At 35.9% G+C, this 144,179-nt stretch overlaps 2 protein-coding genes across 6 annotated transcripts in view; one reads left to right on the top strand and one right to left on the bottom strand.

The window, feature by feature from the left end:
- Positions 1–38,798: 38,798 nt before the first annotated feature.
- On the bottom strand, positions 38,799–119,450 carry CD86 (CD86 molecule). Of its 2 annotated transcripts, none has more exons than XM_074301373.1 (8): positions 119,324–119,450; positions 65,993–66,102; positions 63,538–63,584; positions 53,394–53,735; positions 51,556–51,867; positions 48,733–48,861; positions 39,892–39,937; positions 38,799–39,441 (listed from the first exon to the last, which is right to left on the bottom strand). In XM_074301373.1, exons 2-8 carry the CDS (start codon positions 65,995–65,997, stop codon positions 39,384–39,386), a joined length of 939 nt encoding a protein of 312 aa, XP_074157474.1. In that variant the 5' UTR covers positions 65,998–66,102; positions 119,324–119,450; the 3' UTR covers positions 38,799–39,383. The 2 variants fall into 2 exon arrangements, with proteins under 2 accessions (XP_074157474.1, XP_074157475.1); XM_074301374.1 differs by lacking the exon at positions 119,324–119,450 and adding an exon at positions 87,210–87,298.
- An 18,159-nt stretch (positions 119,451–137,609) lies between these two features.
- Positions 137,610–144,179, top strand: part of ILDR1 (immunoglobulin like domain containing receptor 1) — a 70,486-nt gene continuing 63,916 nt past the window's right edge. For 2 of the 4 annotated variants that reach the window (XM_074301372.1, XM_074301371.1), the window contains exon 1: positions 137,615–137,881. In XM_074301372.1, coding sequence (XP_074157473.1) covers positions 137,821–137,881 — 61 coding nt within the window. In that variant the 5' untranslated portion in view covers positions 137,615–137,820. Of the gene's footprint in view, positions 137,882–144,179 lie in introns of all 4 variants that reach the window. The other 2 variants (XM_074301369.1, XM_074301370.1) reach the window with 2 other exon arrangements.

Genomic DNA, 144,179 nt, shown 5'->3' with positions numbered 1-144,179 from the left:
ATCTCAGAGACAAGAAGACCTCAATTTAATTTCTACTTCTACTTGTCCCATATTGGTCCCATGGCTAGGCAAGTAGTTTAAACTATCAGTGGCCCCAGGCATCTCTCAAACTTGTAGAAAAGGGTATTATCTTCATTAAGGGGAAGATTCCTTGTCAGAAATTTCCTACACCAGTGAGATAATAAATCTGTTTCAAATAAAATGTGAGCTCGTAAGATCATGGATCTGAAGAAACCAGATCCGTCAGTATGAAACATTTTACAATGAGCAAGCCAGCCCAGAGAAGGAGTAGATGTCCACATGTCAATATGAAAGGTTTAAGGTGCTACAATGGGTGTAGACATCCCAGGTATTATCTATTGTACCTCTCTACCTCCATACCAGTAGAAAGAAGAGCTGGGTAAGGAATTTAAGAAATAGATCATAGCAGAAACATTAGAGATAGCATGGAATTGAAGTTATAAAGGTCTAGTTAGAGTCCTGCTCTCAGACCTGCATTAGCCCTATGATCTTGGGCAAGTCACTTAATCACTTTTGAGATCCCATTTTCCCATCATTAAAATGGAGGTAGGAATGGATTCAATGATCTCCAGAGTCCCCTGTAGGTCTCTATCTGTGATCATATAAAAAGTAGTAGTGAGGGGAAGCTCCTTAATTATTCAGACATATGCCATCTCTGCTTCTTTCTGACTTTACCTTTGTGTCTCTCTTTGTTTTGCTCCAGAGTGTGAATTTGCTATAAGGATTTGTCTGTCTTTCTCCTAAAATCAAAGTAGTTAATAATTTCTTAATTTGCCTCAAGAAAATTTCATCCTTCAAAAGTTAGTAGAATCAAAAAGAGGGAAATTCTGTTTTAGACCAGATTCCCACCAAGAAGGAAGAAATGTAGAATTTGTACATAGAAATGGTGGGGCAAATTTATAAAACAGAAAGAAATGACCACTTGATTTCATAATTTTTACAGCAAAATATATTTTGCAATACTTTGTTGCAGAAAGAATTGTAAACAAAGTAAATGCCTATTGGGCAATGGTTAAATATATTGTTATATGGGAATGTCTGAGTACATGACATGTAAAACATCAAGAATGATTCATACAGAGAAGCACTGAAAGATTTACATGAACTATTGAAACGGGAAATAAATAGAGTCGTCCCCCCAATTCCAATATACACAATGACCATAACAGCATACATGGAAAGAAAAACCACAAAACAATCAAAAGGGAAAATGACAAAATTTCAAAGAATAAGTATAACTCCAAAGAATAGATAAGAGAAGAACACCCCCCCCAACATCCATACACATGCATACATTCTTTGCAGAGATGAAAGGTCCACAGGTGTGGAACATTGCATATATTTTCATATTTCTCTGATATCATTGATCAATTTTGCTGATTTTTCTCTTCCTCAAAAATGTTATTTTTTTTCACGGAATAACTCTCTGAGAGAGGGAAGGGATATCGGGAGAAATTTTAGCAATATCAAAAACAAAAGATTTAACAAAATTCATTTTAAAAAAGAACTCAGGGTTGATAGAATAATGATTGGTAATAGAGAAGTCAAAGCTCACTTTTTCTGTCAGAGAGTAAACTTTCCTATGGAAGAAAAGAATTAAAAATTGCTATTACAGGGTTAGTTGTCAAGATAAGTTGAGAGAAAATAATTGTCCCTGATGACTTCTAGTTACCAGGCTCAGATAAACAGTATCCTACTATCATGAAAGAACTGGCAGCTGTATTTACTGAGCTATTTAATTGATCTTTGAAAGATTATGGAGAACAAGAAATATTTCACAAGAATGAAGAAGAATGCATATAATCTATTTTCAAAATTCTAATGATAATGGAGTTTGAAACTTACACACCAGTGAGCTTGATTTCATTTCCTGGCAAAATTATAGGGTTGGTTAATGTATAACTAGAAAGAAAAGCAACAATCATAAAGAAACATCATGAGTTCATCAAGCACAGATGCCAAACTAGTGTTATTTTTTTTTTTTCTTTTACAAGGATTCTTAACCACTGGGCTAGAGGAATGATGTAAATATAGTTTACCTAGCTCTTAGCAAAGTATTTGAGCATTTAACATGATATTCTTAGGGAAAAGATAGAGATAATATAGGCTAGATAGGAATGTAGAGAGGTAGCTTCAGAACTGACCAACTGACCAGACTTAAAAGAATAGCATTTATAGTTCATTATTAAGTTGGAAGTAGGACTCCAATACAATGGTAGCCCTAACTGACATAGTATAGATCAGAGATGTTAGCACATGGTGTCTCCCATGCCCCAATACTCCCATGTGTGGCTTGAACCAGATCAAAATCTAATTGTGAAATATCAATAAAATAAATAAAAACACAATAGAACATAAATAAAATTAATATATGCTCTTCTAAGTCAATATGTGGTAGAAGGGATCCTTATAAATTGCCCTTTTTTCTATTTGAGTTTGATACGCCAAAGAATGCTAAATCTGGAGTTATAATATTTGTTTGAAACCTATCTCTCCTACTTATTACCAGCATGACCTTGTCACTAAAATATCTTTGAAACTGGCCTTTCTCATTCCAACTCATCTTCTACTCACTGTCAAGCTTCTAAAACATAGTACTGACCATGTCACCCGCTCATTCAATAGATTATCTTTCATCTGGTTGTTAAAACTCTTCACAACCTGGTTTTTTCCTATCTATCCACTGTCCATATACTTAACTCCCTTTCACATATTCTGTGATCTGATGACTGACTTCTTTGCTTCCTCAAATACAATACTCCATTGTTAGGTTCTTACTAAGTGCTAAAGCGGTACTTAACAATTCTCCAGTTCACACCTTTGGTTCTGGCCTTTAAGAGGACTTTACACTTTTGAACTTCTGAGGAGGAGTTTGCATAAAGTAGATTACACCTTTAAAAGGAGTTCTGAAAAGGAGTTTAAACAACCTTTAAAAGGAGCAAGTTCATTGGTTGAAGTGTTTCTCACAAGCCCCGTTGAGTTCTCACTACAATCTCTTTGAGGATAAAAGGAGACAACATTGGGCCTGGAGTAGTAGTCTACTTTGGGACAGAGTTGGGACAGCACTTTGGAAGAAGAAGAGTCGAGTCTGGGATTGAGTTGAGACGGCAGTCCCCAAGGACAATTTAGAGACAACAGGACCTTGATCATCTTCTCTGGCTTCCCTGATTTCCTTCAAGTCTCAGTAAAATCCCATCATCTCTTCAAAAAAAAATTTTCTATAATCTTAATGCCTGCACTTGAGATTATCTCCAACAATATTTTGTAAACATCTTGTTTAAAACATGTTTCCAGTTATAGCATATTAATATTATGGAATATTATTATTCTTTAAGAAACAATCAGCAGAATGATTTTACAGAGGCCTGGAGAGACATGAATTGATTCAAAGTGAGATAAACAGAACCAGAAGATCATTGTACATGGCAATAGCAAGATACTATTCCAACAATGAGATGATTTAGGCACAATGATCTTGTGATGAAGAGAGCCATCTACACCCAGAAAGAGGACTGTGGGAACTGAATGTAAATCACAACATAACATTCTCACTCTTTTTGATGCTTGCTTACATTTTGTTCTCTTACTTGTTTTCTTTCCTTTATGATTTGATTTTTCTTGTACAACAAGAGAATTGTATAAATATGTTTACACATATTGGATTTAACATATTTTAACATGTATAACATATATTGAATTGCTTGTCATCTAGGGGAGGAGTGGGAGAAGGAGGGGAAAATCTGAAACACAAGGCTATGCAAGAGTCAATGTTGAAAAATTATTCGTGTGTATGTTTTGAAAATAAAAAGCTTTTAAAAATATATAATAAATAAATAAACAACAAACAAAAAACAAAAGATAGGTTTCCAGCCTGTTTTCTTTGTTGGACTATTATTTTCTTGAGAACAGGGATCATATCAATGATCATATTAGCACAATGCTAGGCACATAGTAAGTACTTAATAAATGCTTGTTGACTTTGATTTCCTCATCTATAAAATGAAGAAAGCAGACTGGTATTTCTAAGATCATTTTTAGCTCTAAATTTATGAATATTGGAGCAAATCTAATAATATTAAATTTACTAGCAATATTTATTGCTTTATTATAGCTTATTCTGGCATGAGTTCATCTAGAAGTCAGAGCAACTAAGATTTTCTAAGTCTCTTTCACATCTGTTATTCTGTCAAAAGCACATTGTAGAATTTTTTCCCCCTTCCAAAACCTATGATTTCAGTCAAATATGAAACTCTTAGTGAGGAACTTTCTCTCCCAACATAGCTTAGCAATTTAAAGTCTTTTTTAATTAACATTTTCTCCCAATGACATGTAAAAAACCAATTTTTTAACATTTGGGATTAAGATTTGTTTTTAAGATTTTGGGGCTCTGAGGTTTTCTCCTTTATCCCCACCCACAATTTAAAAAACCACATGTGAAATTATACAAAACATTTCCATAAAAGTCAAGTTGTAAAAGAAAACATAGATCTCCCACCCTAATGAAAAAAAAAAACTCTCAAGAAAAGTTAAGTTAAAAAGAAAGAGAGAGATAGAGAAATAGAGAATGTTTCCATCTGTATTCAGACACAATTAGTTCCTTCTCTGGATATGGATATTATTTTTTTCATCATAAATCCTTCAGAGTAGATATAGATGATTGTGTTGCTAAGAATAACAAAGACATATACAGCTGGTCATCCCAGAAAATTGCTATTACTTTGTATATTTCATTTTGTTCATGGAGGATTTTTCAGTTAACATTTGTTTTTAAATTTTTTTGAATCCTAAATTCTTTCCCTCTGTCCCTTCTCTCTCTGCCTCCTTGAAAAGGCAAGCAATTTGATATGTTATACAGATGTGGTTATGCGAACAATGTTTCTATATTAGTCATGTTGTGAAAGGTAACACAGACCAAAACAAAACAAAACAAAACAAAAAAGCAAACAAAAAAAAAACAAGAAAAATAAAGAGAAAGTATGCTTTGATCTGCATTCAAATCCATCAATTCTTTTTCTAGGAATGGCTAGCAGTTTTCATCATGAGTCCTTCAGTATTAACTTGGATCATCATATTGCTGAGAAAAATCTAAGTCATTCACCGCTGGTAATTATACAATAAGCATGAAATCTTGGCTTGTTGTCTGAAACTGGCCCAGCTTCACAAAACCAGGAAGTACCCACTATGCTATGCTGCTTCTCTGGCAGAGGAAAACTAGGGGATTTGAAGTGAGATTGTTGCCTCTGGGTCCCTAGAAAGCTTCAGCTTTATCTTAGATACCTGGGAATAGGAAGAAAAAAATGGAACCCAAGAACTATGGAGACTGAATGTTTTTCACTTTTTGTTAGTGTTTATTTGCTTTTTTTACTTTCTCATTTTTCCCTTTTTTGATCTGATTTTTCCTGTGCAGCATGAGAAATGTGGAAATAGGCTTAAAGGAATTGTACATGATTAACCTATATAAGATTGCTTCATCTTGGGGATGAAGAAAACTTTGACATACAAGGCTTTGCAAAGGTGAATGTTGAAAACTATATTTGCATGTATTTGAAAAATAAGATACTATTAAAATGTCGAAAAAAAAAGAATTAAATCCAACATGGGTGTGAAATCTATGATTATTTAGGGAGAAGGTGTGATGTGCAATATCTGTGTGCAGATCATTGAACAATAGATTATAAAGTTTTAAGTGACAAATGTCAGCTACTATTTCTATCATTATTATTATTATTAAAGTATCATTGTGATAAGTGTGCAACTCTCCCTCATTTAAATCCAATTTACTTGCATGTCGTGGCATCAACTCCCTGATATCATGGTCCTCTTCAAGAATGAATGACAAACAATAACCCAAAAAGTAGTCTCATAGGGAGGAAAGATTCAAAGAGAAAGAGCAATGTTTCTCAGTTTATAATGGTATTGTTTTCCCTGTGTGAAGAGGTATATTGGTCTTGGGAGTCAGGGAAGTTCTGGATTCAAATCATGACTAGATACCTGGGTGACCCTGGCATGTCACATTATTTCTCTTCACCCCCAGATAATGTCAATATCATTAGAATGTGAACTTCTTGAGGAAAGGGTCCATGTGTTTGTTTTTCTTTGCAGCTTCAGTGCTTAGCAGAGTACTTACTAGATGATAAAATGCTTGCTGATTGACTTGCCTCAGTTTCCTTATCTGTAAAGTGAGGGGGTTGGATTTTGAAGTTTCTAAGATCCATTCACAGCTTTAAATCAATAATCCTTGGCTCTATACATTAAGAAGTCAAAAGTGTTGTTTTTTTTCCATTTCTAATTTTAATCCTCTAGCTCAAGAGCCCAAGTGGTTCAGTAGATGGAAGACCAATTCTGAAAGCAGGAGGACTTGAGCTCAAGTTCAGCTGTGTGATCCAGGGCAAATTATTTAACCCTGATTAACTCAGTTTCCTAATCTGTGAAATGAACTGCAGAAGAAAGTGGCAAATTGCTTCAATATTTTTGCCAAGAAAATCCCAAATGGGATCATGGAGAGTTGGATATGACTGAAATGACTCAACAACAAACAAGAGTAAGACTGTCAGTCTCTCGTCTTTCTTGCTTATTGCTCCCAGATGCTTTATTCTTATATTTTTCCTTGTACACCATTTCACATACCTCTCACTTGACATCTTTCCTCTAAGAACCCTCATCCTTGACTAAATACAAGCCCTGAGTCTGGCTGCACTGTTCATTGGGCTTCTCTGCTGACTTAGCATGGTCCAAGGAAACCAAGTTCTCAGAAAACTGAGCCAATAAACAGATGGAAAAAAAAAAAAACACCAACGTAAGGGATTTGAGACATGTAGGGGTGGAAAAATAACAGATGAACCTGATCCAGATAAAATATTCTTCCCTTAGATTGAGTTATAGATAGAAAAATAATAAAAGTTCATTCTGAGTAACTAGAGATAGGGACTGTTGTGACCACAGCCTTCTGTCTCAATTTTAGACAGTCTTGAAGATAACCAGACCATGTGAGGGACAGTACTACACTGTTTATTCATTTGGGGGCATTTTCCAAACACAAATCATTTCCCAAGGCATTCTGGGAAAATGGCACATTCTAATGAAGCTCATTTCCTCCCCCAGGGTTCCATGAACATTTATGACAATAATCAGTTTACTCCACCTTTGGATGAACCTCTGAGCTGTGTCTTCCTTGCCGGCCTCACAGAATGGCTGGCTGATGATTAAAAATGCTCACTAATCTTCTTTTGAGTTGACATCCCTCCCTGAAAAAGCAAAGTCTGGAAAACTTGAAGTAATATTCCATCAGAAAGATTTATTTTTTAGATGTTTTATATAATCTCACACGTATAATCTTTATCAAATTAATAGCAACCTAAGCCTTCTCAAGAAAGGGGGTAGGATAAGAGGTAGAGAATTCAGAACTCAAATTTTTTGGGGAAAAAAAAACTATTGTTATATTTTTTTATATGTAATGGGGAAATATTTAATAAAATAAATCAAAAAATATTTTTAAAATAAGTTACGGAGAGAAAATATTTGTTTTTCTCTTTATGGGAAAAACCCTGGCAGTAGGCCCATTCTACCATTTCTATTTTCTAATCCCAGCCTTGTAATGGTATCTAAAGGACAAAAGGCAAAGTCAGAAAGAAGAGGTATTATTTGGATTGAAGCCAATTCTTTTCCATGCTTATCTCTCCATTCCATATCCTTCAGTTAATTTAATTCTTTGGCTGCCATAATACTGATACTTAAATAAACACATATTTCAAAGGAAGGCACTTAAAACAGAGTTATAGGAATAGACCAATTTTTTCTGTCTCTCTATTTTTTTCCCCAAGGCAATTGGGATTAAATGACTTGCCCAGGGTCATACAGCTAAGACAAATTAAGTGTCTAAGGTCATATTTGAACACAGGTCCTCCTAACTTCAGGGCTGGTGCTCTATTCACTGCGCTACCTGGCTGTCCCCTGTATCTCCTTCTTAAGAGAAGTCAACATTCTTACCAAAGAATAAAAAAATGATTCAGGAAGTGGGTAGGCACTGTGACATATTTAATAATATATACTGGGAGAAATACAGGGCAGATATTGATTTGGAAAATGGCTAAACTAGTTGTGGTATACAAACATAATGGAATGTGCCATAAGAAATTATGAAAATATTAAATACAAAGAAGCATGGGAAGACTTATATGAACTAAAAACTAAAGTAAGACTAAAGACTAAACTAAAGACTAAAGTAAGCAGAGTCAAGAACACAATACACACAATGACTATGAGAGTATAAATGAAAACAATCACACACACACAAAAGAAGCTGAATGCTATGTAATTATAATGGCCAAGCTTGGTCCCAGAAAAGAGTTATAAAAAGTCACTTGCCTCTGTTCTTTTCAGGTGTGGAGACTATGGGTGTGCAGAAGGGCTAAACTAGTTTGAGAGTAACTGGCAAGTAGTTTTGTCAAACTTCTTTTTTCCTTCTTTTCTTTTTAAAATCCTTTTTGTTGTTGTTATTGCTGTAGTTATAAAGAATGGATTGTGGAGATTATATAGCTAGGTGTCACAGTGGAAAGAATACCAAACCCTGAAGTCAGGAAGATTCAACTTTGTAAATTCAAATCCAGATTCATAAACTTACTTGCTATGTGAGCCTGGGCAAGTCATTTAACTCTGTTTGCCTCAATTTTTTCTTCTGAAAAATGAGCTGGGAAAGGAAGTAGCAAACCACTCCAATATCTCTGTCTTTTTTTTTCCCTTGGTTTTCTTTTTTATTATTATTAATTTAATTAATTAATTAATTTTTACAAAAAAATAACTTTTCCCCTCCTTCCTCCCACCCCTTCCCCCAGATGGCAGGTTGACTAATACATGTTAAATATGTTAAAGTAGTATGAACCCACACTTAAGTTCATATACCAAGATAAGATCTAAAAGGGGTCCATGATTTAGGCATAAAGAACGAGATCATAAATAAATTAGAGGAACATAGGATAGTTTACCTCTCAGACTTGTGGAGAAAGAAGGAATTTGTGACCAAAGGAGAACTAGAGATCATTATTGATCACAAAATAGAAAATTTTGATTACATCAAATTAAAAAGCTTTTGTACAAACAAAACTAATGCAAACAAGATTAGAAGGGAAGTAACAAACTGGAAAAACATTTTTCAGTTAAAGGTTCTGATAAAGGCCTCATTTCCAAAATATATAGAGAACTGACTCTCATTTATAAGAAATCAAGCCATTCTCCAATTGATAAATGGTCAAAGGATATGAACAGAGAATTTTCAGATGATGAATTTGAAACTATTTCCACTCATATGAAAGAGTATTCCAAATCACTATTGATCAGAGAAATGCAAATTAAAACAACTCTGAGATACTACTACATACCTGTCAGATTGACTAGGCCAAGTACTCATTTACTGATTGTTTACTATATAATGACTACATATTTTTAGAATGAACACAGCAAGATCTTACAGAGAAATTTTCTATAAGAGGAAAAAATAGGGACATGACTATAATAATATCAAACTGGTCCTTTGAGCTTAAGCCTAAAGGCACATGTAAAAACAGGATAAAGTATCCTTAAATCTGACTTCAGGTAAGAGTCATAACTGACAATTAATCATGCAGTAACAATTCTATCTCATAGCCAGACAGGAATAATCAGATAGAAAACACAGGAACACAATGGGAAACTGAGCTAAAAGTTTAAGCCTTAGGTTAAGCTTAAATTTAAGCCAAAGGTTTTCTTCTCAGCTTTTGCCCAGATATAAAATTCTACTTGTGACGGTTCAGTGCCTCTGAGTAGGTTGTGTTATTTCTCTCAAATAGTAGATTACAACTTAATGATCTATCAGACAATCATACTTGAATTCAAAACTCAAAACAGTATCAGTTATAATCCCAAAAGATTTCATCTCAAATAGCAAGTTTCACTAATCACAATTTAGGACTAGATACAGTTATTTTACTTCCATGAAATAAGTAATAAAATAATAATAATAAGTAATAAAAATTTGCCAGAATTTCACTTAATATCTTTCACTTGTTTTTATTTTCTTCTCCTTGAGTTTAAACTTATCTTGGTGTAAATATCAATCATTAGAAATCCATTCTATATAATATAATAACAAACTTGAAAATCTTCAGTAAATACTTTCCTTGTTTGGGAACTTCATAACTCAAATAAGCTCTTTGAAAGATGACCTTTCCCATACCAATGGTTTCAATAAAATTGGGAAGCTTGAAAAATAAGGGGAATCAGCAGTGATCCCAGAAAAGGGGCTGAGCCTGCTGCTCCTGCCTGCCCACCTCATCATTCCGTAGGGGGCTGTTGTGGACTGTGTTCTTTGACACCACTCCACACTCTGTGAAATGGGAGAAGGATGCTGCACACTCTTGTATTTCAAAGCAAATTGCTCTAAAAAAGAAAAAAAAAATCCAGATAAAATCATTAATTCCTTCTCTCTGTCTCTGTCTCTCTCTGTCTCTGTCTGTCTCTGTTTCTGTCTCTGTCTCTGTCTCTCTGTGTCTCTCTCTGTATCTCTCTGTCTCTGTCTCTCTGTCTCTCTGTCTCTCTCTCTCTCTGGCTCTCTCAGCCCATCATTCTCTTTACAATGTTTACTCCTCTTTAAAAACTTTAGCACATGTGCTCTTGGACACCTATGCATTCTCTTTAGTGTTTGCAATATTACTGTCTCTGTCTCTGTCTCTCTCTTTTTCTCTCATTTCCAGCTTTCAAATCCTCTATGCAATACACAGATTGATTACAACTTTATTTCTGCTCATTTCTACATGCTTAAACTTTCTCACTTTCCTTTCTATCTACATATCCCTTTCATGGACTTTGAGTAAAGCCCTTTTAAAAATGTTTCTTTCCAGGAACAAATAATGACAAATGTTGGAGGGGATGTGGGGAAATTGGGGACACTAATACATTGCTGTGGAGTTGTGAAAGAATCCAGCCATTCTGGAGAGCAATCTGGAATTATTGCCCTAAAAGTATATCAAACTGATGCATACCACTTTGACCCAGCCAGCGCTACTACTGGATTATATCACCAAGAAATACTAAAGAGGGAAAGGGACCTGTATGTGCCAAAATGTTTGTGGCAGCTCTTTTTGTTGTAGCTAGAAACTGGAAGATGAATGGATGTCCATCAGTTGGAGAATGGTTGGGTAAATTGTGGTATATGAAAGTTATGGAATATTATTGCTCAGTAAGAAATGACCAGCAGGAGGAATACAGAGAGGGTTGGAGAGACTTAAATCAACTGATGCTGAATGAAATGAGCAGAACCAGAAGATCACTGTATACTTCAACAACGATACTGTATGAGGATGTATTCTGATGGAAGTGGAAATCTTCAACATAAAGAAGATCCAACTCACTTCCAGTTGATCAATGATGGACAGAGGTAGCTACACCCAGAGAAGAAACACTGGGAGGGGAATGTAAATTGTTAGCACTAATATCTGTCTGCCCAGGTTGCATGTACCTTCGGATTCTAATGTTTATTGTGCAACAAGAAAATGATATTCACACACATGTATTGTACTTAGACTATATTGTAACACATGTAAAATGTATGGTATTGCCTGTCGTCGGGGGGAGGGAATAAGGGAGGGGGGGTAATTTGGAAAAATGAATACAAGGGATAATATTATAAAATATATATATATATATATATAATAAAAAAAAATTTAAAAAAAAAATGTTTCTTTCTCATTCTGATTCGATACCTCTCTTACTTTCTTCTTTTTGCTTTTTACCATTGTATCTCAAATAATCTTCACTACACTGAGTATATTTTCTTTCTCTCCTATCCAACTACCTCTGCTGTAGTCAGGGAAAAGAAGGGTGGGTAAGAAAGTAAAAAAGACTCTCTCCTTCACTACCCAGAAACAACAAAACTATTAATCTTATTAATCACTTTTAAAGACCTCTTTAAATTTATAAGATTTAATCCTTATTTTTCCCTAAAATAAATTCTATGAAGTGATACTTCAAAACTTGCTAAAATGTTTCACAAGATAGTGTATTCTTGAAATTACTTCATAAGTCTCAGGAGTTCTTCCCAGCAATCTTAAAATGATTAATTGCCAAATTCCTTAATGGTTAACCTCAAAACCTCCAGAATCTGCTAAGATTTTTCTTCTCCAGTATCCCCAGGGGTATGAGATATCAGAACTCCTCAGTCATTCGCCTCTGTTGACATCCTGGAGAAGGAGAAAATGAAACTGCAATTGTTCCCAAGACCAAGTGTCCCTTGGCAAAAGGGAAGTAGTCCAAAACCTATGACAGATTGAACCAATTTGAAGAGATGACCCAACTACAGGGCAAAGGGAAGAGAGACAAGAGGCTTATCTTGACTGGGAGAGGACTTGAGTCATCAGAATGGTCCTCAGCTGAGACACTAAAAATGATGAAGTCCATCAATCATGAAGGTGGGGAGTTGTCCAGAATTAATTCACAGACTCAAACCATCTCCACATTAAGGAATAAAGCTTTATTATAATGCTTAGCAAATGCACAAAGTTCCTAAAGAACTTGCAATTAACAAGAGGAAAGATGGGAAAAGATCCTGAGCAAGGTGTTCTATGTTAAGTTTGTACATCAATAAATCAACTGGTGGTAGAAGCTGTCCTGTTTATACAATAGATACAAATAAATAGATACAAATGTATCCGTTTATACAAGGTAGTCTTGGGATTTGATGTGAATAGTGTAACCTTCCATGAGCACTATTCTCTTTCTTCACTTCTTAGTCATCTGTCTATAGTCTTCAAGCTGTTACCCTCAGAGTCCAGTTCTCATAGTATGACTCTCCTCTCCAGCCTGCCTCATGCCCAAACCCCACAGGGTAAGAATCAGACTCTTTGGACTCTGTAGTACCACCTTTGCCAGCTTGACAAAATCGCTGGTCATACTATTCTGTACCTTTGCCATTGTTCTCCCCTCTCCCCATCCCACCCTAAAGTTGAATTTACCACCAGTATAAGATTTTCTGGTTATGACCATGAATTTTGATGTCTGTGAATAAATAATTTTGACTTGGAACTTCAAGTCTAGCCAGGAAGGCATGATTTCATTAGAGCTAAAGCTTAACCAAGAACCTCTAGAACAATACAATTATAGCTTTACAGAATTGGAAGGGGAAGGGAGAAATGAATATTTATTAAGCCACACACTGTGTTTTCAAATATTATTTCATTTGATCCTTGGCAACAACACGGGGATATAGATATTATTATAACTCCCTTTTGTTAGGATTCTTACAAGGTGCTAAATCATTGTCTAATTTAGCATGGTACTTAACAGTTCTCTAATTCAGAGTTCACGCCTTTTACACCTTTAAAAGAGCATATAAAAGGACAAGCCCACTGGAAGCTTCTAGAGATTCAGGGCCAAAGAGGACTTTGGGAGGAGTCGAGATTCATTCCAACTTCCACCTTTGTGCTGGCTGGAGACATTGGGAGGAGGAGAGGATAAAGCTGGATGGAGAGATTCAGACAAGAGCTCTCAGGAACCAAGGAGAGGAAGGCCTCCAGAAAACTAGCCGAGCCCCAGGTGAAGGAGATAAGATTTTGGAAGAGACAATATAGGAGTTGGACTTTAACTCCTGGTTGCCTTTGGAGTGATTATACTGACTGAACTGAAACTAAGGCTGCCTCCAGAAGCTCCACAAGAAATCTCCCAGAGAATGGTTACAATTCAGAGAAAAGAACATTACACCCTTTTTATATAATTGAGGAAACTGAGGCAGAGATTGGTTAAGGAACTTATGCAAAGTCACATAGTTAATAAGTGTCTGAGACTGGATTTGAATTCAGGGCTTCTTAAATTTAAGGTGTAGTGTTCTATCTATTATATTATCTAGCTGACTCAAATTGTATACCTAATTATTAGAAAGTTTTCCTTTATATTGACTGAAATCTGCTACTCTGATATTTTTATATATTGATATTAGTTTTGTCCACTGAATCTACATAAACCAAAGCTAATTTCTCTTCTACATACCAATATTTAAATATATCTATTATAGTCCCACCAAGTCTTCCCTCATCTTGGTTTTTAGTAGTCCAAGATGGGACCACTGAATCCATGTCTAGAACTGAAAAGGATCAAAATGCATGGAGTTTAATCTTTTTATCCCAGGAAGGGTAAATGACTTACGATGTGATTGAGGAAAGCAATTCCTAGTTCCAAATGATGTGTTTGGGGTTTAATACCTAATTTGTCAGATGTTGGAGTTTGGTCATGTGAAGAATTCATAATGGCCATTCTCTTTGGCCATTTAGGTTTATTAAAGAGAAGAGATTATAGACAAAATGAAGAACTACAATAAGCATTAGGAATAGTAAATATAGGACTTCCGGCCAAGATGGCGGCGTGGAGGCAGACAGCTGCTTGAGCTCCTCGTTTTCTCTCAGAACTTACTTCATGACAAGCCTCTGACTTAATGCTTGACCCAGAAAGAAATCCACAAATTATCACCAAGAGAAGACATCCTTGAAAGTCGCCAGAAAAGGTCTGTGTTTGTTCGGGGGAGGGTCAATCAGACTGGGCGCAGACTGAGGGCAGACAGCCAGAGCAAGACAGGCAGCTCACACAGCTCAGACCTGAGGGGGAGGGGTGTGATCTCTGCCGTTTCTGTGAAAGGGCTTTTGCCCCAGTGTGGATGCTCCATCTTGGCAGCAAGCCAGGAGCGGTGGAGAGGGTGTAAACACCGGAGGTGAAGATTAAAACCCCAGAAAGCCAGCGTCTCTCAGAGCCCGGCCACCCCCAACCCCCACCTGGACTGACTCGGTGCGTTCTCAGAGCCTCAGAGCGCAGACTCAGTACAGTCATTGCTGTTCTGTTAGTGGCTCTCTGCTGCCCTACCCCCAGTCTGTAGAGGAAGCCCATTAATACCATCCAGCCCTATCCCCCGCAAAACAGACCAATTGTTTCTCTTATCAGTTTGTTTTCTTTGATTCCTGCTCTGATAAAATGAACAAAAAATTCAAAAGGGCTCTAACCATTGATAGCTTCTGTGTGGAGAGGGAGCAGACTTCAAATGCTGAGGAGACTAGGAACAGACTGTCCCCAGATGTATCCCCTGGGAGGGATATAAGCTGCTCCTCAATACAAAAGAACCTCATAGAGGAAATCAAAAAGGCTCTCACAAGAGAGCTGGAAGAGAAATGGGAAAAGGAAAGGGAAGCTTGGCAAGAGAGCCTGGAGAAGTCATCCCATGCATTCAAAGACAGAATGGATAAAGAAATCAAATCATTGAGAAACAAGATTAGTGAGCTGGAAAAGGTAAACAACTCCAAGGAAAACAGGATTAGTGAGCTGGAAAAGGTAAACAACTCCAAGGAAAACAGGATTAGAGAGCTGGAAAAAGAAATCAGCTCTCTAAAAAATAAAATGGATAAAATGGAAAAAAATTCCATAGAAGATAAAAACTCAATTGGACAATTACAAAGAGATATAAAAAAAGTGAGTGAAGAAAATACATCATTGAAAATTAGACTGGAACAAGTAGAAATGAATGACTCAAGGAGAAACCAAGAGGGAGTCAAGCAAAACCAGAGAAATGAAACAATTGAAAAGACTGTCAAGTACCTTACCAGAAAGACAACAGACCTGGAAAACAGATCCAGGAGAGACAATTTGAGAATAATCAGACTCCCTGAAAAATGGGAGGAAAAAAAGAGCTTGGACACCATTTTCGAGGAAATTATCAAAGAGAACTGCCCAGACGTTTTGGAAACAGAGGGTAAAATAGACATTGAGAAAATTCATCGATCACCTACTGAAAGGGACCCTAAAATCAAAACGCCAAGAAATATAGTGGCCAAGTTCAAGAACCATCAGACAAAGGAAAAGATATTGGAAGCTGCTAGAAAAAAACAATTCAGATATGGAGGATCCACAATAAGGATAACACAGGATCTAGCAGCATCCACATTAAAAGAACGCAGGGCCTGGAACATGATATTCCGAAAGGCTAAGGAACTTGGTATGCAGCCAAGAATAACTTACCCAGCAAGAATGAGCATCGTTTTCCAGGGAAGAAGATGGACATTTAACGAAATAAATGAATTCCATCTATTTTTGATGAAAAAACCAGACCTACATAAGAGGTTTGATCTTCAAATACAGAACTCAAGAGACTTCTAAAAAAGGTAAAAAGAAATCTTGAGAACTATACTTCTGTCAAAAAAATATGTAAAGAACATATGTACAATTTGTCTTAGAAACTAGAGGTGGAAAGGAGATTATATCATAAAAAAGTGTAAAGTGGTGGTACTACATCTCATGAAGAGGCAAAGGTAACCTATTATATCTGAGAGAAAGAAAGGAGAGAGATGAACATAGCGTGTATCAATAGACATATTCGATTTATGGTGAAACTTCTTCCACTTCATTGAAAAGTGAAAGGGAAGGAGTAAGCTAAGGGTAAAGGAATACAGTAATTTCGAGGAAAAGGGGTAAAATAAGGGGAGGATCTTTAAGGTGGGGGAGGGATCCTAAAAAGGGAGGGCTGTGAAAAGCAAGTGGTGTTTACCAGTTTAATACTGGATAGGAGGGTAAAAGGGAAGGAAAGGGGAAAAGCATAAGCAGGGGTTAATAGGATGGCAAGCAATATAGAATTAGTCCTTCTAACCATAAATGTGAATGGGGCAAACTGCCTCATAAAGAGGAAGCAGTTAGCAGACTGGATTAAAAGTCAGAATCCTACTATATGTTGTTTACAGGAAACACACCTGAAACAGGATGAGACATTCAAACTAAAAGTAAAAGGGTGGAGCAGAATCTATTATGCTTCAGGCAAAACCAAAAAAGCAGGAGTAGCCATCCTCATCTCAGATCAAGCAAAAACAAAAATTGATCTAATTAAAAGAGATAAGGAAGGGCATTATATCCTGCTAAAGGGAAGCATCAATAGTGAAGCAGTATCAATATTAAACATGTATGCACCAAGTGGTGCAGCATCTAAATTCTTAAAAGAGAAATTAAGAGAGCTGCAAGAGGAAATAGATAGCAAAACTATAATAGCGGGAGATCTCAACCTTGCACTATCAGAATTAGATAAATCAAACCACAAAATAAATAAGAAAGAAGTCAAAGAGGTAAATAGAATACTAGAAAAGTTTGATATGATAGATCTTTGGCGAAAGCTAAATGGAGACAGAAAGGAATATACTTTCTTCTCAGCAGTTCATGGAACCTATACAAAAATTGATCATATACTAGGGCATAAAAACCTCAAAATCAAATGCAGTAAGGCAGAAATAGTAAATGCATCCTTTTCAGACCATAATGCAATCAAAATAACATTTAATAAAAAGCCAGGGGAAAATAGACCAAAAAATAATTGGAAACTAAATAATCTTATACTAAAGAATGATTGGGTAAAACAGCAAATCATAGACATAATTAATAACTTCACCCAAGAAAATGACAATAATGAGACATCATACCAAAATGTGTGGGATACAGCCAAAGCAGTAATTAGGGGAAGTTTTATATCTCTACAGGCCTACTTGCATAAAATAGAGAAAGAGAGGATCAATGAATTGGGCTTACAACTAAAATTGCTAGAAAAGGAACAAATTAAAAACCCCCAGACAAACACAAAACTTGAAATTCAAAAAATAAAAGGTGAGATTAATAAAATTGAAAGTAAAAAAACTATTGAATTAATTAATAAAACTAAGAGTTGGTTTTATGAAAAAACCAACAAAATAGACAAACCCTTAGTAAACCTGATTAAAAAAAGGAAAGAGAAAAAGCAAATTGATAGTCTTGAAAATGAAAAGGGTGAACTCACCACTAATGAAGAGGAAATTAGAACAATAGTTAGGAGCTACTTTGCTCAACTTTATGCCGATAAATTCGATAACTTAAATGAAATGGAAGAATACCTTCAAAAATATAGCTTGCCCAGATTAACAGAGGAAGAAGTAATTAGTCTAAATAGTACCATCTCAGAAAAAGAAATAGACCAAGCTATTAACCAACTTCCTAAGAAAAAGTCCCCAGGACCAGATGGATTTACAGGTGAATTCTACCAAACATTTAAAGAACAACTAACTCCAATGCTATGTAAACTATTTGAAAAAATAGGGATTGAAGGAGTCCTACCAAATTCCTTCTATGACACAGACATGGTACTGATACCTAAACCAGGTAGATCGAAAACTGAGAAAGAAAACTATAGACCAATTTCCTTAATGAATATTGATGCTAAAATCTTAAATAAGATATTAGCAAATAGACTTCAGAAAATCATCCCCAGGATAATACACTGTGACCAAGTGGGATTTATACCAGGAATGCAGGGCTGGTTTAATATTAGGAAAACTATTAGTATAATTGACCATATTAATAATCAAATTAATAAAAACCATATGATCATCTCAATAGATGCAGAAAAGGCATTTGATAAAATCCAACATCCATTCCTACTAAAAACGCTTGAGAGTATAGGAATAAATGGACTATTCCTTAAAATAATAAGGAGCATATATTTAAAACCTTCAGTAAACATCATATGTAATGGTGATAAACTAGAACCTTTCCCTGTAAGATCAGGAGTGAAACAAGGTTGCCCACTATCACCATTACTATTCAATATAGTACTAGAAACTCTAGCCTTGGCAATAAGAGCCGAGAAAGAGATCCAAGGAATTAGAGTAGGAAATGAAGAAATCAAATTGTCACTTTTCGCAGATGACATGATGGTATACTTAGAGAACCCCAAAGACTCTGCTAAAAAGCTATTAGAAATAATTCAGAATTTTAGCAAAGTCGCAGGATACAAAATAAATCCACATAAATCCTCAGGATTTTTATACATTACCAACACAATCCAACAGCAAGAGATACAAAGAGAAATTCCATTCAAAATAACAGTCGATAGTATCAAATATTTGGGAATATATCTACCAAAGGAGAGTCAGGAATTATATGAGCAAAATTACAAAACACTTGCCACAAAAATAAAGTCAGATTTAAATAATTGGAAAGACATTCAATGTTCTTGGATAGGCCGAGCGAATATAATAAAGATGACAATACTCCCCAAACTAATCTATTTATTTAGTGCTATACCAATCAGACTCCCAAGAAACTATTTTAATGACCTAGAAAAAATAACAACAAAATTCATATGGAAGAATAAAAGGTCGAGAATTGCAAGGGAACTAATGAAAAAAAAGTCAGAGGAAGGTGGTCTAAGTGTACCTGATTTAAAGCTATATTATAAAGCAACAGTCACCAAAACCATTTGGTATTGGCTAAGAAATAGACTAGTTGATCAGTGGCATAGGTTAGGTTCACAGGACAAGATAGTGAATAAAAATAGCAATCTAGTGTTTGACAAACCCAAAGATCCCAAATTTTGGGATAAGAATTCATTATTTGACAAAAACTGCTGGGAAAACTGGAAATTAGTATGGCAGAAATTAGGCATGGACCCACATTTAACACCACATACTAAGATTAGATCAAAATGGGTCCAAGATTTAGGCATAAAGAACGAAATCATAAATAAATTGGAGGAACATGGGATGGTTTACCTCTCAGACTTGTGGAGGAGGAAGGAGTTTGTGTCCAAGGGAGAACTAGAGACCATTATTGATCACAAAATAGAACATTTTGATTACACCAAATTAAAAAGTTTCTGCACAAACAAAACTAATGCAAACAAGATTAGAAGGGAAGTAACAAATTGGGAAAAAATTTTTACAGTTAAAGGTTCTGATAAAGGCCTCATCTCCAAAATATACAGAGAATTGACTTTAATTTATAAGAAATCAAGCCATTCTCCAATTGATAAATGGTCAAAGGATATGAACAGACAATTTTCAGATGATGAAATTAAAACTATTTCCACTCACATGAAAGAGTGTTCCAAATCACTATTGATCAGAGAAATGCAAATTAAGACAACTCTGAGGTATCATTACACACCTGTCAGATTGGCTAAGATGACAGGAACAAATAACGATGAATGTTGGAGGGGCTGTGGGAAAACTGGGACACTGATGCATTGTTGGTGGAGTTGTGAAAGAATCCAACCATTCTGGAGAGCAATCTGGAATTATGCCCAAAAAGTTATCAAAATGTGCATACCCTTTGACCCAGCCATACTACTACTGGGCTTATACCCCAAGGAACTACTAAAGAAGGGAAAGGGACCTGTATGTGCCAAAATGTTTGTGGCAGCCCTTTTCATAGTGGCTAGAAGCTGGAAGATGAATGGATGTCCATCAATTGGAGAATGGTTGGGTAAACTATGGTATATGAATGTTATGGAATATTATTGTTCTATAAGAAATGACCAACAGGAGAAATACAGAGAGGCTTGGAGAGACTTACATCAACTGATGCTGAGTGAAACGAGCAGAACCAGAAGATCATTATACACTTCAACAATGATACTGTACGAGGATGTATGCTGATGGAAGTGGATTTCTTCAACATAGAGAAGAGCTAATCCAATTCCAATGATTAATGATGGACAGAACCAGCTACATCCAGAAAAGGAACACTGGGAAATGAATGTAAACTGTTATTTTTACCTTCTGAATCCAATTCTTCCTGTGCAACAAAAAATTCGGTTCTACACACATATATTGTATCTAAATTATACTGTAATATATTTAACATATATAAGACTGCTTGCCATCTGGGGGAGGGGGTTGGGGGAGGAAGGGAAAAAATCTGAATAGAAGTAAGTGCAAGGGATAATGTTGTAAAAAATTACCCATGCATATGTACTGTCAAAAATGTTATAATTATAAAATAAAATAAAAATTAAAAAAAAAAAAAAAAAAAGGAATAGTAAATATAAAATAGAGTTAGGAGAGCATATATCAATTAACAATAGAAAAAAATAAGTTCCCTAGTGGAACTCACAGTTAAACAGGAGAAAGAGAACACTCCATGAAGTGGAAGCATATTATTGACTGACAGGCTAAATAGCAAAAGAGATTTAGCATCCTAAAGAGTTAGTTAGATCCAAGAAAGAGAAAGACACCATGAGGCATAATCATATGGCATGAGGGGAGGGTGGGAAGGAAGGACACCATGAAACAGAAGCCATGGTGGGCTTTGTGGAAGTCCACAGAACTCTGGGTGAGGTATAAAACCCTTTATCTCAGAGAGAACCTGCTAACAATGTCTAGTTAGGCTCCCCATCTCCCCTAAGGGCTCTCAGCTTTCCTGAGAAGTCAGGGGGTGGTGACAACCTGTGTTGTGATTGAAGCAGAGTAATGCATAGTATTGCTTTTATTTATATAAGATTATTAGGGCATATAAGAACTTGGAATAAACTGACTCCATATTTTAACCATCCTCAGGAGTCTCACCTCATCACTCTCCACTAAGTTGGTTTGTTTTTTCACCTCAGCATGGGGACCCTAGAAAGTGACAATACATTTTGTCATCCCAACTCTAGAAAGCAGGCTTAACTCAAGAGGAGTTCAAAACACATGGCAGGGGCCACGAGCAGATTTATAGGGGAATTTTAACCTAAGGGTTTGACACATGTCACATTTCTGATTGGACATAGCAAAGTAGGGCTAATCACAACCTCCATAGAGGATGGATCTATAAGATTGAACTGATCCTCACTAGTGCCTTTTTTTTTTTTTTTTTTTTTTTTTTTTTTTGCCTCAAGGAGTAATTTTATCAGTATTTCAGGCTCTATCAACCCCACTTAGTAACCTTGGAATCATCATTACATCAAAACTAGTTCTTTTGCCTCCAAATCCAGTATTCCTTGCATTGTGCCTCTTAACACTATTATCTGGATATCTAAAAGCAGTTTAAAATCACAATGTTAATTCCAGCACAATTTAATTGTATTAAAAAAGATCTAAAAATCAATTACATTTTGAAGGAAGTACTTTGTTCAACACAATTAAGAATGACTTTATGGCCACTGTAATATTTTATTATCTATTCCAAGATTCAATTAAACTAATTGACTAATGCTATCCTGTAGCAGCTGCCTTTGGGAAATTATGCAGTGCTTTTAATGACCTTAATCTTCCCCCTTGAAATGAAGGTCCATCGTTTAAAAACACTATTCTTCCGGTTATTGTGCATGACTCTGAATCATGGAATACCATAATCTCCAAATAATTAAAGTTAAGGGTTACCCAAAGGGCAATAGAGGTTTGCATAGTGGGCATGGATAGGCTAAATATGTTGCCAAAGAAGAAATGTTCAAAAAAATGGAGTCAAAGATGTCATTAAGGGAGACCTATGACTGGAAAAGAAGGTGGGCTGGTTTTGTGGTTATGTAGCAGGAGCCAGATCCACCCATTGGCCAGCTCATCTGTTCTATTGATATTCACACAATGTCAAGGGATATAGAAGAGCTATAGATTATGGGATGGCCCATTTATTTTTGTAACTCTTTGTAACATTTAACATTGTTGCCCTCCTCTTTCCTAAACTCTCTGGGTTTTTGTAATATTATTCTCTCCTGTGCCTCTTCCAATTTTTCTGACTAGTCTTTCTTGGTCTTCTTTTCTAGGTCATTCATCCAAAATTGTGGCTGTTCCCCAAGGATCTGTCCTACATCCTCTTTTCTTCTCTATGTTATGTCCTTTGAAACCCTCATCAGCTCCCATGGGTTTAATTTTTACTTCTATAAAAATCACTCTCAAATCCCTATATTCAGATCTCTCTGGGCTTCACTTTTACTTCACCAACTACCCAGTGAACATTGTAGTTTGCATGTTCCAGAGACATCTCAAATTCAGTGATTCCAAAACACAATTCATTGTCTCCCCATCCTGTCCCTCAAACACATGCCTCTTTGAAATTTCCCATATATCTATTGAAGTTATCACATTCTTGAGTCCCTTTGGTCTGTAACCTGGGCATAATTCTTAACATAATTCCCTCACTCCATATATCCTATTAGTTGCCAAATCTTGCCATTTGAACCTCTACAACATGCAAGGTTGTGTGGGTAAATGATGAATCATCAACTCTCTGAAAAAAATAAATACACCAAAAATAATGCAAACAAGATTAGAAGGGAAGTAACAAATTGGGAAAATATTTTTACAGTTAAAGATTCTGATAAAGGCCTCATTTCCAAAATATATAGATAACTGACAGTAATTTATAAGAAATCAAACCATTCTCTAATTGATAAATGGTCAAAGGATATGAACAGATAATTTTCAGATGATGAAATTGAAACTATTTCCACTCCTATGAAAGAATATTCCAAATCACAATTGATCAGAGAAATGCAAATTAAGACAACTCTGAGATATCATTACACACCTGTTAGATTGGCTAAGATGACAGGAACTAATAACGATGAATGTTGGAGGGGATGTGGGAAAACTGGGACACTGATGCGTTGTTGGTGGAGTTGTGAAAGAATCCAACCATTCTGGAGAGCAATTTGGAACTATGCCCCAAAAGTTATCAAACTGTGCATACCTTTTGATCCAGCAGTGCTACTACTGGGCTTATATCCCAAGGAAATCCTAAAGAAGGGAAAGGGACCTGTATGTGCCAAAATGTTTGTGGCAGCTCTTTTTGTAATGACTAGAAACTGGAAAATGAATGGATGTCCATCAATTGGAGAATGGTTGGGCAAATTATGGTATATGAATGTTATGGAATATTATTGTTCTGTAAGAAATGACCAGCAGGATGAATACAGAGAGGCTTGGAGAGACTTACATCAACTGATGCTGAGTGAAATGAGCAGAACCAGGAGGTCATTATACACTTCAACAACGATACTGTATGAAGATGTATTCTGATTGAAGTAGATAACTTCAACATAGAGAAGATCTAATTCAGTTCTATTTGATCAATGATGGACAGAATCAGCTATACCCAGAGAAGGAACACTGGGAATTGAGTGTAAACTGTTTGCACTATTGTCTTTCTACCCAGGTTACTTTTACCTTCTGAATCCAATTCTTACCGTGCAATAAAAAACTCAGTTTTACACACATATATTGTATCTAGGATATACTGTAATACATGTAACATATATGGGATTGCCTGTCATCTAGGGGAGGGGATAGAGGGAGGGAGGGGAAAATTCAGAAAAGAAGTGAGTACAAGGGATAATGTTGTAAAAAAAAAATTACCCATGCCTATGTAATGTCAAAAAACTATAATTATAAAATAAATAAATAAATAAATATACCATACTTTTAAGTTAAATATGCATTGTTAACATCTTCTCTACCTTTTTTTTTTAAGTCTAGACAATCAACAAAACAATAAATCTAGCACCAATTTGTAGCTTTTGCTGATTTCTGAGATGCAAATGTTCACACTGAAAATTTAATAACTTTCTCAAGCAGGTTCAAGTTGGCTCCAACATCCCCTAGCTTAAATCCAAACCCTTTTTCTCTATTCATGAAGCCATCACCTTATTTCAAGTCTTCCTCACCTCTCATTTGAATTTCCTAATTGATTCCCCTGTTTCAAGTTTCTCCCTACTCCAATCCAATTTCCAAGCAGTAGCAAAGTGATTTTTTCCTCAAGTGCAGGTCTATGTCATTAAAGATGTCCCAATTATTTCTAAGATGACATTTAGCTTTTAAAACCCATCACAACTAGATCCAGCATATCTTTCCAGCCTCATTATCTACCATTCTACTTCTTATACTCTATGATTGAGTCAAACTGATTTAACCCCATAGAATTCTCTTCTTCCTTCAAGACCTAGCTCCTGCATGACTTTTTATGGAAAATCTTACTTGATCCCTCTAATTGCTGGCATTCTCCCAAACTATTTTATATTTAATTCCTCTGTATTTATCTTGTCTTCTATACCATATGTGCTCATATCTGTTGTATTTGTTGTATCCCCAATAGGATATATAACCCCAGTCCCAAAGCCTATTGCTGTGAGATACTCCTCTTTTTTATGGAGAGGAATAATTTGCCTTGTATAAGGACTAGGCAAGAGTGGGAGAGAAGAGAACTTTCTTGGCTTCTCTTCAAGCTCTCTTTGGATTTCAGGTGCTTCTGACTATTCTCTTAAAAATAGAAAATGGATGATGTCAACCCCACTTCAGGTAGCTGAAGGACAAATCTCTGGACAGAAACTGACATGAAAGAAGCTAGTCTTCTTCATCATGTCCCCATCCCCAGCTTGTTTGGGGGAATTTCCCTTGGGTAAGATCTAGGACATTATCCCTTGGTTGAACTGAGTAATCTCACTACCAGTGTGAGAGCTCCTTCATTCTGTGTTATCTGGCATATATTCTCCTATTTATACTTTCTCTGATATCACCAATTTGGATAAATAGGTTGCTTGTGTAATTGCTATATGAGTGTTCATTGTGGAACTGGTATTTAGTAGAAACAAGTATCAAGCCTTGGATATAAAACTTCAATTAATGAAATAGTAATCAGAAGATTGCTTGAACCTGAAGATTACATCTCCTAGCCTAACAATATTTAAGGGAGCTGGTAGATATAATTCTAGTCCAATATTCCTTCTCTCTGAAGAGGAAAGATTGATGACGTCTGACTTCCTGTTTTCCTCTAAACCCTCCCTCCCCTCTCAAGTAGGTCGGTGAACTTCTATGAGAATCATGACAAGGTTCCCCTTTCTCTTCCCCTCTCCCATGAATCACCCGCCCACATGGATAAAATAATTGTGTCTAGAGAGGATAGCCTTAAAGCAAAGTCAGGAACTATATGAACACAATTATAAAACACTTTCCACACAAATATAAAGTCAGATCTAATCACTTAGAAAAATATCAAGTGCTCATGGGTAGACTGAGCTAATATAATAAAAATGACAATATTACCTAAATTATTCTACTTATTCAGTGCCATACCAATCAGACTCCCAAGAAATTATTTTACAGAGCTAAAAAAAATAATAGCAAAGTTCATCTGGAAGAACAAAAGGTCAAGAATTTCAAGGGAATTAATGAAAAAATGCAAATGAAGGTGGCCTTGCATAACAGACCTAAAACTATATTATAAAGCTCATCAAAGCCATTTAGTACTGGCTAAGAAATAGAGTAGTCGATCAGTGGAATAGGTTAGGTTTACAGGACAAAATAGTTAATGACTATAGTAATTTAATGTTTGACAAACCCAAAGACCTCAGATCTTGAGTTAAGAACTCCCTATTTGATTAAAAAGTACTGAGAAAATTGGAAATTAGTATGAGTAGATAGGCTTTTTCCTTGTTGAACCAAGATGTTCTTTATAGTCCATGCTACCGGATATTATTATTATTATTATCATTATTATTACTATTATTACTATCATTTGTGGATTTGGATTCAAATTCTGACTTTGCGATTAGAGATTTTTTCCCCAGAATTTTTAGTGGTCTACCACATTATTTCTTTCATCAAGATCATAGTTTCAAGACCTTAAAATACATTAATTTTAAATTTCTCAATTTACAGACGGAGAGACTAAGGCCCATAGAGGTTATTTAGCTTGTCCAGGGTCACAAAGGTACTAAATATCAGAAGCAGGATTTGGACCCTGGTACACTAAACCAAATCCAACACTCCCAAGCACCACACTGTTGCTCTCATCAATTCCGCTGTATTTATTTATTTCCTTTTTTGAGCTAGGATTTCTTTTATGACCCAACTATATGAACTCAGGTTGACATACATGAATGATTTAGAGTCAGAAAGCAAGGTATTGTATTTTTTTCTTCTCATATTTAAAGAAAAAATTTTTCCTTTGTTTTTTCTCTTTTCTCTGACTGACAAAAGATATCTCAAATACAAGTCTATGCCCGACTCTATAACACTGATAGTGAATAAAGAAAGTATTGTACTGAAATACACTCAAAAACAAAATTATAAAGAACAAATATGGCTCAAAAGAAGAGATATGAGAAGATACCACCTCTTTCTTTACAGGTGGAGAGAGGTGGAATCTTTGGGTGTGGAATATTGTATACATACTGTGCAATTTTTTCAATATATTGAGTGATTTTGTTGATTTTCTCTTTCCTTTTTTTTTTTTAAAGAAATATTCTTTTCCTACTAAAAACGCTTGAGAGTATAGGAATAAATGGACTATTCCTTAAAATAATAAGGAGCATATATTTAAAACCTTCAGTAAACATCATATGTAATGGTGATAAACTAGAACCTTTCCCTGTAAGATCAGGAGTGAAACAAGGTTGCCCACTATCACCATTACTATTCAATATAGTACTAGAAACTCTAGCCTTGGCAATAAGAGCCGAGAAAGAGATCCAAGGAATTAGAGTAGGAAATGAAGAAATCAAATTGTCACTTTTCGCAGATGACATGATGGTATACTTAGAGAACCCCAAAGACTCTGCTAAAAAGCTATTAGAAATAATTCAGAATTTTAGCAAAGTCGCAGGATACAAAATAAATCCACATAAATCCTCAGCATTTTTATACATTAATAACACAATCCAACAGCAAGAGATACAAAGAGAAATTCCATTCAAAATAACAGTCGATAGTATCAAATATTTGGGAATATATCTACCAAAGGAGAGTCAGGAATTATATGAGCAAAATTATAAAACACTTGCCACAAAAATAAAGTCAGATTTAAATAATTGGAAAGACATTCAATGTTCTTGGATAGGCCGAGCGAATATAATAAAGATGACAATACTCCCCAAACTAATCTATTTATTTAGTGCTATACCAATCAGACTCCCAAGAAACTATTTTAATGACCTAGAAAAAATAACAACAAAATTCATATGGAAGAATAAAAGGTCGAGAATTGCAAGGGAACTAATGAAAAAAAAGTCAGAGGAAGGTGGTCTAAGTGTACCTGATTTAAAGCTATATTATAAAGCAACAGTCACCAAAACCATTTGGTATTGGCTAAGAAATAGACTAGTTGATCAGTGGCATAGGTTAGGTTCACAGGACAAGATAGTGAATAAAAATAGCAATCTAATCTTTGACAAACCCAAAGATCCCAAATTTTGGGATAAGAATTCATTATTTGACAAAAACTGCTGGGAAAACTGGAAATTAGTATGGCAGAAACTAGGCATGGACCCACATTTAACACCACATACTAAGATTAGATCAAAATGGGTCCAAGATTTAGGCATAAAGAACGAAATCATAAATAAATTGGAGGAACAGGGGATGGTTTACCTCTCAGACTTGTGGAGGAGGAAGGAGTTTGTGTCCAAGGGAGAACTAGAGACCATTATTGATCACAAAATAGAACATTTTGATTACACCAAATTAAAAAGTTTCTGCACAAACAAAACTAATGCAAACAAGATTAGAAGGGAAGTAACAAATTGGGAAAAAATTTTTACAGTTAAAGGTTCTGATAAAGGCCTCATCTCCAAAATATACAGAGAATTGACTTTAATTTATAAGAAATCAAGCCATTCTCCAATTGATAAATGGTCAAAGGATATGAACAGACAATTTTCAGATGATGAAATTAAAACTATTTCCACTCATATGAAAGAGTGTTCCAAATCACTATTGATCAGAGAAATGCAAATTAAGACAACTCTGAGGTATCATTACACACCTGTCAGATTGGCTAAGATGACAGGAACAAATAATGATGAATGTTGGAGGGGCTGTGGGAAAACTGGGACACTGATGCATTGTTGGTGGAGTTGTGAAAGAATCCAACCATTCTGGAGAGCAATCTGGAATTATGCCCAAAAAGTTATCAAAATGTGCATACCCTTTGACCCAGCCATACTACTACTGGGCTTATACCCCAAGGAACTACTAGAGAAGGGAAAGGGTCCTGTATGTGCCAAAATGTTTGTGGCAGCCCTTTTCATAGTGGCTAGAAGCTGGAAGATGAATGGATGTCCATCAATTGGAGAATGGTTGGGTAAACTATGGTATATGAATGTTATGGAATATTATTGTTCTATAAGAAATGACCAACAGGAGAAATACAGAGAGGCTTGGAGAGACTTACATCAACTGATGCTGAGTGAAACGAGCAGAACCAGAAGATCATTATACACTTCAACAATGATACTGTACGAGGATGTATGCTGATGGAAGTGGATTTCTTCAACATAGAGAAGAGCTAATCCAATTCCAATTGATTAATGATGGACAGAACCAGCTACACCCAGAAAAGGAACACTGGGAAATGAATGTAAACTGTTATTTTTACCTTCTGAATCCAATTCTTCCTGTGCAACAAAAACTTCGGTTCTACACACATAGATTGTATCTAAATTATACTGTAATATATTTAACATATATAAAACTGCTTGCCATCTGGGGGAGGGGGTTGGGGGAGGAAGGGAAAAAATCTGAATAGAAGTAAGTGTAAGGGATAATGTTGTAAAAAATTACCCATGCATATGTACTATCAAAAAATGTTATAATTATAAAATAAAATAAAAAATTAAAAAAAAAAAAAAAAAAAAAGAAATATTCTTTGTTCTATTGGATAGTCATCTAATAGAAAGTCTTCTGTGAAAAAGAGGGATACAAGGGGAAATCTAGATGATGCAAAACAAAATATATGAATAAAATTTATTATTAAAAAAAAAAAAAAAAGATTTTTTACCTACATGATGCCAAACCAGGAGCTAGATAGCTCTGGTATTTAGACTTCCTTTTGACTGAATTAACTTTGAATTGGGTTTTTAGTGAGGTAATGCAGGGTGAAAGCCTCAGGGCAAACTCTTGACATGGATCTTTACAGAGAGACCAGTGGGCTGGCAGAAACAGCTTTTAACTGGTTGAATGTGTTAGGAAGCATTATTCTCGGGCCTACACAGAGACTTCCCTCTGGATTTGCAAAATGAGAATGGAAAGATATTACTTTGGGTAGTTCAAATCTCTTCCACCCAATATTCCAGAAGTAGAAGTTTAACTATGAATAGAATAATAAATATATTTGTCTCCTCCAATCTCCTGAAATACATCTGTGCCTCCCAAATAAGCCAAGTGTATCATACATACATTACATGATACAAGGAGCTATGCATTTGGATTAGAACATTTAAGGTTGAACAACAGTTTTCTTATTCATTATACACATGATATGGTGTAAGGCTCAGTTTTTTCTTCTATTAAATAAAGAGAGTTTGTATTATATTCATGAAATTAGAGCTGGAAGGGATCTCAGTCACACCTCCCCCCCCCCCACAGTACAACTTCTTCAGGAAGAACAAAAATGCAGGGGGCAACTAGATGATGCAGTGGATAGCATACCAACCCTGAAATCTGGAAGCTCTGAGTTCAAATCTGTTGTCAGACACTTAACTTTTAATAGCTGTGTGAAATTAGTTAACCCATTTTCTTGGGGGTGGGGGGAAAGAAGAAGGAGTCTAAAGCCCAGAGGAATTCAGTGATTTGTATGAGATTAAATAGCTAATATAAGGCAAAGTAGGTATTTGAGCCTAGATTTTTTTTATTTTTTTTAATGAATAGTATTTTATTTTTTCTAAATACATGCAAAGATACTTTTCAACATTAACCCCTGCAAAACCTTGTGTTCCAAATTTTTTCTCCTTCCCTCTCCCCTAGACAACAAGTAATCCAATATAGGTTAAACATGTACAATTCTTCTAAACATGTTTCCATATTCATCATGCTGCACACAAAAAAATCAGATCAAAAGAGAAAAAAAATGAGAAAGAAAAACAAGCTAACAACAACCCCCCCCAAAGTGAAAATATTATGCTTTGATTCATAGTTCAAAATGATGAATGTTGGAGGGGCTGTGGGAAAACTGGGACTTTGATGCATTGTTGGTGGAGTTGTGAAAGAATCCAACCATTCTGGAGAACAATCTGGAATTATGTCCAAAAAGTTATCAAAATATGCATACCCTTTGATCCAGCAGTGCTTCTACTGGGCTTATATCCCAAGGAAATCCTAAAGAAGGGAAAGGGACCTGTATGTGCCAAAATGTTTGTGGTAGCCCTTTTTGTAGTGGCTAGAAACTGGAAATTGAATGGATGCCCATTAATTGGAGAATGGTTGGGCAAATTATGGTATATGAATGTTCTGGAATATGATTGTTCTCTAAGAAATGACCAGCAGGACGAATACAGAGAAGAACACATTGGTAAATGTAGATGACATTTTTTAAAAATCAACAAAAACTCTTTAAAATAAAAGAAGAAAGGAAGTCTCTCAGTGTTTTATCTTAGAAAAAGAGTATGATTTCCTAGAGAAATACTTTCCTGAAATGTTGAGGTTCCATAGCTGTTCTGGAACATTTATGGGATTTCTCTTATATAGTCAGATTTCTTCTGCTTTCCCAAAGATCTTTAGTATTGCATTGTCCCCTGGATTGTCCTGGTTCTTCTGAATTAATTTCACTAGCCAGGCTTCATTTGAGCTCAAACCTGAGCTACAAGTACTCTTTCTGTTCTTTCAGTTGGCTAATCTACCAATCTCTTTCCACTAGGAAAGTCTTCAGAATCTGATCCTCTCTCCTGGTTTAATTTCCTTCACTTTAAGACAAAAATCCTTCAAAGAGAGAAGAACTGTGGCCATAGTTTTCTTCTCAGCTAGCTACTCCCTACCTTACTAGGACTTCCTACTAGCAAAACCTCTGATGTTTTGGTTTCCAGGCCTAGTGGACTCATGGTTAGTCCAGAATTTAATCCTTCCTCCCTCAGTGTTAGTTAGGAAATGAGATTCCCTAGTCTCACAGCACTCTTTCAGAAGATTAGCAAATCTTTTCCATTGCCTAGTAGCTAGTAAGGCAATCAGAATTCTAGTCAGTCCCCTGGTACCTCCCAAAATGTGTAGCTCAACACCAGGCAACCAATTGGTTAATGTCCCATGAACACTGTCAACTTTGTTCCCTTGGTTCCTTGTGTCCAATCTGTACTTCTAATTCTTGATCCCTTGGTCATCAAACAGTTTGGCATTTTGTCAGTATCCCTGCTGACTGATAATCTTGGTGTTTTGTGAAGAAGAATAAAGGGAAGAACATCTACTATGTGTCAGGAATTGGACTAAGTACTTTTATAAATATTCCCTAATATCACCTGCCTTTTGTGCTCTTTGATAACTTCTGCCAACTGTTCCCTTTATTGTGTGATGAGGAACTGAAGCTACAGCACTTGTTTCTTTGGCTGCTCAGTTTGCAGTTCATATTTAAAAATCTTACTGCTATCTTATCAAATATCTCTAATCCCATCAGTGCCACAACTTGGAAAGGGATGGCCCTGAAAGGAAGAAGCTCAAACTTCCCCATTTGGCCCTAATTCCCTTCCTCACAGATGCTCCCTCAGTCTAGTCTTAGCTTCCCCCCTCTAGCTCTCTGGGGCATAGGGATGTCATCACTATCTCTGGCTATAGGGAAAGTAGACTTCTCTCAGCCTACAATGATTGAAATATGAAATTATGTTATTCTTCTTCTCATGAATATGTAAAGAATTGAAGACACAAAAGTCATCATTTTATTTTTAATCTGAAGTAAACAAGTCAAAAGCCATTCATTCAAGGTTTATTAAGCATTGACTATGTACGTACCCCTTGTGGTGGACAAAATGAGCAAAAATGGAAAAAACACCTTAAAAGAATTGGTTTTCTACTGGGCTTGGTGGGTGAAAGAGAAGGCTGGAGAAGAATACAACATATAGCATAGATAAGTACAAACCTATTTTGAGAGGGAGCTGTTTGTTGTTGTTGTTGTTGTTTTTTTTAGTAACCCCAAATTAAATCACATTCCATTCAAATGAATGTGAACAATCACAAAAGAAAGGTCATAGGAAGCCCATAGAATGAGGTCACCATTATTCTTGTTAATAAAAAAATACAAAAAGGTATCCTTTCTTATGGGAAAGGGCATTTTAGCTTTGCTCTGCAAGAAACTAGGAAGCACACTCCAGGGATTGGGATAACTTGTTCAAAAGTACTAGTGTTGGAATGACATATTTGGAAAATAGTAGGAAAGTTGACTGTTCAATTAGTAACCAATAAAACGGAACAAAACAAAATAAATGAAGGCATAGAAACAATTGTTGCAAGTCAGTAGAAGCACAATGGATAATACCTTTGCTAAGTTTCTGAGCTTGTTTGGATACTAACTCAGATGTCTAACTTTCCTTTCCTTCACCTCAATATCTGATCAGTTGTCAAATCTCATCAATCCTATTTCCACGACCTCTCTTGTTTACAACTTTTCTCTTTTTATACTACCTACCCTTATCAGTTCATTTCTTCTTGATCTATTACAACAATAACCTCAGTTAGATATAGATTGGAACTACATTCTTTTGATGGGATCCTCAATCTCTCCTAGAACCTAATTTTATATAGAATTTAGGGCACTTCCTTAAATTCACATAGATTACTCAGACAAGGCTACCCCAAATTCAAGATAGTCTGTAGATTCAGTCACCAAAACTATCTCATGAGTCCCCACAGAAGTGTTTACTTTTACTAGTTGGACAGAAAACAAAATTAATTAAAATTGTGATGGAGAGAGATATCTGCCTCCAGTGAGAGGATTATGGGGACTGAATGTGGATCACAATATAATTTTTTTCACCTTTTTTATTGTTGTTTGCTTTTGTTTTCTTTCCTATATTTTTTTCTTTTTGATCTGATTTTTCTTGTGCAGCATGATAATTGTGGAAATATGTTTAAAACAATTGCACATGTTTAGGGAGAAAAATTTGGAACTCAAGGTTTTGCAATGATGAATATTGCAAACTATCTTTGCATATATTTTGAAAATAAAAGGAGCAGATAGATGAAGCCAAGATGGCAGAGTAAATGTAGGAACTTTCCCAATCTCTCCTCCAAACAACTTCAAATTCCTTTAAATAATGACTCTATACAAATTTTAGAGAATCAGAACACCCTAAAAAATGGAGTAAAACATTTTCCAGCCAAAGGCAGGTCAGCAAAATAGTTCTGTAATACCAGGGTGGGAGTCCAGCACGCAGTCCCAGCACAGCTCTGCATCCAGCCCCAACCCTGGCTTGGCTACAGCTTGACAGCAGCAGTACTGGTGGCTTCATTCTGATCAAGCAGTGACACCAAAGGGAGCCGAAGTCAGCAGAAAAGGTCTGTGGAACCATGGTAGGAGCTCAGCACAAACTCCCAGCACAGCCTGCATCAGGACAGCCTCAGCCCCTACCCCAGACCCAGCCCTGGCCCCAGCCCCAGCCCCGGTCCCAGACCCAGCTCTGGCCCCATCCCCAGCTCTGGTCCCAGACCCAGCCCTGGCCCCATCCCCAGCCCTGGTCCCAGACCCAGCCCTGGCCCCATCCCCAGCCCTGGTCCCAGACCCAGCCCTGGCCCCATCCCCAGCCCTGGTCCCAGACCCAGTCCTGGCCCCCTCCCCAGCTCTGGTCCCAGACCCAGCCCTAGCCCCAAACTCAGCTCTGGTCCCCAACGCAGCCCTGGCCCTGGCTTAGAGGTAGGACTTCTGAATCAACAACTGTGCTGGAGGCTTCTGAACCTCTCAGCCTGGGGATACCAGGAGGACTCAAAAGGTCAGTAGAGATGATCTATGACAACTGGGTCAAAGTCTGGTATGCAGTCCCAGTGCACCAGCATAGTTCCAGTCTTGCCCACCCCGGGGTTTTGCTTTAGCACACTAGATCTTATAGCTAAAATGAAGCAGAATACTTTTACAGTCACAGTGGGATGGGACATTCCTAACAGCTCCAGGGCAGGAAAAAATGTTTGTGGTCAGATTCCTAGAAGGATCTCTGAAAACAGCAACACAAAACCCCTGAAGCTTGGGACAGTGCCCTACTTAAACAAAGAGTTTAAAAACAAACAAACAAACAAACAAAAACCAAACATGTAATAGGCTAGGAAAATGAGCAGACAACAACAAAAAAAAGTTTCTGGCCATAGAAAGTTATGATAACAAAGTCAAAGATCCTACATCCAAAGTCTCCAAGAAAATAAGAATTGCAAGCCATTCTCTAATTGATAAATGGTCAAAGGATATGAACAGATAATTTTCAGATGAAGAAATTGAAACTGTTTCTAGTCGTATGAAAAAATGCTCCAAATCACTATTGATCAGAGAAATGCAAATTAAGACAACTCTAAGACACTCTCTACTCTAAGATACAACTCTAAGACATGCCTCTCTGGCTAAGATGACAGAAAAAAATAATAACGAATGTTGGAGGGGATGTGGGAAAACTGGGACACTAATATATTGTTGGTGGAGTTGTGAAATGATCCAACCATTCTGGAGAACAATTTGGAACTATGCTCAGAAAATTGTCAAATTGTGCATACCCTTTGATCCAGCAGTGTTTCTATTGGGCTTATATCCCAAAGAAATATTAAAGAAAGGAAAGGGACCCGTATGTGCAAGAATGTTTGTGGCAGCCTCTTTGTAGTGGCCAGAAACTGGAAACTGAATGGATGTCCATCAGTTTGAGAAAGGCTAAATAAGTTATGGTATATGACTTATGGAGTATTATTGTTCTGTAAGAAACAACCAGCCAAAGGAGCCTGGAGAGACTTACATGAACTGATGCTAACTAAAATGAGCAGAACCAAATCATTATTCTTGACAACAAGAAGATTATGCACTCAATTCTGATGGCTCTCTTTAACAATGAGATGATTCAGACCAGTTCCAATTGTTCAGTAATGAAGAGAGTCCTCTACACCCAGGGAGAGGACTGTAGGAACTGAGTATGGATCACAACCTAGCATTTTCATTCTCTTTGTTCTTGTTTGCTTGCATTTTATTTTGCTGCTTCTTCTTCTTTTGGTTTTTTTTTTACTGGTTTGATTTGATTTTTTTGTGCGGCATGATAATTGTACAAATGTATATGTATATATTGGATTTAACATTTCTACCATGTTTAACATGTATTGGACTGTTTGCCATCTAGGGGAGGGTATGGAGGAAGGTGGAAGAAATTGGAACACAAGACTTTGCAAGGGCTAATGTTGAAGAATTATCTACACATATGTTTTGAAAATGAAAAAGCTTTAATTAAAAAAAGAAAGAAAGAAAAACAAAGGTATATATTTAAATAAGATTTGAAAATGTCATGTATTTCCTTTGTTATATGCATCTTTAGGCTGATCCTTTTGATCAAATGTATTATTGCTATAAGTATACAAAACCTGACAAAGATTTCAGAGGCTAAAGATTGTATGTAAATTTTTTCAATAATTTTTCATAATTATTGAAACTCTTTGAAAGGCTGTCAAAAATTGTTTTACAATTAATGATAAATAAATAAACAATGAAAATTTAAAAAAAAAAAAAAAAAGGAAGAAAAATAAGAGATGGGCTCAGGCCATGGAAGACCTCAAAAGGGACTTTGAAAATCAAGTAAGAGAGAGAGAAAAAAAAAAAAATTATAAAAAGAGTTGAGAGTGGTGCAAAAGGAAATGCAAAAACCTAATAAAGAGAAGAATGCCTTAAAAAGCAAAATTGGTCAATTGGGAAAGGAGGTACAAAAGCCCACTGAGGAAATTAATTCCTTAAAAATAAAATTGAGCAAATGGAAGCTAATGAAGAAATCAATGTACAATAAAGCGAAACCAAAAAATGAAAAAATAAAAAAAAGTTAAAATATTTCATTGGAAAAACAATTGACATGGAAAATAGATGCAGAAGAGATAATTTGAAAGTTATTGATCTACCTGAAAGTCATAAAAAAGAGTCTGGACATCATCTTTCAAGAAATTATCAAGGAAAATTGTCCTGATATTCTAGAACTAGAAGGTAAAATACAAATTGAAAGAATCCACCAAACACCTCATGAGAGGGCTTTGAAAAAAACTTAGATGTAACCATGACTCCCCCAATTGTTTAGAAGTGGAATTAGAGCAAGAGAAGACTAGTGGTCTGGAGGCTGAAGCACAGACCTTGGACTCAGATTCATTCATCCCATCTCACACTACCATGGTGGCAGGCTTTCCTCTTTCATTTCTCCACTGAAACCAAGACTCTGGAAGGCCTCTAAGAAAGCTACCTGAAGATCTAGGCAAGGAGACAAGATTTTGAAAGAGATAATAAAGAATTTGGACTTTAATACCTGGCTATTCTTGTGGTGATTACCTTGCTGAAAAGAAGGCTGCTCTAGAGACTTCCAAATAGATAGATGGATAGATAGATAGATAGATAGATAGATAGATAGATAGATAGATAGATGATAGATAGATAGATAGATAGATAGATAGATAGATAGATAGATAGATAGTCCCCCAGTTACTTAGAGAACACAAGATTACCTTTTAGAGGAACATAAAGAAATCTAAAAAATATTTGTAAAATATGTAAAAAGAGAAACACATTGATGATTAAAGGTGGATTATTATTTGGAAAGGTAATGAATGTAACTCCTTTTGATCAAGAGTCCTCAGACAAGCTAGTCCTTCTAACTCTGCTGCTCTGAACAAAACTTTTGGCTTCTTGGCTTTCACATGTTGTGAACATTGGAATACTATATTTCATAGACCAAAAAGAGCTGTAATTATGACTAAGGATAACTTATCCAGCAAAGTTAAGTATAATCCTAAATGAAAAAAATGGATATTTAACAAATAGACTTTCAGATATTTGTGACAAAAACAGCAGAACTAAAGAGAAATTTTGACATAGAAAAAGCAAGAGAAATTTAAGGTAAACATAAATGTAAGGGACTATATAAGGTCAAATCATTTACTTCTTATATATGGAAATATTACCAGTTTTTCATGACTATTGTTTTTATGTGGGTAGTTTGAAAAAATATGTATACACAGATATATACATATGTGAGGGTAGATAAAAATGAGCAAAAAAAAAGAAAAATAGCTACAAAAGAAGCTAGTAGGAGCAAAGGTGTACAGAATTAAAATCTTACTCTCATCAGGAATGATTTAAAGAAAGAACAACATATATCCAAAAGTGTATGAAAGTCTCCTAATTTCAAAAAGAAATAAGAAGACAAGAGGATAGAATGGGAGGAGGGCATAAAAGAGGGAGAAGAAGGAAAAAGTAGCAGGTAGATGTGATGTGGATTGAGGTCCTTTCTGATTCCCAATCCCCCCATGGCTGAAGAAGCTAGGATGTTTTGATTCACAAATCCTGGTCAAAAAGCACTCTTTTTGAATTCCAATGATATCCAGACTTTCCCAGCCCCCACCGGATCTGAGCTAACTTGGGCTTTCCTAGCCCTCCACTATCTGCTCAGGTTTCCCCAACCCCCACAAACAGCTTCTTCCTTATCTAAAAACCCATTGAATTCTATTCAATGCTAACCCTGGCCAAAACCAGCCAGGAGCCTGGGACTCCACCCACCTTCTAGATCACCAAGAGCCCCCATTATAAAAAGGAAACCCTGGAGTCCACTCGTTACAGAAGCCCTAAATATGGTGTCCTTCTGGCCATGTAAGGGTTCCTGTCTACCCGGCGACCAGCTCTGGCCCTGGCATCTTTCTACCTTTACCCTTACTTCCAAACCCCTACAATAAACCTTTTTATCAATCTAGGTTTTGGGGCCTGTAAATTCCTTTACAGGGGACTCTGCACCGTCACTAGACTGCATTTAACTATGTATCCTTGCGCCGAACCAAAAGGGGTTCCCCCTTTCCTAACTCTCATCAGATGTAAAGTAGAGCAGTCTGGAGTGATAGAAATAGAGTGGGGAGAATAGTAAAGAAAATAGGAAAGAAGAAAATAATCAAGTAATTATAGCTTGCTTCACCCACAAAATGGAAACAGATTAAAAATATAAACTCAACAATATGTTGCTTTCAGGAAATATTAAAAAATGTGAGATACACACAACCATAAAATAAATACAGGAGTTGAATTTCTTATGTAAAAAAAGCAGGGGTAGAAATCATGATGTCAGATAAACTTAAAACCAAATCAGGTTTAATCAGAAAAGAAAAATAGGAAAATCATTAAAGGTAAGCTATATTAATCAAAATTATTTTAGAATATTTAAAAATAACTAAATAGAAAAAAGTTAGAATAGTGCTGTAGTGTAGGAAATGGTGAGTTGGTAGAGTTACAAAATATGGAAAAATTTGGATTTATGAAGGAAGATGTTATTTACCTTCAGAGAAACAGAGGCCAAATAATAGCGTATAGTTTTATATAGGTGATGTATGAATGTATATGTGCAAATAGATGTGTGATTATGAATAACTACGTGTTATTTATGTATGTATATATTGTTTGTATATGTTCATATATTTATATAGACATAGAAATATACATTTATGCTTAATTGCAATTTTCTTAGAATGGAGGGTAGGGAGATGAAAAGAAAAATAAAGCAAAAAGGACATAGCAGAGAAAAAAAGAAAACCTACCTAAAATGAGGATTCATTTTTGTTGTTTGAATTTTTTATGTTTTGTTGTGTAATGATTTTTTTCATTTATTTTATATTTATGCTTAAAATAACACTTTCAAAAGAATATAAAAGTAGGTATCATCTGTCTTCTTTCTTTTCACATAATCCATCGTTCATTGGTTCCAAAGCTTCATCTCTGGGAAAATGAAAGCAAAAAAGTGATGAAGATCATACCTAAACTACCTTCTTTTAAGTCCTTAGGGATGGGGCCAGAGGTGTATGGGGAAATAGCAAAGGTGAATGGAGAAATGGTTATTGCTAGAGGTGGTTAAAAAAAAAAAAAAAAAAAAAAAAAAAAGGAGGCAAGACAGCAGCTTGATGGTGCAGTGGATAAGGCACCAGCTTTGGAGTTACACTTAACATTGACTACCTGTGTGATCCTACCAAGTCACTTAACCTCAATCACCTCACCAAAAAAAAAAAAAAAGAAAAGAAAAAAAAGAAAAAAAAAAAGAAAAATTTAAAGAAGGAGGAAGGACAAGGTGGAAATAGACTATTCTTTAGATCCCTCTGTCCTTCAAACTCCTTCTTTTTTTCTAGGCTATTTTGTGCTTTGTGACACTTGCTATGTGGTTGGAGTACTCACCTTTCTGTGGGATGGCCAGTATTTTCTGCTTTCACCTTGGTATCTTCTGGAATAAAATACAAATCAAAACTTTAGAGAAGAGACTGGAAAACAGAAGGAGACATAACTTCCAAGACCTGGAGAAGCACTATGGTGAGAGTATAGGGACAGGGATCACTGTGTGATCCTAGGCCAATCACTGATTTTTCTTGGCCTGATGTTCTCCTCTATAAAATGAAAGGATTAGACCAGATAGTCCCCCAGGAGTTCTAAATCCTTGATACCCTGATTTGTAGGCAAAGAGACTGGATTTAAATCCTGGTTCTGCTCCCTACTCCCTGTGGCTTCCTGGGAAAGTATGTTCCTTTTTCTAGAGCTTAGTTTCCTCAGCTGTAAAGTTAGGTGGTTGTATTAGATGATTTCTAAGATTCCTTCCAGATTCAAATCTTAGAGCCTATAGCAGGAATGAGGAGCCAGGTCAGCCTCAGTATTTGGAATACATGTGCTGTTGGATTTCATATGAGAGGATGGAGAGAAAGGACAGAATAGGAAAGGCGTGGTACAATGGAGAGAGAACTGGACCTTCTTTTATATTTACTTACCTGTGTGATCTTGGGCAATTAAGCAATTATTTAACTTTCCTGAGTCTCATTTCCTCTTCTGCAAGATCCCTTCCAGTTTTAGTTTTATGATCCTATGATGCCATCTTTTTTTCTTTCTTTTTTCTTTTTTTTAATTAAAGCTTTTTATTTTCAAAATATATGTGTGGACAATTCTTCAACATTAGCTCTTGCAAAATCTTGTGTTCCAAAAATTTCCCTTCTTCTTCCCATTCCCTCACCTAGACTGCAAGTATATTAAACATGTGCAATTCTTCTACATATATACATATATATCCATAATTATCTTGCTGCACAAGAAGAATCCCATCAAAAAGGAAAAAGATGAGAAAGAAAATAAAATACAAGGAAACAACAACAAAAAAAGTGAAAGTACTATGTTGTGATCCACATTCAGTTCCCACATTCCTCTCTGGGTATAGATGTCTCTCTTCATCACAAGATTATTGGAACTGGCCTAAATCATCTCATTGTTGAAATGATCCCCCTATAATCTTGCTGTTGCCATGTACACTGATCTCCTGGCTCTGCTCACTTCACTCAGCATCAGTTCAAGTAGGTCTCCCCAAACCTCTCTGAGATCATCCTGCTGACTATTATGTTGTCTTTGTTATGGCTGAGTCATTTTTCAGTCATGTCTAATTTTTTGTGGCCTTATTTGGCATTTTCTTGGCAAAAATACAGGAGTAGTTTTTAGGAAACTGAGGCAAACAGGATTAAATAACTTAGCCAGAGTCGCATAGCTAGTATTTGAGGCCAGATTTGAATTCAGGAAGATGAATCTTCCAGTCTCCTAGCTACCCCATGATTCCATCTTACTAATAGAGAGCATGGGAGAGTTGCCTGAACACTAGAGAATGCTAAATGTCCTGATTTTCTAAATGGGAAAGAGTATGTACTTAGAAAAACACAAAATGGAAAGTTTTACATTGATCCCTAGTAAATTTTTAAAGCATATCATTAAATTTTTGCTTTATAAGACTTGAAAAAAATGCGGTGTTTCTTGGAAATCAAAATATGGTAATTATGTTAAACTCATCTTAAATGTTATTGGTGAAAAAAATAAATGTTATTGATGGGTTTTTTTATTTGAAGCAAGGCATTGGTAAAGTTTTTCAAGACATTATAATGATTATCTTTTTAATAAAGTAATTAAAATAAATAATAAATATATACTAGAGAGTAGAGATGTATTAGCAGATTGCACAATCTTATTCTCAAAAATGTTCATTAATGTCTAGAGAATACCTAGTAAAGTGTTATAAGACTGTGAAATAATAAGGTTGAATCTGTATCTCTCTTTAATTGATCATATTTATAGTTAATTGATTTTGTCTTGTTACTTACTAAATCATGATTCATTGTCTCTGAACTTAGTTCAGAAATTCAACTGTCCTGTGTAATGAGTTAAGTTTGGAAATCCAGTTTTCTTATTAATCACTGATCTAATCTTGTGTCAAGGAAATCTGTTATCTTTGAAGGAGGCAAGTGGACATCAGGGAATCTGATCTAGTATCTTCACACTACCAAACTGTCTTTCAAGGATGTCATATCTGTTATTCTAAATGTCTGGTCCATCATCTCTAATCTTGAACATTTTTAATCACAGAAGGGAAGGAGGGAGTTATTACTAGCCCTCATTCCCAAATACAAATCATATTGTCCTGATTCTCATAATGCTGTCTACTCTGTAACCAATCTCATTGTTTTCCTCACTTTTGTAATTCTTTTAGTACTTCCCAAAACTATGGTAAACCCTGTCTTGTGGTCTTTGGCCATCGAGAGGTCACTGAACCCATTTATTGGTTATTGCTAGCCTAACTAATAAATTGATCATGCTCAAGCCATTATCCTCAATTTGCTTTTAATTTTCTAACATAATAGCTGTGTCTGTTGGACATTCTTTTAAATCAAACACATGAATGAGTCATAGAGGGGATGCTTATCCAATGAGCAAATTACACAAAATTAATGTGATGGATGACAAAATTATGATTCAAAGCAACCTTCACAGGCTAGAATGGTAAGCCAAAACCAACACAATGAAATTAAGTGAGGTGGTGAAGGGAGGAAATAAAATTAACACATGGAATGGCATAAAAGGCATCACTATGGACACATATGAGTGGGAAAAGTGAGTTGTCAATGTAGCAAAAATGAAAAAAAAAAAGGTAAGATAACCATGTATTGTGCTGAGGTACATAGGTAGAAGGAAGGAAGGAAGGAAGGAAGGAAGGAAGGAAGGAAGGAAGGAAGGAAGGAAGGAAGGAAGGAAGGAAGGAAGGAAGGAAGGAAGGAAGGAAGGAAGGAAGGAAGGAAGGAAGGAAGGAAGGAAGGAAGGAAGGAGGAAGGAAGAAGGAAGGAAGGAAGGAAGGAAGGAAGGAAGGAAGGAAGGAAGGAAGGAAGGAAGGAAGGAAGGAAGGAAGGAAGGAAGGAAGGAGAAAGGAAGAAGGAAGGAAGGAAGGAAGGAAGGAAGGAAGGAAGGAAGGAAGGAAGGAAGGAAGGAAGGAAGGAAGGAAGGAAGGAAGGAAGGGACCTTTTATTAAATACTATGTTCTAGGCACTATACTCAGTGTTTTACAAGCATTATTTCATTTGAGCCTCCCAAAAACCTTGGGAGATTACTATTATTATCCCCATTATATGGGAATTTGAAGAAATTAAGGCAGGTAGGTTAAATGACTTGTCTAGAGTCACACAATTAAATGTCTGAGGTTAAATTTAAACTCAAGCCTTCTTGACTCCTGCTACTGTGCCACCTAGCTGACTCTGATAGAATCACAAATCTTACAAGACTTCTAAAAGTCTTATATTTACAGTTTGTTTGCTTTTTTCTTAAACCAGTGCCCCAACCAGCCCTTCACACAGTGCCTAACACTGCAGTTACTTAATTAATGCATTTTGACTAATTAACTTACAACTCTTAGTTTGACTAAGAGCTAGTTTGGAAGCAGCTTATGCAAATAAGATCTGGGTGTCTTAGTTGGCCACATTAATAGTCAAGAGTGTGATATGATTGCTAAATGAGTCTAACAAAACCTCTGGATCATCGATTTGGAGCTAGAAGGGGACCTTAGGAACCATCTAGTTCAATCCCCTCATTTTATAGCTAATGAAGGTGAGGCTCAGAAAGTTTCAGTCATTTGCCCAGGTATAAAATAACATAGGTGAGCTTTAGGAGAAATATAATTTCCAGGAGATAGAGGTGTTAATTTTAGCTAAGTGACTCATTTAACATTAAGAAATTCCCTTTAGCTTTAACTGAGTTAATTAAATAAAAACAGCCTTACCTTTTACAATTAGTTGACTAGGCAATTGGTTGAAAGTAGCTCACTAAACAAATTTTTAAAACAGGTCAAATCACTAACACTAACCTTGGCATAACCCTACTGAGAAATGGGGCACTTTGTCCCCAGGCCTCAGAAAGAACCTACCTGTTCTTTCAGTGGGAAGGATTGGGAGTTGGGACTTTTCTATATGTTCCATTACTACACTGAAACCCCACTAGTGAAAAATTCCTACAAAGGGATCTGCCCTTTGGGCTAACTCTAAAAGTTCTACCCTTTCTAGTTCTATGTTTCTAATTCTATTATCCTACCATTACAACCTAGGTGAATCAAGGACCTCCCCTGAGGTCCCTGAAGAGACAACTCTTTCTGAATTTTAACTTGTTAATGATTTAGCTAAGGTATTTGACACCCGGAGCATTGGTCTCCAGATTTTTTTTGATTATACATCTTTATCAGTAAAACATTTTGATCACGTATTCCCAAAATCTGCATATTTACTCATTCATAAGTTATACATATTTACTAACATTTTCCACCATTTTGTGTATTACAAAAACAACATTAAATGAACATTTTAAAAGGATGAGATAAAGATGAAATAATATTTGAGCCTAAAGTTAACAGGGAATCACTGGAATTTATTGAGTAGGCGAGTGACCTGGTCATAACTGTGCTTTAAGAAAAGTCACTTTGGCAATTATGTCAAGGAGGGATTAGAGAGGGAAGAAACAGAGCAGCAAGGATAATGAGGTTTCTCATTGTTCAGTCATTTTCAGTTGTGTGTGACTTTTTGTGACCCTATTTGGTGTTTTCTCAGCAAAAATACCTGAGTTTTTTGTTTTTGTTTTTTTTTAATTTCCTTCTCCAGCTCATTTTACAGATGAGGAAACTGAGGGAAATAGGATTGATGTGCCCAAAGCCATCTCACTAGTATCGATACTAGATTTGAATTTAGGAAGATGAGGCTCTCAGACTCCAGGTAGGGTACTCTATCCATTATACCACTTAGCTGTCCAACAATAAAATATAAGGAATATGCTAGTGATATAGAAGTAGAATCAACAAGATTTAATCTAAAATTTGAATATGTGGAATGAGGAGAGTGAGCAGCTAAGGATTAAACTGAAGTTATGAGCCTGTGTGACAGGAGGGATTGGTGTCTTCAATAGTAATTAGAAAGTCTGGAAGAAGGGCGCATTTGGCAGGAATGGAGTGGGAGTGTCTGTGGATAATGTAATGACATCTGCATCGAAGATCACAAACCATCTCATCTTGTTGGACTCACTCGGTCTCACCCAAAGTACCAGAAGAGTACTAGCCTCTAAGGAAGAAGAGAAGGAGCAGAAGGAGGAGGAGGAGGAAGATAAATGTGATGGGGGAGGCAAGTATATTTTCAACATGAAACCTGTGGTATTATGTCATGAATGTCTGGATGGTGGTTAGGAGATTGACAGCTGTCTAAGAAGGAAGGAAGCTGGGACCTTGCACAGCAGAGGGTTAGGGGAAGTAATGAGGAGTAAAGGTAGCATATGATTGGGTTGAAGACAAGCCCTTTTCAGTCTCTGTTTAGTCAATCACATACTCTTTTGGATCAGCAGGAAATAACCCCACTGTGAAGACTACTGGACCACAGCAAACAAAGTAATAGGCTTGTTGTCTCCACTGGTAAGGCCATGTCTGGACTTTGGCCCTCAATTCAAGAAATTTGAATAGGAGTCTGACTATGAGAGGCTGGATGAATTTAGCTTAGAGACAAGAAGACATAGGAAAGACATAATTGTTACATCCATGTATTTAATGCACTAGACTGTATTTCCTCATCTATAAATAGGACAAGATGGCTCCTGAAACCCTTCCAACTCTAAATGTGTGACCCCATAATTTCCCTCCATGGCTCTAGAAGATAAAACTAAGATCAACAGGAGAAATTTGGAAATAAGGGCCTTGAAGGCCAATTTCAATTCAACAGAAGAAAGACCCTTTGAGAAAGGTCTTGAGAAGACCTGTTTCAAGAGGCAATACAGAATGAGAGGAATCTAGCAGTGATTGAATAAATGACCACCTCTTAGGAGTGTAAAAACAGGATGAGCTTCAAAGCCTCTTCCTGTTGTAACACTATTAGGGGAAGAGTGTCATAGAACATGAGATCAGAGATTTACTGTTGGAAAGAATATCAGAGAATAAGCTCATCCAATGTCCTTATTTTATAATTGAAGCAGCTTGCCCAAGGTCACAGGAATAATAAGCATGGATGATGATGATATGAACTTAGACCCTCTGGCACCAGACTAAATATATTTCCACAAAGCTAGGATATTTTTTGGTAAGTGGGTGTTTGCTTGTATAGTTTATCTGCGTGCAGAATTATCTTTCATTTAATAGAATCCCATGTTTAAAGGATTCATCAACTAAGTCCCCAGAGCACTCTGAGAAACAAAATTTCCAAGCTCAGAGAATTTAAATATTGTATGACACCATCTTGTTCTTTCTGTTGCTAAGGATTAGACTATCTGGATCTTATTGTGTGATTGACCTACATTCCCCCAAATGGCCAGCAACAATCAGAACTTTCCCTATTTGATAGCATCCTGCTTTGATGACCAATATCCATTAATGAAGATATCATCCATTAGTTAAATAAATACACATGTGACTGGGAACCGAAGGCTTATGACAGAAAAAAAGACTAATTTTTAAACTATTATTAGATATTTTTAGGTTTCCAGGTAACTCCCTGCCTAAGAGATGTTAGGGGGAGGCTTTTTTGTTTTCAAATTCCTGCCTATATAAACCCTAATAGAAGTCTGTGGAAAATCTAATATACATGCAGATAAAAGGAAAAATGGTAGGGGTGTAGAGTGGGGGAGGAATAGGATAAAACAATACTTCAAAAGTAAAAGGAGAAATGTAGAGTGATTTGGAGCTAGTTGGTTTAGAATGCCATGTGAAGCAGATGGTCCTACTGTCCAAGTTTAAGAAAATCCTTTCAACTTTGACCTTCATGAATATCTTTATATATCAGTCATACCCTTTGATCTGTGGGCATCAGGTTGCCTCCTAGGAAGCAGGGTGGCCTCATGGTAAAGGTTTTGGAGATCTGGGTTCCCTGGCTATCCCACCTAATCTCTCTGATCCTGAATTTTTTTCCACTGCAAAAATGCAAGGGTTGGACAAGAGAATCTCTCTGTTTCTTTTCTTCCCCCATATTCCTATAACCTGGGATTCCTCATGAAACAGGTTCAGTCTATTAGGACCTTTTATAAACGCAATACAGGAAGCTAGACTATATTTATATTGACATTATGGTGGAATTTTTAATACCTTTTACTGTTGCCAAATTTTTTACAACCCCCACATCCACTTATGTGACCTCATATTTGTGTTCCACAAACAATTTAAGATGTTTTGCTCTAAAAGATGGGATTTTAACTGGAATTTGAAGGAAGCCATGGGATACAGATAGTAGAAATGAGGAAGAGAGGATTCCAGCCAATGTAAATGTCAAGGAGGGCAATGTAACTACATTGCAGAGGTGAGGGGAGTAAGGTATAAAAAGAAAAGGTAGGAAGAAACCAAAGGGAAGCTACATAGAGAAATGGATAGAGCCCTGAGCCTAGAATCAGGAAAACTCCTCTTCCTGAATTCAAATCCTGCCTCAGCCACTAAATAGCAATGTGACCCTGGACAAGTCATTTAACTCAATTTGCCTCTGCCTCCTCATCTGTAAAATGTGTTGAAAAAGGAAATGGCAAATCATTCCATTACTGAAGAAGACACCAAATGGGGGCCATAAAGAGTCAGACATGACTTTTTAAAAATGACTATGAAAATAAACAGGCTACGAAGGACTTTAAAAGATAAAAAGAGGAATTTGTGTTTGATCCTGGAGGCAATAGAAAGCCACTGTAGTGTACTGAATGGAGATAGTGGTAACGTGATCAGAGCTATTCTTTAGGAAAATCAATTTACTTGAAATACATTTAAAATGATTATATGTGTATAAGCTATATCAGATTGCTTGCTGTTTGGGGGAGAAAAGAAGTAAGGGATGGAGGAAGGAAAGAAAATTTGGAAGTCAAAATCTTACAAAAATGAATGTTGAAAGTATCTTTCCATGTAATTGGAAAAAATAAAATACTATTTAATGGGGGAAAAAAAGGAAAATCAATTTAACAAGTACAGCTTGCAAAGAAGCCTTGGCCTTTTCCTCAGGGATCTTCCTTGAGCCTTGAATTTAATTGTTGTCCTTTATTCTCCAAGAGGACCAAAATGACCTCACTATGTTAGAATTGAGGTACAGTGTGTCTCACTGCAGCTCAGACCAATAGGAGCTCAGAATGCTCTGCCATAGGTTGGACACAAATAGACCCTATGAACATTTCTGGTGCTTCTCTAATTGTGCATCTCACACTTCTGGGCTAATTCAATTCTGCTTTGCTCATGGAGAACAGTTCATTCTCTAATGAGGGCATGCCATGCTGGGTGGTCTTGTGCCAGTGTGTCCCAAGTCATACAATCAATTCTAAAGTTCTTAAAAGAGACCTTGAGAGTGTCCTTGTATTGCTTAAAGATGACAGGCATAAAAACAACAACAACAACAACAACAACAACAACTCATTCTAGTTTTGGAGCATGATGGCTTGAGTAGCTATGAATGTTATCCAGTCCCATGGACTTCTTATAACACTCTGTATTGAAGTTGCTCCTTCAGGGAATTTTGACATTAGCTATTTTGACCTTGGGTAAGTCACATAGCCCTGTTTGCCTCAGTTTCCTTATCTATAAAAATGAGTTGGAAAAGGAAAAGGCCACTGCAGTATTTTTGCCAAGAAAAATCCCAAATGGGATTCTGAAGAGTTAGATATGACTGAACGAGTATGCATAAAGTGTACCACATTGCAGGAAAAAAGCAAATAGGCAAGCTGTGAGTTGAATAGGTCTGAATCATTTACCTCTTTTACCACAGAGGGCATTTCTCCAAATTAACATTTTGAAGATCAACAGAACCACAATTATGGCACATGCTATTCCTAGCCCAGGAATCAGGAAGCTGCTACTGGGGTTTTCATTTGGTTGTATTTCTGAAAGGAAATCATCACAGGGATTCAGTCAACCAAGTCATTTCTAAAACTTTTGTAGTTTGCTTCTTATTGTATCCATCTCCCCATTTGCTGCCTACACTCTCAGAGCGAAAAACAGTAAAACCGACATGTAAAGTCTCAGGGGTCGTGGTATATAGTCCCAGCAGCAGTAACTCTTGCCTCACTTTCTTAGAAACTTGATTATTTTTAGCCATACATGAAAGTGTGGGCACAAGTAAACTCCTAAGACTTGAAGAGATCATGATGACATTAATCTAAGAATAGAATTCTTGTATCATAATTACATACCACATAATTACAAGAATCTCAAGTCATTTTGGATTTTTTTCTCTCGTTCTCCTACCTCTTCCAGTCCCCATATTCAGTCACTAAGTCCTAAAAATCCCCCAAATTCATCTTCCTATATTCATTCCCTCTGCCACCATCTTTTCTCATACCCTTATAATCTTAACAGTCTTCTATCTGTTCTCTCAGCTTCTAGTGTTGTCTTACTCCATAACCCACCAAATGATTTATCCTCTTAAATGTTACATTTCTGCTCCTCAGACTCTAACAGCTCTCTTTCATCTATAAATTAATTTTAAACTCCTTTCCCTGGGAGGTAAGATCATCAGTCTGACCCTTATCATATTCCTTTTTTTTTTTTTTTTTTTTTGGCATGAACCTTCATCTCCAACTACGTTGGTTTACTCACTACTAAATAAAAGCCTTCTCAGCTTGTGCTATTTTAATTTTTTTTTATTAAAGCTTTTGATTTTTCAAAACATATGCATGGATAATTCTTGACATTAATCTTTGCAAAACCTTGTGTTCCAATATTCTCCTCCCCCACCTTCTCCCTTAGATAGCAATATTTGTTAAACATGGTAGAAGTATATGTTAAAGCCAATATATGCATACATATTTATACAATTATCTTGCTGCAAAAGAAAAATCAAATCAAACCAGAAAAAAAAAAATGAGAAAGAAAATAAGATGCAAGCAAACAACAACAAAAAGAGTGAAAATGCTATTTGGTGAACCATACTCAGTTCCCACAGTCCTCTCTCTAGATGTAGATGGATCTCTTCATCGTGAGATCATTGGAACTGCACCATTTTTTAAAAACACTATTCCATTCACCTGAAATTTCTTCCCCCTCCTCTATCCCATTTGTACTTTCCATATAAATGCTATATTTTTCCAGGATTTTGATTCAAGCCTATCTCGTCCATGAGGCTGATAACTTTGTGCATTCTGCCTCACTTAAATCCAATTCACAGAAAGTTACAATATCACCTATGATGTCCTTGATTATCTTTGAGAATAAGAGTTCTATATGAGGTCTCTACATGGAGAGAAGAATTTCCAAAGTAGGTGAGGTGAGTTAAAGCTTTGTCATACATATTTCTTCCACATACTCTTCTCTGTCATAGTAAATTTAAGCCTATTCTTCCTATGAATTCTGTATGTTTTTGTGGGAAGGAGTGAACCAAGTTTTTAGGAGAATATTTTGTATTAACTATCTTTAACCATGTTATCTGAGCAAATACCTTTGATAAGAACTAATTGTGATTGTTAGTTTGGTTATTGATACATCAATTATGCTAATAGTTTTCCTGATATTGAACCAGCTCTGCATTCCTGTATAAATCCTACTTGGTCATGGTGTATTATCCTGGGGATAACTTGCTGTAATATCTTTGCTAATATCTTATTTTAAATTTTTGCATCAATATTCATTAGGGAAATTAGTCTATATTTTTTTTTCTCTGTTTTGATCCTACCTAGTTTATAGATCAGTACCATATCTGTGTCATAAAAGGACTTTGGTAGGACTCCTTCTTTCCCTATTCTTCCAAATATTTTGTACAGTACTGGAATTAATTGTTCTTTAAATGTTGGTAGAATTCACATGTATCCATCTGGCCCTGGAGATTTTTTCTCAGGAAGTTGATTGTAAGCTTGTGTAGATCTGGGACTATTTGTTGTTTCAGTTTTGTAGCCTCCAATATCCAGTACATCATAAGTACTTAATAAATATTTATTAAGATAAGCTGAGTTGAATTGTTTGCACTGATGTTTTTTACTACTGCTATGCCTGGCTTTTTACTCATGAGAGAAAATTGTTAATGTAATTGTTAATATAATAACAGAAACTTTGTTAATACCAAATGTTACTTGCCACTAACTTTTTTTATAGTTTCTAATATTGTCAGAATTTCAGTTATGTTTTTATGTTTCTATGAATTACGTACTAAGTTCCCCAGAAACTTAATCTTATAAAGGAACGTAGCTTTAGCTGGACTTTAGTTTCTAATGACTGCCCCCTTCTATTGGGATTTATGGCATGAAGGGCAAAACAGCCAGAATAAAGTGATTTGCCTTGCCTAGATTGCCTAGATTGACATGGGGTTCCATGACCAGACTTTGCTACCTCATACCTCTTCCTCTGCCCTGCTCTCCTAAAAATATTAAAAAAATCTTTCATGATCTCTTGATTGGGCAATCACTTATGCTCTTCACTCATGGGACATCCCCAAGGTGGCAGGTTTGCTACCCAATAATCTCAATTAAAGACATTTTATCCCTTAATCCATGGCTTTGATTGATTTCGGGACTTGAGACCCATAATTTTAATTTAAATGTGTGTTTACTACCCATTTAGAATATGAACTGTATAAGGAATCTTACTTATGTGCAGAGTCTCAGAGGTAAGGGGTTCCATTGATTCCCGAGTCTGTACCAAGCAGGTGATATTTATCCAGGTGGTAGTTCCATTAATGGGCAAAGACAAATTAGTAGTAACATTGTAGAGTTGGTTGGTATTATCTTGGAACACATACATATCTCCAGGATACTTGGTTGAATTTTTAGTTTCTATTTTCCAATACATCTTCTGAGGCTTCGGATAGCCTTGATTAGCAAAACAGGAAAAGTTTAATATATCTCCAATTTCTGCAGTCTTGTTGTCCAGTTGTATTATTTCAGGTTTACTGAAAGGGGCTAGAAAAAAGAATTGAGATATTAACATCTTTTTTTTTTTTCTTTCATTTCAAACCTAGATTCAGTTAAGGAAGGGATTGGGGTGGGGGAATGGTCCTTGGCCAGAGAGAAAGGAGGATAGGTATTCTTAGGATAACTTGGAATGTAACTGATGTTGCCATGACCACAGTTATGGATTAAATGGCAGAGGACATGGGTTCAAATTCTAACTCTATAATTTACTACCTATGTGACCCAGGCTTCAGTTATGTCATTTGTAAAATTAAGTCTAAGATTCTTTCCAGCTCTCAAACTATGATTCTCAGATTTTGAGTAACCTCTCTTTGCTCAGTCCTTTTTTTTTTTTTTTTCCAGGAATGGAAGTTTGAACTCAGAAAATGTCTTCCTGACTCCAGGTCCATTGTTCTCTATATACTTTGTCACCTAGCTGCCCCCTTCCAGTTCTAAGTGCTCATTCCTATAGTCCTTAAGTCCTAGGAACTTATAATATCTTTCATTTCCTGGAGATCCTTAGAAATGTTTGTAATGCCCTTTATGCTGCATAGAACTATATCAATAGGAGATCTTTTTAAAAAATGGTTAATAAGTATTTTGTGGGGTTTTTTTTTTGCAGTCTACCTCATATGAGGTCTTTATTTTAAAAACTTTTTATATTAAATTTTTAATTGATTTTTATTTTTCCAAATACATGCAAATATAGTTTTTAACATTCCCCTTTGTAAAATCTTATGTTCCAATTTTTTCTCCATCCATTGTCCCCTCCATTCCCTACCATAGATAGCAATCAATCCAATATAGATTAAACATGTGCAATTCTTCTAAACATATTTCCATATTTGTCATACTGGCAAAAAAAATCAGACCAAAAGGGGAAAGAAAAAAATGAGAAAAAAAAGCACGCAAACAACAACAAAAAGATTAAAATTCTATGCTTTGATCCATATTTAGTTTCCATAGTTCTCTTGCCATGACTCTTTCCATCACAAATCTAGTGGAAGTGAAGAGTAGGTCTTATTTAAAAAAAATAATAATAATAATATTGCTTTGCCCCTGGCTATTGATGGGTAGCATCTAGCCAGGGGAGGTAACCTTTCTGTTGTTCTCATTTTGGGTCACCATGACTTCCACTGGAAGATGGAAAGGAAATCTTAAATGAGTCCATTATGCAACGTCCTAGGAACTTCAATGATATACCTGGAAGGATGAAAGAACTAAAAATATTGGCTCCCAAAGGAGCCATAAAGGATCACCCCAAGCTAAGTTATGAACTGTCCTGTTGACCAAAATGAGGATCTTAAAAACTATCTGTGTATTACATTTATCCATAATTGCTTTTGTTTATTTGATTGTTCCTTTCCCAAACAGATATTCTCAGTGACTTTGCACATCAAATGGTAAAAAGCACCATGGATTTTTTATTTAATTGAATCTCTGAATACACCTACAGTGGACTTTTCAAAGCTTGCTCTGCTTTGTCTTTATAAGCCTTACTAGGTAGTACTCAAGAACCATAAGTAACTACTTACCAAGGACAGACAGCTGAAAAGAAAACTGATGGATGACAACTGGTCCTTTGAGCCCATAATGTTGGACAAAACATGTATACATGCCCTGGTCCATAATCTGAACATTCTGGAGAAGTAGAATCCAAGTAGTTGGGTTTAACTTGGTTCGATTAATATACTTTGAGTCAACATGCATTTGGTTCTCTTTTCCACGATAGAATTCATACAGAACACTGTCTCTGCCACCTTGCCAAAATACCAGCAATTCTTTCAAGCTGAGGTTTTGAGGATTCTTGAAATTACACGGCAGCTTTGCGGTCTTATTGAAAGATGCCTCGATTTCTAATTTTGTGGCAGATGCAACTAAATTGGAAGAGAGATAGACAAAAAGGGAAAAAGAAAATTCACTTTCATTTATCCACAATAAATATATAGTCCTGCCTTACTAGTGTCAGTATAAATAAATGATACCTGTACAACGGGTTTAAATGGCTGTATAGGTAAAGCTGTGCTGAAACAAAATGCCCATGTGGGGTCAGCAGAGAGCTGGGAAAGTTCATGGAGCTACTTAATATGATATTCATTTCAGCTGTCTTTGTAGGGGATGCTAAGATCAACCCTGAGCATAGTTCTTGATAAAGAGGCCTTAGGAGGGGAGAAAAGAGGAGGAGGAGGGAGGGCTATGAACTGCAATCAGAAACTCTTAATTAGTAGTTTGCTTAATTTGGCTTCAAAGGTCTGGTTAAAGCAAAGAGTTAGGTTTGGGGATTTTATAAGAAATTGGCCCTTGGAAAGCTTTTATAAACAAGAATTTTATTATTTGTTGAAGGAAGCAGACCAAAAAAAATCTCCACATATATTACATGGCAGTATAAATAGATAAGAGGTTCATTCCTACAGATACAAGAAACTCAGCCAGCACAAGGAGGAGGGATTTGTGTTAGGAAGAACACATGTTAGAGATTGGGAGTTGAGTATCAAAATTATACACTCTAGGAGCAGCTAGGTGGTGCAGTGGATAGAGCACCAGCCCTGAATTCAGGAGGACCCGAGTTCAAATCTGGAGTCAGACACAACACTTCCTAGCTGTGTGACCCTGGGCAAGTCACTTAACCCCAGCCTCAGAAAAAAACAAAAAAAAGTTATCAGTTTGGCTGAGAACAGGTTATGGATTCCTGATGGGGGGGAGGGGAGAGAGAGTGACATTCCTAATCAAGACCCAAATATGATAGTGAAATTTCTGGGTTCATTTTTAACTACCAGGTTTGGGTATTTTGAGTAGGAGGAATTTCTTTATTGCAACTGGACAGAGGATTTGGGTTGACAATCTGAAGCAACTAGAGAGGAATGACTCATGTACCATAGCAGATAGTCAAGAATTTTACCCAATCATTGATCATTAATCACCTGACTCTGGGTTAACAAATATCAGAATGAAGAAAAGACCTCAAAACTCTAAAACTCCTAGAAGGAGAAAATCTTCAACTCTGCCTCAGTGAGGGACCCTGCCCAAGGGAAACAAGATAAATAGTTTCATTCTGTTATCTAAGTGGGATTGGTTCAGTCCTGAGCTAAAAGAATTCCAATCCTAATTAATTAAACTCATTCAATTCTACTCAAATTCTAGCTCAAGCTGAAACCCAGTTAGTAGATAGAGTCAACTTGGGACTCCACCTACAAGCCCCCTTCAGCTTGTAGCCTGTAAAGGGCTAGGACTGAGCAAATGCACTTGGATAATGGAGCACGTGAGACTAATTGCCAATTGGACAATTCTCTATTAACATGTTTGAAGGATGACCCTCCCCAACTATTCTGTCTGGCTAGATCTGTAGGTGTGGACAAAGAAGGGGAAGTGACATGAGTGGGTGGAGTAGGAGGAGGAGATTGATTCATTCTCCTAGTGATAGAGAGAGAGGAAGAAGGTGGGGAGATTGCTAGATCTAATCCCCTGACCACTACCGAAAAAAAAACAAGAATAAAGACTTTTAATTATCCTGACTCCGGCTGATTCTAAGAAATCCAGGGACCCAACAGTAGTCAAAGCCTCTATTATAAAAGAGCCAATCTAAAATCATCTCTTTGCAGAGGTTCTAAACATGCCAGACTATGCCATGCTTGCTATGCCAAGGAAGCCTCTGCTCACTAGAATAATATTCTTTTCCAGCGCTATGCTCTCTTTACCCTCACTTATTTTCCCTAACCAGACTTTGCCTCTCTGTCAGGATTTCTAACCTTACTTCCAAATCCCCATAATAAACTTCTTTTATTAATCTAGGTTTTCCGGTCTGTAAATTCCTTTACAGAGAACCTCTGTGCCGCCAGAAGGGAGTACCCAAAATTCCCTACCCTTGCGCCAAATCCCAAGGGAGTGCAGGGGAGCCAAACCTTTCCATTTGGTTCCCTGAACCCCAAACCTGCCACTAGACCTTATCATTTAACTCCCTGACCACAGGAACCCTAATCTCATTTTGGTTCCTTAAATCTAGACCCCATCATTTGGTTCCCTAAGAAAGGGAACCCTAAAACCTAAACTTCATCATATTTTTGATTCCCATACGGGGAGCCCTGAAAACTAGACTTCACCTCATCAAGAACAGTAGAAAAGAACAACCTTATCTATTTTTTCCCCAATGCTTTATGGCCATTAAGACCACTTAGCCTAAATGACTGCAAATTGTTGTCCTGTTTTTATAATAAACAAACAAAAACAAAAAAAAAACATAGTTTACAATGATCAAATAATTATTTTAAACTTTTTTTTTTTTTTTTTTTTTTTTTTAAGGGGAAAAGTGGAAAGAAGTGTAAATCCAAGCTCAAACCAGGAAATGACTCATTACCAGCTCTACTGGGGAAGAAAAAGGCATGGGGAGAAGGAACAATGACAGAATGCAGAAAAGCCAGAACTGAGACTAAAGTTCAAAGTCAAAGACTTAAATATCAAAATGAGATGGGGCAAGAATATGCTACCAGTGAACCAGAATAATTGTTTTACCAACAAGTCCTTGAACAACTAAATGCACACACACACACACAATGTGGGGAGGAGGGAGAGAGAGAGAGAGAGAGAGAGAGAGAGAGAGAGAGAGAGAGAGAGAGAGAGAGAGAGAGAGAGAGAGAGAGAAAATGATGGAGACATTGGACACTCTACATCTGGAGCTCCCCTACTAAGAAAAGTAACTTCTGTCCCTGACTCCTGGAACCTTGCCAGGGAACATTTCTGTAAAGATGGAAGCTACAAAAAATGTTTTTTTCATCAATCCCAAGGAGCATCAATGTAAAGCCAAATCTTTGAAAGACAAAGCAATAGGAAAATCATGTTCAGTCCCTCTAACTATAAAAATTGACTTTTTTACTCAGGGCCTTTGCACACACAAGCTGTTAGCCATATTTGAAAGACCCACTTCCACCTCAGTTTCCTTTTGTGGAATGCTGGCTTCCTTCAAAACATAGCTCAATTTCCACTTTCTAAATGAGACTTCCTAATCTCCACTATTACCCCATCCTCCACCCCCCAGTTATTAGCACTCTTTCCCCATTAAATTATTTTAAATTTAACTTGTTGGCTTGGCTTTTTTGTATACATGTTCAATCTCTCCATAACATAAGAACCTTCAGCAAAAGGATGGTTCCTTTTTTTCTCTGTAAACTCAGTGTCTGGAACACTATAGACACTTTATAAACAACTTTTGAATTGAAGCAAGAGTTATATTGGGAAATCTATGAGACTAATGAGACTATTTGGAATAAATTAAGTGAAGACACTCTTATGGGAATATAGTCTTAAACTATACTATAATTGTGACTGGAGACTTTATAATAATAATTAGAGGTATAGTTTTAAAAGTTGCAGGTGTTCCTCCCCTCCTGTTTCCCACCACCTCTTAATTAGCACTTAAATACCTTTTTAGAGGCAATTTATTCTTTTAATTCTCACATAGATTTCCACTATCAGAATGAAAAGCAGGACTCTCCCATTTAATAGAAGAAAAGGCCAGGCTGGGGTGGGGAAGAGGGGAGGCTTTTATATCCAAGCTATTTAATCTTGTGTTTGCAGTTTTAATTTTGTACTACTTTTACGACAAACACCTTGTCAGATGGTAGATGCTCTTTCTTGGGAGATCGTAATAAGACCCTTTTTGTTTTATCTTACCCTGAGTCTCTGATTGTTTTGAGATCAATATTGTCCTACAGAGGGACTAAAGGTTCTTTTATTTGTTCTTTAAAAATGGCAGCTATATAAATAGTATAGTTATATTGGATGCCATATAGAATTTTTCTTAAATTTGCTAAGTGGGAGAATGTTAGCCAAGAGAAGTAAAAATCCCTCCAGAAGATCCCTAAGATTTTTGTTTTATGAAAGTTGACAAAAGTGTTCCAACAAGTCACTGATAACAGGCTGCTCAATCTTGCTGAAGCAAATAGAGTCTGTTGCTACAGTCTGGTGTTTTTTTTTTTGTTTTTGTTTTTAGAAACTACTAAGGATGAAGAGAGTATTAAACTAGAGTTCTAATTCACTAGCATATTGTATGAGTTTGAGATTACTGAGGAGAGGTTGTCCTAGACTAAGTAGCCATATTAGTTGACATGGGAAGCCCTTCACAATTTGCTTTCACCTTTTCTTTCTATGTTTGATTTGCTTACTTACCCACCTACCACTACTACCTAACTACTCTAAAATCCAAATAAATTGACCTATTTACTATTTCCTAAATGCAACATCTAACTTTCCGTCCCTTTGCCTTTGTATGGGTTGTCCCAAACCCACCTCACCCAAAACTTGGAATATTCTCCTTCACCTCTGCCTCTTGGAAACTCCTGAACTCAAGGGCTGTCTCTTTCAACAGGCTTGTTTAGAATGCTTCCCTCCCCTAAATCAATATTCATCTGTTTTGTATGTAATAGGGCTTGGCCAAATCCTGTAATTTGGAGGAACTGTGTCCCTCACTATATGGGTGGGGGTAACCTGACTGGCTATGTTTAGAGAAGCCAAATCTTTAAAACTGACTAAAAGGATGCAGTCCCTCTCTTTCTAGCTCACAGTTCAGTCCAGAGATGACAATCACAGTTTATTTATAATGTGGGCACCTTGACCTAAACTAATTAGAGGAGAAGGCCTTTCTTCCCCAGCTGGTCCTCATGACTCCTGAAGTTTCTCTTGGTTTAGGATTATTGGTTTCTGTTCTGTCTCATCTATCTCAGTTTCAGGTACTTCTGTGGTCCTCACCTCAAAATTCAAGTCATTGGGATCTTGGGGTCAAGCTTTCAAGCAGGATTGTGCAGCCAGTCCACCTAGTGTCCAAATAAAGAGAAGTCAACATGTCTAAGACTTGAGCTGAAGGGGTTTGAACTTGGAGCTGGAATTGTGCTCTACAGGGGCTAAGTTAAACTATGAACCTAATTCTTTTCTCCTCCCCAGACACTAAGCTGGCTCAAGGGGAAAAATGATTGTATATCTATATGTTTGGAAATAAGTATATTTATTTGTTATTATATCTTTTGAAGTAAAGATTCCTTTGTTTAAAAAAAAAAAAAAAACAACTAACCTTTTAGGGGATAAATGAAACTGGAAGACTGGAGACCACTCCTACAATTGGGGGAAGATCATTGGGGGGGACTTGAGTCACTTGCAGAGAATACCTCCATATCTTAAAGATACTGGGTAATCCTGGGAGAAAGGTGAAATATGGCCTCCAGGCAGTAGAAGCTAGGGAAGTCGGTGTGACATGTATATATCCTGTTTTTATGTATTTGTTTATATGCTAAAATACCATCCCACTTGGCAAGAAAAATGTAATCTCTTTGAGAACAAAGACTGTCTTATTTATATTTATTTCAGGACAGCTATCTAGTGCAGTGGAGAGAGCACTGGACCTGGAGTCATAAGGACCTGAGTTTTAAATCTGGCCTCAAACACTTCATACTTCCTAGCTGTGTGATCCTGGGCAAGACACTTAACCCCAATTGCCTCAACAACAACAACAAAAAATTGTATTAGTATTTCTAGTGGCCATCAAAATGAATGGCACATAGTAGATAGTCAATGTATGACTATCTAACAAAGCACTTTATTGTCATTACTTCATTTGAACTTTATAACAGCCTTATGAAGTAAGGACTAAGGCCCTTATATTCAATTTATAGATATGAAAATTGAGGATTGGAAATTAAGCAAGTTGCCCATGGTCACATAATCAATCAACAAGTGTTTATGAAATACCTAATATGTGTTATGGGCAGCTAGGTGGCAAAAAAAGATAGAGCACTGGGCCTGGAGTCAGAAAGACTCATCTTTGTGAGTTCAAATACAGCCTCAGATTCTTATTAGCTATGTGGCCCAAGCAAGTTACTTAGCTCTCTTTGTCTCAGTTTCCCCATCTATAAAATGAGCTGGAGGAAGAAATGGCAAACCCCTCCAGTATCTTTGGCAAGAAAAAATGGGGTCAAGCCTGAAATGACTGAATAAATTATGTGTGTGTGTGTGTGTGTGTGTGTGTGTGTGTGTGTGTGTGTGTATATATATATATATATATGCTGGACATACGAAGACAACAATGAAAGTCTCTGCCCTCAAGGAGCTTTCATTTTATTAGCAGGGGGTAAATTTTTTTTTTTTTTTTTTTGGCAAGTAGAAGTGAAGAGTACTAGCAGCTTGTACAAAGGTCATATAGCCTATTTGTCTTAGAGGCTGAGCCCATTCCTATAGGCCTTCTGACTTTAGGAAGGGCTCCCTATTCATTATGCCAGCAGTTCTCAAACTTTTGATCTTAGGATCCCTTTTACTCTAAAAATTATCAAGGAACTCAAAAATCTTTTCTTTATGTAAATTATATTTACCAATATTTATTATATTAGAAATTAAAAATAATTTTAAGTAAATAATTTTAAAATTATTAAAATTATTTAAAATTTTAAGTAAATAATTTAAAAATAATTTTAAATGCTTGTTACTTCATTTTAAAATAGCAATAACAAATCTACTACATATATATATAAAATATACTACATACATAAATGACATATTTTTATGAAAAATAACTACTTTCCTGAACAAAAAAAAAAATTATTGAGAAGAATGCAATGGTTCTACATTTTCTGCAAATCTTCTTAATGTTTGTTTTAATAAAAAACAGTTGATTTGTCATATTTGCTTATGATCTCATCTATTGCTATATGTTGTTTTAGTTGAAGTTAATGAAGAATATCTGAGGTCACCCAGTTGGAAAAGGGAGCAATATTTTAAAAAAACAAATGATATCTTGATAGTAATAATAATAATAGCTAGCATTTATATGGTGCTTATTATGTGTCAGGTATTGTTCTATCTCATTTGATAGAATATCTTATTTGACCCTTGATACAACCTTGCAAAGTAGATGGCATTATTCCCATTTGATCATGGAGGAAACAGAGACAGGCTTGCTTAAAACTTGTTAAGTGACTAGCCCACAATCACATAGCTAATAAGTATGAGGCTGGATTTTAACTTGGGCTTGCCTGACTCTAGGCATCCATCTCTCTATCCACTGGGCCACTAATTACTGGTAGTATTATGAAAATAGTTTTGATTTTTTTGAAAATCCAAAAAGTCAGTTGGGGAGTACTAAGGGGACTTCCATAGGTCCAGGGACCACACTTTAAGAACCATTGAATTAAATCATGCTACCTCTAAATTACATATTATAGTTATCTGTGTTTTTGTCTTTGTTATGTTTTAATTTCCCTGCATTAGTTTCCTTGAATTGTTTTGCCTCAGTTTCCCTGAATTGTTCTGCCTCAGTCTCCCTGGTGGCATTTCCTGGCTATTGGGACTGAGATAATTAGCACTGGGAGCCCTGACCACTAGTGTTCTAAAATGTCATAAACTGCAGATGGTTTAGCTCAGATATGTGGGTATATCTCCTATCTCAGACATCCTGGCTCCTAGTCCTCCCAACTTAATTTATAATCTTTCCTTCCTTACCCCCAACCTGCCAGAACCGAATTTATGGTCCATTTCTGGAACTTCCTGCTTATCAGTGCTCTATCACCCCTCTGTCTTTATTTCCCTGATTGCTGGAGCCCTATAAGAATCCCTGGAATCTCTTACTCGATGCTGGATATTTAGAGAAAGAGTCTAATCCAGTCATCTGGGGTCAAGATGGATCCTGTTTTGCCCCAGTCCAATCTCTTCCTCTAATTAAATATTTAAACTTTCTAATCTCTATCTTGCCTCAGTTTCTCCAGCATTACAGTTTTATTTGATGAGGACAGTGGATAGAATGCTGGGGTCTTAAGGACCTGAATTCAAATCTGGCCTTAAATACTTGTCAACTGGGTGATCCTGGTAAGCCACTTAATTTGTTTGCCTCAGTTTCCTCATCTGCAAAATGAGCTGAAGAAGCAAATAGCAAACCACTCTAGTATCTTTGTCCCCAAAAAATCCAGATGGAGTCTCAAAGAGTCAGTCATGACTGAACAGCAACAAACTTATTCAATGGGACTATAAGCTCTCTGAAGGCATAGGCTGTGTCTTATCTCTATTTTTTATCTCCCCCCATGCCTGAACAATATTCATTGTTGAATGAATTGAATAAATTAATGTGTTATTTTGAGGAGGGATATTTGCCTACCTATAGAATCAGCCTGCCTCTTAACTGCTGGCTGCTCTTAACAGCAGGAGTAGTAATCACAATCTTCTAGTTTTCTATTTCTGGCTTAAGTAAAACTTTCCCTTTAGAGTGGGTTTCTTTGTAACTTGGGGAGTTAAGAGTAGTAGAAATTCCCCAACCATTTTCCATAAATATTAACTTGTATATCCAAAATTAAAATTCTCAGAAATCCCTTATTGGACATTTACCATCACCATTATCATTAATAATGATAATAATGATAACAATAAAAATAATGATAAATTATATAACACTTTAAAATTTATAAGGTACTTTCCTCATAATAAACTTGTGAAAGACAAAATGAAAATATAATTTTTCCATTTAATAGGTAAATGATTTTCCAACAATCACAGAACTAGTAAGCTATGAAGTCTTGATTCAAACTCAGATCTCCTGATTCTAAATTCAATGCTTTTTTCACTATACTTCTCCAGGAGTTCCTCCTAATTCAGTATTTTGTAATTTTCTAACTCACAGAGATCAGATCTGGATTTTGATGGTGTCAGAGTTTTCATCCCCCTTTCCTGTTTTTCCCTCAAAACCCTTTTTTTTTTTTTTTTTTTAATTTTTAAGTATGAGATGGTAGGAGAATCTAACTACCAAGGCAATCTGATATTTCTATAACTATGCTATTATTGTTATTAATTTATTTTCAAAAGGATTATAGAATATGAGAAAATACTGAATTTTGTCATATAATTTTATCTTTGGAGTCAAATGAATTATTCAGTCCTTGATTTGGAGTACCGATCTTCTAAGCCAATTTATCTCTTTTCTTTCTTTGGCTTTTGGCCTACTGGGCATTATGCTATTCATTAGCATCTCTATCATTTGATGAGCAATAACATCTATAGCTCTACTCTCTCTCCTATACTCTTTATTATTATTATTTATTATTAAAATGCTGACAGACACCTTTGCCTGGATGCTCAACATGTACAACACAAACCTTCTACCCTAAATGGCACTCTCTTGTAAACCTTATCTCTTGTAAACCTAATCTAATTAGGGAGAAAGAAGTGAAAATTGTAGAAAAGTTTTGAGGAATGTTTAAACTTATCTGCAAACTTAGATATGTCATAGGATGAAATACCTGAACCAAATCAATAAATATCATCATCAACATCATCAATCATCATTATCATCCCCTTGGTTAATTTAGGCTGGAGAATGAGACATATATGTTTTAGACACAACCAAGGAAGGAATTTGTTTTGCTTACCTATGTATATTATTATAAAGGTTCAGATTTTTTTTCAGTATAGGAAAAGAAGTGGAGAGAAAAAAATCCATTTTTGTTCATTGAAAAAATAACAAATTAAAAAAAGAAAAAAATTATGAAAAATAACTATTTGCATATGATACTATATTAGAGCTAACAAAAGTAATCCCACATGAATAAGGCATCAGTTCAATGTCTATGTCTTGGCAAGGAGGGAGAGGTTTATAATACCCAGATCTGAAGGAGTCAGTGAAATGGTGGTAAAAAATTTAGAATATTAGCATGTCCTTACCTGAAAGCATGAACACCATTGGCAAAATGTTTTTCCAGTCCATAGTACTGTCATTAGAGGAAGGAAAAATGAAAATCAATCAAAAATTAAACATTGAGTCTTTGTCTACATTTAAAAAATTAAAAAAGGGTGCTTGGAGAAAAGAAAAGATGGACATCATGAATATATAATCTTTACTGTACTTTCTTAAATATGGAAATTTATACACTTTCTTGAAATGGAAATTTGTTGTTACATATTTTGACTTTTCCCTGGTGTTTTAATGGACACCTGACAATGTTTCCCCCCTTTTTCTGTCTTTCTTTTTCTATTTTATCTTTTCTTATTTTGTATTTAGATTTAAATAAATAAAAAAGAAAGAAAATAAATAAAAATTATACCTGCTCATTTGGTTCTTATTGAATTCACTTGGCTGAAATAAGTAAAGGCCAAAGAGAGTATTATAAACTCATAGCCATTTTTAGTAGTGCTATTGGGAGTATACACTTCCCATCACTATTAAATCTTTTTTTTTTTTTTTTTTTTTTAGTTTTAGTTTTTTTTTTAATCTTCTTTTCCAACATATGCATACATATTTATACAGTTATTTTGCTGCATAAGAAAAATCAGATCACAGCTAAAGCGGTAATAAGGGGAAGTTTTATATCTCTAGAGGCTTACTAGAATAAAATAGAGAAAGAGAAAATCAATGAATTGGGCTTGCAACTTAAAAAGCTAGAAAAAGTGCAAATTAAAAACCCCCAATCAAACACTAAACTTGAAATTCTAAAATTAAAAGTAAAAAAAAAAAAAAAAAAAAAAAAAAAAAAAAAAAAAAACTATTGAATTAATAAATAAAATTAAGAATTCGTTTTATGAAAAAAACAACAAAATAGATAAACCTTTGGTAAATTTGATTAGAAAAAGGGAAGAGGAAAATCAAATTGTTAGTCTTAAAAATGAAAAGGGAGAACTTTCCACCAATGAAGAGGAAATTAGAGCAATAATTAGGAGTTACTTTGCCCAACTTTATGCCAATAAATTTGATAACCTAAGTGAAATGGATGACTACCTTAAAAATTATAGGCTGCCCAGATTAACAAAAGAGGAAATAAATTGCTTAAATAGTCTGATTTTAGGGGGAAAAAATAGAACAAGCTATTAATCAACTCCCTAAGAAAAAAGTTTGATTTTTCTTGTGCAGCAAAATAACTATATGGACATGTATACATATATTTTATTTAACATATCCTTTAACATATTTTACATGTATTGGTCTATCTGCCATCTAGGGGAGGGGGTAAAGGGAAGAAGGGGAAAAGTTGGAACAGAAGGTTTTGCAAGGGTCATTGCTAAAAAATTACCCAAGCATATATCTTGTAAATAAAAAGCTATAAAAAAAAAAAAAAAGAAAAAGAAAAGAAAAGAAAAATCAGATCAAACAGAAAAAAAGAGAGAGAAAGAAAATAAAATAAAATGCAAGCAAACAACAACAAAGAGTGAAAATGCTATGTTGTGAACCAACTCAGTTCCCGTACTCCTCTTTCTGGGTACAGATATGGCTAGCTTCAGCATAAGATCATTGGAACTGGTTTGAATCATCTCATTTTTGAAGAGAACCATGCCCATCAGAATTGATCAGCATATAATCTTGTTGTTGCCATGTACAATGATCTCCTGCTTCTGCTCATTTCACTTAGCATCTGTTCATGTAAGTCTCTCTAGACCTCTCTGAAATCTTCCTGCTGATCGTTTCTTATAGAACAATAATATTCCATACCATTCATACACCATAACTTATTCAGCCATTGTCCTGCTGATGTACACCCACTCAGTTTCCAGTTTCTTGCCATTACAAAAAGGGCTGCCACATTTTTGCACAAGTGGGTTCCTTTCCCTCCTTTAAAATCTCTTTGGGGTATAAGCCCAGTATAAACACTGCTGAGTCAAAACTAATAAATAAACAATAACAATGATAAAAGAGAGATAAGGGAACAGAAGATGACAATTTTTTCAGTGATGTTATTGAGAGAGTTCATGTTCAATACCAGCCAAGTCCACTAGTTTTGAGTCTTTCCCAATACTAAAATCAGTCTGTTAGTCTATAATGATAATGATTGGAGATTGTGGGAATATATTAATCTTTTTTTTTTTTTTAATCAATGTAGATAATTCAGTATGGAAACTTCCTCCAACTATACAGATTGGCAGTTTATTTATAACTTAGAGTTGTTTAGAGTACTTAAGAATTCAAATGCCTTGTTTATGGTCATATAGATAAGTTGTATCAGAAATACCATTACCTCATTTCTCTTTTATCATTGTTATTAAGTGTTGTTTTAATAAAGTACTCTTCTAATACCTCATTGTTGCATGGAGATGATTTGGAGTGTTTAAAGATTCTGAAAACCAAGCACAATTGCTGGAGGGTCTTACCAAGCTAAAAAGATCAGGAAAGTGCAGAAAAGAGACTTACCCCATGTTGCTTATCCAAGAATCAATCTAACTAGGTTCAGACCAAGTGATGAACTTTTTTAGCCAATAGAAATCCATGAAGAGCTGTCTGCTTCAGTACAGAAGAAACACCTGCTCAGAGATAAAATCACAGATACTTAAAGCTAAAATAATAAAATAATCCTCATAATAAATAAGCTTATATAGCACTTACATTATATCATCTTCCTGAAAACAATGAGAGATAAGTGCTAAAAAAAAAAAAATTAAAATTAAGACAACTCTGAGGTACCACCTCATACCTCTCCAATTTACTAAGATGACAGAAAAAAGTAATGGTAAATGTTGGAGGGGATGTGGGAAAACTGGAACACTAATGCATAGTTGGTGGAGTTGTGAATTGATCCAACCATTCTGGAGGGCAATCTGAAACTGTGACCAGAGGGCTATAAAACTGTGCATACTCTTGGATCCAGCAGTCTCAATATTGGATCTATATCCCCAAAAGAGATCATAAAAAATGGAAAAGGATCCATATTGCAAATATGTTTGTAGTAGCTCTTTTTGTAGTGACAAGGAACTGGAAATTGACTGGATGTCCATCAGTTGGAGAATGGCTGAGTAGGTCAGGGTATATGAAGGTAATGGAAAATTATTGTTTTATAAGAAACAATTAACAGACTGATTTCAAAAAAGTCTTGAAAGATCTACATGAATTGATGATGCTAAATGAAGTGAACAAACCAGGAGAACATTGTACACAATAACAAGAATATTATGTGCTGATCAACTGTGATGGACTTTACTCTTTTCAGCAATATGGTGATTCAAGGCAATTCCAATAAACTTGGGATGGAAAATGCCAATCACATCCAGAGAGAGAACTATGGAGACTGAATGTGGATTGAAGTATAGTATTTTCACCTTTTTTGTTTGTTTCTTTCTTTCTTGTGTTTTTTTTTCCGTCATTTATCATAGTATAATAATATTCTATTACAACCACACAACTATGAAATTACTTCCTCTGTATACTTAGTTCTTAGAATATAGTTTAATTTGCCTGTGTTTTTTTTCTATATTTGACAGTAATCAAATGAAAAAGTCTAAAGTTTTGCCACATCTTTTCTTTTATATATATATATATGTGTGTGTGTGTGTACATATATGTATGTGTATATATATATACACATATACATATACATATATACACACACACACACACACACACATATATATATATATATATATATATAGTTTTTATTTACCAGATATTTCCATGGGTAATTTTACAACATTGACAGTTGCCAAATCTTTTGTTTCAATTTTTCCCCTCCTCCCCCCCCAGATGACAGGTCAACCAATACATCTTAAATATGTTAGAGTATAAATTAAATACAATATATGTATACATGACCAAACAGTTGTTTTGCTGAACAAAAAGAATCAGACTTTGAAATAGTGTACATTTAGCCTGTGAAGGAAATCCAAAAGGCACGTGGACAAAATTAGAGGGATTGGAAATTCTATGTAGTGGTTCATAGTCATCTCCCAGAGTTCTTTCGATGGGTGTAGCTGGTTCACTTCATTACTGTCTATTGGAACTGATTTGGTTCATCTCATTGTTGGAGAGGGCTACGTCCATCAGAATTGATTATCATACAGTATTTTTGTTGAAGTATACAACGATCTCCTGGTCCTGCTCATTTCACTCAGCATCAGTTCATGTAAGTCTCTCCAGGCCTTTCTGAAATCATCCTGTTGGTCATTTCTTACAGAACAATAATATTCCATAATATTCATATACCACAATCTATTCAGCCATTCTCCAATTGATGGGCATCCAGTCAGTTTCCAGTTTCTGGCCACTACAAAGAGGGCTGCCACAAACATTCCTGCACATACAGGTCCCTTTCCCTTCTTTAAGATCTCTTTGGGATACAAACCCAGTAGCAACACTGCTGGGTCAAAGGGTATGCACAGTTTGATAACTTTTTGAGCATAGTTCCAAATTGCTCTACAGAATAGCTGGATGTATTCACAATTCCACCAACAATTTATCAGTGTCCCTGTTTTCCCACATCCCCTCCAACATTCTGCATTACCTTTCCCTGTCATTCTAACCAATCTGACAGATGTGTATTGGTATCTCAGAGTTGTCTTGATTTGCATTTCTCTGATTAATAATGATTTGGAGCATCTTTTCATTTGACTAGAAATAGTTTCAATTTCTTTATCAGAGAATTGTCTTCATATCCTTTGACCATTTATCAATTGGAGAATGGCTTGATTTCTTATATATTAGATGCCATATCTTTTCAATTAATGTTGTAAGCTATTAAAGCTAAAATGAATTAGAAAGGGGAAAAAAAAGAGCACCTGAGTAGCCTGAAGGATTCATGAAAGGAGGAATTGCTTGTAATTGACAGAATCTGGGCACCCTTCATGGAAAGAGTGGAACTTGAAGGGTATTTTGAAGAGAGATATCAACAGAAAGACAGAAGGACTATGTTCTACACATATATGATGGAAGACAAGATCACAGAGGTCTGATGAACCAGAGAAATAATATGCAATTTAGTGGCTAATGATGAGCATGGCCAAAAGTCATACATAAAGAAATGTTTTTGGAAAGGCATGTTGAAGCTAAATTGTGGAGGTTCTTAAATATCAGACTTAAAAACCTACATTTTCTTTGTTAAACAATGAGGAAGCAAGAAAGTATTTTTCCTTGTGCTTTGCTTTTTTAGGAAGGAAAGGAACCAGACAAATCTTATGCATTAGGAATATCTCTTGGGCATAAATATGAAGCACATTTGTATGAAGGCCATCTTCAATCATCTGGATATAGATTTTGCTACTGGACCCAGATGACTGGAAGAGAGAGTAAGATTGGTGACTTTGCATAGTCCTGCATCATTCACTCGCAAGGGAAGATAGCACATTTGTCATCTCATTGGCCCTCTTTGGAGAACAAAGGACAACAACATCATTGGTATGATGCACTAACTGAAGATGGAAGGAGGAATTGAGAGACAGAGATTAGTTGGGTTGGAAAATGACTATTCCACTTTACTTCTAATTCTGACCCAAGAAAATCTTTCCCTGTGTTCCCCTGGTCACTGGCAAAGTTGTAGCTCCAATTCTATTTCCTAGCCCTAGAGCTCTGGACCTAAAATCAGAAAACATCCTCAGAAACTTACTAGCTAAGTGATTCTGGGCAGTTCACTTAACCAGTCTGTTTCAGTTTTCTCATTGATAAAATGGGGATAATAATAGTCCTGACCTCCCAAGATTGTTATGAGAATCAAATGAGTTAATATTTGCAAGGCATTTTGCAAACTTTAAGATGCTACATAAGTGCTAGCTATTGTTATTGTTATTATCTATTCTTAGTTTTAATTCTTAGCTCAGGTTGAACTTGACTTAGTTTCCCAAACCTCTAAGGAACAAGTCTCTAGTGGCATCCTGTTCCTAGAAATTTTCTTCTACAAACTTGTTTCTTCTTTTTGTCTCTCACTCCCCACTTTCCCCATCACTGCACATATTAGCACTTGGCAATACACATATTCTTAGCACTTAATAAGTGAATGCTAATCACATCAATATAGGTTTTTGGCATAAAAAATGAAACTTAATTAAGTTTTTATCACATCCAACTCTTCATTGGGGGTTTTCTTGGCAAAGATATTGGAGTGGTTTGTTTTTTCCTTCTCCAGCTTATTTTATAGATGAGAAATTAAATCCAATGGGGCTAAGTGACTTGCCCAGAATAACCCACAGAAAGTAAATATTTTAGGCTGCATTTGCCTCAGGTCTTCTTGATTCCAGATCTGGCAGCTATCCATGGCACCACCTTGAAGCCCAAACTTCATTTACCAGCTGATAAGAGCAAAGTTAAAGATAAAATTCAGATTTTCTTATTAACTAATAATGAGGATTATGGAGCAAAGGTATAGGCTCAATTATCCCCTTCACATCTAGTAAATGATTAACTAACTCATTCTGGAAGCATCATTTAGTCCTGTTGTCTAGATTGTCTGGATTTGATCTCCAAAAATTGGTTTCATTAGAGGAAGAACATTGAATTGGGAGACAAGAAACTCTACATCTAGTCCTAGCTTTGTCACTCATTATACATGTAATCTAGAGCAAGTCATTATGCCATGGAGCCTCATTTCCTCCTCATTAAAATGAGGCAGTGGATTTGAACTGTGAAAATTTTAAGTCCATAAGGTGAAGAACTCTGAAAGGTGGGCTATATTTTATAAAATATTTCATAAAATATATGATATGTTCTCCAGGGGATCAATAGGAAAGCATGAAAGGAAACTATAGCCTGCTTTTTTCACTGTCCTGTAATAATTAGAATGGAACAGAATTTGGTTAGTGATTGGTTGCTGTCCTTTGTACTTGAAGAGGATCAAAATGACATCACTAAGTGAGAGTCCAGTTGCAATATGTCTGGCTGTGGCTGATCAGCCACAAATATGAACATTTGGGGTAGCTTCTCTAATTTTGTGCATGACATGGTGTTTTGTTTTGTTTTGTTTGTTTGTTTGTTTGTTTGGACTAGTTCAATTCTGCTTTTGCTCTGAAAAAAAAAAAAAAAAGATTACTTGAGCTCTGCAAATGCAGACAGACAGCACTTGAAAAGAGAAACTCCAAAGGTTAGTGAGTTTATGGACATTAAACCCAAGTGAGCAAGATCTGGTGAGTTTTTTTTAGATGTCAAGAATTGATGAAACTCTGGGTGACCATAGAGTTAGGATTGGTACAAGATCAGTGAGTTTTCCTTTAAGAAAGACAAGAACTTGTCAGCCATGTGGGGGAAAAAATCAGCCTAAATTCAGCAAAGAAAAAGATCTGGCCATTTTAGGATTTAAAAGTATTTGTTTTGTATCTCCTTTTTAAGTCGCTGCCTGTCAAGGCATCTTAATGCAAACTAACCTGAATTCTAGTTAAGCTTCCAAGCTTCTCTCCCTAGAGGGAACTGGGGAGTGGTCAGGGCTGCTACATGTGGATTTATGTCCAGTCCAGTTTTCCAAAGAACAGCGGGCTCCTCAAAAACCACATGCTCTGGAGTCAGCCTCAGTTTCTCTCTAGATGGGTCCCTTCATCCTCCAAACCCCGCTTAGTCCCAAAATTCTTCTCAGAGGACTCTGGATTCAGTAAAAGGGTGTCATTTATCTCTATGTGGCTTGGACAAATCTAGGGAAATCCACTTTCCACTTTAAAATCTTTCCCCCTTCCCTGTACAAACAATCCACATAAATTAAAGAAAAATTTACAAAATTTAGGGAGGAAATAGAAGCCATTGTCGTTTTACTCCCAGGAGGCTATGTCTTCATCTGAGATCTCAGATACTTTACTGCCATTTCAAAAAATTTTGAGAGTCTAAAAGAGTGGCATTTTTGAGGAGAAAGAAAAGTTTTCTTCCAAAAATGTGACCTATATGGAATATTATTGCTCTGTAAGAAATGACCAGAAGGATGAATTCAGAAAGGTTTGGAGAGACTTACATGACCTGATGCTGAGTGAAATGAGCAGGACCAGGAGATCGTTGTATACTTCAACAACAATACTGTATGAAGATGTATTCTGATGGAAGTGGAAATCTTCAACTTAAAGAAGATCCAACTCACTTCCAGTTGATCAATGATGGACAGAGGTAGCTACACCCAGAGAAGGAACACTGGGAAGTGAATGTGAATTGTTAGCACTACTGTCTATCTACCTAGGTTACTTATACCTTCGGAATCTAATACTTAACGTGCAACAAGAAAATGGTATTTACACACATATATTGTATCTAGATTATACTGTAACACATGTAAAATGTATGGGATTGCCTGTCATCTAGGAGAGGGAGTAGAGGGAGGGAGGGAGAGGAAAATTTGGAAAAATGAATACAAGGGATAATGTTATTAAAAAAATTACTCATGCATATATACTGTCAAAAAATTATAATTATAAAATTAATAAAAATTTAAATTTTTTTTAAATTTAAAAAACAAAACAAAACAAAAAAATTAAAATAAATAAATAAATGTGACCTAAATTTTTGTGTGTTTAAATTTAAATTGTAAGTGATAGAATTACTTTCAATTGAAGCATTTGAAAATAAGACGTTTTAAATATGTGTGCATTAATATTGAAGTATTGCTATTAGAAATTTAGATCTATATTTTATTTGATTTTAAGAAAAAATATTGGTATTAAAAACAAAATTCCCTGATAAGTTACTTAAAGAGATAACATGCTTGTATCTCTTAATTAGATGAAATATATTTAAGATACTAAGTTGCTTTCAAAATTATATATTGGGCAAGCTGTAAAAATTATATGAGTTATGCTTTAAATTTCTGAAAATCCTTGATTAGAATTTTCAGTAGATAACGATTGAAGACTATACTAATTATTTGTATGATTTCACATTTTTCTTTCAGATCTGTTGGCTAGGAAAGGTGAGAACACAGATCACCCTTCCTCCACTGGGTGTGGCTGTGGTATCTGAGCCAGATTTCCCCTGAGTAAAGGGAGTGAGAAAACCAGCCCCCTCACTCATGCTCACCCCCTATTCTGTGGCCCCCTCCAGCTGGTTAAGTGAAATTCCTTTAACATTAATTGCTTCTATTATTTTTTCTTTTTTTTTATTAAAGCTTTTTATTTTTCAAAACATATGCATGGACAATTCTTCAACATTAGCCCTTGCAAAATCCTGTATTGCAATTTTTCTCCCTTCTCCTATGCCCTCCCCTAGATGACAAGTAGTCCAATATATGTTAAACATAGAAATATGTGTTAAATCCAATATATATACATATTTATACAATTATCCTGCCACACAAGAGAAAAAAAAAAGAGAAGCAAAATAAAATTCAATTTGCTTCTATTATTTAAAAGAATAGCTTATGTTTACATGATTGTAATAAATGAATATTTGTTTTTCAAATCTTCTTGTTTTAAGTCAAAGATATTTGTGGTGCTGTCATGAAAGGTTCTACTGCTTAGCAATGCAAGGAACTTTTAAAAGAAGTTTGGGAGAACTGAAATTTCTCTGAAAATGATTACTTCTACCAAGGTCTTCATCTGTCTTCAGCAAAATTATTTAATTGCATCATGGTCTCATTGCTTAATGAATATGACAACAAATGTAATCTATAGATTTCTTGAAGTATCCAAAGCACCAGACTGTCCTGCATCTAGTTTTGACTGTTTTGAACTTTGAATTTGGGAATGACTATCTGAATAAAGTTAGTAACCCATTATTTGAGAAAATACCATGAAGTTATTCAAACAGATTCCTGAGTTGGCTATATGGTGACATTGTTAGATATTATACTTATGCTCCTGCTTTTTACTCTTAATGGCAAATTACTACTATCAGAGTAAGCGATCAGTAAAAGCCGTAAACACAGTTCAAGTAAGTACTCTCTTGCTATTTTCAATCTGAAAATATGTAGTCATTATATTTTAAGTAATTGGGTAAATGAATATTTGGCCTAGTTATTGATCTGTTTCTAGATGTATATGTCTGTAGAAAATAAGATCTTTAAAGTTTTCAAAAGAATGTAAAAACAATTGACACAACTGTCTGTGGACTTATTATTTTATTGATTATTGAAATTGAAAGCTGAAACATCTTTCCTATGGTTTAGAAAAGAGGATTTTAGTGTATTAGTGTAGTAGATAGAGTACTGGCCCTGAAGTCAGGTAGACCTGAGTTCAAATCTGGCCTCAGACACTTACTACTTCCTAGCTGTGTGACCGTGGGCAAATCACTTAACCCCAAATGCCTCAGTAAAGAAAAAAGAAAGAAAGAAAGAAAAAAGGTGTAACTTATAGAATATTTTGTTACATCAATGACAAAGTCGATTTTATTTAAGTTTGTTACTAATGTGGGGATAGCATTTTTGTCCAGTGTGTGTCCTATGGCCCAAACATGTTTTTCTTTTGAATAACTTATTTGATATGAAAAGCTGCTGGCCAATCTAAAAATCTGAATGATTTTTAACCACCTTCAGCTTCTAATCCTAGAGGCAAAACAGTGAAAATTTCTCTAAGGACTGTTACAACAAGCTACAAAGGCTCTTGTGAAATCTGTTTTCATTGGTCACAGACTAGGAGCCCAAGTGACTCCTGAAAGTGCCATTTAAACCCCTTTCTCCTGAAACCTGTTCAAAAGAGGTACACTTATTTAAGAAAAAAAATTGAGTTAATCTCTATCTCAGTACCCTGCTTTGGACAGGCAAATGAAATCTATTTAGGAAAGATTTTGTGAATACCTCTGTTATTGTAATGGGATTCTCCCTGTCTCAAAATTGCATTGGGGTTATAATGTAGTCTCTGCTATAAGAGATTAGCCTTACCCTTTGATACAGCAGTGTTACTACTGGGTTTATATCCCAGAGAGATGTTAAAGAAGGTAAAGGGACCTGTATGTGCAAGAATGTTTGTGGCAGCCCTTTTTGTAGTGGCTAGAAACTGGAATGCATGCCCATCAATTGGAGAATGGCTAAATAAATTGTGGAATATGAATGTTATAGAATATTATTGTTCTGTAAGAAATGACCAGCAGGATGAATACAGAGAGGCTGGGAGAGACTTACATCAACTGATGCTAAGTGAAATGAGCAGAACCAGGAGATCATTATACACTTCAACAACAATACTATATGAGGATAAATTCTGATGGACATGGCCCTTTTCAACAATGAGAGGACCCTAATCAGTTTCAATTGCTCTGTTATGAACAGAACCAGCTAGATCCAGAGAAAGAACACTAGGAAATGAGTATGGACCACAACATAACATTTCCACTCTTTCTGTTACTGTTTGCTTACATTTTTGTTTTTTTCTTCTCAGGTTATTTTTACCTTCTTTCTTTTATGTCAGAGGGCCACAGGATCACTAATATGTCTTCCCTAAAATCTAAGGAAAGAAATATTATTATATTCCTAGGCTAAAGGACTTCTACAACTATTGACAGACAGATTGTCATAACTATAGCACTCCAAGGTTGGGGGTGAGAGGGAACCTTGGGATCACAGATTCTAAAGCCAGAAAACTTTAGAATCACCTACAGATTGTTAGAACAAAATACCCTTAATGACAGGGGACTTCAAAATCATTGCTATCTCCCCTGGAAGCTTTATTACATTACCAAGAAGGATGGTTCTGCTCTGAGTGCTCTCTTGCTCTTTCTGGTTCTGTTAAGTTTGTTTTCCTCTAGGCTTTGAACAATTCATCTTCAAATGACATCTACTACATAGATGTATTGACCAGCTTTAGGGATCTTTCTCAATTCACATCTTTAATCAGCTTAAACCCCTCCCAATGGGACCCTATAGGATGACCCAGCTTAACATTTAGGATGGGGACATTGGGTTAATATTACTGAGAAAGATACCCCACAAACAATTCAGTTTGATACTTGTCAAATTGTAGAATTATAGAGGCTTAAATAAATATTTGTGTCCTGATAAAGAATTTTATAAAATTATATAAAATATAAAAAAATTTATAAAATTATAAAATTTTATTAAAAATAAGAATTTATAAAATTATTTTTAAATGCCTATTTTGAAATAATGTTTTATTTGCTACAATAGCTGGATATTTAGAAAATGCAGATCAAAGATTAAGTTGGGAATACATATAATAGGTATATCTCTTTTAGGAAGATTTGTAATCAAGTTAAGGACTTAAGGCAAGCAAAAGACATCAATGCCTAAATAGAATTGATAAAGTACAGTGCAAAGAATCTGGAAAAAAAGCAATTTCTATGTCTGTGCTATGGGTTGCCCATATAGTACCCAGATAGTACCATTCCCTTTGAGTATGGAAAAATATGAGAGTGAATTCCCAAAATATTACTAGGTTAATTGCAGTACTTTATTCTACCTATTCTCTTCTGTGAGAGAACAAACCAGGTTATACTAACCCTTTATCTCAGCTGTGGAGATCAATCAGCTCGTCTATTATGGCTAGGTGTGTTGTGCCACAGTTCCCTTTTATTGTCCTGCCTCAGTTCCCTTAATTGTTCTGCCTCAATCCCCCTGATTGCAACACCACCCTTCCCTCCTGATCATTAGAATTGATATAATTTAGGGCTGGTTACTCTAAGATTATAAAGTGTAAATGTTTAATCCAGATAAGGAGAAAGACCTTCTATCTTAGACATCATGACCTTAGACCTTTCCTACTTATCAAAATGTCCAGTGCCTTCCCCTCCCCTGTAGTCAGAACTAGTTTGATAGTCCATTCCCACTCTGTGCTCTGACTCTGCCCCTGCCTCAATCTACCCTAGTCGCTTGGAGCCATGTGCATATATACTTTATAGGAAATATATTAGCTGCTGGATGCTTTGGACATCAGCCCTCAGGGCAGCATGCCCCCAGCACAATCTCTCTCTCTCAAATAAAATATTAAAAACTCTCCAATCTCTATCTTGCCTCAGTTTCTCTGTCATTACAGGTGAAAGATACCCAAATCTAGGGATTATAGTGGCATGTGCCTGAGTCAGGAATGTAACTGATTGGTGGTGCTTGTTGCATTCATTTCAAATAAAACTGCTTCTGATGAATCAGTGACCAAAACCCTGGAAGGATTATCATCATTATTAGAGTTCACAAAAATTCTGAGGTGGACACTTTCAAATTGGTTCAATTTATAGTTTAATGGTACTTGGTGATCCAAAGTTATTTATTTGATAATTTGCATATTTGGAGAGCTCCTTATGTTATCCCACCTACTCCCCAGTTTGATCAGACTGATACAAAGAACAATAAAATAGATGCAAATAACAATGACTATTCCAAAACAAAGTCTCAAAGGTTAATGAACTCCAGAGTTTTGGAGGAAAGAAAATCAGGAGCAGCCAAAGAATAGAGAGAAATATATTGTTTTAGAAGGGGATGTGAGTTTTTAATAAAGTTTATTAAGAATGATGTGAGGCTTCCAGTTGATCAATGATGGACAGAAACAACTACACCCAGAGAAGGAACACTGGGAAGTGAATGTAAATTGTTAGCACTACTGTCTATCTACCCAGGTCACTTATACCTTCAGAAGCTAATACTTAACATGCAATAAGAAAATGGTATTTACACACATATATTGCATCTAGGTTATACTGTAACACATATAAAATTTATGGGATTGCCTGTCATCTAGGGGAGGGAGTAGAGGGAGGGAGGGAGGGGAAAATTTGGAAAAATGAATACAAGGGATAGTTATTAAAAAAATTACTCATGCATATATACTGTCATAAAAAATATAATAAATAATAATAGCTATCACTTAAAAAAAAAGAATGATGTGAGGGGGGTTTCAAAGGTTTACAAATAAGAGGAGGGTTTGAGTGGAACATCTAAATGGTGGTCAACTCAGGAAGCATGCAGAACATTTTTGTAAAACATTCACAATCCTAGTAACCACTTGTCTAAATAATTCCTCCCATGACAAATGAGATAATAGAAGGATGAGGTGCCACAACTACAAAGATCCTGTTTGACCCAGACCTTGCCCCTCTTTAGACCCCACCCCTTGGTATTGATCAAATACCTTTGTTTCTTGAACTTTTCTCTTGTTGCTGGGGAAAGTTCCCTCCAAACTCTGATTTCCAGACAATGGGAGAAAGACCCAGGGGTAGTTGGGGACCCCTTGTTAGGGTCTAAATAAATTTGTTGAGAACTGATCACTTTTGCACCCCCTTTATGATGCCACTTTGGTCAACACTGGGTGTGTCCTTTCTCAAGAGAAAGCAATAAATTCCTTTTAGCCTCTCCTAAGATGAGTTTCTGATTGATCAATGAAAGGATGCAGTGACCATTATCTCACCTCAATTCTCCCCTCAGCAGTGATTCAGTTGGTTTCCCCAAACTTTGAGAGAACAGAGAGTTGAGAATTTTCCCAGTCCCAGTGATCTTGACAAGAGAAAATAAGCAACATAATATGGGGGAAGGTGTTGAGGTGAAAGATACCCCAACAATATTAGGGTCCCCAGGTTGGTGGGGGGTATAACAGGTATAGCAAAAGAATTTGCAAATTCAGTTTGTCTCCAAACTAAGGTGAAAATATTTGTTACAATGCTGACTGTAGGCTAAATTCCAAGGAAATTTAGCAAAGAATCAAGAGCAAGAAGATAATTTTATTGGACAAAGAAAGAAAAATTAGTTTCTTCAAGTCACAGATATTCTAATTTTATGACTTAGAGATAAAATTGAGGAATGGTAGAAGTGGAGTTGCACCCTTTATTGAATTCTATGGCTTAGAAGTAGAATGGAGGAGTATTGAATTCTATGGCTTAACAGTAGAGTTGTAACTCACTATTGAATTCTCAGAAACTTTGTTATTACCGGCAAACAGATGGTTATCTGACAGCCAAAACTCTTTGTGATACTCCCAAGGCCAGTTGCCTTAGGGTTATTGCTACATCCTCCTTAGGAGCTACACCACATCAAAGGGACAAGCACTAATGCTATCTAGAGCAGAAAGCCAGTAGAATAATGAGTGAGAGCTTCTGTTTAAGTTTATCTGCTCTGTCACTATCAACAACTTTAGGTAGTTTTAACTTAATTCGAATCACAAATATATGTCACATAATGCAGTGATTAACATTTTTTATGGATTCTGTCATCCCTCCAAAGCTAAAAATCAATCCAAAAAATTAAAAGGGGAAAAAAAAAATACTAATTATAATTATAAGAGGGTAAAGGAAGGATATTTGAGCATTATGGTTGAATGAGAAAACATGGCTACCTATCCCTCCATTATCTAAAAAAAAAAAATAATAAGAATGCATAAGAATAAAAGAGTAACAACAACAAAGTGTAGTTAGGAAATACTCATAACAAAAAATCTTTAGAGAAAAATTCAGCAAACTGACAACAAGAAAAATGAGCAAAAATAATGAGAAAAGGAAACTGAGGAAAATTTCTTGAGGAAAAAGAAATACTATAGAAATTACCATTAACACCCTCAATAATAACAACAGCAGAATTGTAAAAACAAAACAAAACCAAAAAACCTTTCAAAATGGTGTAGAAAAGCCAAAAAAAAATGAAAGATGAAAAAATGAAGTTAGAAATTAGAGCTTTTAAGAAATTAAAAAATAATAATAATATGGAGAATTTTGAGGAAATGGCAGAATCTCTTCAAAGCAATGACTTCTCTGAAAAAGAGAATAACAGAGATGAAAAATAGACATTACTACAAAAGATAATGGGTAGGATGACTGAATGGGAAAAAGAAATCCCAAAATGTTCTGTCTCAGTTATAGCCTAGAGAGAAAAATAAAAATAACAAAATCTTCCTTGGGTTCCATGAAAACTTTATGCAATTAGATAAAGCTTGATTTCAACTCAAAATAGCTGTACTATAAATGAATATATGATTGAAAATCATCCTGATTTAGTTTTTTCAACATGTAAAAATAAAGGGGATTGAGGGTTCCAAACTTGATGGGGGGGTAACCCTGAAGCTGAACTCTGACTTTGTGGGGAATGCTTAAGAAATTCTCCTTGAACCTCATAGAAGCTCTCCCCTGAGAAAGACCTACCTCAAGGAATCAAGATAGACTGGTTTCATTCTGTTGCCTTGGTGGGACCAGTTGAATCCAGGTCCCCTCCAACTTAGCCTGAGCTGGAGATTTAGATCTCTATTGACCTCTATTCAGCTGAAAATTGGCTCAACCACTCCCAGTAAACTGTCCTATTCTACTGGAAATCTAGGCCTGGGGGCAGTAATCTCATTCAATTGAAACTTCTATTCAATTCAAAGATCTCCATCTGATTTCAACTCAAACTGCCTCCAGCCCCTAGCAAAGATAAAATAAGTTTCAAATTCCTTATAAAAAGGGGCAACTTGGGGCACTTCTTTGCAGAGGACCAAAGCAAGACAATGCCTTGTCAAGGAGCCCCTCTCTCCCCTTGGTATGGCGGCCTGCGAGGATCCCCTGCCTGCTGAGAAGATATCCTCTTCAAGTTAACCCCTCTTTATCTCTCTCACCTATTTCCCTAACTGGACTATACTCCTCTTTATCTCTCTTTCAAGATTTCTCTGCTGGGAACTTTATCTCTCTCACCTATTTTTGCTTGAGGGGGGAAATAATATGGGTTGTGGTCCCTTTAAGAAACTAGTCCTTTCTGATACCCAGCCCCTCCTAGCTGATGCATTATCAATTCAAGAAGCCAGGACTTTGATTCACAAATCCTTATCAAAAGCACCCTTTTGAATTCCAATAGAAGATCCAGGCCCCCCCCCCCAGCCCCCATGGGATCTGAGCAAACTTGGGACTCCACCTACAGGACCCTTTCGCTAAATCTCTCATCATAAAAGAGCCAAGCTGGAGCCCCCTCTTTGCGGAGGTTCTAAAGATGGTAGCCTTATGCCTGCCATGTCAAAGGATCTCTACCTACTGGAACACTGTTCTGGTACCCTCTTATCTCTATCTTCACCTTTTACTAACTAGACTTTAACTTTACTTCCAAACCCCATAATAAACCTCTTTTATAAATCTAGGTTTTCGGGTCTGTAAATTCCTTTACAGGGGACTCTTACACTGCTACTAGACCTTATTTAACTCTGTATCCTTGCGCCGAATCCAAAGGGGTTGCAGGGGAGCTCTATTTGACTCCCTGTACCCGAACCTGCCAGTAAACCTCAATTAAACCCTAATTTCATTTAGGTACTACAATTATAAACCTCATCATTCAATATGAAAAATATGTATGTATGTATGTGTGTGTGTATATATATGGGTATATATATATGTATATGTATGTATAATTTTTTAAAACCCACAAAATTTTTTGTTAACATAAAATATATAAAATTCAATCACCTACTGAGTGAATGAATGAATGAATGAAAAATGTGTTAAGCAATTACCTTGTCCTAGGCATTATGCTTAAACCTTGAGAATATAAATATAAAAAGTAAAACAGTTCTTGTCTTTGAGGAACTTATATTCTAATAGAGGAAGACAATACATGTAGTGGAATCCTAGGCAAGGTCAAGAGTTTTGTTTTGGGAAGTAACAGGGCTGATGAGTGTAGTCACAGAGGGACTGTCAAATGTCAAGATCTTTCTAGGAACAATAGTATTTATATGATTACTGTTCCCAAAGCAAGAGATAAAAAGGAGGTGGAGAAGAAAGGTAGGAACAATGTTGCATGCATGATGGAATGAAGAAAGATGACTAGAATACAGTGAAACAATACTGATCACTAATTATAGTGAACTTTCTCCAATGAGGAGGACATAGCCTCACAGCAGGAGCTATGGAAATCAGACTTATAAATGGAGGGTGTCCCAGAGGCATGACATGAAGATAGACAGATTTTAGTACTGCCTTAAATCCCCTTGCCCACAAAAAGGGTTAGGTCTCCCAGACAATATATCTGCATGAAACCCAGAATCTTTTCTTAGCAACCATAAGTACAAACCCAATGCCTTTCATAGATGGGAAAGGGTTCCTGGGCCAAGGAGATACATTATCCCCTCAGGGTTGGATGGGATGTGACTTATGGAGCATCCCTGCCTGGTAGCCATTCTTTTTTCTCCCCACTTTCATTTTCTATTTCAGTTTAGTCTTACTTCCTCTTTTTAAAATTCCTGCATAAAAAGATATGCCCTTAGTTTTCATGCCCGATGTACATGTACACCTTTCCCAGCCTTGGAAAATTTCATCCAAGATCATTTTCCTACAAACTCACTCTTTGCCCTCAAAAACTTCTGGGAAATACGGCCCAAGCCTACCAAGATACAATATTATGCCCAAGGAATATATCACCTTGCTCCCAAAACATCATGAAATGAGTGAACTAGATTTCTAAAGAGATTCTTTATATCAAATTGGATAAAGGAAGATTTTGTATCACATTCTTATCTGGACTGGGAAAAGAAAGAATAAAAAAAGAATAACAAGTAAATATGAGAAATTTTGAATTGGGTAGAATAGTTGGGGCTGAATGGGGTGGGTTGTTTCAAGGGAGAACCAATGGAAAACCAGGACCACATTAAAGTAAAGAAACAAATTGCAAGGATTAAGTGCTACTTTAAAAGAGGAGGGGGGGGGGGAAAGCACAGTTTAATGAGAAAAATACAATCTTAGCATTTACAACATGAAATATGAATCTATCAAACTCCTAAATGAAGTGAAAGAGAATGTTAAAATGGACAAGAAAAGAAAAACCAATAATTTACTGCATATACTTCCTAGCTAAATGCTCCTAGGCAGATCGTTTGCTTCCAAGTGACTTACCAAAAAAAAAAAAAAAAAAAAAGTGTTGTTACATGTAATTAGAAAAAATAAAATACAAATTTTAAAAATCCATAAAAATAATCAGTTTTTAAATAACACAACAATAATCAGGTAAAAAAAAGAAGAAATTATATTTGAAATAATTACAAAAATATATGAGAATTAACTTCTCAAGACAAAGAACTTATATGAATATAATTCCCAAACTCCCTTAGCAGAAATTAAAAAAAAAAAAAAAGACAATGATTATGATTGGACTGTGGTTGTTGTGCTTCAGTGTTGAAGAGGATCAAAATGACATAATAAAAGTGATGTTATTACCTAAGCTTATGTATAAATTTTGAGTCTTACCAATCAAACTTCTAAAGATTATTTTGTAGAGCTAGGGAAATATTAAAATTCATTAAAAAAAATAAAAGTGATCAAAATTTTTATGGAAAATTATATTAAAGGCTAAGCATTACCAGATCTCAAACTCTCTTATTTGGTACTGGATAAAAATTAGGGGAAAAAATAGATTATTGGAACAAATGAAGAAGACTGAAAAACAAATTAACATATCAATGTGAAGGATGCCCACACATTGGAATGCAATAACTGCTCAGAAAACCAAACAGTAATACAATAATACAAAACATCATATTATAGTATATGCTATAATAAAGTTCAAATGAATAAACAATCTATAAATACCAAAAAACTTGATAAAACTAGTAAAGGAGAACAAATTGATGTACATTTTTCCACTATCAGTGGAGAATTGTTAATGAGATAGAAGAGCATTTCAGGATTGGGGAACAGACAGAGGGAAGAAAAGAAATGGAATATCTTATTGAGAAATAGAAAATAAGCTAGTAAAACTCAATCATATAGATGGAACTCTTTTCAACCAGAGAGAGTACTACGGGGACTGAATGTATTTTTACCTTTTTTTGTTGTTGTTTGCTCATTTTTTTTTCTTTTTCATCTTTTTTCCTTTTTGATCTGATTTTTCTTACACAGCATGATAAATGCAGAAATATGTTTTGAAGGCTTGCACATGTTTAACATATATTGAATTATTTGTTGTCTAGGGGAAAGCAGTGATGGGTAGGGAGGGGAAAAATTTGGAAGACAAGGTTTTGCAAGACTGAATATTAAAAACTATCTTTGCGTGTATTTTGAAAATAAAAAGTTATTATTTAAAAAAAGACTCAATCATGTGTATGTGTGTGTGTGTGTGTGTGTGTGTGTGTGTGTGTGTGTATACATATGTATGTGTAAGGGGGGGTCAAAGGGGAGTGGTACACTAAAATACTAGAAAGAAAGGAAGAGGCTTTGTTATAAAGGTCTTTAAATACTAAGCTATACAAAACAAAACAAAAAAATCAGAGGAGACGAGATATATTACCCTAGTATGACTGGGGAAGAATTTTTAATTTAATTTTAAGGTTTTTTTCATCCACAAAAATCTGTCTTCTCTCTCTCCCACCCCAACCAGCCCCCAACAATAATGAAAAAAAAAAAAAGAGAACCCCTGTTACAAACATATATAATCAAGCAAAACAAATTTCCACATTGGCAATGTCCCAAAAGAAATGTGTATACACTTATTATATACACACACTTATACATATATACATACATGTAAGTAAATATGAATGCATATTATATATATGAGATATATAATATGAATATTGAATGAATATAATAAATTATAGTTTGTTTCATATGAATTTATTTTATTATTAATATATGGGATAAAACAGGTATTTCCATAACACAGAATAATGGGGAAGGGGGCGAATTACATATGAAATTACAAAAAAAATTTCATTTTTCCCTTATTGTCCTTTTTTTAATAATTTTTAAATATTTTTATAAATATATATTATATAATCACTAAATATATTTAAAGGTATATTATGTAAATATAATTTATAAATGTTATTATATTATATATCTAAATTATATATTTAGATAAATTTTAAATGTGGATATATATGATTGTATTTAACAATATATAATTATGTTTGCTATGTATATTAATATATTTAATAATATATAACTACTTATAAATATATAACAAATGTATCCAATATATGAACTTGGGATTATGTCATGTTATTATTATTATTACAATTACTACAATATTATTATTACTATTATGATTATATTTATTGCATTTACATAGTACTTTAAGATTTTCAAAAAGCTTCAAATATACTTTAACTCATTTTATCATTATATAAGGATTATTTGAAAGTAAAGATGTTTAGCTTGCAGAAGAAAAGACTAATTATAATAATAAGTATTATTATAATAATAACTATTTCCAAGTATTTGAAGGCCTGTCATCTGAAAAGCAATTCAACTTGTCCTCCTTTATTCCACCGGGCAAAACTGGGAACAAATGGGTAAAAGATGCAGAGACAAAGGTTGATGTAAAGAACACCTAAAAATCAGGACTATCTGGAAGTGTGATGAGCAACTTTGAAAGATAGAGGGGTTTTCTTTTACCACCTCATGTAATATCTTCAGTAAAGGTGGGATGATTTCTTTTGGGAGATGTTGGAGACAAGATTCTTGGTCTAGTACAGGTTATACTAGGTAGTTTTCTACTTTTTTCAACTTTTTTTCAACTCTGAAATTCCATGTTTAGATGATCTCAAGGTTCTTTCCAATTCTAATATCCTATGAGTCTACTATTATTCTAAATTTTCCTCTACGACCCAAACTGTATTGTTTCACTTTCATTCACATTTTGATTCCAGTTCTCCCTCTTGTCATAGTGAACCAGACTCCAAATTTTATAAAGCACAAGAATAATAGAATGTTATCCCTTGCTAGAAATTCAAAGTTTATCTCATCCAGGGTTCTTATTCTGAGGTATGAAATTTGTGGATAGATTTCAGGGAATCTATATGAACTTGGAGGGGAAAAATTCCATTTTTATTTTCACCAGTTTTTGAGATTTGGCATTTCCTTCAGTTATTTAAAAATATTCTAAGGAGGGGTCTGCTCAAAGGTTTCACTAGACTGTCAAAGACCATAATGCACACAAAAAAGTAAGAACCCTTAACCCAATCCAACCTCTTATTTTATAGACTGGGAAAATGAAAGTCTGAGAACATTCATGATTTGCATAAAGCCAGAACCTAAAGTCAAAGATCACAAGATTTAGAACTAGAAGAAACCTTAGAAATCACCTAGTTCATCACCTTCCCTCCATTTCACAGATGAGAAAACTGACCACCAGAGAGGTTAAGTGTTTGCTAAAGGCACAAACCCTGTACTATAGACAGTAATGTAGAACCTTAGTGTTCTGACTCTAAATTCTGAATTTTTCCCATCATACCAGATTAGCTTTCTCTGCAAGTCCTCATGTGGCGAATGGCATTTGCCCCTCAATTATATTTCTATACATTCCAAAACATCCCATTTGGAAGCCCAAATCAGAGTGATCACCTAGGCCATTATCAAAAGAGAAGGAAACCTTGAATATGACTTCCATATTGAGGAAGAGAAGACTTCCTTATTTGTTCAGAAACAGTTACATTCAAATCTGTCCCCAGAATCAAGTAGCCTTGAGGGCAGAGTAGGTAACCACTGACTTTTGTGACCTCAAGTGCCTCATTCAGAAATAGGTCTTGAGTATTATTTCTAGACTTCTCACTATCACTACTAGATTTTGGCTAAGGCATTGAAAGTTACTTTACCAGTGACACTTTTTCTCTGAAAGGAGAAAGTTGTGAAATAATTTTCAGCTATTAACAGCAGAACACTAATTATGGAAATAGTCTCTTAGCAGCAATCTGAGAAAATGGAATCAAAGCTTATAAACAAGAAATAGGAGTGTGTGTGTTTTTAAGACAGTGGAGAAGTGAAGGCAAACAGCTGACTTTACAATCACAATCTTTCAGAATTACTCACACCCTCACACCTTAAAAACTACCACATTTAGCTATCATCTCTGTGAAGAGGGAGTAAAAGACAAAGTGAAAGCTGAGAGGATTAGAGTAATTGTAATACTATACTAAAAGGGCAGCTGGACTAAAGACAAAAGGAACAGGAATTTGGGAAAATAATTGTTACATGGAATTTTTCTTTCAAATAGAATCTGCTCTATTAATATTAATAAATTGGCCAAAATAAGAACATCCAATCCAAAAATCATTTATTATCTATTATGTGCAAAGCAAAGAGAAAACTGAAATAATCACTGACCTCAAGTAACTTATATTCTACTAATAGCTGATATTAATATTTGCAAAGCTCTTTACATATGTTTGAACCTCATGGCAATTCTGAGATATAAGTTATATAAATAAATAAAGCTATTGTTATAGTTGTAATAATAGCTAGCATTTATAGAGTATCTTAAAGTTTGCAAAGAACTTTACAAATAACATTTCATTTTATTGTTCCAACAACTCTGGTGGACAGGTGCTATTATTATCCCCATCTAATAGATGAAGAAACCTTTTCTGCTACCTTCTATATGTTTTTCTCATTAGAAAGTAAGCTTGCCTGACATCACAAGTAAAATGCTTCATAAAACTTAAAGTGATTCCTCGTAGTGATTTCATCCTGGGTTGATAGTACACATTGGGATAGAATCCATTCAAAGTTTCAGCTCACAAATTTCCTCAGAGGTTTCCACTTATTAGAACCATGTAAGTGATTTTAAATAAATAAATAACAGAGGAAGAAATAATTAGGAAAACTCTGCCCTACATATAGGGGTATACTCTTCCATGGATTCTCACAGCACCCCCCCCTCCCAGTTCCCTATTGTAAGTCTACTCCCCCATCCTCTCCTGCTTCCTCTTACCACTGGGGGAAAAGTCCTTCTAGAACTCCATTTAAAGAGGACTTCTAGCAGTTATCTCATTACTAAGAATGCTGGACTCTGGGACTTCTCTATTTTGCCCCAGAAACCTCTTCAATCTGGAAGATTACTTTAGTTCAAAAACCCAAACTTTAAAAGTACCTTTTGTCTTTGTGGCCCCTTCCTCTGATTGAAGAGCTCCTCCAATTCTTCATTTATTGTTAGGCTGCACTCTGACTTCACCATACTCTAGTGCTGGGTATTTTCATGCCCCTCCCTACTTTCAACTTCCTTTAATACATTATCTTCCTCTGCTACAATATAATTTCCTCAGAGTAAGAACTGTTTCTTTTTTTTTTTGAGGGAGAGAAAAAATTTGTATTAACATTCCAAGGGCTTAATAAATATTTGTTGATTGATTGATATATAAAACATTAACTTGGAAAGGGATCAGGCAATTGTACTGCTTCCAGATCACTTTTCTGCCTCCACAAAAGAAATAGAGGAGAGTTCAGTAGGAATAGGAGGTAGGAGACCTTGTTGCAGGTCTCAAGATGGTCTGAGAATCTCAGGAGAGGAATTGTAAAGAACTGAAGTTTGCTGTGTTTCTTAGGATAGGAAGCAGAGCTTAAGGGGGATAATTTGCATGAGCCAAATCCCCTGTCCTATCTCCCAGCACCTTCTGCAGTGCTAACGTAATCTTATCTGTTCTACCATAGGATCTGATCTGATATCTATTGTACAAGTCAAAATACTGAACACCAGAGGCTTACTAGTAAAATGGCAAAACATTTTTCATTCATGTCAAAATGTACTGATTTATCTTAGTTCTGTGTTTTTGAGATTCTCTTGTTCAAAAAAATAGTCTATATACATGTGGGTCATATTTTTCCTAGCTTTCCTATGGACTTTGGGACTCCATGATGATTCCATTATAGGAAAGATAATTTTCTGAGATTGTTCTTGAAAATCCAGGTACCAGCAGTGTTACTACTGGGCTTATATTCCAAAGAAATACTAAAGAAGGGAAAGGGACCTGTAGGTGCCAAAATGTTTGTGGCAGTCCTTTTCATAGTGGCTAGAAACTGGAATGAATGGATGCCCACCAATTGGAGAATGGTTGGATAAATTATGGTATATGAATGTTATGGAATATTATTGTTCTGTAAGAAATGACCAACAGAATGAATACAGAGAGGCTTGGAGAGACTTACATCAGCTGATGCTGAGTGAAATGAGCAGAACCAAGAGATCATTATACACTTCAACAATGATACTGGATGAAGATATATTCTAATTGAAGTGGATTTCTTCAACATAAAGAAGAGCTAATCCAGTTCCAGTTGATCAATGATGGACAGAAACAGTTACACCCAGAGAAGGAATACTGAGAATTGAGTGCAAAATGTCTGCACTATTGTCTTTCTACCCAGGTGACTTATACCTTCGGAATCTAATTTTTTTTTTCATTATAAAGGAAGTTTTAATCAAAAGCAGTACATTTTCAGTTATCACAGACACCTAGAAAATATGCCATACTGGAAAAGGCAACTTCAACTTATGGAACAATGATTTCAGGAAATCCATTTTTTTTTTTTAACATGGTACTTTTTTCCTCTCTGATGATAAAGGTTTTTTTTTTTGTTGTTGTTTAAAAAAAATCCAGGTATCCTAATATATTATACGCAGTTGTTTGTGTGCATGTGTGTATTTTCCCTTTTAATTATATATTTATGGCATTGTTGGTGGAGTTGTGAACTGATCCAACCATTCTGGAGAGCAACTTAGAACCATGTCCAAAAGGACTATAAAACTGTGCATACTTTGATCTAGCCGTGTTTTTACTGGGTCTATATCCCAAAGAGATCATAAAAAATGTTTGTGGCAGTTCTTTTTGTAGTGGTAAGGAATTGGAAACTGAGTGGATGTCCATCAGTTGGGGAATGGCCAAGTAAGTTATAGATATGAATGTTATAGAATATTATTGTTCTATAAGAAACGATCAACAGGATGATTTTGGAGAGGGTTGGAGAGAATTACATGAACTGATGCTAAGTGAAGTGAGTAGAGAACCAAAAGAACAACAACATTTTGTGATGATCAACTGTGATGGACTTGGCTCTTCAATATTGAGGCCATTCAGGCCAATTCCAATAGATAAAAAGATTCCAATGATAAAAAGAGCCATCTGTGTCCAGAGAAAGGACTATGGGGATTGAATAGATCACAACATAGTGTTTTCATCTTTTTTGTTGTTGTTGGCTTACTTTTTTTGTTTTTCTCATTCCCTCCCCCCCCTTTTGTCTGATTTTTCTTGTGAACATGATAATTGTGGAAATATGTATATGAAGAATCTTATATTGTATTATTTGCTGTCTAGGGAAAGGAGTGAGGGAAGGGAATAAGAAAAACTTGGAACACAAGTTTTTACAAGGGTGAATGTTGAAAACTATCTTTGCAAATATTTTGAAAACACAAGGCTATTATTTTTTAAATTATGTATTTATTGTCATAAGCACTTATTCTCTTCCTCCCCCTCCTCCCATTGAATAATTTAAAAAAAAAAAGATGGTGTCCATCATTTCTAGAACAAAACCCACAACCATTTAGAATTGGATCTTACAATACTGATTAAAGGCAAGAACTGTAATTTCTCTGAACTTTGTAGCACTTGGAATAAGAAGACAGTGTGGTTCAGTAGAAAGATCATTGATATCCAATTTTGTTGTTGTTGTTGATTAGTTTTGCTAATTTCTCCCTTCTCCCTCATTCTTCTTTATGTGTACATATGTCATAAATCATGATTCTCTGGGAGGGGAGAAGAGAAAAGATACAGGAAGAAATGTAGGTTATAGATAAATAAAAGATATTAATTAAAATCTACTTAAAAAAAAAAAAAAAGAAAAGAAAACACTAACTCTGAAGTCAGAAGAGCCAGGTCACCTGTATGATCTTTCACAAGTGGCTTCACCTCCCTGGGTTTACTCATCTGTAAAAAGAAGTTGGCTTATAAGGGCTCTGGTGTTCTTTTCAGCTCTAGATCTATGGCTCTGTGATAGATTAGGCGAGACAGACCTGCTTAAGTCTTCCCACAGCAGGTTCTGTTTTGTACAAAAACAGTTTATCCTCAACCTCACAGAAGAATATTGGACTTAGAGGTAACCAGAACAAGAACCTCCCTAGGCAATAAGATTTGAGAAGTTTAGAAAAGTTCTTTATCCTTCTCAAGGAAGCTAAATCTGGGTCTTGCTAGCATCAAAGCCTAAAGCTGACATCTTAATCATTCCATTAAGCCCTAAATAATTGCAAATGTTTTAACTAGTATCAACCCACTGGCACTCGTTATAAATGATATTTCAGTGCTTCAAGTCTTTATTAAACTGCAAATATTTTATCTGTTAGGGGCAACATATTCACTTACTAACACTAATTTATTTAGTAAATATATTTATTTAGTAAATATATATATTTATATATAGTTTACATTTAGTTCACATCTTCTATAGTTCTTACATGACAGTTCTATTTAGCACATGAAGAAACTAGAAGGTTCCAGTGGGAAATGGTTGGAAGAGACATGTTTTATTGTGTCCAAGCTGGTCAGTGTAAATCACAAGACTGGGATCCATGATATAGTGAAGAGACCTGTGTTTAAAGTCAACAGCATCATAGCTCAAATTCTCTATCATTTGTCATTTACTACTAGCTGTGGGATATTGGCCAAATCACTTCAAGTGTCTGACTTTGAGTTTCCTCATCTGTTACAAAGGTTTAGAGTAATGTCTACCCTATCACACTGGGTTGTTATAAGAGTGAGTAATTGGAGTCTTTGAGAATCACTCATCCCTATTCTGACCTGTGAAAAATGTGTAATGTTACTAAGTTAGGTAATGAAATAAAAAATGCAAAGGAAAGAGGAACCTACTTGGAGCAAAAGATCACCATAGCGCTAGGACAGAATGCTTTCTTCTCTTATCCCAAGCAATTTTTTGCTGACAGATGGGCATTTCCACTGATCAAAATGACTAAGGATTCAATTTCAGAGAGCAAGTGAATGAAAATTACAGAGGAAACCCCCTAATGTCATGACATCAGTATCATATTTTTAGTAATCTTCCTTGTCTACAAAATGCCATCCTGAAGCCATCTCCTTCCCAGAGACTATATACACACACATACACAATCACTAACATTAAGAGAAATGAAATCAAAACAACCCAGATTTTTCTACTTCACATTCAGCAAATTGTCAAAAATGACAAAAAATATAAATCAGTTTTAGAAGGACTGTAAAATCTAGGTACATTTTGGAATTATGTTATTTTTAAAAAGTGACTAAAATAGACATACCTTTTGATTCAAAGTTCCTCACTAAACCTATACCCCAAGAAGATCAAAGATATTCAAAGAAAAACATTCCATTATGTGAAAATATTTATAACAGCACTTTTGTGGTGGCAAAGAATGAAAAACAAAGAAAACACTCATTGAAGATGCTTATTGGAGAATGGCTAAACAAGTTGGGATGTAATGTATAAAAATGGCAAATATGATAAATTCAGAGAAACATGGAAATCCTTACATAAAATGATGCAAAGTAAGCACATCCAAGAAAACAATATGAATAATGCTGACAGTAATATAAATATTACAGTATTACAGTAATATAAATTAGAAAGCGCAATCACCAGAAAACCATCAAGACAAATGTTGCAAAATTACAAAGAGCAAGATTTGCCCCAAAAGGAGAAAATATAAGAGAATAACAATCACTTTTCCTTTACACAGGTAAGCATCCATGCAAGTGGCAAAATGTTGCATAAATTGACATATTTTTTTTTAATGTAATGATTAACCAATTACTGATTTTTTTCTTCTTCCTCTTATTTTATCTCTTAAAAGTTTTTGTTATAGGATAAGATAGATTTCTATATCCAATTTAATGTGTATGTCATTCTCTCTTACTGTGATGAAAGAAAGGTTCACTCTCTTTCCCCTCCCTTTCTATAAAAGATTTTTCTTGTCTCTTTTATGGCAAATAATTTATGCCTACCACTCCAATTCTCTTTCTCCCAGTACATTCCTTTCTCATCCCTTTATTCTATTTTTTAAATTAAAAAATAAAAAATAATTTTTTTTTAAATTATAAAGCATAGTTCTCAGGAAAAGAGGAAAAGAAGGAAAATGAGGGGGTGAGGGAGAAATTGGCAATGGTAAAAATAAAAGATGAGGACAAGAGGACCTAAGCACAAATCCAATCTCAAACACTTATCAGGTCTTAAGACACTTACCTATTTGCCTCAGTTTCTCAACTGTAAAATAGGGACATATTGGAGAAAACAGGAAAACAAGAAAACTGTCCATGGTTCACAAAGAACCCAGACATGACTGAAAGACTCGACAACAACAACAAATAAAAGATATTGATAAAAATTTATATTAAAATAAATGACAAATGTTAAGAATTCTGAGAAGTAATGGAAAAGTCAAGTAGAAGCAAGAAAGCAATATAGATAGTAATTACAATACTATGAACTTTTAAAAAATGAACTGACCATTATGTAAGTATAATGACCAAGTAAGCATAGTTGTAGAAAACAGATGAGAAAATGTACCACCCTCTCTTTATGAGCTATGACTAAAGAATATTATATAAACTCTTAGCTAATGTGGTTCAATAAGGAATTACAGATAGAGAGGTGGAATATACCTTAGAGGCCATTTTTACATGATCCACATATATAGATATGTAAAATATATGTACAAAAAAAATTTACTGATACTAAATCATAATGTTACAAACCTCACATTGTTATGAGACTATATGGGTTTCTGTTTAAGAAGATGGAACTTAAGGGACATGGAGAATTAAATTAAGAAATGGATGTAGTATGAAAGCAAAAGATAATAATTTTCAAAAGAACATTTAAAAAAATAAAGTTTAAAAATAAAATAATACTGAAGGGAGGTAATGAGGGATAACATTATAGCCAAAAGCAAATGAATTTACTTAGGAAACCTAGATTTTAATCTAGGTTCTGCTATTTACTAACTGATGAGGTTAGTCACCAGGAGTAATAAATAGAAATAAATTTGGGAGAGCAATATATTATAAAAATTATATAAAAGTTTCTGACATGGAACAACCATAACAAGTCATCTATCACAGATTACAAAGGAGTGCTATTTATTATATAAATTAACACAGGAGTTAGCAAGGGAAGAGTTTTAACAATTAATAAGGGTAAAGGCAAGTTCCCTCAAAATTAATCAGAAGAAAGACTCCATTAAAGGAAAACACCACAAGGTGGGAGTATACCATTGACTGGCAGGCTAATAGTAAAATGGATTTAGCATCCTAATAACAAGGAAAAAGATACCATGAGATTATGGACATGAGGAAATGAGAAAATACTATAAGGTAAGACATCAAGATGGGCTAAATTTTTTTAGGCTTTAGCAAAGATCTACACCAGGAGAAGATGTTTTATAGGGCAAATATAACTTCCAGGGTTTGATAATATAATTTTTCTTTCTGATTGGATAAGTAAAGGTGGAGTTTCTAGAGACCCCATTTGGGGTGGGACTGTACTGAAAGTACATTTGAACAAAAGGCTTACTTAAGGCTGAGAGATCCCATCAGTATCCTTCCAGCTCATTCCAAGGAAGGTAATAATCTTATCAATGCTTTAGGTTTTCTTTGTTAATGCTCACTTAGCTTCCCAGGACCCCATAGCTAATAGCAAGTTAATTTACTACTTTAGACTTCACTTTACTCATCTATAAAATGAGGAAGACTTGTTAGATGGTCTCTAACATATATTCCACCCTATGATTCTTTATAAACATTCCATTGTAAGCTCTGGGAGGACAGACTTATCTTATCTTATTATTGTTATTACTTTTTTACTTCCTAGCACTTAGCACTGTATCTAGGCCCTGTAGCACATAGTAGATGCTTAATAAATGTGTATTGCTTGCTTGTTTGAGCTATGAAATATAGAGTTTGGAGGAGGTAATGTATGAAGTCTTACAGCTTTACTAGTCCAAGATAAATATTTGTTAAGCACTTCTCTGTGAAAGGTGGATGACATTTCAGGCACCAAATAAAGATAAGAAATTAATTTAGTTCTCTTCTGGCAGGTACATCCAGCTCTAGATATTCCCAGACTCTGAGTATAGGCCCTGAGGATGGTGAGTTCTTTGAGTTCTAGAAAGAAACTGGAGAAACCATCAGTGAAAGAATGTTCTCATCTATTCTTTTGCCCTAACCACTAGATAACTTCCTGCAATGGGCGTGGTGAGGAGGAGAGGAGGAGGATCAGTGTGGTCAGAACAGTTACCTACACATTCTGCACTATCCCAGAGATGGGACTTTTTTTCTTTTACCCACTAAAATAAACTGAAAAGATTTTTTCAAAGGGTAAATCACATTTCTCAAGAGCTGAGAGGTTTGATGTCAGTCTTTCTGTTCTAAAGTTCCTGAACACGATGGTGCTTTCCTTATACACTTTATTTTCCCTAACCTACCTCATAGAGAACCAACCAAGAAAATTTAGGCAAAAAACACTTTAAAAACATTAGAAGGCTATATAAATATAACTCAACATTATTAATGCTATTATTGGTTAATTAAGAGATAATTACTAATGCTAATAATAGTAAATGATAATTGTGAATAACAAAGTGGATGACCACCCAAAGAGAACTCTGTCCCAAGGCAGCCAGCTGCAATGGAATTATAGCTACAAGATCTAGTATCAGAAGACCCCGCTTCTAACTACTAATTACTAGCTCTATGAACTTAAGCAAATCTCTTAAATTCTCTGGACCTCAGTTTCCTCAAATGTAAAATGAAAGGGTTTTGGACTAAGGATTAAGGAGACGGCTTCTAAATGAGTCCAGATATCTTTTTCAGTCTTCAAGTGTGAAACTTCCTTTCATTTATCCCCTGATGTTCTTTGGTCTTGCTTCCTTCCCTTCCTGAATACTCTTCTTACAACTTCTCTGTAAAATCCACTGACCTTCCACTAAGGGCCCCTCAAACCCACAAATTTCTTGGCTACATCCTGAGTCACTGAGGCCTCACTTCCCCTTGACCATACAGTGCTTCTTCATGTGTGCTGAAAACTGCAATCTTCTACAAAGACATCAATATCTGCTAAAGGAGGGAGTGGTTCTGATTACTTATCTTTTGATTCAGAAGGGTCTTTTTAGTTTTCTCATTTTGAGAAATCACCTGCCCACCAGAATTTAAAGGAGAAGTAATTTTCATTTTACCTTGTCTACATCAATAGAATCATCATGAAAAAGCTGTAAGGTGCCTTAGACAATCTGATCTTAATTTGGTTTCTCTTTTCTTTTGTTCTTCAGTCTAATTAATGAGGTTTGGGGTCTCTGGATTCCGATGGCAGAGAAAGCCCGAAGTACTGATAAAATTATTCCCTAAGGCAAGCAGGGAAGGACACTGCTGAGGATCAGATCAGCCTTATAGTCCCATTCTCTGTGGAGGTCATGGGTAGCCCTACTTTACTATATCCAATAGAAAGTTATAATGTTAAACCCCTTAGGTTAAATTTCCCCTATAATTCTGTCTATATCCCCCACCATTGGATTAGCCTGCTAAGGAGAAGTATCTTCACCTCCTCCCTCCACCATTTCTCAGGGCATCCTTCTCATTCTTACAGTTAAAACTCTTTTAGTTTTAAAACTAAACTCCTCTATGTATTTTGTCTGCCAGTAAATGGCATACTTCCATCTCATGGAAGTTAATCCTAGTTAATTGTGAATTGCATTAAGGAATTTACCTTTCATTTTTAAAAAACTTTTTTTTTTAATTTTAAATTAAATAAATGTTTTATTTTTAAAACCTTTAAACCTTTTCCTTGCTAACTATATGTTCTCCCAAATTTATTTCATATTTACTATTCCTAGGATCTATTGTATCACTTCATTTTGTCTGTAACCTCATCATAAATAAATTTACTTTTCAGCAAAGAGAAAGGATATTGTGAATTTGCCACATGACTGAACCCCAATATTTGGTGCAAATTGCTCTCCTCAATCTCATCATTTGGTGTGCTATAGCTCAAATTAATCATATATAATGTTATATTAAATATCTAATAGATCACTGGACCTAATGTCAGGAGACTGGGGTTCAAGCATTTACTCATTTCAAGAGCTGTATGAACTTGGGCAAATGACTTAACCACTGTGAGATTTACTTTGTTCTTCTCCCCTATCAAATGGGGACTATAATCCATGTATATAATTCTAGGTGACTCTGAGGAAAGTGCTTTTGTCAAATTCTAGAATTCAATTTTATATTAATTAGTATCACTCAAACTAGCTTCCATACTGTTTCCCAACTTTTTGTTCCACTTAGCATCACCTCATCTTTGCCCCAGCTGTGCCACATGCCTGAAATTAATTCCTTCCTCACTTCTGTTTATTAGAATTTTTAACTTTCTTTCAGGCTCAAGTGCCACCTCCTACATGAAGCCTTTCTCTGCCCTCCCCCCTGTTATTTTTTTTATTTGAAATTTATTTTACTTGAAAAAAACAGAGTAACAACAACAACAACAACAAATCAGAAAAGGAATACAAAACAAAATAGAGCAAAACAAAAGAGAACTTTGTTATGTGCCCAGCAGAACACCAGGAAGGAGTCAAAGATTCAAAATATATAACAAATAGTCCCTAAATTGTCCTGCTTGATTTCTCTAAATTGTCCTGCATCAGTTTCTCTAAATGGTCCTGACTCAGTTTTCCTAAATTGTTCTCAGTTCCTTAAATTGTTCTGCCTCAATCCCCCCTTTCCTGTTCATGAGGACTGTGGAGATCTGGCCACTCTGGAATTCTAAAAGTCATAAAATGTAAATGTATAATCTCAGAGAAGGGGAGATCTTCTGGTTCAGACATTCTGGCTCCTAAATCCTCCTAATTTATCAGAATTTATGGTCCTCACCCCCCATACTATCAGAAATGGATTGCTTGGAAATTCCCACTCTCAGTGTTCAGACTCCACCCCTAGACTTTGTCTCCCTGATTGCTCAAAGCCATAACTCATTGGAATCTCATATTCAATGCTGATGCTGATGCTGATGCTGAATGCTTTAAGACATTAACCCTGGGACCAAAATGGATCCTTTGGTCCCAGAAAATCTCTCCCTCTCAGAAATCTAAATAAAATACTAAAAACCCTCTAACCTCCATCTTGCTTCAGTTTCTCTGGCATTACATAAGCACCTCTAATCAAGGGCTGGGGTAATGATGCTTCAAGCTTCCCTTCAGCTCTCCCCTCTGACCAGGAACCCCAAACCAAGAGCTCCACCCTCCAGCAGTATCCTTATCTGGCTGCTTATGTACTCAGTGCTGGTTCCTTCTTGTCTAGGACTACCTCTCAACTGCACAGCTGGACCTGGTGTTCCCAATCAAAGTTCCTCCAGTCTTCCACAAGCAGTCTAGGAGGTGAAAGTGTCTGTGGTTCCTTCTGAGATCCAGGCACACTTAGCTAGCCTTAGGGGTCCTGCTTGATGTTTCTGCAGAGCTAGCCTGGAGGTGTTTGCACTTCAGATTATTCTTGTACCCCTGTTTTGCCCCACGTCTTATTGATTTTTCATCAGTCTATGTTCACTCTAAGCACAAATTTGTTCTATTTGTGGGAGAGATTGGAAGAACTTGAAATTTACCAACCTACTCTGGCCATCTTCCCAGAATCCTCCCTCAAGAAGCTTTTCTTGAGTTATCAATACTTTCACTCCCTTCTCAATTGTATTTGTTTATCTGTATTACTTTAGTAGAATGCTTTTAGGATAAAGACATTTTTTTTAAAAATTGTGTCTTTGCATTCCCCTTGTTTAACATGAATTGAATACACTAGTACTTTTTTTGATTGAATAAATGAATCCTTAAGATCCCTGATGTCTCAAAAAACCTCAGCAAAAACATGAATGGCTAGGTCCAAACCTCAAAACCAAACAAGTGGTCCAAGAATTCCTTTTTTCCCAAGTTCGGTAGATCCATTTTCATTTCTGACTAATTGGAAGTAAGTTTTCAGAAACTGACAATATGAGTATATAACATCTTTAAGGATCAAGCAATCAGGAAATAGAGCTGACAATAATTAGAGATGACAATAATCAGAGATCATCTAAATTAACTTTCTCATTTGTAAGAAGAACCTGAGGCCCAACATACATTGTTTAGTTACTTGCCTAAGGCAAAACATCCCCTAAGTATCTAAACTGGGACTATAATTTAGGCCTTCTAATTTTTAGTTCCATATTCTCACTACACATAGAGACAGAACTGGGTGAGGAGGAAGGGGAAAGAAGCCTGAGCACAATAAATCTTATCTAATATATTCTCTATGAAATCAATAGGGCTGCTCACAATTGATTTTTTTCCCCTGAAGCAATTGGGATTAAGTGACTTGCCCAGGGTCACACAGCCAGAAAGTGCTAAATGTCTGAGTCCACATTTGAACTCAGGTTTTTCTGACTTCAGGGCTGGTGCTCTATCCAGTGTACCACCTGGCTGCTCCTCAACAGGACTTTTTATGGGTAAAAAAATAATGGCAAGTCAATAGTTATCAATGTATCCTGTATTGCCTTTTTCTGTATCACAAGGTCTGTGATATTTTCCACTTTTTGCATATCTTCTCCTCTCTATGATACCTTATTATTTTTTTAATAATAGCTTTTTATTTTCAAATAGTTTTCAACATTTACCCTTGCAAAACCTTGTGTTGTAATTTTTTTTTCTCTCCCTTTCCCCCATGCCCCTCCCCTAGACAACAAGTAATCCAAAACAGGTTAAACATGTGCAATCTTATGATACCTTTTAAAATGATTTCTTTAATGTTTCTAAAATGACATAACCTTCAGCATGGATGTCTTTTTTATGTTTAGTCTAGCTGTTCTTCACAACTTTGTCTATCAAAATGTTCTTTCTACTGTATGTGAAGCACAACAGAGTTTTGGATGTTAGAGTCCAAATTTGGTGGTTCCTAGGTAGTTGATGATAAAAATAGATTGCTACAGAAATGTTGAAAAATTTTTCCATTTTACGTCAATTTGTTTTCCTCTTGTCAGTTTCATTTGCAAATAATCTTGGTATGATGTGGCCATTTGGTTTCCCACCAAGTTTTCTGTAGACTTATTTTCACTTCCACTGTTTCCTTTGTATTGTCTTCCACAATGTTTTAGAAATGCAGTTGTAAAATTAAGTATAAAACCAAGTATTGGCACCCACCACTTTCTGCTGCCAGAGTCTGTTGAGTAAGGTAAGCTTTGGGATCCAAAGTCTTTTCCTTGTGGAAACCATTTCTTAGTGGTTAAACTGCTGCAGGAAATGGTGGTGATCAAGATCAATTACTTTCCCTTTCAATTTCTTTCTTTTCAGCATCGATATCTCATTTGGATGTCAATATAAAGCTATTCATAGTATTTTCTTCTCATCTTTAGCTGTTTCTTTGATTAGATTTTAACCCTGACATTTTCTATAAGTGAATGAATGCATCTATACAGCTGATACTTATGATTATCACATCATTAACTAGTTCTTTAATATTAAAATAATTAATTTTATTTTTTGTTCAGTTCTTACCTGTAGAGGGCCAGGAGGTAAGACTCTATTCCAGGTTTTGAGTCTTACAGTAACTTGGCTCACCAAAACTCCCTTATTGAAACAGCAGAGACTGCTTGTCAATATAATAAATTAATAATCTAGGGACTGAAGCAAAATGATGCTACTCTTTGGATTAAAAACTAAACCTTTGAATTTAGGACAGGAAAGAATGTCCACAAGGAGACTAAAGGTATTTAGGAAAAAGATACATGAGATAATGATATAATAAACTTTACTCTTATGTGTATCTCAACTATTTACATCTCTGTCTAAGCAACCAAGATCTGGGGCTTAAGGCATTTAATCATTTACATCATAGTAGAATTTTGTTAGGCTATAGATATTTTAAAAGAGTATACTTTAAATCAAACCTATGAGCATTTGAGGTATATATATTTGTGTCTCCAATCAATAAACTTCAAAGAGTCCATAACCAGGACTTCTCTGCCTGGCCCCAGTATGTCACATTCTTCATCACTACAGGAACTGGACTCCAACACTTACCAAATCCACGACCTTCTGACTCTCTTCTGGAGAAACATATCCATTATACATAACATGAAGATTCTGAATTACTTATAGAATTACCACCTCTTTGTGTGTCTCAAAAATGAATCTTATTTTATCATTTTTGCCTTTAACATCAAAATTATTACACATAAATATATTTATTTCATTCAGAATATTGCATCAATTTCTTTGTTCTTTGCTTTGCTTTGCTTTCTCATGTTCTGCAATCGATGTTGACATGTTATCTTAATTTTATGGATATAGAGCAAGAAAAGTCATCCAGTCCAATCCTGTCATTTTAGAAAGGAAGGAAATGAGACCAGAGAAGTTGCCTACAGTTTCATTAAAAATTAGTGGAAGAGCCTGCATTTGAAGTAGAAGCTTCTTACTCTAAATTCAGCCTACTTCTCCTCTGTCACAAAGCCTTTCTGTGGCTATCTTTTTACTCATTGGCCATCATGAACATTGTAATACAATTGTATCTCTTAACATGTTTTTATTGACTTTGAATAAAGAATAAAAATAATTAAGTCAATTCCTTTATCTCTCCAAGGAGAAATTGCAAACCATTCTTCCATTTAGATACCATTTTCTTCTAGTTTCACTTATTATGAAAATATCAAGATGGATGCAATTCAATTTCTTAAATCTTATGTCAATTTAAAAATTCATATTTTACTCTACCTGTAGTTAGATTAATGTTTACAGATGGTCTAAGAGCTATAATTTTTTATCATAGTCAGTCCCCTTTTCCACCACTCCATCACTGTTACTGTGAAATCAGAAAGGAGTTTGAGTATCATTTTAAAGTTTTTCTTTAATTATGAGGCTTCCATGGCCAAAGGATCCATCACCTAGCGGCCAGAATACTGGAAATGAGCTCCTCTGTAATTACCTAAATGGGCTTTCCTACATACCCTGATTTTGGTTCAGGATCACATTTAAAGCCTTTTCAGCATGTTAAAACCTGCCAGTCTATCTGGCATCAGATCCAGAATCTAACATTGTGATACTTAAATGTGATGAAATAATTACTGTGCAATAAGAAAAAACCAGCCCCAACTTCTGAAATAAGAACTCTGTATTTGACCAAAAAAAAAAAAAAAATGCTGGGAAACTGAAAATACTAAGGCAGAAACAAGTATAAATCAACATTTTATATTGTATATGTATATAAGTAATTCTATTACTTGTGCTGTAACAAATGATAAAAACGCTAAATACAGAGAAGCATAGAAAGATGTACACAATTTGGTACAAAGCAAAGTAAGCAGATAACAATACAGTAATGTCAATAGAAAAAAATAACTGTTAAAAATTAAAAATGAATGTTGCAAAATTACAAAGTGCTAGCATAGATGAAAAGAAGAGCTACAAAAAGATATTTCACCTGTTTGCAGAGGCTGGAGGTCCAAGAATATGGTATATACACCACAAATATTTTCAGATTTCTTCCAAGAATTTATCAGTTTTACAGATTTTAAAGGATGTATTATTTTTTTAAAAATATATTATTTATTATGATGAATATTCCCTGGGAGGTGCAGGAAAGAGAGAAACAAGGGGAAATTTTGGTAACACTAAAAAAGAGAGAGAGAGAAAAGAAAAGAAAGGAAAGGAAAGGAAAACAATATATCTTTTACAAGAGAGCTGTGCAATCTTTCTTTAATTGAGTTCATTATTCACATGCAATATTTATTTAAGATATATGTACTGGTAGACCAGCTCCATGAATTGTTCACCAAGTAAAAAAATCATTGTCTAGGTAATTGCTATTCTTCATTCACTAGTATTTTGCTGCATAAATAATTAAATCAAATGATTTTGAGGGATTATGGCTTTCATTTAATAGACACCACAATATTCCAGAACTTGGTGCAATCAGCACAATTCAACTACAAATTTCAGGATTATCTAGAGGACCTCATCATCCATAGAAAGAATCTCTTCCACTTGGATTCTGCACAAAACATTCTCCATAACAATAGCAACTGCCATGTTTTAGTAAGGATCTTTCTCTTTTGTGCTTCACTGAGTTTAGAAGATCAAATGGTCACTGAGCAAAGTTATTTCTGTTGACTCCAAGAAGCACTACTTTCCTTAAAAACTCAGTTCACATGTCATCTTCTCCATGAAGTCTTTTCCAATGGCCCTAATCGCCAATTCTCATACCCTCCTCTTTCCTTCAAAAAAAAAAAAAAAATGCTCTTGCATTTCCATAAATAGCATTATATATATATATACACACATAGAATCCTATAGCATTAGTGTAGCAGTAGTGTAGCATCATAACTATCATGTCCAGTCCCTTCCTCATTTTTTATAGGTGAGAAAACTGGGCCCAGAGAAATTAGTGGCTTACTCAGGGTCACTCAGCTGACAAACTGGAAAAGCAGGATTTGGACACAGCTCTTCCTAAATATAGGTCCAGCATATATCCACTATGATATATTATTTTCTATTTTGTCTTTATCTTCCTGGTGTCTTAATAAATGGCACTTTATAAATGATTGTTACCTACTTGATTTGAAAAGGAAACCCCAAAACTCTGAAAAACCCTTAAAGGAGAAAACCTCCTTCTACTCTGCCTCAGTGAGGGGATTCCACCCTAAGCACAAACAGTTTCATCTTTGTTATCTGGGTGGGGACCGCTCAGTCTTGAAACCCATTGAATCCAATTCAAATTCTAACCCTAGCTGAAACCCAGCCAGGAGCCAATATGGCACTCTACCCACAAGCCCCCTTCAGCTTATAGCCAAAGCCCTCTATTATAAAAGAGCCATACTGGAGCCCTCTCTTTGCAGAGGTTCCAAACATGGCAGCCTTATGCCTGGCACCAAGGATCTCTGCCCACTGGAACATTGGTTCTAGTGCCCTCTTATCTCTACCTTCAACTTTACTAACTAGACTTTAACTTTATTTCCAAACCCCATAATAAGCCTCTTTTATCAATCTAGGTTTTCGGGTCTGTAAATTCCTTTACAGGGGACTCTTGCGCCACCACTAGACCTCATTTAACTCTGTATCCTTGTGCCAAATCCAAAGGGTTGCAGAGGAGCTCTATTTGACTCACTGTACCGCCACTAGATTTCAATTAAACCCTAATTTAATTTAGGTACTCCAATTCTAGACCTCATCAGATTCATTGTTGAATCATTTTTAATTGAATATACCCTTAATTTGCATATAGATTATTTGCATAAAGATTTTGTAGAAATGAAAATATGAGCAAATGGGTCAATAGGTATTGATATCCTCTTGAGTAGTAATGTCAAATTCATTCCAACTAGCCATATGGCTTCCCATACGCCCAAATGTGGCCCAAAACCAAATTAAAATGTAATTTTACAAAATGAATAAAAATATAATAAAACACAGATAATAATAATTTGTGGTTTTCTAATCTCCATTTTTTATTTGAATTTATATTACTGCTCTCAATCAATTCTTTTTGGTTAGTAATAACATCCTGTAATTTTTTTTCCCTAATAATTTTGTATTTTCTACTCTTTTAAATACACTAACACTCAATTCCTCAATGACCTCAAAACTGTTCTGCCTCTAGCACAAATTTCCTCTGCCTATATTTGGTCTGGTCCAATTGTTCTTCCCATTTTTGTTTACTTCAATGCTACTTCCACTTTCTCATATAACACATCAATGCCTAGATGAGGAAATGACACTAATTCAGGTTTTTATCACCTCCTACCCAGAATGTTGTAATGTCTTCCTTACTGTGTTCTCTACTTTTAGCCCCTACTCTCTCCAATCCATCCACCATACAGTGGTGCCAAAGCACTTTCTAACCATGTCACTCCCCTGATCATCAAATTTTAGCGATTCCCAAACAACAATAACAACAAAAACCAACCAATCTAAAAAAATAAAAAATACTCCGGTACAGTAGACAGATAGACTATATTGAGAACAAAAGAGAAGCTTTGACTATTGCTTATGAAAACACTTGAAAGAGAAACAGGGGAATCAAGGATATGGAGAATCTGGCACTTGAACTGGGAATAAGGAAAAGAAAAATTTGGACAGTTAAGAACAGAAGAGAGTATGTTCCAAAGCATGGGGACAAGAGAATATATGACATTGATGAAGTCCTGGGTCACTAGGTGGGGTTGGCAGAGAAAGCCTGAACTACTGATAAGATTGTTCCCTGAGACACTGATACATTGTTGGTGGAATTGTGAATACATCCAGCCATTCTGGAGAATGATTTGGAATATGCTCAAAAAGTTATCAAACTGTGCATACCCTTTGATCCAGCAGTGTTACTACTGAGCTTATATCCCAAAGATATCTTAAAGAAGGGAAAGGGACCTTTTATGTGCAAGAATGTTTGTGGCAGCCTCTTTGTAGTGGCCAGAAACTGGAAACTGAATGGATGCCCATCAATTGGAGAATGGTTGAACACATTGTGATATATGAATATTATGGAATATTATTGTTCTGTAAGAAATGACCAATAGGATGATTTCACAAAGGCCTGGAGAGACTTACATGAACTGCTGCTGAGTGAAATGAGCAGGACCAGGAGATCATTATATACTTCAACAACAATACTATTTGATAATCAATTCTGATGGACATGGCCCTCTCCAACAATGAGATGAACCAAATCAGCTTCAATAGAGCAGTGATGAACTGAACCAGGTACACTCAGTGAAAGAACTCTGGGAGATGACTATGCACCACTACATAGAATTCCCAATCCCCCTATTTTTTTTTTTTTCTGCCTGCATTTTTTATTTCCTTCACAGGCTAATTTTACACTGTTTCAAAGTCCGATTCTTTTTGTACAGCAAAATAACTGTTTGGACATATGTCCATATATTGTATTTAACTTATACTTTAACATATTTAACATGTATTGATCAACCTGCCATCTTGGCAGGGGGAGGGGGGAAGGGAAAAATTGGGAAAAAAAGGCTTGGCAATTGTCAGTGCTGTAAAATTACCCATGCATATATCTTGTAAATAAAAATCTATAATTAAAAAAAAAAAAAAGATTGTTCCCTGAGGCAAACAAGGATGGAAATTAGCTCAGCTTTACAGTTCTACCTCCTGTGGAGGTCTTAACCTCACCTTAAGTATCTAGTCAGAGAGCTAAGTTATGTCAAACCTCCAAGGTTCAATTTCCCCTGTAAATCTGCCTATGGCCCATAGGCCATCTTTGCTGAATCCCTTTTGGGTTAGCCCAACCAGTTTTCTGTCTCATGATGTCTTTTCTCTCATCCCCCTCCCACACCATGCCTAATGGTGTCTTTATCATTCTTATAGCTAACTAACTCTTTTAGGGTGTTACATCCCTTTTAAGATTTAGCCTGCCAGTCAATGGTATAGTCCCACTTTCTCCAAGTTTATTGTGAGTTCCACTGAGGAACTTATCTTTTTCCTTGTTAAAGGTTAGTCTCTGTCTTTTTGCCTCCTTTTCTATCTTTTGTCTCCCTCTTCCTCTCACTTTTCCTCTTTCTCTTCCTCTCCCTCTCACTCTTTCTCTATCTCTGTCTCTCTGTCTCTGTGTCTGTCTCTCTCCATCTCTGTCTCTTTCACTCTTAACTTTATTTTTCTTGAGAGTTGTTTTCTTAGGGGGGAGATCTATGTTTTCTTTCACAACATGACTTTTATGGAAATGTTTTGCATAACTTCATATGTGCTTTCTTAATAGGGGCTGAGAGTGGGGATAAGGAAGAAAATCTAGAACTCTTTTAAGTTTTAAAAAACTGTTTAAAAATGATATTAAATATAAATAGGGAAAAATAAAAATATTAAATAAATTTCAAAAGAAAAATGAGATACAGGAAGGAAGCAGAGTATAATTAAAAGGGCACTGCACTTAAGTTCAAATCCCAATTCTACCAATTAATCCTTGCACTTATTTAGGCAATTCACTTAACCTTTTAAAAGGACTCTCAATTTGGAGCTGAAAGGAACCTCAGAGACTACCCCATTCAACCTCTCCATTGTATAGAGGAGGAAACTGAAGCCCAGGAAAGTTAAACGTCTTGTTCAAAGTCACATAGGTAGAGGAAGCTTCAGAAGTAGGACAGCTGGGCCCTCTAATTGCAGGCAGGGTTCTTTCAGGTGACCAACCCTGTCCCAGTTTTCTCATCTGTAAAAATGATGATAATGGACTGGATAATCTTTTGAGGTTCCTTTAAGTTGTAAAACTATGATCTTATCATTCTAAGGGGTCATATTAAGCTTTTTTGTTTGTTTGCTTTTTCAGTCATTACCAATTCTTTGAGATCCCATTTAAAGTTTTTTGAAAAAGAACTGGAATAGTTTGTCATTTTTGTCCCCCCAGCTCATTTTATAGATAAGGAAACTGAGGCACACAGCTAATAAGTGTCTGAGGTCAAATTTGAACTTTGGTCTTCCTGAGTTTCCCTACTTGATGTATTATGGTGCCACCTAATGGCCTATTTCTGGTACTCTGTAGTTAATAGCTGCACATATCCAACCAATGCTTCATCCAGTTTTGTTGGCATACTGGACAATACAGGTTTACAACAACATTCCTAAGATATGGCAATGGGGTTTGCTCCTTAAAGCTGCTCTAAAGTTATGAGCATAGAACTCTCCTGCTACAAAAGCAGGAAACTGATTTCTGACAAAGTGACTGAGTCTAGAGTTTCATATGATAACAGCAAAAAGAGCGGACCTCCAAGGACTTGAGTTCAAATCTTACCTCTGATACTACTTGAGGTCAGGGAAGTTGCTTAACTTTCCTGGGCTTGTTTCCTTAATTGCTAACAAGGTAGGAGTGGGGTGTGGATAGAATGGCCTCAGAAGTCCCTTCCGGATCTAAAACTATTATACCAAGTATTTTTGTTTGGCAGAAAACAATAGCATTGAGTTAGGTCAAAAATTTAAACTTACTCATGATGCCCCATCTTTGTACATACATAAAAAATTACTGTAGAAAAAAAAATCAACATGCATGAAAAAATAATGATGAATGTTGGAGGGGCTGTGGGAAAAACTGAGACACTGATACATTGTTGGTGGAGTTATGAAAGATTCCAACCATTCTGTAGAACAATCTGGAATTATGCCCAAAAAGTTATCAAACTGTGCATACCTTTTGATCCAACAGCGCTACTACTGGGCTTATATCCCAAGGAAATACTAAAGAAGGGAAAGGGACCTGTATGTGCCAAAATGTTTGTGGCAGCCCTTTTTGTAGTGGCTAGAAACTGAAAATTGAAAAGATGCCCATCAATTGGAGAATTGTTGGTAAATTATGGTATATGAATGTAATGGAATATTATTGTTCTGTAAGAAATGACCAGCAGGATGAATACAGAGAGGCTTGGAGAGACTTACATGAACTGATGCTGAGTGAAATGAGCAGAACCAGGAGATCATTATACACTTCAACAACAATACTGTATGAGGATGTATCTATGGAAGTGGATATCTTTGACAAAAAGAAGATCTAATTCAGTTCCAATCGATCAAAGATGGACAGAAATAGCTATACCTAGAGAAAGAACACTGAAAATTTTTTGTTTTTCTTCTTAGGTTATTTTTACCTTCTGAATCCAATTCTTCCTGTGCAACAAGAAATTCGGTTCTGCACACATATATTGTATCTAGGATATACTATAAAATATTTAACATGTATGGGACTGCCTGATATCTAGGGGAGGGGGTAGAGGGAAGGAGGGGAAAATTTAGAACAGAAGTGAGTACAAGGGTGAATAAGAAATTAAAATTTCATATTAGAATTGTAAGCTCACTCAAATCTAACAGGCCTGAGCTTCTAAATTATGGGAATTTGACCATTCCATGAACTCTATATGTCCTTGACAATAGATACCAGGAACTAGCCATCCCTGGGAATGTCTATGCTTAGGGCTGGGTGGCTGCCTCCCCGAGCATATACAATTGATAAGGAAATATGTCAAGGTATAAACAATATGGAATGGGTCAAAACACCAGATGGTCACGTATTTTACACATGTATATGTGCCAGACTTCTTGGCTGAAAGCCCTCTTTATCTAAAGAGGGTATATAAGGTTGAGTGTCCTATACCTCCACTGAGTCTCATCCGTGGGGAGGACGCTTCGCCCGGAAAAATCTTTACACAATTCAAGTTGATTGAGGCTGAAACGGGACTCCCAGCCATTTGAGTTTTTGAGTTTCCCTTGAATTGATGATGTATTCTCTTCCTCTATCTGCTATAATTGTCATGTTGCCAATTGTTCTTATTTCTATTTGTTTTATGTAAATCTAAATTGTCTGTACCTTGTCTTGTTTGATTAAAACTTTTTATTTTCATTTTTTTAATTGAGCTTGAGAGCGTCATTTATAGGAGCGAATCCAAACTTTTCTTTAAAATCACAATACAAAGGGATAATGTTGTAAAAAATTACCCATGCATATATACTGTCAAAAAAAAAAGTTGTAATTATAAAATTAATTTTTAAAAAAGAAAAAAATCAAAACATTGTATTTCTGGTCTCTAGCTTTAAATTTTTAGTTGTAATTATGTGGAATCATAGATTTCCATGATCAGCATCTCAGGTGATTTAAAAGAAAAGTCCCACAATTTCCTAAGCAACAGGTTGAAGAAAAAGAAACTCTCAGTTCCATGTTTCTAGAGGAACATTCTTAGAAACTTAATAGGTTTTCCTATTATTGGGACTAGGAAGGGGTGATATACTCACACTTAAAATTTTCACTTCAAGAATCTTTTTTATTCGTTTATTTAAATCTAGTTTCAGATGGTCTAGGTTTTTTTCCCAATTGGCTGGAAACAAAAATTCTAAAGCCAAAGTATTTGCATTGTCTTTCCCCTCAAACTGACCTCTCTTGAGAACTTCCTTTTTTCTATCCTGGATACCAGTGTCTGACTACCTACATCAGTGTCATACTAGATTCCTCATTCCTGCTCTCTCCAAGTCAGTTGTCAAAACTTATTTACACCTCCACAAAATCTCTCAAATCTGATACCTTCTCTCTACTCATAGTTACCATCCTAATTCTGGCCCTGATTTTCTCTTTGCTCAATAATTGCCATAGTTTCCTATACATACCTCAAGTTTCTTGCCTTGTGATTCTATCTTCCACATAGCTGCCAAAGTAATTTTCCAAAAACACAGGTCATTCTCCTACTCAAAAAAGTCCTTTGTTCACTCATTGCCCATAAACTTGTCCACTTAGTATATACAGAAATCTGTCACAATATGTCCCCCAAACTACCTTTCTAATCTTATTACATATTATTCACCTTCACATACACTATGGTTAAGGAAATCTGGTCTTTCTGTTTCTCATACATGGCACTCTTTTTTAAATTTCTGCTTTTGCACTGACTATCCCCTCTGCTTGGGATTTACTCCATCTCCTCTCAACATTGAAATACCTTGCTTCCATCCCAACTCAGCTGGGGTACTACTTTCTATATTACATGAAGCTTTTCCTAATTTACCCTCCCTCTTCACTCCCATTCAATAAATCAACAACTATTCATTCAGTATTTACCATATGCCAGGCATATACTAAATGAAGGAGATCCAAGAAAGATAAAAATAGTCCCTACCCCTCAAGGAGCTGACATTCTGATTGGGGAGGAGATAACATGCAAAAATATTGTACATAAAATATATATATAGTGAAAATGAAAGTAATGAGATAGATTTAGCAGCTGGAGATGTGAAAAAGCTACTTTGCAGATAGAAAGATTTGAGCTGAGTATCAAAGGAATCCAGGAAATGGAAATGAAATGGAGAGTTTTCCAGAACTTTAGCATAACCAAGAAAAGATGAGAGTCATGAAATAGAATATCCAGTGTAAGCAACAAGAAGCCTATTGTCATCTATCTGGAGGGAAATAAAGTATAAGAAGACTGGAAAGCTTATCAAGGAACAGATTAAGAAGGGTACAGATTGAGAAGGGTATCTACACACACACACACACACACACACACACACACACACACACACACACACATATAGTAAATTATACATAAAAAAGCAACTTTAAAACCCCTCACAATTTGTCCCTTTAGGAATTTTCCCCTATAAATGGAGATCATTAATTTTTCTTCAAATTAATAGTTTTAGAACATTGCCTGGGCATACTGTGAATTTAAGTGATCTGCCAATTTAAGCAATCAATCAGTATATGGCAGTGACAGACCTTGAGTTCCAAGATTCCCGAATTGGAAACAAAGTCTCTATTCCCTATATCATATTAATTTTAAATAATTTAGTGATGGAGGAGAGGAATAAAAATTTCACCCAATTTGAGCCAGACATTCCATTACTAAGCACATATCTCTAAGGAGGCCAAAGACAGAAAGATCTAATAGATAACAAAATGTTAACAAGATAATGATGCCATACATTTTATTTAAATGGAGTTCAAACCTGTTTCTTCAACTCTATTTTATTTCAAACATTTGCAAACCTTAAAGTTCTATTTAAAAACGATCACCACTACCACCACCACCATCATCATCATCACCCACGTTCCAGGTAAATGAAGAAAATGCACTAGCAGCTAGGACTGGGAAAGTCCTCCTTCAGAAGTTGGAACTTGACTTGAGTTTTTTTTTTTTTTTATTTTATAATTATAACTTTTTTTTGACAGTACATATGCATAGGTAATTTTTTACATTATCCCTTATACTCCCTTTTGTTCCGAGTTTTTCCCCTCCTTTCCTCCACCTCCTCCCCTAGATGGCAGGCATTCCCATATATATTAAATATCTTATAGTATATCCTAGGTACAATATATATGTGCAGAACCGAATTTTGTTGTTGTTGTTGTTGCAAATGAAGAATTGGATTCGGAAGGTAAAAATAATCTGGGGAGAAAAACAAAACATGCTAACAGTTTACACTCATTTCCCAGTGTTCCTTCTCTGGATGTAGCTGATTCTGTCCATCATTGATCAATTGGAATTGGATTAGCTCTTCTCTATGTTGAAGATATCCACTTCCATCAAAATACATCCTCATGTATTATTGTTGTTGAAGTGTATAATGATCTCCTATTGACTGAGTTCTTAAAGGAAGCCAGAGAAATTAAGAGGCAGAAGTAAGATGAGAGAACATTCTCAAAGACATATGGTCAAGACTTCCAAGTCATGTAAGCAAGAAGAAGGAGTAGATGCTGTTTTGACTTCCATAAGCCCTCAAAACAGAAATCATGTACCAAAGATAAAGCAATTTCAAGTATCTCTAAGGTTTAGGACACTTAGAATCCAAAAGAAAGTTTTAAAAACAAAACAAAATATGAACTGACACATATTGACCCTGAGCTCATTTAGTACTCTTCTACCTCCCACACTGCTTGTTCTTGACCACAATAAATTACTGTCTTCTCTTTTCTGTCTATACCCTTTTGTGGAAAGAGCTCATTAGCTCCCATGGATTCAATTCTCATTTATATTCAGATTGATGTAATATAGCTTCTAGGGTAGACAGCAATGATTTTGAAGCCCTCTGACCTAAGAATGCTCTTGTTTTAACAATACCGTTTGTCTATAATTATAGAGGAACATAATGGTATTTCTTCCCTTGAATTTTAGGGAAGATGTATAGTAATTCTAAGGCCCTCTGACCCAAGAGTGCTATTGTTTTGACAATCTGTCTGTTTATGTTTGTCCTCTGGCCTAGGAGTATAATGACATTTCTTTCCTTAGATTTTAGGGAAGATATATTAGTGATCTTGAGGCCCTCTGACCTAAAAATGCCATATTATTCTAACAATCTGTCAATGATTTCAAAGTCTTCTGGTCTTAGAATAGGCCTACAAATATTTTTGATTGTCAGATGGATAATCTGTTGGTCAGTGATAATCAAATTCCTAAGACAATAGTGAATATTCAAATCTACTTGTAAGCCATACAATTAGCAAATAAGTAACATGAAGCTCTGATCCAACTCTGTATAAATCTATCTCCTTTCTCTGGATTCCTTGGCTAATGTCTTCTGGAACTTAGTCTACTACAATTGGTGTTACAATTACAATAAAACTTTGCCCCTTGACTAGGAAATGGGTTCAAACCTAGAAATTCTTTTGAGACACCTTGAGACACTAGTCTGTGACCCCAAACTTTTGGGGTCTCCTTCTCAACCTCAACATTATAACTCTCATATATGTAGTTATCTACAGATACAGACATAAACATAAACTCAACTGTATTCTCTCTCCTGGCAACCCATCCCTCATCAACAACTGAGAGATGTATATTTCCCCCCTTGATGTCTTATAGGCATCTCTACTTCTGCAAGTCCTAAAAAGAACTCACTTATTTTCTTACTAAGTTAAGGATTCTCCCATTCTTCTAGTCACCTAAGACTATAACCTCACAGTCACCCCTATCTTATCCCATCCTTCATCCCCTACCTCCTCCATTGCCAAATTGGTTCTACCACCAGGTCATCTCTCCCATATATCCTCTTTTTCTCCAACTACAGGGCCATCCTCTTAGCTCAGATTCTCATTGCCTCTTAATTGGTCTTCCTGAAACTTTTCTCACTATTCTAATACATTAAGGAATTTTTCTAAGGCACAGCAAAAACCTAGCTATTCCCTGGCTCAAAAAACCCTTCAGTAGCCCCCTGTTATCTCTAGGAAAAAGTACAGATCCTTAAAGCAGTCACTTAAAGTCATTCACAACTCAGTCTACTTTTGCAAGGTTATCAAACATTATTCCCCTTTTTTCCTATTTCAAACAAACTGGTTGAGTTGCTCTTGCTCCTGCACTATATTCCATATAGTATCTCTGTGCCTTTAAAAAGGTTGCCCCAAGCCTGGAATTTTTCCTTCCTTTAAATCTGCCTTCTCCCTTAGGTTTATCCTTGCTACTCATTGTCTGGAGCAAGTATGAAGTAAGGATATGGTGAAGAACTTACAGCAATGTTAAATTCCTTTTCTGTATTCTATCTTCTCTAGGTCTCTGTGACCTGCATAGGTATGTTCAATGTTTAGGCTACTAATTGCTTAGTTTTTTTGATGACATTTATGTCTGTCCAGGCTATTGATGTTTAGGCTACTAATTGTTTAGTTTTTGAGATATATGATGACATTCAATTAACTGGTGGAGAAGGGGGGGGCACCTATCTCTTAATGTTCCCCAAACTCATGATGTAATCCTTTTGCAATTAATCCTATAAAAACTGTATATCTTCCCTTAGTCCTTTAGCCCTTCTACTGTGAGCTTTCTTTCTTTCCCTCCTCACAGTGGAATTGCTCATTCTCATGAGAATTTGTTAAGTAAACAACTTTTCTGCTTTTTTACTTTGAGAGGTCTCTGAGAAGTCATTTTTGGATAGGATTTTCCATCCCTCACACTCATGCATGTTGAAATTACTTTATACTTTATATATATTTTCTATACGTTCTTTCCTCCAAGAACTGGAAGTATTTTTTTTTAAATTGTTATATCCCCAATGCCTGAAACATAGTAGGTGCTTAATTAATAGTTACTGATGACCTTGGGATCAGAGGTTTATATCAGAATACCATACTTGAGCTGAGTTTTCTTTTGACTTCCATTCACCTACCCCCCTCCCAATTACTTTACTCTCTTGTGACAATTTTCTGACTACTCCATCCTTAACTAATTTCCTTTTTCTTCTTATCTCCAACCACCCTCCACTACATACACATATACACAATCTCTTTCACACAACTTAGCATTTAATTAATTAATTAGCAATTAATAATAACTTGGCTTCCTTTCCCAGCCAAGTTACAGCCTCAGTGTATGTTAGAGCTAAAAGAGAAAATATAAAGATCCTAGTCCAACCTTCTCATTTCACAAATGATGTGCCCCTGGATGACTGATTGATAGCACAACTGGAGCAGGAACTCAAATTTTCAACTTTCAAGTAGAAGCTTTTCTACTCTTGTTCTTCCTATGTTCTCACAGTGCCTAATTCAGTGGGTTACAGACCATAGACATATAATAAATATTTTAGTCTATTGGTTAAAGTGGATAAAAAGGCCATAACTGTAATGCCAGAGAAATTGAGGCAAGACAGAGACTGGTTTTTAATCTTTTAATATGGAGCCAACTGGATGGAACTCATGTCCAAATCATTCTGGCCCATAAGTGAGGCAGGGAACTTGTACTGAGTTTTAGCTATCTAGGATTTGCAAACAGAATACATAACCTAAGTATACAATCTTATAAGGGAAACAAAGGCAGATAAAGGGGGTGAGGATACTGAGTGGGTGGACTAGTCACAATTCCAGGAAAGGATCATAACCTAATCCTGACTGGATAAGGGCCAAGATAAGAAGGGGGGGGGGGGCAGGAGACATCGAGGCTAGGGACAATAGTCAAACGGAGAGGGTATATCCCAGCAAGGTTCCTGGATTTTATGACATGATGATATATAAAGGTGATCAGAGCTCCAAGGTTTTTTATGACTCAGTTCTCCCAGTCCTAATGGCAAAGCTGAGAGAGAGGGGGAGCAGGGGGAGGGAACGAGGAATGGCCATAATAATTTTATTCAGGGTCTAACAATTCAGTGCATAACATAATTATTTCCTGAGTAGCATTTTATATTCTGGGGATTTTCTGAACAAGACTTGTGTGTAATTTACCTTTGTAGTACTTCTAGGGATTTTTCTTTCTTATATTCTCTCTAATCTTTAATGCCTTCCAAGAAGATAACTGAACACTTCCCAATTCCAATTCTACTTTGGTTTTTCTACTTATTAATATAAATTATATAGAAACAAAAATTTCATCAGAAGTCTTTTTTCTCTTTATAGTTCTCATCATTACTAGAGATTCTGCTGTTAGAAAACTTCAGAAGTTCTTAACCTGGGATCCATGAACATGTTTGATTTTATTTTTTAAAAATAGGTAACTATAGTTTATTATAATTGATTTCCTTTCAGATCCTATTTATTTTTGTTTTACAACTTCAAAGACAATGTTCTATAGTCCTTAGAATCAGATTGCCAAAGGGATCCATGACACGCAAAAGTTGAGAGCCCCTACCCTAACTCATCTATTTGCTGATGCCAAAGGAAGATGAGAATCTAACTTATACTTGAACCTGTAAACTATAATAACTACAGGTGAGTATGGATGTGTGTGGAGGGAAAAGATGGAGTGAGAGGATGGATTGAATTCTGACATTCTCTGCAAGAAGATCTGATAAATTCACACTAAGATATTAGAGTCTTATTAATATTTTGCCTTTTTCTGAAGTATTTGTATTTTTTAAAAAGAGTATCAGGAGAGAAGAATGTTTAACATAGTTAATAAACTCTAAATGGTAATATTTCAGGCATGAGGATAAGAGATATTTGGGATGGGGGCCTGTGGACAATCTTTACATTACACCTAAGAGGCAGCTTTCTTTTTTAAATATGTCTGGCCAGACCTGAGTAAACTCACTGAATTTCTATAAGTCCTTAGGTAGGGATGGAGCATAGCTAAGTATTTTTGTAAATTCCCATCAAAACTCAGATTGATCTCTCCTCCTACCTCTCCCTCAATTTGTTTTAGTAAGAAGGCTCAAATGAGTCAAATAGTTTCAATGGAACTTTCAAATACTTTTGAATAAAATAGCTCTTACTTTTCAATTAAGAAAGAGAGAGAAGAGAAAAAGAAAGGAAAGGAGACAGTGACAGAGACAAAGACACACAAAGAGAGACAGAAAATATTTAGCCAACTGTAGCCAATGGCCAGAAACCTCTAAATTTCCAAATTTTAAATTATTCTTTCACAGATAATCAATAAACATTTATTAAATCATTACTATGTGCTAGGCATAAAGGCAAGTGCTGAGAATACAAAGAAAGGCAAAAGGTGCTTTCCTGTTCTCATGGAGCTCCTACTCTAATGGAAGAGATAATTTTTTTCCATACACACACACACACACACACACACACACACACACACACACACACATGCACACACAAGTATAGGTATACCCTTATATATTACATATACACATAATATATAGATGCCTACATACACACATATAATTGGAGATAATCTCAGAAGGAAAGAACTAGCAGAAGGGAGGGAGAAATAATTAAGAAAGATTTGAAGATTTTAGCTGAAACTTTAAAGAAATTAGGAGGTAAAGATAAGGATGAATATTACAGGCATGGGAGACAGCCTGAAAAAATGCTTGAAGGGAAGAAATAGTGTCTTGTTTGAGGAATGGCACAGAGACTTGTGTCACCAGATTATAAAATAAAGGTATAAAAAAATACTGAGAACTAAGTGTGGATCACAACATACTATTTTTACTTTTTTTTTGTTGTTGTTTGCTTGCATGTTTTTGCTTTCTCAAGAATAATCTTATCTTAGTTTAATTTTAATGGCCAGTTATAATGAGTAACCATAGTTAGATGAAATGTCTAACATATCTTACCTTTAACCAATCTTGGAGCTGATGAGTAAATTCCTAAATAGCCCTTGTTTTTCTTTCTCACTTCTGCCTTTAAAAGTATCTATTGTTCTTCCACATCTTCACTAACTGCCTTTTGGAACTTAAGACAGCCAGTTAATGATGTAATACTAAAATCTTTGCCTTGATTTGGAGATGATCTAAGCCTACAAATTCTGTTGAGACACCTTATGATATAAGTCTGGAACCCTAATATTTTGGGGGTTCAGCTTCTATGCCTCAACCATAGTCTAGTGAGTGGAGGGGGGGTGACATGATCAGACTTGTGCTCTAGGAAATTCACTTTAGTAGCTGAATGGTGGATGGATTGGAATGAGAAGAGACCTAAGACAAGTCAACCCATCAGCCATGCTATTGCAATAATCCATATGTGAGATGATGAAGGTCTGTTCCACAGGAGTCAATGTCAAGGAAAGAAGGGAATATATTCCAGGGATGTTGCAGAGGGAATTAGAGAAGCCTTGGCAACAACTTGGATATGAGGAGTGAGAAATAGTGAGGATTCAAGGATGACTCCTAGATTGGGAATCTAGGTGGTATAGGAATGGAGGAGGATTTAGTCATCCAGATGAGTTCTGTTTGGACATACAGGATTGAGTTTAAGATGTCCATCTGGTTTGAGATGTCTGAAAGATAGTTACAGATTAGAAATCAACAGAGAGATTGGGGCAGTATTGGTAGATTTATAAATTATCAACATAAATTCTAATAGGCTTGTGATAGAAAGTGCCATCTGCATCCAGAGAGAGAATTATGGAGATTGAATGTGTATCAAAGCATAGTATTTTTACCTTTTGTTATTATTTGTTTGCTTGTTTTTTCTTTCTTTTCTTTTGGTTTTTCTCTTTTGATCTGATTTTTCTTGTGTAATATGACAAATATGGAAATTTGTTCAGAAGAATTGCTATATCAGATTGCTTTTATCTAGGGGAAGGGGCAGAAGGGAGGGAGAAAAATTTGAAACACAAGGTTTTGCAAAAATTTTGAAAATTATTTTTGTATGTATTTGGAAAAATAAAATAGTATTTCAAAAAGAGAATCATCAGTATAGAGGTGGTAATTAAATCTATGGGAGTTGATGAGATCACTGAGTGATAGTATAGAGGAAGAGGAGAAGAAAGGGAGACATGATCTGAACTGTCACTTTGGCAGGTGGAAAAGTTTCATTTTAGACTCTGGATTTTTTAGTTTTAATCTCTGAAGATTAAAAATAAAAGCAGAAAAGGGATTTCTCAAGGCATTAGTCAGATGACTAATTCAGATGCCCACAGCACAAGAGAATAAAAGAATATAATCAGAACCGAAAGGAAGAATACCTTCATCTGTAAACCTAATGGGTGTGGCTTGACCTCAGTGGGCATGTGAATATCTGGGAATGTCTCTCTTTTTTCCCCTCCTATTCTTTCTTCCACTTTTCAATTCCCTCTTTCCCTCAGTCCGTTTCCCCCCCTTATCTAAAAAGGATCATGAAATTTAGAGCTGAGAGGGACCTTAGCAATCATCTAGTACAATCCTCTCATTTTACAAATGAAGAAATTGAGTCCCAAAAAGGTCAGATGGCTTGCCTAACATCACAAAGTAAGTAGTAGAGTCAGGATCTGAATTCAGGTTCTCTTAATTTAAAACCATCATCCTGTTCACTTGCCCTATGCTTCTTGGATTTGAACTCAGATTCTCTGGCTCAAAATACTTAGCACCCTATTTACCACTCCAAACTGTTTTACATTAGTTGTTCTTAACCTTAAAAGCTAGCTGAATGAAACATAATTAATTTATTTTATTAAAGTAGCTAAATGTAATTGCTCTGGGAACATTTTGTGCCCTTCAAATTGACTGAATCTTTCCTTTCAGTGGCTCAGTGGCCTTTGGAAGGCTCTCTCTGAATTAGATGTATTGATCAATCAACAAGCAAGAACCTACTGTGTGCTAGGTATCATTGGTACATGTCAGGGATTCATCTACAGAAGTGAGGCAATCCCAGCCCTCAACTCCCTGGGGAAGAGGTAGTAGTGGCCACAGAAAAAAGAAACTGAGACAGAGGATCCTTCTATTATTTCCCCTTCCAACAATCTTTGTGACAAACAGCTCCACAACCTTCACTTTCAGCACAGGCTCAGCTCTAAGCACATCATTCTGACCATCTGGTCACAATAATAATAATAATTATTTGTTACATTAATTATCAGCAATTATATTATGACATTTTACTAATTAACAATTCCTCATTATGTTATATTATACTAATTATCTATATTTATTGATTTTATTTATTTATTATTATATTTATCTTATATTTATATAGCCCTTTGAGCTTTGCAAAGTACTCTGCATCTTATCTTATTGGATTATAGGACTTTAGAGTTGGAATGAAATTTAGGATTCCTATAGTCCAATATTTTCATTTGACAGGTAAAGAAACTAAAATCCAAATAGTTTAAGTTCTTTGGCAGCAATTTGAAACCAATAGCATACATGGCTTTTGCAGGAAAAAGAATTCTAGATCAGAGGCTCTGAGTTCTAATCTCATTTCTGCCAGGTACTAGCTTTTGTCCATGGAAAAGCCACTTAATCTCTTTGGGTCTGTTTCCTCATCTGTAAATGGGGACTAAATGACCATGAAGATCTCTTACAATTCCCTGTCTATGAGAAAATTCAGTCTTGTTTTAAGTTTAGATAATTTATGGATACCTTAAAAAAAATAACTAAACTCTCTCACTCACCCTATGATGGGTTGATCCTTGTATTTTCTCCAAACCGGGAGGCTTCTTCACCTGGTGTCTGGTGCCTTGCAGTTGCTTTCTCCGTAGTTAGGCAAGGATGCTACACTGAAGTCTCTCTTAAAGTAGTAATTCCTCAATCTGTACTGTTCCTCTTTTTAATCTGTGAATTTCCCCACCCTTTTAGAGACACTAACTCTTTCCTCCCCAGTTAAAATTGTGTAATTTTTAGCCTGCTTGGAAGATTCTTGATGACCCAACCAAAAATACAAGCAACCAACCCAAAGACCTGGCTTTTTAGTCTTGATTTCATAATCAAGTCTGGGGAATTTGTTGAAGATAACCAAGGGGTCATGAATAGAGTCCAGGGTGAATCACAGATGAGGCTCAACTTGCCCTTTCCCTGAGCCATACACCACAAATCTTTCCTGTCCACATTTCTGGGGGCATGTGGAAATCCCCTCCTTAGCTAAAAAGTAGGGTGACCATAACAGGAAAGGCTTAAACCAAGAGGCTAAATAAGTCACATGCCAAAATTACTTTGCATTTACACCTAACCTTACCACTACTGAATGTTTGAGCACATCCTAGAATTCCCAGGTCTTTTCTTGCTTGAATGGGCTTTCTATATCCCTTGCATAGCTGCTCTGAAGTCAGACAACACTCAGAGTTTTAAGTCTAAGCCAAACAGCCATCAAAATTTGCCCTTTATGATCAAAGTAAAAACCTTTTACTTTTAGATAGAGAAATAAAGGCTCCAAAAAATCACTCTGGTTCATGCTGCTACTTCCTCTTGTCCAGACTATTGCAGTAGTCTCCTAAATAATCTCTTTAACTCAAAACTCTCCCTTCTCCAAACCATCCTTTCACACCTACCAAATCCATATCCCTAAAGCATCAATCCTGTTCTAAAAAGCTCCAGAAGCTCCCTCTTGCCTCTTGTCAAACTCTTGATTGAAATGAAAAGTAAAGTTCATAATCAAGTCTATTTTTCTTTCCCAAGTTCAGTCCATATTATTCTCCTTCACATGCTTTAGATATTGACTTCAGAGACACAGCTAGAATAAATTGGCAAACAAAAATGAAAACATTCTCCTCTCCCAACACTTTTGGAATAAACTTTTTCCTATACTACTTCAGCCTCTGGAGGAGTGATCCAGACACTTAGCTCAGTTCCTTCATATCATGTGCCACCACAATTCATGTCCAGATGTAGCATTACTGTTTAATGAGCCTGAGCTTCAGCTAATTGTTGGGGAGTCCCAAAGATCATTCACAAAGGTCACTTCTCAGATCATTAATGCTAGGCTGGCTGCAAACCTGAATTTAAGAATGACAGGAGACAGAAAAGCCCTCCAGACCTTTCCAACCCACAAGATTGTATGCTTTGTTCACATCCTTCACATAGAGCTTCTTCAAGTGCTGAAACAATAAGCCTTTGAATGCCTATGAAGCCAATCAAAGCACTCTAGCTTCAATTCCAGTAACAGAATGTTCACAAAAACTCTTATTATTTCTGGGACACATCCCTCTTAAATTATCAAAATTTTCTCAGAAGCAGCTCCCTAGAATTCTCCTTGGAAAGAACCCATCTTAGAAAGTTAATGGAGGTTGCATATGCACTAGACTCCTAGTATCTATATATTTTATATTTATTTGTGTACAGCTGATTAGAATGTAAATTCCTTGGACAGGGACTGTTTTCATTTTATCTTTGGTTTTCCCATACCATAACATAACCTAATGATGAGGGTTGGGGTCCCTTTAAGATTCCTAATTGCCCAACTCATGACTGACCTTGATTCACAAATTCTGGTCAAAGGCACCCTTTGAATATCCCGGCCCAGCCCCCACCCTCAGCTCAGCTTCCCCCAGCCCTCACCTGATCTGGGCTAACTGAAAAGCCCTCCAGAACTGGCTACCGCCCATCATCTTTTGGGTATAAAAGAAACAAGCTGGAATGCCCTCATTGCAGGAGCCCTCCCAGCCTACACATGGTATCCTTCCAGCCAGCATAAGGGTCCCTGCCCGCCAACAGCCACTTTTGGCCCTGGTGTCTTTCTAACTGAACTTTACTTCCAAATTCCTACAATAAACCTTTTATTTATCAATCTAGGTTTTCGGGCCTGTAAATTCATTTTACAGGGGACACTGCACCTCATGGGATTATCTATGTGCCGAGAAATGGGGTTCCCCCTTTCCTTTCCCTCAATACTAACATACCTGGCACACTTGTTGTTGGGTCATTTTTCAGTCACATCTGGCTCTTCATGATCCCATTTGGAGTTTTCTTGTTAGAAACACTGGAGTGATTTGTCATTTTAGGATAAAGTGACTTGTTCAGGGTTACATAGCTAATAAGTATCTGAGGTCAAATTTGAACTCATGTAGATGAGTCTTCCTGATTCCAAGCCACTATCCACTGTCATTTAGCTACCTTATTTGGCACATAGGAAGTGCTTAATAAACAGAGGGGTTTAATAACTGGTTGGTAAATGAATAAATAAATGTTCTCTCCCCCACCCCCAAAATTTATTTGTTGTAGTTTTTTCATGAAAATTATAGATAATTAGACTGCTTTATAAAATAATGAATAATAATTTAAGATGAAGTTTTTCTATATTGTTTTCTAGCCTTTACTCCCACAAAACTGTTTACATCCCTGAAGTAGGAAGATTTTCATATAAAATTATTTAAGCTCTATAGTCAGTCTTTTTCAGTTCTAACATCTTTTAATTTTTAGTAAATTCCCAAGATTTAATATTTACTGTTGCTCAGTAGTTTTTTAGTTATGTCTAACTTCTTGGGGTTTTCTTAGTAAAGATATTGGAGTTGTTTGCCCTTTCCTTTTCCAACTCATTTTATGGTTAAGAAAACTGAAGGGAACAGGGTTATGTGACTTGTCCAGGGTTACACAGCTAGTAAGTATCTGAAGCCTGATTTGAACTCAGGAAGATGAATTTTTCTGACTCCAGACTGAGTGTCTATCTACTGTGCCCCTATATTCAATGTAAGAGGAAATAAATTCTAGAACTCATCATGTACATATGAAATAAAATAGAGCATTGAATATATTATTCCCTTTACCCCTCTGACAAGCTTCTCACAACCTCCTGGGCAATGTATACTTGAGATCTGGCACTCAAGTCTTCCTCTCTAAAACTGACTTTCTTCTATTCTTTACATATCTTATCTATATATGATCTCTCCATATGCAAATTCCTTTGTGAACAAGGATTGCTTTTGTATTTTTGCCTTTCAGTCTGCATGTACTGTCCAGTTCTATATGCTCAGGACACCTGGAACCAGTAAAACACTGCCTCTCCCATTTACTTCCCCTGGTTCATTAGCCTCCCTTTCCCGATGCTTTCAAACAAAACAAATAACCACACAATTAATTTTTTGCATAAACAACTCCAATATTTCTAGAAATTTTAGGTCTACTGAACCAGCTACACCCAGTAAAAGAATTCTGGGAGATGAGTATGAACCACTACATAAAATTCCCAATCCCTCTAATTTTGTCCACCTGCTTTTTATTTCCTTCGCAGGCTAATTGTACACTATTTCAAAGTCCCATTCTTTTTGTACAGCAAAATAACTGTTTGGATATGTATACATATATTGTATTAAATTTATACTTTAACCTATTTAACATGTATTGGTCAACCTGCCATCTGAGGGAAGGTGTGGGGAGAAGGAGGGGAAAAATTAGAACAAAAGATATGGCAAATCTCAATGCTGAAACATTACCCATGCATATATCTGGTAAATAAAAACTATTAAATTAAAAAAAAGGAAAGAAAGAAATTTTAGGTCTAGAGTTAGTTACTATCCATCTGCCCAACTAGGGTTTTATTCTGGAAGAGGTTCAACCTTTGGTGAACCTGATCTTTTATCTTAACTTGGTGGCAGTGGTTGAAAGTGTATGAGGTGATTCCTCTGATTTGGGCCCTTGTGGTTCTTGAGGAAGTGGGGACATCAAAGTCATCAGTAACCACTACTCCTCATTATTTTTGTTCCTTTTGTCCTTCCCCAGAAGGCAGCTAAATGATGCGTTGGATAGAGGACAGAAAGACTTAAATCTGACTCTTAATTCTGTCACGTTGTTGTTCAGTACTTTTAATTGTGTCTGACTCTTTGTGACCCATTTGGAGTTTTCTTGGCAAAGTTACTGGTGTGGTTTGCAATTTCCTTCTCTAGTTATTTTACAGGCGAGGAAACTGAGGCAAACAGGTTATCTGACTTGCTCAGGATCACACAGCTAGTAAGTGTCTGAAACCTGTTCTGAATTCAACAAGATGAGTTTTCCTGACTTTTGCCCTAGTGCTCTATGTACTATGGTGCCACCTAGGCATCCCACATAAACCACCACAAAACAATCAACAATTGTAATGTCAGAGAAACTGAGGCAAGATAGAGATTAGTTTTTAATCTTTTAAATGTGAAGAATTTTAGGCTAGCCAACTGAACAGAACTCATGTTCAAAAATCATTTGGTCTGGAGCAACTGAGGCAGGGACCTTTAACAGTAAACAAGAGAAAAGACAGATTTCCCAGTGAAACTGACAGTTAACTGGGAGAAAGGGAACACTTCATGGTGGGAATACACCATTGACTGGCAGGCTAAATCCTAAAAGGGACTTAGTGCCCTAAAAGAGTTCAGTTAGCTATAAGGAGAAAGACACCATGGGGCATGGTGAAAGGGATGAGAGGAGAGACACCATGAGGCAAAATGTATGTAGGGCTAACCCAAAAGGGATTCATCAGATTTGGCAAGGGCCATGGACAGATTTAGTGGGTAATTTAACTTCAGGGGGTTGACATAATTGGGTTCTCAGATTGGATAGAGGAAGATGGGGTTACTCAAGACCTCTACAGGATGGAACTTTACGGCCGAGCTACTCACCATCAGTACCCTTCCCTGCTTGCCTCAGGGAATAATCTTATCAATATCTCAGGCTTTCTCTGCCAATCCCACCTAACCACCCAGAACTTTATTTCCATTACCTCTTATCTTGACTAATACAGTACCCTCTTAATGACATCACTACTTTCAATTTCTCCCCTTTCCCATGAGTTTGCTACAAAGACGTCAGTTTCATATTCCTAAAACCACAAGTCTGACTGTCATAAATATCTTCAGCAACTTTTTGTAACTTTTAAGACAAAATTTGAAACTGAGACTTTGTTCTTTGAAACACAATCCAGGTGCCCCCTCTGGCACAGGACCATACTTCTCCCTCTTGAAATTACTTTGTACTATTTGTTACACTACATATTTACTTCTCTGCACGGCAGTAGTAAGCAGTTATTTACATCTGCTACAATCCAGCATTGTGCAAAGAGTTTGGATACAATTGTAACCCAGAGGTATAGTCTACTTGAATTTATTAGAATTACTAATGGAGAGTGTTGGGTCCTCCCTGCCTGGGCTTCAACTAATCATTTTCTGCTTTTGAGGGGAATCATATGTAAATAGACTTGTTCATCAGGTTGCAATGGTAGGACAACACAGAAACAACTATGTGCAAAGTATATATAGGACAAATTGGAGATCATCTCAGAGAAAAAAACAACCCATTAGCATTAAAAGGGATAGTGAGAGACTCCTTACATAATATGGAACTTTAACTGGAGCTTGCTAGAAGTCAGGGTAGCCAGGAGATGAATGTAAGGGGAATAGTTTTAAGCACAGGAGACATCCAGCAGTTGAGAAATAGAGTATCTTGTGCAAAGAATACAAGGGGGCCGTTAGTTTTCAGTGGAGGGAGCTGGGTATTTATCGTGATAGTGGTTGACCAGCATCCCTACAATGTAAACTCCTAAAAGGCAGAGACTGTTTCCATTTTATCATTGCACTTCCAGTAGCCAAACTGTGCCTAGGTACTTAACAGGTAGTTAATAATGTTTATTGAATGTAATTGTTGGACCTCTCAGTTCCTGTAGTATTGGAGATTGTGAGTTTAGGCTCCTGGAGACCCCAAGAAGGATCTCACCCAAAAATGGATTGGCCAGACTGAAGATCAAAGAACTTGAGAGGTTGACTGAAAAAAAAAATGATAGTTTTATTCTAAGATGGGGGAGAAACTTATGTGCTGGATAGAAAGTCATGCAGTGGGAATGGGGGGAAGCTTCTAGATAACACAGTGGATAAAGCTTTAGACCCTCTGTCACTTACTGCTGTGTGACCCTAGGCAAACAACATAACCACAATTACCTCCCCTGCTCCCTCTTGTTCCTCCATGCAAACACACAAAAGATGTGCAGTCTTTCTAGTCTTTAGAGTCTAAGGAAAATTTGGGCTTCTTCCAACTTCATCTACATAGATTACACAGTTAGCATCATTCTGGACAATTTAGGATCAATTAATTTTCTCCTAGAACAGGAGAAGCAGAGGGAATCAACCTCAGGGAAAAGGAGGGGAATATTTTGAATGCAACTAGCAGGTTTTGTTACTAAATTCTGTTATGCTTCAGTTTCCCTGAATTATTATGCCCTGAATGAAATTATTATAGTCCCACTCCTTTTCCCTAGCCATTAGAACTGGGGGAATTGAGGCCCTGAAATACTATTGAATCATAAAATTCCAAGTGTCTTATCTTAAATGCTTGCTGGGATAATTCTCCCTCCTTTTGAGTATTGCCCCTGGCCTCATGGTCTCCTGCCCATAATCTTCTTATCTTGACCTCATCCTATCAAGACTAAGTTATGATTCTTTCCTGGAATTCTGGCTTGTCTGCCCACTCAGTGTCTTATCTGCCTTACTCAGGCCACATATCCTGAGTGGCTAAAAAATAACCTAGAAAAGGTCTCTGCCTCAATTGCTCAGGGTCGAATGATTTTTGGATGAGTCCCATTCAACCTGCTAGTCTAAACTCTCCACATTAAAATATAAAAACCAATCTCTGATTTTTCTTGCACAGTATAAGTGTGGAAATATAATTGCACATGTTTAGCCTATATTGGATTACTTACTGTCTAGGGAGAGGAGTAGGAGAAAGAGAGGGAGAAAATTTTGGAACACAAGGTTTTGAAAGGGTGAATGTTGAAAACTATCTTTGAATGTATTTGAAAATAAAAAAAAGCTATTATTAAAAAAATAAATAGGAAAAAAAAGAAAAATGGTATGCTTCAGTCTGTATTCAAACAATATCAGTTTTTCTTCTGGAATCAGAGAGTAGACTTCATTATTAGTCCTTTGGGATTGTCTTAGATCATTGCATGGCTGAGAATAGTTAAGTCATTCACAATTCACTGAATAATATTGCTGTTACTATGTACAACGTTCTCCTGATTCTTTTCACTTTACTGATACATATTTACTGTGAATATACAGTTTAAATAGTTTTACATGAAAATCTTCCTACTCCAGGGATATAAACAGTTTTGTGAGAGTAAAGGCTAGGAAAAAAATATAGACTTCATTTAAGTCTTTCTGAAATCATCCTGCCTGTCATTTCTTATAGCACAATAAAATTCCATTACAATGATATACCAAGCTTGTTCAGCCATTCTCCAACAGATAGACTTCCCTTTGATTTCCAGTTCTTAACCACCATTAAAGGAGTATATATATCTTTATCATTAAAGATGTTTATTTGATTCAAGATTCAAGATTGATGTAATGTGGTTGCAGGCAGTAATGAACTGGAGCTGTTGGTTCTTACTGGCTAGAGAGATTGTTAAATTTTCATAGTAAGCATTGATATTGGCTCAGATATTAGTATTGGCAAATACCACAAGTCAGGGTTTGATTTATTGTTCTGATATTTAGATTTAAAATAGTGATGGAGAAAATTAAATGGGTAGATGAAAATTAAATTTAAAATTGTCTCCCAGGAACATTATTTTTTTCCCCAGTGAGGAATGTGTAACATTTATCAGCACACTGTTGGTTAAAAACAACCTGAAGAAGAGTTCCATTACATGGATGTGGGCTATGTGGGCAAGGATGAGGAAAACCCCAGAACCCCTAACATGCTAGCATTAAAGCAATGGTAAAGTAAAAGGTTATTCTCCATCTGAGGGACAATCCCAACCCCTAGCAGGATTACTCCTTTTCCTTTGAAGGCCAGGGAAAAACCTATTAGTACCTAACTAATTTACTGAAAGGTTCGGCTTAGACTAGGGAATCCAAGGTTTTCTAGAATGGTGGGGAGGACCCTCCAAAAAAACTATAATTAGAAATCTGGCATATGACAAGGACCTGAATATCAGGGGAATTCAAGAGCTTTGGGGCCCTAAGGGGAAGGCACATGCCAAATTTCAAAATGACCCCCAGTATTACCTGAAATCATGGTGTCAAATTACACATGCATTTACCAGTCCAAAGTCAGGATAGATTTGTAGTATGTTCAGAACAACTGGACCCTTAATGCTGAATTGTAATTAAATGCAAGAAACATGGTTTATTTCCAGATTTTTCACTTAACTAGCTTTGTGATTCTGCAATATTTTACCTTTTCAGGATATAACTACCATATTTTTCTTAAAAGATGATTGTGATAGTTAAATGAAATAACAGGTGACATTCATACAACATTCAAAGAGCTAGCTATAACTTGCTTTCAATAATCTCATTTGATTTTTATAACCTCATTTGAGATAAGTCCTATGGGTATTATTCTTATTAGTTTAAGGAGAAGGGAACTGAGTCTTATAAAAGATTTGGTCTTCAAACTCAGGTCTTCCTGACTCCAGGTCTAACAACAATCTATCCATTGCAACTATCTACCAGTTTATAGTTTCCCTTGATTCTGGGCACCAAACATTTCACTAAATTTCCATGAGCAATGCATGACCTTACTTTAGCTATTCCCTTTTCAGAACAGCAGCTATACACTGGAAGAGTTTTAGAGATGGGATTGAAATCCAGTTCTCTCCAGACTCTATACCAAACAGCCAAAGATAATGTATATAAAGTGTTTTATAAACCATAAGATGCTTTATAAATATGAACTCATTATTATTCTCATTCACATCTTATGTCCTACAAAGTTCAGGTACGGGAAGGGAATGAGAATTTATTAAGTTCCTATTATACACTAGATATTTTATAAATATTATCTCATTTGATCCTCACAGCAACCCTGGGAGGTAGGTTATCATTGTCCCCATTTTTCAGTTGAGAAATCTAAGGCAGACAAGTTAAAAGACTAGCCCACATAGCTAGTGAATATCTGAGGCTGTATTTGAACTCAGGGCTTCCTAATTCCAGACCCAAGGTTCTATCCATTGCTCTGTCTCACTGCCTCTAGAAAGATTCTGGAACAACTCATTATTCTCTTATGCATTATATTTATCATCTAATTTATCTCATCTTTTTTGATGGGGCTCAGATAGAAATGGCTGGAGGATAAATTATTATTCAGTTATAATTCTTTTATATTTATTGTTCTATAAACTAGTTCACATATGTATAAAGGGACCTGCTTTTTTGTTTTAATTTAATTTATTTTTTAATATACATTGCTTTATGAATCATATTGGGAAAGAAAAATCAGAACAAGAGGGAAAAACCATAAAGAGAAAAAAAAGCAAGAAAAAAGAAGTGAACATAACATATGTTGATTTATTTTCAATCTCCATTATTCTGGATACAGATGATGTTTTCTATCCAAATTTTATTGGGATTGCCTTGGAGGAACCTGCTTTTTGTAATTGAATAAGGGCATTGGGATATATTCTCACCTGTACACTCATAAAAAACACCTTTGGGACAACTCCAGTGGCAAACAAAATAAGTATGGCGTGCACCAGGTCCTATTGCCATAATGTATAATTTCTTCTAGTAAGTCTCTGTATTTTGAAATCTTTTCATTTTTTTGTTGTTGTCCTTCAGTCACTTTCAGTCATGTCCAATTCTTCATGACTCCTCTTACAATTTCCTTGGCAGACATATTGGAGTGATTTGCCACTTCCTTCTCCAGCTCCTTTTACTGATGAAGAAACTGAGGCAAACAGGGTGAAGTAGTTTTCTTAGAGTCAAAGCTAGTAAGTGCCCAAGACCAAGTTCAAACTCTGGTCTTCCTGACTTCAAAATCTAGCATTCCATTCAGTGTGTCACCTGTCTACCTTAAGCTTTTCATGCCATTGAGTTCCGAGATTTGTAAGCACTTGGTATGATGACATTTGTTGTTCTTTGATTTTTAATTATCTGAGTGTTGGCAATATTCATATTAAGATTCTAGTCATTATTATGCTAAGAATAGCACATTACAAGGCAGTATATGAGGTTAAATAAAAATTTCAGGACTCAGTCATATGCCATGAAAGAATTTGCTAGAGATATAATCTAAAAACTATCCAGGGGACAGAATTGATCACTACTGGGGAAGTCAGGAGCTTTTGGTAGGCTGGTAAAGCAGGGCAAAATTGTAGAGGAAAAAGGAATCCACAATAAATGAGCAAAGCAGGGTGTAGCTACTGCTCTGAAAAGCGAATAGCTAGAGGAAGGTCAGGGAAATTTAGTGAAATGTCCACTGTCCAGAATCAAAAAGAAAATATAATCAACTTGGTAGCTACAATAGATAGAGTGCTATTAGACTGGAGTTTGAATCCTGTCTCAGACATTTACTAACTGTGTCACTCTGATCAAGTCATTTAATTTCTGTCTGAATCAGTTTCCTCACCTGTACAATAGGGATGACAATACCATTACCTATCTCGGAGGTTAGTTATGAGGATAAAACGAGATAATACTTTTTATAAGGCACTTTGAAAACCTTAAGGGTTGTTTAATCTATTGCTTGTGTACCATTCTTTGGGATCCTGTTGAGGTTTTCTTGGCAAAGATATTAGAATGGTTTACTATTTCCTTCAATAGCTCATTTTACAGATGAGGAAATCAGGTTACGTGACTTGCCCAGGATCATATAGCTTGTAAGTCTCTGAGGATTAGATTTGAATTCAGGTCCTCCTGCCCTCAGGTCTGGCACTCTATCCACTGAACCACTCTATCCATTAAGGAAAAGGATAATCAGAGATTTTCTGTAGGCAGAAGCATTTTTCTGAGTCAACCCAGAGAAGAGAAAATGACTTTCCTGGAGTCTTGCTTTAAATCTGCTGCAGTTGATTGATTAATGTGAGATTGTATATAACATTTCTATACCACAATTTGTACTTGACCATTCCTTTTTACTATATGAAAAATGATTATGCTCTTGAATGGGTGTTGTAGACATCTGACACTGAACTCAGAGGATGGATACAAATGGAGAAGTGTAGGAGGAAATGAGGAAGAAAAGGAGTTCAAAACCAAGATCTCTGCTGGAGAAATACCCCTTCTTGATATCCATTGTAAAGAAAGGGGAAAGTTACCTAAGAAAGACAGTGACAAGGCCTGATGGAAATAGAACCTTCTGTTTGGGGACTTCTCTGACCTGGGGATGCCCTATTTTGCCACAGAGGTACTCTTTCATTAACAAAACCTCATATTCCCCTTTGAACAGAAGAGTAAGATTAAGGTTAAGAGTAGCTAAGTAAATCTGTCCTGATGGGCTCTTGAGGTCCAACAGTTGGACATTCCACCCCTAGGAGAAGTAGAGAAGCAAGGAAGACCAATGAAAAGAACAAGACACATTTCTCATTTAGGAAACTTTTAGAAATGGTTTGATGAGCAAGTTTTACCAAGTTGGGAACTGAATTTAGCCTAAATACTAATCCAAGTTCCTTCAGAAAAGTGAGGAAACATCAAAAAAGGAAATCCACTCTTAGGCTAAGTTTGGGGAAATGGATTTCTGGAATTATTGCTTTATTGTCTGATACAAGGTTCAGAGTAATAATCTGACCAAAATATCTCCTCTGGACTGTATCAAAGAGCATTGTTAAAGTGGAACAGAAATGCTATTCTAAGTCACAAGTTCCCTATTTTACAAGATCTGAATTTCTGACAGAGATCAGGCTGCTGGGAGTGAACATAGGCTGCTCAGGTGACTGGTGATTGCTTCTCTTAATGATGTCCTTTGTTCTGAAAATGTAGACCATGCCTCTAGACAAACACTCAGGTTTCAGGCAAACCACAACTGACCAATATTTGAACAGTCATATCAGTTCAAAGTGAAAGAAATTTAATTAAACAATATAGCATTATAAATGACAAGGGACTGCCCCCAAATAAATAATGGCACACTCTCCTATAGGTTGACATACTAGCAACGGGAGAAGAAACACATGAGTAGGAAATATTAATGGCAAGGGACTATGTGTGGATGGAACATGGGTATGGGGAATACATAGGATCAATGCAACTTGGTTTCCTGGAATCTCTTTTGAAACCTTTCTTTGTCACTGCTGCTGATTCTTCTCCCCACAAAGCATCAAGAAACTACAGGTTGTTATATTGGGCTTCTGGGTTATGCTGTTGAGGTCTTCTCTCTTCTTCCTAGCTACCATACTGGTCTTCTCTTGCCAAGCTACTCTCTCCTGTCATTTGCTGGTCTTCCTAATCTGAGTTGCTCTTCTGGGACTCTTGAAATTTTTATAACTTCAAAAATCTGATTTTCTAGAACTAATGTTCTTTCTTTCCAGACACAAAAGTTATCCTTTAGGGGAAGCTAAGTGGAGCAGTGGGTAGAGCACCAGCCCTGAAGTCAGGAGGACCTGAGTTAAAATCTGGCCTCAGACACTTAACACTTCCTAGCTGTGTGGCCCTGGACAAGTCACTAATCCCAATTGCCTCAAAAAAAAAAAAAAAAAAGTTGTCCTCTGCTTTATTGTTCTTTAACTTCCTTTAGAAAATTTTTGTGTATCCCTGTTCCTAATAACCTATTGATTTTAATATACTTTCACATCAGTGCAGCACAAGTTACAGATGTCAGGAACACACAATCTATTTCTCCTCATTGTTATTCAGTCATGTCTGATTCTTCATGACCCCATTTGGGTGTTTGGGTTTGTTTTGTTTTGTTTTTTAGCAAAAATACTGGAGTGCTTTGACATTTCCTTCTCCAGTTGATTTTATAAAGGAGGAATTGAGGCAAACTAGACTAAGTAACTTACCCAGAGTCACACAGCTAGTAAGTATCTGAGGCTAGATTTGAACTCAAGAAGGTGACTCTCAGATTTCAGGCTTAGGACTCTATCTACTAAACTACCTAGCTGTTCTTTGCCTCTTTATCATTTGACTAAGAGTAAGTAGAAATTTGGAATTGCAGGACATGAATTTAAATTCTAGCTCTGCAAGTTGGTCAAGTTATTTCCTCTCCCTGGGTCTCAGTTCCCACATATGTAATGTTCTTAAATCTTCCACCATTCCTAAATCCCATAACTATAAACAAATTCAAATAGATTAAAAACAAGTACACTTTGTAGATATGACATCTTGCTTTGTCCCATTTGAAGGACAGAATCTCAGAAATACTTCTGTCCAAGTACCCAGGTATAGTTAGTTCTATCTCTGACCATTCAAAAAGTCTGATTTTTCAATCTATAGCCTCACTCCACTTCTATATTCAGGCTACCTCAGCAACAGATATCTCCTGGACACATGTTACTGTTTCTGATTCAGATATCTGAGCAGTCTCTACCTCTCATCCCCAGTATCTACTTCAGTTAGCTAATTCTCTTCTCTTTCTTTTCAGAAAGGAAAGTTCTCCTTTCATTTGTTGTTCTTTGACTTCCTTAAAACAGATTTTCTTTCTTGATAGATATCAGAAATATATATTGATTTGACAAATATTGACTAAGCCCCTAGAGCAATATACAGATGTATAAAATGTAGTTACTGGAAAAGTTCACCCTGTCTGATTTCTTCATTCTATAGATAAGAAACTGAGATACCCTCCCCCCCAAAAAATAAAGTGATTCATTCAAATTTACAGATGTAGTTGGAAGGTGTCCAATAGAATTGACCATTTACCCCTGATTAATTTATTTCCTGCCAGTCCCTTTAATTAAGGGGTCTATAACAAAGATAAAGGTCTTAAACAATGCATAAAAAGGGTTTGTCTTGTAATTTCCTTATGAGGTATTTAGTATTCAGATCAAAATTTTGGGGATTGAAGGGCTGCTAGTCATTGGTTTGTCAAGAATTAGCCACGTCACTGATGTCCTTTTAAAAAGTTAGACACTTTCTTGCAGAAAATGAGGTAGGAGACAGTTGAAGATTGTGACTTCTGGCAGTAGAGAAGAGAGCCAGCTATGGAAGAAGAGTCCAAATATAAACAGGGAATCATTTCAAAGTGGAGGGGGAAGGAATTTCCCCTCTCCTTCACTATCAGGCGTGACATCTCCTTCCTTTACCCAGTAGAAAACATCCCACCCAAAAGACATTATAATTGATAATTTGGAAAGGAGAATATATATGAATTGAAAAGAAAGTCATCCCTAGCTTTCAGAAATTGAGCTTCAGGAAAGAACTTGTCTAGGGAGTGAGGTGCCTAGCAAGTGATATGAAGCCAACCATTCAAAGATTAACTATCAGTATTCCACATCTTGGGGTTGTAACCAATAGATTGCTGAATTTGAAGTCAGAAAAAGACTCAAATTCCATCTCATGTATTCATCAGCTATATATCTCTGAGTAGGTCACTTTGAAATGTCAACTTCAATTTCCCCCCTCTGTAAATAATCATAATGACCATATTGCTTTCCTCATAGGGTTTCTGTGAGATTCAAAGGAGATAATGTATGGAAAATGCTATGCAAACCTTAAAGAACCACATAACTAACAGTTATTCTCATCACTGATTTGTTTTTCTGGTGGTCATATTGAGTGGCCAAGATGATTGCATAGCCCAGTTCCTGTCAATACCAAAGAATCATATGCATTGAGGATGACTCAATAGGCTAAGGGGGTATAGTCAGTGGTTGTAGTGCACATATCTACACCCGGTTAAATTTAGTAAAATTGAAGCCCATCTGCAGCTCCAAAAATAGACAAATTTAAATATAATCAACTGGGAATTTTTCACTTTAACAAGATATAGGGATAGATGGGTAATTACTGGAATGAGTAATACATTGTTATTTAGTAGTTTCAGTCATGTCTAGCTCTTCATGACATTCTTTGAGAATTTTTTAGCAAAGATACTGGAGTGGTTTGCTGTTTCCTTCTCTAATCCATTTGATAGATGAGGAAATTGAGGCAGACAGGGGTAAGTGACTTACCCAGGATCATCCAGCTAGTAAGTGTTTGAAGCTGTATTTGAACTCAGGTTTTTCTGACTTTAGCCCCAGTGTTCTTACCACTGTGCCACCTAGCTGCCCTGAGTAGTGCATAGAAGCTGATAATCAGCAAAACTTAATTTGAGAGACAGAATGGCACAATGCACCCAAGGAGACGTGTTCAGATCCAGCCCCTCACAGTTCTAGATGTGTATCTTTGAGCAATTTATCTTACTTCTTGAGCCTCAGTTTCCTCTTATATAAAAAGGGGGATGGTTTGTTGATATCTATAGTACTCACAGCACAGACCCAGATAAGATATAGCACTTTACATTGGAGATTTCCCCTTACAAACCCTACAGGGTTTTTTAGAATTTTTACTTTTGTAAGAGATTCTCCTCCCTTATTACATCTGACTCAAACTAATTTTAGAACAAGTCCCTAAATATACACCAAATAGGGGAGGTCAGTGGTTTACAAGAAGTTTTAGGGGAAATGATTCAAAAGTATTCTGTCAAGGGGAAAGCCAACCAGGCACTTAAGAAGAAGGTGGATACTGCCTCCACAAAGTACTTAATCAATCTGCAGATAACCAAGAGTTCTTACCATAAAAATTATCCACCAACCCCTGTACATGCACATATATATGAAGATGTGCAAACTTGCACCCACCTCTATGCTTATAGGGATATGTGTGTGTATGTGAATGTGTGCATGCATTTGAGATAAATCCCTTTTACACATCTAACATATGGGTAGAATGTTGGACTCTGAATCAGAGTTGGATAGATCAGGTCAGATGTGAAAGCATGCATCATTCATTAGAGCTGTGGGGTTTCAGAAACAGCTTGAGAAGAAAGTGGATCATAGATTCAGACCTGGAAGCCATTTAATACAACTCTCCTCTGTCTCTCCTTTCTGTCTCTGTTTCTGCCTTTTTCTCTTTCCATTACTGTCTCTGTCTGTCTGTCTCTGTGTATCAATCTGTCTCTGTTTCTGTTTCTATTTCTCTGTCTCTTCTTTGAGTCATTCTCTGTCTCTGTCTCTGCCTGTTACTCTCTGTTTCTATTACTCTCAGTCTCCTTCTGTCTCTTGGTCTCTCTATTACTCTCTTCTTCTGTCACTGTTTCTATTTTTCTGTGTGTCTCTGTCTCTCTGTGTGTGTTGTATGATGATTTATTCAAGGGAATGAAGAGTTTTCCAATAAATTATAATAATAAAAAAAGATACTAAAAAGATAAAGGGGAACCACAAGTAGCTAAGATCCCTTGGGGAAAAACAGGAAGGAGGGAAGAATATTTTGGAGTAAGAATCAAAACAATAAAAAAACTGTGAAAGAAACAACCTACCCCCAAGGTAGGGGAACCCTTCTCAACAACAAAAACAACCATAAATACAAAGTTTCTTCCCTATTGCAGGATGGGGAACTGAGGTTCAGAAGCAATAATGAGTGAATGCTGGAGGGACTGGAGCAGGGAAGTGTTTTCTGATCTTTTGCTTTCCCCTCCTCCCAATTTACAGATTGTCCGAAAACCCTCTGTTCTGGTAACTTCTCATGTCCAGAGCTATAGAACAGATTTCTCATTTTATAAAGAACTGAGGAACAGGGACTAAATGAATTTCCAAAGATTACATATGAAGTAGAAGAGCTAATATTCATACTTAAGACCTCTGTCTGGAAATCCATCAGTCTTTGAATTTTTACTTCAATGTTTAGGATTTGATCACTTTGTTAATTACTTTTTACTGTAGTGATTAGTGGTCAGCTACATGGATGCAGTGAATAGAGTACTGGGTCTAGAGTGAGGAAGACTCATATTCCTGCATTTATATCTGACCTTGTTAGCTGTATGACTCTGGGCAAGTCATTTTACCTTATTTATCTCAGTTTCCTCATCTGTCAAATAAGCTGAGAAGAAAACTGCAAGCCTCTCTAGTATTTTTGTCAAGAAAATACCAAATGGGGCCACAAAGAGTCAAACACATAATAATAGTGACATAGCATTGGTTTATAAATCAGAGGTAGGGAAACTTTTTTTTCATAACATCATTCAAGTGCCACACAAAATTATCAATTTACAGAAGCAGTGGAAGGTAGTTGTACCTATCTTTCAGCTAATCATCACCTGCAGTTGCCTTAGCAAAGGAATTTGAGGACCTTATAGATCTGTTCCCCACTCCTATTTAATTTAGTTAATAATAAACTCATTTGCATAAACTTATGATTTATCTATCTGGAGGCAGTCCAACACAACTTGGAAAGGGCACTGGATCAAAGAATCTGAATTCAAATCCTGTCTTAGACACTTATTATAGAAACTTGAATCAAGTTACAATTTCAATAAACCTGTTTCCTCATTCTTTATTTCTATAATATTTCAGGTAGTTTTTAGAATATTTTTATACCATAAAAATTGTATCATGTATACATATATATATATATATATATATATATATATAAATATATATATATATATATAAAACATTTATTAGTCATCTAACATATTTATTTGCATAACATTTGTATATGTATATGTAAATAAACTCTCTAGTTACATCTGACTCAGTCTCCTTTCAAAATAAGTTCCACTGTAAAATGAGAGAAGGCTCGACTTTGGAGTCTTTCTATATGTATAATCTAGTGAATCACAGAAAGGGCTTTAATCTTAAGAGTGCTCATCTTGTCCAAATTCAAACTCAGGAATCCTGAAGCTTACACAATTATTTGTACATTTCTTGTTAATGAAAGAATTGTGTATTCTCAGGCATAAAGCACTGTCATAAGGACATAAGAGCAGTACACACAGGGCCTTGGGTTGAGTAAAAAGTAGGAAAACAAGAAGGGGAAAGTGGTACAGAAAATTAGGCCTGTGTGAAGCCAATCCCAGGGAAAGAGGGAGAGACAAGGGAGATGGTGGTGGAGAAAAAAGATGGAGGGAGGGGGATGTCTGATTAAAGGACATTTCTTTTTGGAATTTCTTTCTGGGACAGAATTTCTTTCTGGAAAGTTTTTCCCTTCCAGCAATGTGGGGAGTAGTTAAAATAAAGTTGCGGGTGGGGGAATTGGGGGCAGTGTGAGAGGAGGGGGAAGGGTCTCTAGGGAGCAGTTCAGCCTGGGTGATTGGGATGTAAATTAAGAGCCTTCCTGTTCACCTGAGAGCAAGGGGCGGAGCAGGAAGCAGCCGCAGCTTTGTTTGGAAAGGTGAGCAAAGGAGAGAGTGCTGCTGGTAGAGATGTCGCCCCCGGAGCCTCCGGGTCTGGGAAGCACCGCAGAAGTTTGCCCGGCTTCCTAGAAGGGAGCTTTTGGAAGGCCCCAAAGAAGATCGGACTTTTCCAGGCTGCCTCAAATGAAGAAAATAATTGGGCCTTGGAGATCGTGAGCCGAAAGGGGCCATGAAGGGCCCGGAGCCGCCTCCACCTCTCCTCCTCCTCCTTCTCACCTGGCTCCCAGTAGGTGAGCCCTGGGGGTAAGCGGGCTGGTCTTTCCAGGCCTGGGCCATGTGGGAGCCATTGTTCTTTGGCTGGGTGGAGATGAGAAGGGAGTAAAAAGAGCTTGGGAGGGAGTGTGAAGAGCTGGGGATGTGGTGGCCCCAATCCCTGGAGTTTAAGAATGTGATCAAGTTTCTGTTTTGAAGAAACCTGTTTTTTCCTTCTCTGTTAGCTCAGGCCCAGGAAAGACTGGTGCCGTTGAGAGAGAGGAGCCCAGAATTACTTGAGTAGGTGTCTATCTGAACTTCCCTCCAGCTTTTTTTAGTCACTCTCTAGGGTGGAGGCTCTGCTGAGACTATAAACAGTTTTTTCCAAGCCTCCCTCTCCTCCATTCCCCTTTTCTTTTATCTTATACATTCCTTTTTATTTGAAACTTACTGTTGTTTTTAAAAGCAGAGGATGCTGTTCTTTTCCCATACTCTTTTGTAATGAGTAGAGTTAAGCAAAATAAACACTACACGTCTGCACCTGTTTGTTTCCTTGGACACCTGTAGATCACCACCTGTTTCCCATGAGGAGAGATTTGTTTTATCATCTGTCTTCTTACTTCTCCCAAAATGGTTTTATAAATAGTAACTGCTGGACAGGAGACTCGGCCATTAGTTTCATGTAGGAAGCTCCTAGCAAAGAACTTCCAATTCAGGTGAACAACTTCTCTATAATAGTTACCATACGCATAAAAAAGCGATCCTATTTAAAAAAAAGAAAAAAAGCTATTTGGCATAATGTAGCAGAATCTTGCCCGGGATCACTTAACCTCTGTTTGCTTTAAATCTACTGGAGAAGGAAATGGCAAACCACTCCACTGTTTGCCATCCTCCCCCCCAAAAAAAAACAAAAACAAAGAGAGTCTTGGAGTGTCAGACACAATTTAAGAAGTACTGATAATATAAAGAAAGGTTAAAAGAAAATAGTCTCTGCTGTTAAGGAGCTCACAACCTAATAGATCCTTAATAAATGTTAATTGATTCTTTGTAGAAAAAACTCCATCCTTTGCTAATCACTTTTCCTCTTCTGCCCACTCATTCTTGTCCGACGCATTTACTTTTATGCCTATTTATTTTCCTCTTGCCATTCCTGCTATCTATGTAGCTTATCCACTGCCTGCTTTGGAAAATGTTTGTATATTTCTGATATTGTGCCAAAAGTCATAATTATCTACTTTCCCAGTTTAGGAATGAGTAAATAGAGCAGCTAGGTAGTGCAATAAATGGAGCTCTGGACCAGGAAGATCTGAGTTCAAATGTGGCTTCAGACACTTATTACCTATATGACCCCTGGCAAGTCTCTTAAACTGCCACAATTTGCTGATTTTAAAATGATCTGGAGAAGAAAATGGCAAACCAGTCCAGTATCTTTGCCAAGAAAACCCCATATTGGATCATGAAGAGTCAAATGTGACTCAACAAGAGCAACAGTTGTTTGCTTGTTTTTTTTGTTTTTTTTTCTCTCATTGTTTTTCCCCTGTTGATTCGATTTTTCTTTCACAGCATGACAAATATGAAAATATGTTTAGAGGAACTGCATATATTTAACCTATATCAGATTGCTTGCTGAATTGGGAAGAGGAATGTTGGAGAAGGAGAGAGAAAAATTTAGAATAGAAAGTTTTACAAAAATGAATGTTGGAAAAAAAAAAAGCAGCAACAATAACACTAAATAAATGCATATGCTATTTCAGTGAAAATACTTTGGACTTGAAATCAGGAAGAATCAAGTTCAGGTAACTCCCTAGATTCTTATGTGATACTGGTCAAGTCATATAACTTCTTTGTGTCTTAGTTTCTTCTGCAAAATGAGGGTCAGGCTCTGTGATTGCTAACATCTTTTCTAGTTCTAAGTCTATGATCCTATTTATTCTGTTGATAGTTAGCAGACCTAAATTTGAATCTCTCAGCTAAGTGACCATAGGGAAATTACTTTCTTCTCTAGGGCTCAGTTTCTTGTGTAAAACAAGAGAATTGATTAGATAATTCCCATTATCTCTAGTTTCAATAATCTTATCATCTTAAAAAAATTGATATGAAATTAGAATCTGTGCTCTCCCTACCCCCCCTTAAACGGAAAACTATTTTTCATACCTACCCTGAACTCTAAGGTTCTTCAATGCTATTTCTTCCCTTTTTACATGTTTTTACTTCTTTTTAAGAGTGTCTACTCTGACCCATTATTTTATCATGTCCTTCCTGTCCAGTTCCTTCCAGTGATCAGCTCAGAGATTGCTACAATAAGAATTCTTTGTGGCAGGGAGAGGGAGAGGGAAAGGAGGAAGGCAAAAAGAAAGGGGGTGGGGGAAAAAGATGTAAATATGGGTTTTATGGGAGGTTTTTTAGCGTGTTCAAATTTTCGAAGTGGGTTGCTCACAATAACTCCATGAGAGAAGCAATGAAAACATATTCATTCCATCTTTCTAATCAGGAAACTGAATCTCAAAGAAGTGAAATGCTTGTCATACACAATTAGTATGTGACTCAAGTATTTGAATTCAGGTTCTTGAAATACAAGTAGATTATTCTTTACTACGTGATAATATTGACTTCACAAACACACACTTCATAGATGTCAAAAGGGTTAAGTTCCGATTTAACAAGCTTGATAGAACATAAAAACTTCTCAGTCAGAATTACCAATCCTTTTAAAAATGGAATCTTAATTCCCATACTAAGATACAAGAAGACACTAGGGAATCATGTTCTTGGGAATTTTAGGAGCTCAATGTTACCCAGAAGGATCCTAAACTTATAAGATTAAGGGCTGCAAGAGACCTAAAAGACAATTGAATCCAACCCCCTAATTTTAATAGATGAGAAAACAAAAATTGAAAGATTTGAATAGAATCACACAGCTGGTAAGTATCTGTGGTGGGATTTGAACTCAGATGTAATTAACTCCAAGATAACCCTTTCATCTACCACATTGAATTGTCCATGTTCCTTAGCTCTGTGAGTTTGACAATTTTTATGCACAAGACAAAGGCAGTGTGCTATGTTGGGTAGTAAAGTCTGGGTTCAGAATGAGGAATCACTTGAAGACTATTTAAAGACCTCTTATTCTTGATTTTTTTCATTTTACAAAATCAGCAACAACAAAAAAAGCCTCTTCATTTTTAAATAAAATGAAACCCAAGGGTATCTAATCCAAGATTATATAATTCTGGGCAACAAGCATCAGAGGCAAGATTTGATCATTTCTAACTCCAATACCAGAACTCTTTCCACTTTATACCAAGTTACCTCCTTTGACCTGAGTTCAAATCCAGCCTCTGAAACATCCTGATTCTATTACCCTGAAGTCAAATCCTTCTTTGGTATTTCAGTGCCCTGTGCCACTTTTTAAGACTAAAACTCATGACAAGATGACAGATTTGCATACTAGTAGAGAATTTTCTTAGTGGGAGTTCCCTATGTCTATGAATTCATAGGTTTGAACAAAAAAAAGGGGGGGAGGACTAAAGCTACAAATAATTAAACTAGACCTAAATTAAAGCATGGAAGTTCCCTAGGATTACTTTATGATATTTATTCAGCTATTCAAGCCTAGGTTAGTGGATGGCTGCAACATTTGTCAGATTTCCCTACTTTCAAATACCTGATACCTCCAGTGCTGGGCTCAATCCCCCCCAGCTAGGTGTTAGATCTTCACAGGGGCAGCCAACCAATCCTACCCTCTTCCCCAGTCTCAAGTTAAATTCTCACATAGGAAACAAATTCACAGATTTTTGAGCCAGAAGTTTCTTCAAGGGCTTTCTAGTCCAATCCAATTTTTTTTTTTTTTTTTAAGTTTTGGTTTTTAGAAAATTCTGAATTTAGCAAATACCAAATGAAATGAGTATTTTCACATTGAAAGTAGAATGAAACTGCAAATTTTTTATTATACCTTTTGCTTTTCATTTTTAAGATGAAATAAATTCATATAAAACTTTTAAAGCTGCCCTGTTTCTCTTTATTTCCTTTTGGCCTTCAGTTCTCTTCTATACATTAAAAAAAAAAAAAAAATGCTTCAGCTACTTTTTTCCTCTTCTTTCTTTTCTTTTTTCTCCCTCCCTCCTTTCCTTTCTTCTTCTGATGATTTAGGAGAGCATTCCTAGTTCCAAATGATGTGTGGCTTTAGCATCAAATGATGATATTGCTGTTCAGGCATGAAATGTTGGAGTTTGGTCACATGAAGAATTCACAGTGGCCATTTTCTTTGGCAAAAGAAAGATTTATTTAGGAGGAGAGAGAAAATGAAGAGATACAGTAGGCCCCAGGAATGGTAAATATGAAATAGAGTTGGATGAGCATATGGCAAGGAAAGGCATTTTAACAATTAATTGTAGTGTTCTATTCTCTAAATTATAATCCTTCTCTGGGAACAGATTTCTTGGAGAGCTTCTGGAGGCAGCCTTGGCTTCAGTTCAGTTCAATAATCCCAAAATGCAGCCAGGAGTTAAAGCACCTGGTAAGAATTCTAACAATTAACAATGAGAAAAAGACAAGTTCCCTAATGGAACTCATAAATTAACCAAGAGAAAGGGAATGCACCACGAGGTGGGAATATGCCCTTAACTGTCAGGCCAGAGGAGTTAAGTATCCTAAAAGAGTTAGTTAGGTATAAGAAGAAAGATATACTATGAGGCATGGTGGAGTGAGAGGAGAGACACCACATAGCATAGAGGAGGGAGAAAGGGTAAAGACAGTACAAGGCAAAGTGCTGTGGCCAGCTATAACCCCAAAAGGAATTCAGCAAAGATGGTATGAGCCATAGATAGGCTATAGGGGAAATTTAATCTCAGGAATTTGATATAACTTGGATTTCTGACTGGACATAGCCAGGCAGGCTGCCCAGGACTTCTACAGAGAGTGGGATTGTAGTAAGATTAAACTGATCCCCTTCAGTGCCTTTCCTTGCTTGCCTCAGGGAGTTATTTTATCAGTACTTCAGGTTCTGTCTACCCCACCTAGTTACTCTGGACCTCATCACTTCCTTCTTTCTTTCTTTTTTTTTTTTTTTTTAAATCTCTTCCCTTCCTTCCATCCTTCTCTTCCCATTCCTGTTTCCTTCTTCTCCCTTTCTTGCCCTCTCCCCCTCTATACCAATAAATGGCACAGTGGAATACAGGACTAGATTTAGATTGAAGACGATCTGACTTTGCATCCGAAGGCTGGAAAAGACACTTCTCATATTGTCAATTTGCCTATCTCTAAAATAGGGATTATGATATATTGAAGAAAAATATTAACGCTGCTCTTTAAAAACTCAAGTCTGACCAAAAAAATGTTATTCAACTTAACATTAATCTATATTCAAGATATTTCTAGTTTGGGAAGAGTTGTCCAAGTTTCCTATATACCTCTCTACACCAAGACAATATAAGGTAACACATATAGGAATCTTCAAAATAGAAAATCACAGTATGTGAACATTGGGTTAACATTCCAAAATAGTTACCAGGTCATTCCCTCCTGGGTGATTCCCTTAAAGTAATAAATGGGAGAACTATATCAAGGGTACCTTAATTTTAGTAATAGAAGGGATATTTTCCTTTTAAATTTAAAACATTTAAAACAATTTTTTTTTAGATTTGTTTTAAAATTTTTCATTTTCAAATTCTCCCCCCTTCCTCCCCACACCCACCCCACTTCACCCCCACTGAATAGGCCCATGTGAAGTTATACAAAACATTTCCTATAGGTCATGTTGAAAAAGAAAACATAGATTCCCTCCCCCCAAAAAACTCAAGGAAAAAAAAGAAAGTAAAAAAAATAGTAGGCTTTAGTCTGTATTCAGACATGATTTCATTTCTTTCTATGGGTATGGATAGTATTTTTCATCATAAGTCCTTCAGAGTAGTTTTAAATCATTGTATTGCTGAGAATAGCAGTCATTCAGAAATGAATGCCAATTTTACTATTACTCTGTACATAGCACACATCACTTTGCTTGAATTCATGAAGGATTCTCCTGGTTTTTCTGATAGCATCATGCTCATTTTTTATAGAAAAATAATACTTCTTTATAATCACAAACCACAATTTATTCAGCCATTTCTCAATTGAAGACCAGTTCTCCATTTCCAATCCTTTGCCCTGAGAAAAGAGCAACTACAAATATTTTATATATATATATATTTCCATTTAAAAAAAAAGCTTCTTGGGATTCATGCCTCATAGTGATATTGTTAGGTCAAAGGATATGCATGATTTTATAACCATTTGGGCATGGGTCATATCTTTTGATTATTTATCAGTTGGGGAATGGCTCTTTTATATATATATACATAT

Source organism: Sminthopsis crassicaudata, chromosome 3 (assembly GCF_048593235.1).
Source record: "Sminthopsis crassicaudata isolate SCR6 chromosome 3, ASM4859323v1, whole genome shotgun sequence".
Classification (NCBI taxonomy): domain Eukaryota; kingdom Metazoa; phylum Chordata; class Mammalia; order Dasyuromorphia; family Dasyuridae; genus Sminthopsis; species Sminthopsis crassicaudata.
The sequence above is the reverse complement of the archived record's forward strand: the minus strand, read 5'-3'. Positions and strand labels throughout refer to the sequence as shown.

What these genes read in the sequence shown, in the direction of transcription:
- CD86 (XM_074301373.1), bottom strand. An exon ending in CTCTGAGACTCTGCACATAA is followed by an intron (nt 48,862 to 51,555) that starts GTAAGATTCCTT and finishes ATTTCCTTTCAG; the next exon opens with AAATACAACCAAATGAAAAC. An exon ending in ACTGGCCATCCCACAGAAAG is followed by an intron (nt 39,442 to 39,891) that starts GTGAGTACTCCA and finishes TCATTTTCCCAG; the next exon opens with AGATGAAGCTTTGGAACCAA.